The 107974-nt window shown below is 45.0% G+C and overlaps 1 protein-coding gene across 3 annotated transcripts; it reads right to left on the reverse strand.

The window, feature by feature from the left end:
• Positions 1-13403: 13403 nt before the first annotated feature.
• TGFB2 (transforming growth factor beta 2) lies at positions 13404-93522 on the reverse strand. Of its 3 annotated transcripts, none has more exons than XM_045983641.1 (8): positions 92662-93522; positions 78744-78827; positions 43387-43550; positions 22523-22655; positions 22290-22400; positions 20584-20761; positions 19241-19394; positions 13404-16014 (listed from the first exon to the last, which is right to left on the reverse strand). In XM_045983641.1, exons 1-8 carry the CDS (start codon positions 93005-93007, stop codon positions 15856-15858), a joined length of 1329 nt encoding a protein of 442 aa, XP_045839597.1. In that variant the 5' UTR covers positions 93008-93522; the 3' UTR covers positions 13404-15855. The 3 variants fall into 3 exon arrangements, with proteins under 3 accessions (XP_045839597.1, XP_045839598.1, XP_045839599.1); XM_045983643.1 differs by having other exon boundaries at positions 15855-16014; positions 20584-20646; XM_045983642.1 differs by lacking the exon at positions 78744-78827.
• Between the last annotated feature and the right edge of the window lie 14452 nt (positions 93523-107974).

The following is a 107974-nucleotide window of genomic DNA, read 5'->3' on the forward strand; positions in this document are numbered from 1 at the left end:
CAGATGAGGCACCTATACACCTGGGCTTGGCTTTGGGGTGAGCCTCCTAAATGATCAGCAGCTTCCACAAGCATGGCCTGATGGGCAGGTAAGAACTGGCAAAGTCAGGCAAACTCAGGCAAAGCTCGCTGGAACAAGTTCAAAGGAAGCATGGAAGCTGTCTTCATGGGGAGACTGGCCAGTAAGAGAGATGCCGTGAGTTCAGGCTATAATGTGATTAGGGAGATGAAGAAACAACAGTAACATCGAGGGAGCATCTGTGAGATGCCAGGCACAGTGAGTTGGCATTTTTGCCAATATAATCTGAGGACTCTGAAGGTCAAGCCCTCACATTCTCTCGCAGGGTCTGTTTTCTTTAGAAATAAACGGTGGCAATCTGGTTCCTGTGAACAAATTAAGCGGTAAATATCAGGCCACGCAGAAAAATCAGTGCTTTGCTTATTCACTCTGTTTCCCTCTGCACCTGGCAGACAGGTGCTGGGCAAGAAAAACAGATGCTTGAATCCAATACTACCACATAGGCGGGAAAACATTCACTTCCCATGTCAGAATCCCAGATACTATTCCTCTTGCCTCAGAAATATACCTCATTAAGGCACCTAGGCAGACACAAAAGCATTGTTGACAGTAAAGAACCTAGCAAAATAGCTTTCTTTACCTAAAACCAATCTATCGGGCTTTCTTTACCTAAAACCAATCTATTGGTTGACTGACTGAAGTTTTTAAAAATTTAGCAAAACTGAGTTACTCTTTTGTCATGAGAGAGTGAGTTGAATGGAGACTAGTAGCAAAGCCAGAACTCTACATCCGTTGGAAAGATATGATCAAGAGCTCCCACCAGGGAAGGACTCTCTACAAGAGAAACTTTCCAGAAAGTTCCCATAGAAAAACTCAGACCCACAGGAAATGTCTAGTTGAGTTGATGGATCGCAGACCACCCCACTTGCCAAACTCCCATTTCAACCTCTTGTAGCCACCATCATGTGAAGAAACAATTCTCCTTTTTGTCCTGGGATACATCTTTTTTGGGAAATGACAAACTGTGGTCTTCTAAACATTTTGTGTTTGATATTTGACATTTTCCCAAGAGACCCAACCCTACCCTCACGGTGCAATGGAATGGAGATAAAGATGCTTCTTTTTTTAGAGAAGGACAATGCTGCTTTGGGACGGCTAGAGAGACAAACAAGCATCTCCCGGCAGAGAATGGGGTCAAAACAATGGAGATCCTCGTAGAAGTGAGTGTGAGTCTGTTATCACCTGATATTATTGATACTTAATCTTCAAACTGATAGTCTTTCAAATATTTATAGTATCTGGAAACTGTATGTCCCTGAAATGGTTGTGGTTTTATGAACACTTTTTCTTAAATGGAATCGCCGGTGCCAGATGGTCAGTGACAAAAGCTGGCATTAGATGTTGCATCAAATTTACCTGGAAGATTTTTTTTTTTAACTATAAAATCCCCTTCCCCTTCCCCAAAGTGATCTGAGTCAGTAGGTCAGGGGTGCACCTAAGAATCTTTAATTTTAAAAACTCCGGGTGCTTCCATTGTGTACCCTGGCTTAGGACCAATGGGGGCAGGTGGAATGCCTGTGCAAAAGGGAGTGTGAGACTTTTACTTTACCCCACAATTGTAGATTTTTCAAACTGTCTTACAAAGAGGACTGAATAGCAGAGTTTGGTCTAGTTGGTCCAAATTTTTCTCTATTTTCAGCAGAAATATACTGCCACAATCAGATCAGTGAAGCCCATTTTGTATATATAGTTTATTATCCCTTGAATGTTCTTAGGAGTAAGTAGTCTTTTCCCTGTACTTCTGAGTTAAATGGCTATAGGTTGTGTTGTGTTCCCTCAAAAAAAGATCTGTAGGAATCCTAATTCCAAGTATCTTCAAATATGATCTTATTGGGAGACAAGGTCTTTACAGAACTAATTAAGATGAGGTCATTAGGGTGGGCCCTAACCCAATATGACTGGGGTCTTTGTTAAAAGGGGATATTTGGACACAGAGATAGACATGCTAGAGGAAAGGTGATGTGAAGAGACACAGGAGAAAGATGGCCGTCCTTAAACCAAGGAGAGAGACCTACTTAGAATAGCTACTTCCCTTACAGCCCTCAGAATGAACCATCCCTGCCAAGATAAATTTATGTTGTTAACATAATTAATTTATGTTGTTAAGCCACCCAGTTTGTGGTGCTTTCTTACAGAAGAAGCCTTGGGAAAAGAACACATAAACATCAGTCAATATTTGGTGGTCCAGCCTCCATCTACCTTCTTAGTAAATGTAATATTTCTCTGGTGTAATTAATATTTTCCTAGTATAGGGAGTCTTGCTGGGAGGGTAACTCCCTTTTGCTACCCTACCATAGAAGCCAAGGGAACCAGATTTTTCTTCCAAATTCTCATGTTCTAGCAAAGGAATTGGCCTCTGACCTAAGTTCAGCCCATCAGATGTTGTCTTCTGGGACTTTCCATCTTGAAGGAGGGAAGCACAGACGGAGAGAGTGTGAGGGAGCTCTGTAGCACTTCCACTGGCTAACCCTGCAAACAGAATGTTGGTTTTTCCTTCCTGCTTCCGGTCCTTCCAGAGCTTCCTTGGTCCCTGCTAATTCCCCAGTCTGATCTCCCTGAATCCTGTTTTGTTGTCCTTGTTGTTGTTTTTAGAGATGGGTGGGGCAGAGGGAGAGGGAGAGAGAGATTCTGAAGCAGGCTCCATGCCCAACGAGGAGCCCAGCTCCAGGCTCGATCTCACAATTCTGAGATCATGATCTGAGCTGAAACCAAGAGTCAGACACTTCTAACTGAGCCACCTAGGTGCCCCCTGAGTCCTGTTTTTGGAGCATCAGATGAGATTATCAAGAGTCAATCTTTTTTTGACCTACAAAACAGCCAGTTTCATATGGTTAATTTTGCCAGAGTCATTATCTGTTTTTTGTTGCTAAGAACCTCAATGCACTTCTAATGCTTCTCACACATTCATCATTATAACCCACTAATATAATTTCCAGGTGCCTGTCTTCCCAATACCACTATATTCCCAACACCTATAGAGTGCTTATCACATCATGGGTGCTCAATAAATATTTAATGATTTGATCATTTTTGACTTTCAGCTTGTGTCTCTTTCAGGAGACTCTGAGAACCTTGTGGCCAGAGATTATGAATTTACCATCTCTGAGTCTCCAGCAATTTATACATTTCCCGGTGATATAAGATGTTGTTGAATGACTGAACTCACTTAAAAATATATTTTTCAATAAGAAAGGATCCATGCAAATCATCTATTTCTTTTTTTTTTTTTTTTTTACTTATAGGCCCTCTTAGTTTTATCAATTAACTTAAAAGTCCTGCAGCTAACTTCTTAATTTCAAAGGCAGAAATAGTAATTATTAACTGTTATCATTGCTATCTAACCAATCAATTTAACTGATGGCTTAAAATGGCAATAATCATTTTTATTACCTTTCATGGTTCTGAGTATTGATGAGCTCAGCTGAGCAATATTTGCCTGAGATTCTTTGTGCAGAAAAAGTCAGTGACTGTGACTGGAACAATCTGAAGCCTTCTTCACTCACCTGTGTGACAGTTGATGTTGACCATCAGCTAGGACCTCAGCTGAGGCTGTTGGCTGGAACACTTAAAAATGGTCTGTGCATGTGGTTTGGATTTCTTTACAGCATGATAACCAGTTTCCAAGAACAAGTTCCTGAAGAGAACCAGATAAAAGCTATGTTGCCTTTTATGATCAACCCTTGAGTATCATGTAGTATCACCTTCATTACAGTACCAAGTCCAGACAGATCCAATGAGACAAGACCTGTACTCCACAAGGAATGGGAAGAGTATCCATTTCATGATGTAAATTGGGCCTGTGGGATGGGATATATGGTGGCAGCCATTTTGAAAAAATATAATCCACCAGAGTTTGCCCTCTAACTACAGTGATTCACATCCCTCCCAAAATGCCACATACACTCAACCTCCTCCCTCAAAACTTCCATGTCTCGGGGCGCCTGGGTGGCTCAGTGGGTTAAAGCCTCTGCCTTCGGCTCAGGTCATGATCCCAGGGTCCTGGGATCGAGCCCCGCATCGGGCTCTCTGCTCTGCAGGGAGCCTGCTTCCTCCTCTCTCTCTGCCTGCCTCTCTGCCTGGTTGTGATCTCTCTCTCTCTCTCTCTGTCAAATAAATAAAATATTTAAAAAAAAAAAAAACTTCCATGTCTCATGCCATAAGTTTGAAGTCTAGGATTCTGTCATTTAAATCAGATCCAAATATGGTTGAAACTCAGGTGAAAATTCTTAAATATATCATCTTAAGTACTGTTTCTCTTGATCTGAAGACCTATAAACTCAGTGGCCAACATAAGACAGGAAGAATATGGTTCCCCCCTCCCACCACAAAGGAAATAAGAGTTTCACAACTAAGTAGGAAAGCGATTGGAGCCAACTTGATTAGATGAGATGAGAAGATGAGAAGAGGACCATGATCCCGTACTTTGATCAAGTTTAAAGAATATCCACGTCCACACTTTCCCAGACAATAAGCCTCCTGGGGCAAACATGGGACCTGAACTGCAGAAAAACAATGACTGAAGGAGATGTTTGAAAGGATTACCTAAAGCAACGTCAGTGAGTTTTATGAACTCAGCATGAGTCAAGAAAAATAGGCAAGAACATCCAATACCTCTGAAAAAGACACAGAAATGGGAGAGTTAGCCAACCACAAGAGACAGGGGATTGGGATGTGGACAATATTAAGCATGTCTTCTTAACAGCAAGAAGGACACAGCGGGTCCCCTGGCCTCAGGAGCACATAAAGCAAACATAGAGGGTATGGTGGACCTGGGCCGGTTTGCCCTGAGATCCATTCCTCACCGTTCCCCTACTCCATTCTCCCAAATGGGGAAGCTAATTCTTACAAGTTGCATTACTCTGACTCCCATCTCATCTGGCTTCCCACTGTGTGTAACCAGAGGAGATGCTGACAGGACACAGGGCAAGGGAAAGAAAGAATCTAGGGGACTTCTATCCTATTTTGCTTCAGACAACATTTCCAGCAAAGAAATTTTGCTTCAGACAACGTTTCCAGCAAAGACTGTGTGCACTTCAAAGCTCCAGCCACAAACAGAGAGGCCACTCCAACGCAGCTCCTGAATTCTGGTAACACTGCATCCTCGCTTATCCCTCTGGGTGGTATTAGCTTTCTGCTGTTGTTAGCCTTTGGGTTGCCTTAAAGTCTCCTATGTGTTTCCTCATCTCTTCCATCCCCAGGTAACCAGTTCTGCATTCCAAATTTCTATTTCAAACATCAGTGTTTTTTATTTTCCTGTTTTGACCTCCTCTGATATAGAAGGCCATATCCAAGATATGTTATGATATACTCCAGGGATCAGGGAAAAAAGAACCGCAGACCAAATATGTACCTCCTATAGGCTCCATAAGCCTCCCCCAGGACCCGCATGCTACTGAGAACAGAGAAAAAGGAGGAGTGGGCCGAGCAAATCCAAAGCTGAGTAATTAGCCAAAAGAAACAGCTTTTAAACTGGAGCAACTTGGCAGGCTTAATTGTTCCACTACTTGAACAAAACAAGAGGCTTATAAGTTAAGTGGATTCAGTCATAGAAACAGAAAATTCCTTCCTTCACATCTGAACACATAGTCTTAAAACAAACATCTACCATGTCAAGGATTTTAGATTTGCCTTCTCTGCAATGGCAATGCTCTGTTAGGTTTCTATCAGGGGCTGACATATTTGATCATTGCTTGAGAAAGATCCTCTTGCTGAACTGGGAAGAATGTTTCAGAGGGAACAAGATAAGAGACAGTGAGACATGTTTGTCTTTTTATGACAGCATAAACTGAGGGTCCAGATGTGGCCTTCCTTAAGGACTTGAGCAATTTGATCATTTGGATCTATACCCTCCAATAAATGCTCCTGTTAATAAAGAGGACAGCCCAATTCCCTTTCTTCCATGGTCAAGTACAGAGCCCAAAACAAAATTTCTTTAAAGACATTGAGGGAAATACTAGAAATATGAATGTAGAAAAGAAGTCATTAAACCCTGCTTTCCCACAGACTATAGACTTCGGAACACATGGGAAATGATATCACATTCCAAATGCAGTCATCATTGGAGCCTTTATGATAGACACAAATGAATGCAGAATTCACCTGAAGCGGCCCTCTGGTTGAAGTAAATTTTGGAAATATTCTCACTTTTGCTACTGTGCAACTAGAGGGTCATTTTAGAAACTCACCACAGTTATTTACACTATTTAATAATTCTTCACAGCCTCATGAAACCCTTGATAACTAACCAGTGTTGAGGAAGTTTTAGTTGAGATCAGAGTTTCTCAATTACAGCAATACTGACATTCTTTAGCTATCTACTTCTTTATTGAGGGAGGTCATCCCGCCCACTGTAGGATGTTTAGTTGCGTCCGTGGCCTTTACCCACCAGAATCAAGTAGGACTTCCTGAATTGTAACAACCAAAGCGTCTCCAGATCTTGTCAAATGTCTCAGGAACAAGGGGACAAAGGTGTCCCTGGCTCAGAGTCCCTGGAATTGGGATTAGATGGAACAAGTTACCCATGGAGGCTATCAATCAAGACACACACACTTATAAGTCTTAGTGGTGGTTTTGGAGATGATGACATGGTAGGCAACAAAGCTATGATAATGGTAATTTGGTGCATTCCAAGCTGTGAACTCTTGGGGTGCTCAACTAGTTACTGTTGACTTCCAAGAGTTCTAGGTGATGGAATGAACATCAGAAGCCCTATTTGCTGGTCCTTCATCTGCAGAGATAACATTATTCCAGTCTTCCTTCATTATGAAAAGCTGTTTATCAATGCTTTTATGTGAATTTGCAGAGTTGGGTTATCTCCCACGGAGAGCTTATTTTCCAGCCTTATCTCTGGTTGGCAATTGAAAGGCTTTGCCCATTGATAGGCTCTGATGGAGAAAGCATTTTGGGAAGTAGGAGCTCTTCCTTCTCCTATATCTACCAAATGATGCCAGGGAAGTGCATGCTGATTCTGCCTCCTTCAGAGATGGAAATCATCATGTCTCGGTGTTGGCAACAGGGAAGGTACGTTGTGAGCACACATTCTAGCATCCTCTTTCAGGTTTTCACTGGAGTGAAATCCCTGCTCAAACAGAATATGATCAGAGCAGAGTTTACTGATTTGGCCTGTATTGTTCACTTTTGTGAACTTAAAACCTGAAACAAAATCTGATACATAGGATAAACTCAGTAATTACTTGTCAAATGAACAATGCTTCCTGCTCACTGGTACCAATCATAGAAAAACACATGAGGGCAACCTACAAATCAGGGGGAAAAAAATACAAAGTACTTTATAGATCACCTAATCCAATGCTTTTGTTTTATTAAAGAAGGACACACTGAGAATGCTGATTTCTTGGGGTCCTAGGCAGTGCCTCAGCAGCAGAGTTGGGACTCTAGACCTATCCCAGGCCTTTCCTCAAATTAACATTCATTAAATTGCCATGAGTTAAATTGTGCTGGAACACAAGGTAAATAAGGACTGGTCGAACATAGGAAACACAGGATTGGGATGGCTAACTGTTCTGAGAGAGACCCCTGGGGGTGGGATGTGACCATTCCCCAAACCCAGTGCAGCAGGACAGAGACGGAGAACAAAGGGCTCCTTCTTCTAGTCACATCATTTATGCAAGCAGCAGATTGCCTTTTAAAGACTCCTAGTGAAAGACAAGAGCACCGTGGGATTCCTCCTTTGAATCTTCTGCTTCAAGTTAAGCCCAGCTGACCAATTTGTTCTGTATTTTTTCAGTACATTTGTTCAGTTGCTTTGATATTACACACAGACAGCAAACTCTTGGACTATATGTGAGCCACACATGAAGTTGGAGCTCCGTGTCCCTCTCTTTCCCATGTTCCCTCCTTCTTTTCCCTTCCATTGCGCTCTGAAGTGATCCCTGATACCACTATTCCAGATCCCTGATCAAGAGTAAATAAATCAAAATCAATCCTAGTTCCTCTGGGTTGCAATTGGTTCTGGTGCTACACCACTGACAATGTTGAAACACACACACACACACACATACTTTGGGAAAGATCGTGCAGGAATAATTCTTCATTGCTGACCACCAGAGGCTGTACCAAGTAGGCAGTATTCGGGGGCACTGCCCGACCTTCCCAGGCTCCAGTGTGCCTCCCACAGCAGCTCTTATCTACTTCACCTCTGTAGGACTCTGAACGTGGCCAGTGGTTTCTTGGACCACCAGGACATGAGCAAGGGGAAGATGTACACACGTGCTGATGTGACATTCGAAACTTCGCAAAATGAACCACCAGCGCTTGATTTAAAGTTCTCAGTTTTCTGTACTTTTAATTTAATTTTGTTTCAAATGAAGAAATTAGCGTTACACCCATATTTGAGGACAAGCCAAACTGCATGACTTCACATCGCCTGTAGAGTTGTATTGGGTTACATAACTTCTTAGCTTGTTTGCTCCCAACATCCTGAGATTTGGAATTTTCTATATGATTCAGAATGGAGCTTTGGGCCTGAGGAGAGGGTTTCCATCTCTGGGGCTGGCCAGACCTTTATGATGTCACCTGAGTAACACATCTGTGTTCTTTCAGTTGGGTTGGCATCTATAAGAGAGAAAATCCTACTTTGGGGGAAAAGCCTGAGAGATTATATTGGGCTTTTTCCTTTACCACTAATTTCTTGCCTTGCTCTTTAATTATGTCTGTTCTCTCAGGCTGACTGATTTCCCTAGTTTTGATCATACAGTACAGAGTCTCCCTCCGTACATTCTGTTCCTTTCACTAGGTCTCTGCCCAGTTACAGGAACACACTCATCTTTTCAAACAGCATTACTTGCTTGAAATAAAGAAACCAATTCAAAGTATTTCAGGAAAATAAAGACACCATCAGGAAAAAAACCTAAAGCAATTCTTTCATTTAAAGAAAGCCATTGGAAAGCATTTTTTAAATCATTTTGTGTAATAATTTCAATAAGTTACTCATATCTATCAATACAATGATCAAATATGTATCTTAACAATTTCTCCAATCTCATAGGATCTAGTTTGATGTTTCAAAAGAGGTATAAAACTCACATTTCCTTTATTGTCTCTGACCTGGAATATTAGTGAAACCAGAGTCTTATTTTTCCTTACTCAGCATGTAAAATGCAGTTGCAGAGACAAGGGGAGGACAGAGAACAGAGCAACTGATTTAAACTGATTTAAAACTGATTTTTAGCAGATTAGTAACAAAGAGATGAAATCCAGTTATAGCTAGAATTACAAGGTAACAGCCTTTGATAGAAACAAAAGCATGTGTTAGCTTCAAGCCCAGAGGCAGGTTTAAATGAAGCTCTTAAAATTTACAATGCCCTGGCTTTTCCCATTGTTATGGGCCCTTTCTAAGGCTCTGAATCTAATTTTGTATTTGTAATTTTGATTCTGTTTTAAAAAGATAGATAGATAGATGATAGATAGATAGATAGATAGATAATTTCAAAAACACAACTCCTCCCTTCTGTAAATTTCTGGAACCCAAAGCCTGGAAGCAACTATCTAAGGTCTCCAGCCCTGGAAACTCAGCACAACCTACTTACATATGGAAAAGCAATGTCAGGAGCCTGGGTGGCTCAGTTGGTTAAGTGACTGCCTTCAGCTCAGGTCATGATCCCGGAGTCCCAGGACTGAGTCCCACATCAGGCTTCCAGCTCCACAGAGTGTCTCCTTCTCCTCGCTCTTGCTCTCTCTTGCTGTCTCTCTCTCAAATAAATAAATAAAATATTTAACAAAAAAAAAAGAAAGAAAGAAAGAAAAGCAATGTCTTCTCCAGCCCAGTAACTCAAATGAGCACAACGAGTGTTTGTTTTCTCCCTAAACACAGCAGAAAAAGTTGTCACAGGTGTATCAATGAAGATTCTTATGGACTGAAAACGTTTAACACAATAGTCCAATGACTCTAGAAGTGGATGGTACTGCCCCACATAGTGGCTTTGCTGGTGTGTAGCCATTAATTTTGTCAAGAGTTTTGTCGGTGGAGCTTGGATAATACTTGCATTTTCCTTACTATATTAGTTAACCAGTGCCAGCTGTTAGGTTCAACCCTAAGGAATTGCCAACATACAAGAAATCATGACCTACAAAACCAGTTTCAGAGGGTTTGGCCTAATATTGTTCAATGGTATGTTAATTATAAAACAAAAGCTGGCCAATAGCTGATGGGGGTAGTTTTAGCCTTTGTTTCTAAAGAGAACAGCTTCCAAATTCTACATTAGAGCTGTCGAATAAGAAATAGAACTTCCAGGTTCTGGTTCTGCGTATAAAGAGCTGGGAAGTGGCCACTTCATCTTAACAACTAGTTCTGGCAGCTGAGCAGGCTGAAAAATCAGGAAGTCTTCTTGGAATCCTAGGAGAGGAGAAAACTGCAGCTTCCAGAACTGGAGAAAGAGACAGGCAAACACAGGCCATCACGGCTTCCAAGACCAGAGTCTCACAAGCCGGAACCAGTGCAGGGAGCATTGCTGGGCTAGAAAAACTGGAAGCATCATTGATGAATGGCGGAAGGCTCAGCGCAAACAGCTCTGAAAGTTAAGGAACTCTGGGGGGACCCAGTTACAGGGGAGGCCCCACAATACTGTTCAGATTTACCTCCAGGAGCTCTACCACATTCCCAGAGTAGATACTGGAGAAAAATTTCATAGTACATCCATCAGGGAGAAGGAGCAAAGAGCCATTTTGAAATATACCTGAGCACTCTGTTCTTAGCATGGCCCCCTCTCAGGGGAAACTAATTAACCGAGGGCTAATTAGCCAGAGTATCAGAGCCTAACTGACCTAGAGAAGGGAAGGAAATACCAACTCCAGCCCACTCTAGCCATGCTGTGCTACCTAATGGTGGTGGAGAAGAAAAACTGAGAAACTCTTACGAAGTTCAGAGTCCAGGGGCAGAGGCATACTGAGACCGAGACCTCACCAGGAGACTACAGAATGCTTCCCCTCCCACCTCAACACCAAGCCAGTAGGCCTATTTACAGCAGTTTCTTTCACCCAGTAGGTCATGTCTAGCTATCAAGAAAAAAAATTACAAGGCATACTAAAAGGCAAAAACACAATTTGAAGAGACACAGCAAGCATCAGAATCAGACCCAGCAGGGATATTGAAATGACTAGATCGGTAATTTAAAACAATTTTGATTAATATGCTAAGGGCTCTAAAGGATAAAGTAGACAGCACGCAAGAACAGATAGACGGGCAAGGTAAGCAGAGGGATGGAAATTCTAAGAAAGAACCAAAAAGAAATGCTAGAGAAATGGAATACAGGTAAGAAATGTGAGCCAAGTGTGTAATTTTAAATTTATGATAATAGTATTAAAAAAGTAAAAGAAACAGGTGAAATTAATTTTAATAATCTACTTTATTTAATCCCATATATCCAAAAAAGTATTACTCAGACATGTTATCAAGATCAAAAATTAATGAGACATTTTACATTCTTATTTTTGTCTTTGGAATCTGATGTGTATTTTACACTTTGTCATATCTCAGTTCAGATTAGACATTATTTCAACTGCTTGAAAGCCGCATATGCCTAGCAGCTCGTGTATTTACTGGACAATGAAATTCTAGACCCTTCCCTGAAAAACAGGGATCTTGGACACATGATTTAACCAATCTGTGTCTACTCACTTCCCTGCAAAATGGAGCTATTAAAAAAAAAAAAAACTGTATCATAAGGTGATGTGTGAGGTTAACTAGGTTAACAGAGAACAGGAGCTGGTAGGTGCTCAGCAAACCACAGTTCTACCATCATCTAAGGAAGGAGGTCATTCAGTTGGCCACTTTGTCTCTTTAACAGAATTACAGACTATTCTCAGAAATAACTCATGGCTTGATCCTTTAGGAGAAACAGAGTCTGCAGCATTTACACACTCACTCTCAAGACAGGGAAGTACAGGCCCCGGTTACAGTCTGAATAGGAACAGCTCGTTACAACAGAATTGCCAAGAGTCCAAAACAGAACAAGTTGAGAAATATATTAAGGCTGCAGTTTACTGATTATCCGCCATAGTCCAAACGCCAAGGGAAATTCTTGTCATACGTAGATTCACTGAAGCACAGGAACACAAAAACAAACCCGCAAAGCCTTGTAAAAAAGCAGGTGGTCTAGTCCTCATTTACAAAATAAAGAAACAGGGCTCAGAGTGGCTAACAAACTTGCCAAAGCTGATGTTAGGTGACCCTCTTCATTCCCCTGCTACCCTCCTTTTCTTACTCAGCCCAGGAAGGTGAAGCGGGCTTGGATGATGGGCCCCGCACTTGGCCACTCTGCAGAGAAGCAGGAAATAACTGTGTTCAAGTGAAACACTTCCTTTAACTGTGAGTTGAGGATAGAAGATGAAACACAGATGATCGTAGAAAAGGGACCATTTTTTTTTTTTATTCCACCTAAACACTTGCATTGAGGGTCTGTTCCCATGTGAGGTTTCGACAGTGGGCACAAACCGGTTTTTTCATCGGAGAAAGCAAGACAGCCAGATTGAGCCACGACTACTTTTTTATTAGTTCCATTTCTTATGAGATTGGCAACTCCCTCGTGAAGCCTGGCCTTGAAGGGAAAAGGCCAAAGCGCTTTGCGGGAATAAGGGTTTTTCGGGGCAGCGGACCGGGGAGAGAGAGAGGAGTAGCCGCTCCCAACACCAATCCCAGAGAGCACGTGGCTCTCGTTCTATCTGGCTGGCTCAGCAGCTACCCAAGTTATGGGGCTACAGGGGATACTGTCTAGACCGGTTCTTTTGGCCCTGGGGTTGGCAGAACATAGAACCAGAAAGCCAAGGCATGGTTCAAACAACTCTCTGCATTTTTTCTGGTAGACAGTCAAGCTGGATGGAAACCGAATCTCAAATAATTACCAAATGGCTATAAACAAGAGAATAAAAAGACTGCACAGGGCTTTCTCTGGTCCTTGGTCGACACGTCCTAGCTTGTGAGCTATAAAACATGACATTTCTGGAGAGAATATCCTTGAAAATGAAAGCCCAACCTTAAAGATGTAGGACTTTTCCAGCTCGAGATGATTCTCAGGGCAGTAAAGGTGTTCTCTAGTCTCAGTGATAATCCCGTGAGAGGAAAAACACATCAACATCCAATTGAAATAATTTATTTACCACTAGAGCACCACAAAACAGACATACATCATGTTTAAAATACAGCGTAATCGGTCATCAAAATACAAAACAGCTATTCTTATATTCCATTTTTTTAAACCATGCCAACCATGAAATTGTACTGCTGCTTAACATAAAAACCGCCGTCCCACCCCCCACCCGTAGACTAACATCTTCCCATTCCCGCCCACCTCCCTCCCTGCCCACCACAATATTTACTTATGGGAGATAAAGACCTTACAGAACCTCCAAACTAAAAAAAAAAAAAAAAAAAGGATTCAAGAGATCTTAAAATAGAGCATTTAAAATATTATCAGTGCATTCATGAGGAAAGACAAAATAATACAAAACAAAACGTCATTCTGAGAGGAAAACACCTGCAGAAATAAAAGTGATTTACATAGAATTAATAGAAAATGGAAGGAAAAAAATCAACACACTCATTTCTGAGGTCAGGTCACACCCAACACCAGGGTTCTCTACTATCATGGCGTCCCTTCTCTTGCTTTTCCAGTTTGCAAATCTGCGAATCCAACTCATCATCTCATTAATGGCCAGAAAATGGCAGACAAGAGGTCCACTGGATCACACACACAACTTCACTTGGATTCACACCTCGCCAGGCTACCCTTTCGGGGACCCTGCATATACTCCATTGTTTTACTTATTAATTTTTCTTCTCAAGCTAAGGAAGAGACAACTGGTAAACTGACCTTCCAACCTTGACGGAACGTTACCTTCTCTGCAACAATATGGCAAATCATTCACTTATTAAAGCAAGGTAAATTCTAGCCTCAGATGTAGATAACTCTCACTCAGAGGGATAAACAGAATTTTTTGATCATGGGCATATTTGTCCTGGACCTCTAATGACCATCAAAGAACATCTATGAAGACCTTAACTTTAGTGAAATCAACTAAGTGACTCGCGCTAAATGGGGCTTTTTTCTCCCTTAAAAAAAAAAATTAACAAAAATGCAGTCTTTCCATTTCCCCCCGAACACTAAAAACCTGACTGAAGGAAAAGATGTCTCCTATGAACTGTCTGATCTCAAGAAGCATAGACTTCTGTGAACATCCCGATTAAACCAAGTTGCAGAAAGCTGTCTCCACTCAGCCACGAAGATTCCGAGTTTCAGTCAGATCCTGACTGAAATGAAAATACTTCAGCTCAGTGATCTATGTATATCTATCATATTCCAGAATTTTCCTAACACAGAAGATGGTTAACATCGGAATTGATTAATAATGATGCTTAGAAGATGCAGGAGATGCTTAATTGATTAATAATGATGCTTAGGAGACTATTGAACTTGAATCGATCCTTTTTATAAAAGGAAAATGAAAGGACAAGTGGACTCAGATAGCTTATGTCATAATATTGGACAATACACAAAGCGCACGGGGAGAAATACTAAAAAACACATATTTGTAGTGCAAGTCAAACTGCAGGGCCTTTCCTCCAAAGTCCTGGCCGGCTAAAGGAAACACACAGGTCTGAGTGATCATTAAAAAGAGCCCCAGTGTAAGTCCAATCTAAATCATAGTTGACATTATTACAGAACATTAAAAATATGGTAAAAATTTACACATTACATGTAAAATAGTTAACGTTCTGATTTAATAGTTTGCAAAAGAGATCTGCAGATGTGTTTCCAATTATGCTGGCTTCTCTAACCATCTATTGTAAGAATGTAGGTACGGTTACATATATGGAAACGAAGAAAAACCTATAGCATAGCCATACAGCAATACTTGAAGGTCTGAAATTGGACCGGTACGTATCAAAACATTTCAACATGTCACTGGTTTACTGAACTGACAAAGAGCCATTTACAATTAAAAGGAAAAAAAAAATCTTACAGACTTATTCTGACTGAAAGTTTCCTTTATTAACAGGCTTTTCGGTTTTGAACCTTACAAGAAGCTTCCTTAGGCAGTTGGTACATAGCATGTGTTTTCAGCGTCTTTATTTTAATGCAGACTTGCTTGGTCACAGAATAACTCGCCTGCGTTTTCATCCCGTTAATATGACCTCTTTTTTTTCTGGCTCATTTGAGTTCAAGTTCCTTAAGCCATCCATGAGTTCCTGGCAAAGTATTTGGTCTCCACTTTATACACCTGTTTTATTTTCCAAGGGCAATGAAACGTTCATTATGTAGTAACACACAATAAATAACTCACTGTTAACTCGAAAGGTAAGAACGGGAAGGGTGCCTATCGCATAGCAATACAGAAGAATCAAGTGAGGCATGGGATAGGAATGGTATGTACAGCAACTCCACTTAATGGGATTTTCCTGTTTGTTTGTTTGTTTTTCCTTTCACATAATTAACACTAACAAATTCTTCCAGTGTTTATTTTTTTCTTAAAAAAAAAAAGAAGGTTTCGCTTCTTGTCTCTCACTTACAGAGTAGGTGAAATGTAGAATAAAGCCTTCAATTTGTTTCGTTTTGTTTTGTTTCAGATGCCAGTTTTAACAAACAGAACACAGACTTCCAAAGTGTTTGAACTAGTACCGTTTTTTTTTCAAAAATTTTTTAACACTGTCGAAGCAAGTCTCTCTTAGGTTTTCTTGTTATAAACATTGTCTTTGTTCTTGTCGTCTCGCCCTCTTGCTTATCATCACCATGGGATTATCATCTTGCCACTTTTCCAAGAATCTTAGCTGCATTTGCAAGACTTTACGATCATATTAGAGAGCTGTTCAATCTTGGGTGTCTTGCCGATGTAGTAGAGAATGGTGAGCGGTTCTAAATCCTGGGACACGCAGCAAGGAGAAGCAGATGCTTCTGGATTTATGGTATTATACAGGCTGAGAACCTGAAAACATAGGAGAGGAAAGAGAACATAGGAAAAGACCAAGAAAAAAAAGAAGGGGGTAGGGAGTTACTTTAAAAAGAACAATTCCATAGTGCTATAGTGTGACCTTATCAGTCACAGCACTCAGGAGACAATTTAAACGTTCTGGTTTACAATTTCCTTCTATTAAACCCACAATTATGGTCAACTTGGTATGTGCTCCTAGTAATCACTGAATTCATCATTTTCCTACAGAATCCTTTCCTCATGCGTCGTAAACAAATGATTTTGTAAAAGCTCAGATTGCACAAAATCGCTCATTCAACAAATTTTAGTTTCCCCAATAATTCTTGACTTTGATCACTGCATCGCTGTACACACACTTGCCAGGCCCTCGAAAAATTTGGGGCTCTTACTATTTGCTTTGGTGTCTACGCTTCCTTGTAACCAAGTGTCTATTTCTAATTCCCACCTAGGTTAGCACTCCCTTTGGTTCAGAGACTCTATGGACTTTGTTTTTGTTTTTTATTTTTTAAAGATTTTACTTATTTATTTGACAGAGATCACAAGTAGGCAGAGAGGCAGGCAGAGAGAGGAGAGAGGAGGAACCAGGCTCCCTGCTGAGCAGAGAGCCCAATGCGGGGCTCGATCCCAGGACGCTGAGATCATGACCTGAGCCGAAGGCAGATGCTTCAACCCACTGAGCCACCCAGGCACCCCAACTATGGACTTTGTTTTGACCTCATAGCCCAAGTGAGCAGAATGAGACTGCTGGGCTCCGTGAAGAAGCAAATGCAGGGAGAAGTAGAAGAATCACAGGCTGGATGAAAACTCCCATCAGCGCTTTAATCTACCATTACGTATAGAAAAAAGCTCTGGTCTGCCTGTGAAACCTCTCTGTGCTATGTCTTGGCAGGCCAATTTAATGTCACCTACATTTCTGTTTTAAAGAAAAAAAGATACATTGATTTTTTCATTGATTATTGCTTCATAAACATGATCAGGAATTAAGCGGTTAAGAGTTACTTAAGAATGACACTAGGGCGCCTGCGTGGCTCAGTGGGTTAAGCGTCTGCCTCAGGTCATGATCTCAGGGTCCTGGGATCGAGCCCCGCCTCAGCTCCTGGGGAGTCTGCTTTTCCCTCTGCCCCACCCCCTTGCTCACACTCTCTCTCGCACGTCTTCTCCCTCTCTCTCAAAAATAAATAAATAAAAATCTTAAAAAAAAAATTGACATGAAAAGCAAGCTCCATTTTTTAATTATTCACTTTCTTACAATTTGTTTAAAACAACAACAGTAATAATAATCAGCCCTCCATTAGATTCCCTGTGGTAAATGGGCGTGTCTAAGTGGGAGGGCTTTAGCCAGTCCCACAGTGAAATGAAAAGAACGTTCCAGAGTTAGTCCCATACCCTTAACTCCGTTTCATATCCACGGGGAATGGGCCTTTTACCAATGGAAGTACGAAGGTTCCCCAGTGATGATAAAGAGACATTTCCAAGGATGCCATTAATGTGTTAGCCAAACAGCAAGTGACCTTTTCCTCGAGATTCACTGAGATTTTTTCAGCCTAAGACAGAAGATCTGTTCAGGGAGCAACACTGACTACTTTATTAAGCTACCTCTGGCTTCTTGGGTAACTGTCCAAACCACATATTTGTGACCATGACAGTTATTCTTCCTCTCTCCTTGAAAAACAAGCATGGTCTCAGCCTTCACACACTCCCTCTGTGTATCAGGGAGGGGAATTATATTTCTACTTGGCAATGAGGCCTTGCCCACATTATAGCTACTGTTGCCACAGCCCAGTTGAAACGGCCTGGCCAGAGAGCTCAGACAAAGGAACAGGCATGAGCAAGCTTTCCTCACATGGCCAAGCACATGGTCAGCCCAGAGTGCCAAAACCTACAGGGGGGTTGGGAAAACAGCTGAAGGAAGGAGAGTCCTATTTGTCAATTGAAAGCCCAGCATATGTTGGCATTTATAAATAAATGGACTTCATGTTCTACTAGCACGTGATTTTTCATATGAATTAAAGAGGAATTTTATAACACAGATTGTCTAAAATAATTGATAACCCCCAAACTCTTGAATTGAGTCGAGTGCCTTATGTGATCCTCTTGGCAGCAGGTCCATTTTCCTACCCTGCAGTGAAGGCAATTTTTCTAATGCTTCTTTAATAAGGAGATTTACAGAAGCATAACCCCAATGTGTAGCCACATTTCAGGAATTAAGACTCAGTAAGGCAGAGCAAACCGAGGCCTGGTTATAAAACAAGGAAGGCTGCGTTCCAAGTTTTGGTTTGTCACCAACTGTTTGATCCTGGGCAAGTCATCTACACGATCTAGACCCCAATTTCTGTAAGTAAAGTGAAATGTCCGGATGAGATAATTTATGAAGTCCTTCCCTTCTCTGAAATCCTACATTATGAGGTACCAGGAAAAAGCATTAGGACAAGCTTCATTATTCCATAGAAAAAGTCTTTGCTGATCTGGGCTACTCATCCATGGCCTCCCGTCAAGGACTGGCCCTCTGAATCAGCCTTCTAACCTCACTGAAGTGATCTGACAAAATATTTAGATTCTCGTGTACTTTGGGTATGTTCAAAAAGACTTGGCGATCCTAATTTTCCCATCGCTTTCTGTAATTTCATCAATTTGCTCTTTATATCTACTCTCGAGTTTGGCTTTGTTATCTTAAAAGATCATTTTTAACATAAACATTCCTTTTTGCTGATGAGAAATTGAGGGATTGAGGTTTAGAGAAGTCAAATGACTTTTTAATTGCCGTGCACTAGTGAGTCACTATGCCAAAGCATCAACTGAGGTCCTCAAAGTTCTTTCCACTGCCACGGTCCTTGATACGGATGATGACAGCTCCTTTTTGTAGATGGGGACTTAGGTCCCTTCATATCCAAGCTGTGCATGACCCCAAGTGATAAATTAATTCCAAAAGATTTTTTATAACTACCAATCACTTGTAATATAAAATAAAGAAAAAAAATGAACAAAACTGTCTCCTGGATGCTTATCGTTGAATTGGGAAGGCAAAACCTACACTTGAAACTGATCAGTGTTACTTCTGATTTCACCTACCCCCTACATTCTTCCTCATCATTCAAGAGGATCATTCCAGTACCCATTCATGTGCAATGAACGGGCACCAGGCATTAGAATTCACTGGACATATTACCTGTAGGTACACATTAGCGACCCAACAATAGAAGAAATGGAGCCAAATACTTACCCTACTGTGCTGAGTGTCTGAACTCCATAAATATGGGCACGCTCCAGCACAGAAGTTGGCATTGTACCCTTTAGGTTCGTGTATCCATTTCCACCCAAGATCCCTCTTGAAATCAATGTAAAGTGGACGTAGGCAGCAATTATCCTGTACGTTTCTGTTAGAAGAAAGAGCAGTGGAGATTTTACTGCTGATTGCCCTCCAACCCCATTCCAAGCCAGAAAAATGACTCCTTCACTCATGCAAACAGCATCCAATGAGCAAGTACCATGGGCTAGGTCTGAATGGTTTTAGAGGAATCTCAAATGACTTTCACGATGGAATGTCATGGTGACCTGATGGACTACTTCCCCTTGCGAATTCTAAACCTCAAGTCCCTTAGTTGTCTGTGACCTTGAAAGTCAAACCTTTCCCTTGAATGACTAGATAGAAGCAGAGAGGTGGCTGAAGAGACCGATGCCCCCTTTCCAACCAACACTGGGCAATTTTGTCAGGTCAGCCTTGAAGGTCCTTTCAAATATAAAAGGAACCAAGTACAACAGCTACTTTCAAAGAACTACCTAAGGCATTTTCCTTTGAGAATGAATCCATAATTTCATCTCATGTCCCTAGACCAAGGAATGAGCCAGAAATCAAGAGACATGGAGCCTCGCTGACTGTAACCACTGACTCTGGCAAGCAAAGAAAGCCATTTTACTCATGAACTCTCTGAGCACTCTATCAGTGAGGACCCCTTACTGCCCCATAGCTCTCAAAATATAGAACCTTCCTCTCAGGAAGCTTGATAAAAAACCACAGGAGAACAGTCACAATCTCTCCTCCATGAACTCTTACAGGAGTGGGAAATAAATCTGTGTTGCCTTCACTTCTCTCAGATTCCGTAGCTAATGACACAGCATTCTTCTATTTCTCTCATCTCTGTGAAAAAGGGTATGGCCATGGGTGATCTACCATGGGCAGTGAGGGTAGGGAGGGCTTCATACAGACAGGGAGTCTTTCCAATTAAGGCTCAGCCATCATACCCCTCAAGGAACCTTATATTTGCTCTGGGGAGCAGGGAGCTCATTTTCTTCTTCAGCCCCAAAGTGCTTCAGGGGCATCTGGGAAAAACTCCAGGGGACTAATTTTTTGACTTCACACTTGGTTCCTTGCAAGGGGCTGAGGAAGACTACACAGAAAACAGTTTGAAGCCTCTGGGAAGAAGGCTGTTAGGAGGTAGGGTGGCTATCCTGTCCTATACCCGGCCTTAAGCCTTGAGTGGAGTTTAGGTCTATTTGTAAGAAAAGACAAAGGCAGTGTGAGAGTCAACAGACGTGATTACTTTGTTTTACTTTTATTTCCTTTACCTAAAACAATACGCTGCATCCAAAGCACGCTTCTTCCGCCGGTTAGACTGTTGTGACTCAAGTCTGTAGGAGGGCAACAACATTAGCAGGAGGTGTGGGGTCTTCCCACTGTTTTTTTTCCTAGTGGACTTTATAGTTTTCTGATCACCACTGGCGTATGTGGAGGCGCCATCAATACCTTGAAAAAATGCATTTGGGTGACAAACATTTAGCTTTACCTTCATCAAATACAACCAGCCATTCTTTCTTTCCTTTGCATCTTGTCACAAGCAGCCACGATGACCTCACAATGGCATCACCGGCTGGCTACCGTCATTCCCCACGGAAATCGATATGGCACGAGGAGACAATCACAGGCGACAGTGGACACTTCTCACTGAGGCTTTTGGCGGGAGACAGTTCAGTGTCCAAGGCAGGGCTTGTTGGTTATGAAGGTCACTACAGAAGAAGACTTTGACCATAGTCCAAGGGTGACCTCGCTAGTTTATTTGAACTGAACCCTCAGTTCAGGCCATGTCCAGCCCCTCAGCGACTGAAGGCACAGCAAAAGAACATGCCTTGTCCCCCGCCAGTTCACTCTCTTCCTCAGACCACGAAACTCAAAAGACTTTCCTCATGAACACAACCCGAGACTCACAAGAAATTGCAGTGAATTAAGTTCAAGTGAAACAGAAGTCACCCTTACCTAATGCTATTTGGGGAAGCTGTGAAGAAAGGGCTTTTTCATTTATTTTATGGCGTCTTCAACACTTTCCTGATTCCATCTGAGATTCAGAAACTCGAGCTCCCCAAAGCATGCTCAAGAGACTGCCAGTTTAAGCATTTAATCTCCACACTCCAGAGAATCATGGCTAGGTTAGAGACTGAAATAAATCTCTCGACCTCCGGGAGTAGCTTTCCACGAGTAAGGGCCACTGGAGCCTTCTGCAAGTGGACGGAGGTCCTGGGTGGTGGCAGCTGGGGCCGGGGAATCAGCTCCCTGGCATGCCGCTGTGGAGTCGCTGTGGCCCGAGCACACGGAACACTTCCCTCCCGCCTCTCATCATCCAAACTGGCTGGCTAACAAGGGAAGCAAGTCCAACCGTTGGCATCTCCTCCTTCTCTCCCTGACCTTTGGCCAATCACTAAGAGGTGAGGAGGAACAGGGAGAAACTAAAACCTCATTATGTCTTTGTGAATTATTCCAGAAGTCTGATCAGGCAGCCACTGGAAATACTGGGCACCAGCTAGAAGCGGTGGACTGTTCTGATTCACATAAGGTGAGGTCAAGAGGCTATGGTATGGGGGGCTTCTCAGGTGACGTAGGGTTGTAGGCCTCCCGACATTGCACTTGGGGCGTGATCGATGGATGTCCTTGAATGTACGCTATCTTCTGCTATAAGACTAGCATAGCTGGGAGGCTGGCTTGCTTAAATGAAGAGTACAGGGCTTACCTGACTAATAGTTTGGAAAGCTGATGAATCAGTCAGTTAGTATTGCCAAGTCATCACGGGGCAAGGAGCAGAGTAAACCGGGAACCAATTGCTTGGTCCCAATCATTTCTGCCTTCATTTACCTTTCTCCAGACTTATCTTTACCCAAACAATTACAACTCCTCAGGCCTCACCAAACAATTCCATTTTCACAAGCAAACAGGCTTGATCCCCCAGGAGATTATCAACACAGACCCTCCCCTTCCCCACCTCAGATGACCAAGTTTCAGTTACCTGCAAATCTTGCTTCTAGCTCTTCACTTTTATTGGGGATGATGTAATTATTAGATGGCACAAAGGTGCAGCAGGGACAGTGTAAACTTATTTTAAATCCCAGGTTTCTGTCTGGAAAACATTAAGTCAAGGAGGTCATTTGGATGTGTGATAATACCCTTAAATCTGCAATCAGCTTACAATAATGTGGGGTCACTGAGCATCTAGAGATGAGGACAGAGGGCGGCTGTAACCTTTATGGTGGAGCCATTCGTGGACGGCATCCGTCACGTCAAAGGAAAGCCATTCGCCTTCTGCTCTCGTCTTGACGACTTTGCTGTCAATGTAGCGCTGGGTTGGAGACGTTAAATCTTTGGATTTGAGAATCTGGAGAAGGAGAGAGAGAGGGAACAAGCTCAGCTGGCATCCGGTCAGCACGACTAACCCAAAGCCATTAACAGTATTCCAATGCATTATGGAGACTCAGCTCGGCCCTGGTACACCCATGTATTGTCATCTAACGGCATGTGTACATAAGAGCATGACACCGGGCTGTGTGCCATGAAAAACAGAGCTACTAAGTCAGCTGTGTGTTATGATAAAGGTGACAGGAACCAGAAAGCCAAGTGTCTAAGAGAAAGTGACAGTAATTATTTTACTTTGCTGACATAAGCTTTGTGAGACTCCAGCCATAAATTCTACGCTATTAAGTTAACGGTTTTGTTGTTCTGCTTTTTCATTTGGGGAGCTGGGAGGTGGGGGGGGACAAGAAGAGTGGGCCAGTCCAGAGGACCCATGCTCACCCTCTAATGGCCCTAAATTATATAAATCTCCTTCTAATAAAGAGAAAAAGTTCCCAACCTTGATTCCTAAATCCGCCCACATTAACATACGTGGTGCGCCTCAGCTTTTGAGGTGCTGGCTGGGATTTTTACTCTCCAGGTGTGACTTGTTATGATTGATAAAAATATTCCATATCCTGCAGACAAAGAATGAATCAGGGCAGGAGCAGTCTGGCCCAGTGTGAGACTCTGAAAGCCAATCAGCCTGAACACTGAGATTTCAGAAGGATTCATTTAGTGCAAAGACGTAAAGAGCCACTGAAGGAGATTCTTGGGTTTCTGTAGGAAGTGAACACTTCAGGTGGTTTTTAAAAAATTCTGTCTTTAAATGATGGTGTCTTATGAACCAGTCAAACCAAGATCTCACTCTCTTAGAGCTCTATTAAATCCCTACCCAAACCTGTATCTTGCCTTCCCTTAGTACTCAGGGGCTTATACTGCCCTTCCTGATGTTGAGTCTAACTATCTTGGGCTTGGTTCATATATGTGGGTTGGTCTCTCCAACAAGTTCATACACTTCCCCAGGGCAGTGATCACATCTTCAATTTGATGCCGTTTCCAGGCACAGCATTCAGTTTAATCAGTGTCTATCAAAGGACTGTCCAAATATCCAAAAGCCTTACTTACTCTCCTTTCTACCTTGCAAAACAAAAATGCATAATCTTCCTGCTGATTTTAAAAGGCACTTTTCTTACGTGTGTGTACATGACTTGTTCAGGTAAGTAATTTACCAACAAATGCTTCCTAAAATATTTGGCATTAGGATAGACTTTTTTTTCCTGGATGAAGTAAGTTTAGGGAAGGAAAGAGATTCTCATAATGGAACTTTGGGGGCCCTCAAAAATTTTAGACAAAGTCTACTGTACTGGTCTTGCCCCTGAGGGTCAACACACCCCACTAAGTGAAGACAATCTAGAGGCAATGGTAATTCCACCACAGGCAAGAGATGTTCTTGGTAAATTAAAGGAAACAAGTAAACATGGTTTGAGGGCTGGGTGCACTGGGCTTTGGGCTTGGCACACGTTATTTCCTTTCATTGAATCCTCAAGATGTTCCTGTAAAGTGGATTAAGGAAACTGAGATTCGGGGAGGTTCAAGAACTCATTCAGTGCCTCATGGTGAGCGTGTAGGGAGAGAGGATTCAAAGCAATCCCCTAACTTCCTCACTCTGGTGCTGGATTTTGAAGAGCAAAGAGTTATGGGGTCAGATTTGAATCACCATTCATCCTTACCCCCTTCCAGATGACCAAGAAACATTCAGTGATCGAAGTGAAGATTTTTAAATAAGACTAAAATAAATGTTGGCACAAAACGGAAGTAAAACATGTGGAATGTATACACAGTTAATCCTGATGTAAACCTCTACCTTTAAAGATACAGCCTCCCAGCAGCCCAATCCTCTGGAAACCAAACCTTGCCTTGAAAACACTCCCAGGTGGGTAAGTAAGACACCACGTATCCAATTCATAACAAATGGTATAATTAAACTAACCTAGGATTAAAGTGATAAAACAATGGTTGAGAAGTGTTCAGGCATTTCCATCTTAAAATTAGTAGCAAATCCAGAACGTGTTTTTCTAATTTTAAATTTCTTCCCCAGTGGACCGCCTATACTGATACATTATTTCATAATGTTTTTATATTTGCTTTGTTCCTCATCAGCACAGTGTATGTCTTATTCATCTTCATATCCCTAACACTTAGACACAATGTCTAGAACAAAACATTGCTTTCATTGTTTTAGTAATTACACATTGTATATATATGTGTGTGTGTGTGTGTGTATATATAAAATATATCAAATATCTATGATATCGATCTCTGATATAAGTATCACTGAAGACACAGAAATTTGTTTTAATGACCATATTGATCAAATGGACAGAAAAAAACACAAACCAGCAAATCTATGGAAATTCTCCACCTCAGAGAGAAGGGGTAAATCTAGAGGATCTTTCTTTAAAAGAAGACCAAAAGAGATCAAAAGATTCTGAAACTTTTTTCTTTCTTAAATCTCATCCTCTAATAAGTGCTTCATCAGCCACAAAACACCAGTAGGCTCTGATGGTGGACAGCTTCATATTCTCACCAGACTGATAGGTCCTCTGTGTCTTTTCACTGGTTCAAAAACAAGCCCATTTAAGCCACCCAAGAATGACAGCTACTTAGCTACACAATTCTGAAACAGAGAGGTGGCTTTGGTCTTGTGGGTTTGCTGTCTCAAACTTTATGGCCAAGGAGTTCTTAAACTCACTTGTTGCAACTGAACTCCATTCTTTCTTACCAAGTCCTCCATGGAAACAGGAAACAGCTGCTTTCCATCACTCATAGACTGTCCCTCATATTCTTGGAGACTATTATTAAGTCCCCCTCAGCATGCCCGCTCTCTCTCTCTCTAAGCTAAATAAACCCTGTTCCCTTAGCCCATATTTAGAGGGGCAATTTCCCAAACCTTTAATCACTTGGGTCACTAACTGGGATGAATGATGCTCTATAAAATTATTCCTCCTCCAGCTTCGTGGTGTTGTTTCAGACCTGGCTAGAAAACGTTCTAATCACATCTGAAAGTCTGAAATCTTATCTTAAAAGGTATCTTTTTTCTAAGAATAGACACAACCTCTCTAATCCCTGGTTATCTTTCATTTAACACCCACACAAAATTAAATGGGAAGGGAAGAAAATCAACCTACTGCTATTATTGATAAGGACTTCCTCAAACTCAAGAGTTTATACAAAAATGACTAGATCAGTCAACCTCTCACTCCATTTTAGCCTTTTCTGTCATCTTTCCCAGTCTCCCGACGAGTGTATTGAATGTGAAAAGTAGTGAACATGCAGCTGTCATTTTTTTCTAGAGCCAGAGTCGCTTCTAAATTCCTCTATACATCATATCATGACAAAGATAGTTCAGATGAACACTAGAAGCTCTCTGAACTGGCTTCCACTCAACTAGCCAGATTCACCAGTATTCTCCATTTGTTCTTTAATGTATATTGGCGTATGCTGGGGTTCGTTGCTAGAAAACTCCTCTCTAGTATGTTCCAAGAACTCCTGGTGTTACCTGTTGAGTCATATTCTTAGCAAATATCAACTGTACATGTTTCTAAACCAGTGTATGACAGTTGGGCTTGATATTGTAATCATCCAGGGGAATCAAATGGTCTAGGAAGGATGAAATGCAGGTCCCAAAGTTAAGAGAGCTGTTTCTTCTGTGAAAACCAAGGTGAATGCTTAGGAAAGTCTTCAGTACAGAAAAGTTGCTTTAAAAACACTTAAAAGCAAAACAAAACAAAACAAAACACCAGTCTGGTGGTTCCTCATAAAGGTAGACAAAAAATTACCATTTGACTCAGTGATTCCACTCCTAGGTATATAACCAAAAGAACTGAAAGCAGGCACTCAAACAGATACTTGCATCCCAATGTTCAAGCAACATTACTCACAATCACTGAAAAGTGAAAACAACCCAAGTATTCATCAACAGATAAACAAACAATATAAATGAAACATACCATAGACACATATTATTTAGCCATGAAAATGAACAAAATTCTGACATATTACAACACAGATGAATCTTGAAAACATTATGCTAAGTAACCTAAGCCGGACACCAAAGGATGAATAAAGATGATTTCACTTCCATGAAGCACCTAGGATAGGCAAATTCATAGAGATAAAAGTAGAATGGAAGACACCAGGCTTGATGGGTAGGGAAAATGGTGAGTTACTGGTTAATGGGTGCAGAGTTTCTGTTTGGGATGATGGGAAATTCCTGAAAATAGTGAGTGGTAGTGGTTATATGACATTGTAAATGTACTTAATGTCACTGAATTGCATACCTAAAAAATGGTTAAAAGGTTAAATTTATGTATATTTTACCAAAACAAAGTCTTTTTCTAATTTCAGATGTCAGAGAGACAGCTATAGAAGAAATAACAAAAGGAATAATGAAATAAAAACCTAGAAGGAGCCTAGGGCACCTCCGTGGCTCAGTTGGTTAAGTGTGTAACTCCTGATTTTGGCTCAGGTCATGACCTCAGGGTCCTGAGATCGAGTCTCACATCAGGCTCCATGCGCAGCATGGAGTCCACTTGGGATTCTCTCCCTGTCCCTCTGCTCCTCCCCCAGCTCACTCTCTGAAATAAATAAATAAATATCTTAAAAAACAAACAAACAAAAAACCCTAGAAGGATCCTGTACTTGTGTTGCTCAACACATTGTCCTGAAATTTCTTTCTTCTTCAAAGAAGTGAACAACTAGAAATTGTAGGTGTTGCATAATGGATGTGGTTCATGCAAAAAATACAACGTGGATTGGCAGTAGGCAGAGCCATGGAAAAGTCCTTGGCCTTTTATAAAACACAAAGCATGTAAAGTATGTGTGTGTGTGTGTCTTGGGGTATGTATATGCATATACATATATATGTTTTAAGTTAAAATATCTATTTACCTCTCTCACTCACTCGCTCCTGTTTCTATAAAACCCCTGCCTTGACTTTTTTTTAAAATAACAGACCAACAACTGTTTCTGATTGAATTAGAAAGCATACTGAAAATGAAATTTAGCTGCCTCTCGCTTAGGTACCACCCAGAGTGGGTATGAATGTTACCTTCATTACATTATTGATATACACACATTATCTATAATATGTGCAAAATACCCACATACCACCTTTGGCAAGGCTCTAAACTCTACACTGAATTACAAAACTCCCTACACAAAAGGATCCATTCATCTCTCTGGCACTGGAAAGCAGCCAATCAGGAGTGGATCGAGGCAAAAGTCACTGATGTTACCCAATAGTTCAGGGCCAAAAAAAAGGAAGAAAGAAAGAAATAGAAGACTAGATGCAAAATTACAGCCAGAGGAAATCTTAGTCTTAAAGGAATAACAATATAAATCAACTCAGGATTTGGCTTAGACACCAAGGGCAATACCTATTCCTCTCCTATGAGACACTGGAAAGAGAGAAAGAAAGCATTAGAAATTCTATTTTACTTTGCATATTCAGACATCAATGGACCTACAGGATAACTAGGGAGCCAATTCAACACAAACTTCTAATGCAAAGGTAAACTTAACAATAGGGCTGTAGAGAAAATTCCCAACACTAGGGTAACTAGTTGTTGTTTTAAATGCATTTAATGTTTTTAATGTACTTAACATTTAAAAGCATTTAAATGTTTGTGGTTCCTGGCACAGAGTGATTAGCAAATGCTGAATTAAGAATTTCCTCTGCTGCCCAAGAGCACAGTCTCTCAGATGTGCCTGACCTCACACTCTTTAACTTCCTACCATGAAGTATCCGTGTCAGAAAAGTCCCAGAAGGCCATCGGCTCCAACCCATACAATTCGCTTCATTCATTGACATCTCGGTCTCTGAAGACTTCTAGTGATGTTGGACTCACAACGTCTTGAGGAAGGCCCTCTCACTTCTGAATAATTTGTATGTTGTAATCCTTCCTTCTTTTCGATGCAAAATCTCCACCAACTAGTCTTACTTAATAATAATATCATTGCTTCATACGGGTACTATCATTTCCGGTTTTTCAAGTATTTCCGCAGGTTCATGTTTTTTGGTCTTCACAAAAACCCTGTGGTGTGGATATCATGGCCCTTACCATCCAAGGTACACAACCAGACGCAAAGAAGACTGAAATACTTACCTGGGCGATCACAGCCCTATAAGAAAAGTCTGGACTAACATCCCGACCTCTTCATTCCAGTAGAGAGGGTTTCCCCATATTATGTTTTGTTCTCTGGAAAAAGAGATGAAATTCTCTTTCTTTTCTATGTCAGGCCCCAGTCGTAGGAGGCGCCTCTCTCAACGGCTTCCTGCAGGACGAGGTTTCAGGTCCTTCACCATCCTGGTTAAGCCCCTACCTTGATGTTCCTCTTATAATCCCTTCTTCAGCGCACTCGGAGGCCGTGGAGCAGGACGCGGAGAATATTACAGAATGCGCCACATGTGGAAAAGAGGGGTGATTGCTTCCCTTGTTCTGGTCACTATTTTTAATGCAAACTATTTACTTTTGGCAGCAGACACATCACACCATTGAGTCATAGTAAACTTTTTATAAAATAAAACCTTTGTCCTGACACAAACTGTTAAGTCAGATTTTCCATCCCAAATCCTTTCTGGAATGACATGGAATAGAGACAGAAACGAAGGGGGGCAAAAAGGGAAGAGAAGGTTGGTTTATCTAGCTGCATGGTTCCCTAACTTCAGCCTACATTAGAAACATCTGGAGGGCTTACTAAATAAAACACAGATTGCTAAGCCCTAACCCCCCAGACTTTCTGATCTAATAGAGATGAGATTGGGGCCCAAGAATTTGCATTTCTGACATATTCCTAGGCGATGCGCAAGCTGCTGGTCGACTCTGAGAACCAGAGCTCTAGTCTACATTTATGCGATTCATTCTTGAACCTAAGTGCAAATTGCACATTATCTCAGTTAATTTTGAACTTCTTATTTGACCTTGACCTTGGTTTTTAGCCTCTTGGGAGCTCTCTGAAGCTTGTTTGCTACTCAACATATATGCTATTCATCAGGGTGATGGTAAAGTCATTAAATCACTTAGAGCCAAAACCATAACCTCTTGCTGGATCCTTGGGTCCTTCTTTCCTGGTTGGCCCTGTTTCTTTAATCAACAGTCCATGATTTAATCAACACTCCTTATATACAGCAGAAAAAAGTAGTTCACTACTGTGAGGTGTGAGGCCCAGTTTAGTTCAGGAGTCTTGTCCATTTTGCCACTGACAATCGAATCCGGTGGTCCGTTAGGTTTCTCTGAAGAACCCCATAGGGCTTGCCAAGTGCCTTTGGAAATCGTTAATGCAACAAAATGTTTCATAGGCTTTGAAGTCAGGCAAACATAAACTAGCACTTACTGGATTTGTGATTTTCTTATTTATGGAATGGGTTAATAAAACCCACCTTCTATGGTTGTTAATAGAAATAAATAACACATGAGTAGGGAAAGCACCTATCACATTGTTGGTATTCAATAAACGTGAATTATTATTATAATTATGTTCCTTATCTGGTCAAAATCTTCCAGAGGGTTCTACTGTCTAGTGAATAAACTCCAGATCCCATAGTTTAGTATTTAAGACATAACTTGCTACCAATCTATCAGCCTAGACTTGCCTCTCATCCCTAGAAAACTAATCTAAACCCTATCCCTAAAACATATATTCCATGTCCCAACTCTGCGTTTAGACTAGAATCCCTATCAGTATGCCTTCCCCACTCTCCCAGTTTTTACTTAAAAACAAAAACAAGCTTAGCAATCACAAAAACCTTCCTACTCTTCAGCTCAGCTTTTCGATGAAATAGTCACTTTCACTCTGAAATCCCTTTTCTCGTCCGAGTCCCTCAACAATCACTGTGTGTGCCAAGTATTCAGCCCCTTGCACACCGGCCTCAAGGGTAAGCCTGCCTGTGCATAAATGTCCATTTCTTCCAAGGGAATAACCAGCTACTAAAAGAGAGAGGGAAACATACGCTTATTTACATCCCCATAATCCCTGTACTCTAGTTTGCTGACCCTGGAGGCTTAAAGAATTCATATTCATTTATTTAATTTTAGAGATTTGACTCTCTGAATTGAAATCTTGCTTCCATTAACCTTTCCTCTCCTGCAAACAGACAAACAGAGCCCACTCCTGAGGGTGTTTCTTGGCTTTTCTGCGGGAGGAACAGATGATTCTCTGATATACCCCTTGCATTGACTGTGGAGGAGATGTTTGTCCATATGAAAAAAAAACCAAAAGCAACCTATAAGTTCTGAAATATTTTTATGATCAGTTCATTAGTTTGGTTACTGATTCATTTGTTGAATAATTGCTGGGCACTTTATACGTGCATGAGTCTTCATTTCTTAATCTGTTCCAATGTATTTCATAGCTCACTTCCTCTGAAGCACTTGTTGTGAGCAAGGCATTACTCTTCTGTCTGGGACAGTAAGAAGGTCCCCGCTCCTAAAAGAGTCTATGCTCTAGTAAGGGAATGACGTCTCCCAACAACAACTGAGAGCCCTGCCTTCACAGGCCACAGTGAGGTCATGATGCAGGGCATGACCGGGAGCAAGGAGATAACTATCACCAAAGTGACAGGTAACTACTAACGTCAGAAAGGCTGGCAAGAACCCTGGGCACTGTGAGAACACAGGCCACATCATAGACACGTCCTGGCTCATTACAAAAGAGAACAAATAAATGGCATCTTCCTTTCTCCACAGGGCTCCTTCACCCATCCTAAGTACCGGAAGCTTGAACTTAGGGGGAGTTTGCCCCGGAAGTACATTAATGTACTTGGTACATTAGCTCTTGGAACAGAGCGCTACAAACCGGGTGGTTTAAAAGAGCAGAAATGAACTCTCTCATGGTCCTGGGGGTCAGAAGTCAGAAATCAAGGTGTTGGCTGGGCCATGTTTCCTGGGACGCCTCCAGAAGGGAATCCTTTCTTACCTCTCTCAGTACCTGGTGTTTTGCTGGCAATCTTTGGCATTTGTTGGTTTAAAGCTACCTAACTTCGATCTCGGCCTTTGTCTTCACATGGCATTGTCTCAGTGTGTCTCTGTCTTTACATGGTCATCTTCTTCTAAGAACACTGATCATACAGAATGAGGGGTCTACCCCCTACCACTGTAGGACCTCATTTTGACCTAACCGATTCTATCTATAATGACTCTATTTCCAAGAAAGGTCACCTTCTGAGGTCCCAGGGATTAGGACTTCAACATGTCTTTTTTTGAGGGAACACAATTAAACTATCACAATAAGTGTTCGTATGTTACACTGGGCTGAGTACGTTCCAAATGTTCTGACCATGAAGTCCTTCAAAACAAAGGACGTTCTGGCTCTTTCTTATTCTTCCACAAAGTATGCCACTGAATTTGCACAGTCCGTTCTTGGCAAAGGCTTGTTGACTAGCAGACTTCATTAGAAAGACACACACAATCAAGTGATAAATAAGCCCTTGAACAATCCATCTTTTATACTACACATTTGGAATTTTATGCATACACATCACAGAGATTATGTGTGTGTCTATCTATCATATTTATGTATATGACAAGGAGGACAGAAAGAATCAGTGTAAGCAACTTTATACTGTCTTTTACTCTTTCTATTTAATATATTTCACTGTGGAATGAAAATAAGGGAGAAAAAGCAAGGAAGGGAATTTTCAAGTAATAGAAAGTAGGGCTTTACAGAGAATCAGAAGTAGGGAAATGGCTTTTCTTCCCCTGAGGCATAAATGTAGCTCTCTGTTCCTGCTCGCCTGCAGGCTCCTTGAACAAGGCTGGGTCACTCTAGGGTGCTTAACACACAGACAGACCACCTGATGATCCTTCAGAAGTGGCTTAACGGACCCAATACTTACCTTGCTTCTCCCATCGCCCTGTCTTGTAATTGCCCTGGCTCCTTTGAAATTGCATCCCTCTAAGAGGAGGTGGTAATGTATACCTCACAAGAGCTTCGAGAGGGCCTAGAGAGTAGACTCCCATGGAGTACAGATCAGCTTCAAAAGAAAGACACACATAAAAATACAGTGTCTCTGGGTCTCAGATATCTTCGTTATTGTGTCACTACAGTAAGTCTTTCTCTGTAAGGCACAGAGTTCCTGTATTATACATATCCGTGTACAATTAGGATAAAGAAGGGCATATAGATCTCTAATGACCTTTATGGAAATGTCGCCAGAGAGGTCTTCAAGCTCCACATACACACACAAACACACACACGCACACACACAGGAAAGCCTTGCCTCTGGGATGAACACACCGTATAATTCTCTATTGTTTCCTTCCATTTTTTTTCATTCTCTACAGATGGGCCTTTGTGCTGACTGCCCGTATGCATAAACAAGTAAATTCATTTCCACAGGTCTGAGGGATGAAGGAGTCCTTTGTGTGAACACAAAGTCTCTCAGATGTCACAGCTCAATAGCATGCAGAAGACCATCACCTACGAATGACACAGCAGAGGGAAAAAAAAGATTCAGCTGGGCAAAAGTCACATCGGTGCAGGCCAACAGTCAGCGACAGCATCTGAAGGGAAACTAGGTCAAGACCTCAAATCACGTCTATCCTTGGGGCCGGACCACACAGCCTAGGACTGCGGATTTTGATAATTCCAGTTGTTTCCTGCTGTGGGAGGAAGGAGTCTCCCCAACAAGACTGCAAGCTCTCTGGGGCCATATCTTCTGATTTTTTTGATTGATCTCTCTTTCCAAGTCCACTCTGACTTGACACCAACACACACATACTTGAAAACCATACTTCTAACACCCTTTCCTACTTCCTGGCTCCCAACAACACATATGGCCTACATTACAATTTAAGTCCCTTCTTATATTCAGTTGAGAACTTTAATTTAGGGGGTGAGATTATAAAGCAATGAGTAGAAAAATAAAATAATGACTCCGGTTTTTCTGCAGACATAGAGTTTATGGGTTACCTAAGAATATCAGTTTCACAAATCTCTTATGTAATTTTTTTTGTACTTACATCATTATTATCCACTTAACCAGCACTAGCTCTGAATAAATAACAAAAAAAAGGGGGTAGATACATGTTTCTTTCTCGATAGTTCAACAGATATCTTTAAAACAAATGTAGCAGAATTTCCAAATCCAAATAAAGGAAAAATATTTCTCAGAAGAGTCCTCTCATGATATTACACACTTATTTCACAACAGCTCCTTGCACTTGAATCTCATTTTGAAATACGTCTTCAATTCCTTGGAAAACATTTGTTGAACACCCACCGTGTACCACGTACCGTTCTGGGAATCTGTCTCCAGGGGTGAAGGTAAAGCAGATAAAATACAAAAGATCAAGTACAGCCAAATGATGAAGGGCATGGAGAGGGAGCATGCAGTGGAGAGTGGGGGTAGGAAATGTTGGGAAGAGGGGCCCTGAGATGTTAAGGTGGACAGGAAGGCCTCTGTAAGCCGGTGACGTCTGAGGAAGCACTAGAGGGAAGGAAGAGAGGCGGGAAGGACAATGTGGGAGGAGAGCACAGTGGCCAGAGTTTAGGAGGGAGTAAAGGCAGGTGTCTGAGTTGTAGCCAGGAGGAGGAGGCGCGGGGGAGGGACCTGAGTGAGGGCAGAAAGGCGGGGTGGGAGGGGGTGGCCTGGAGGCCTAGAGAGAAACAGGCCCAGGCACAGGCTCCTTGGTGAAGCGAGGTGAGAAGCCATCACATGGCTTTCAACAGGGGATTGAGATCTGACCCACATCTCAGTGGGAATCACTCTTAACTACACACACACACACTCTAAGGAGGTCAGGGGGCAACAGCCAGGCTGGGGGGGGGGGGCACACCCGGACCTGCCAGGAAGCTACTGCAAAGGCGAGAGGCAAAACCCCCTTGGACGAGAGTAGCAGCCGCAGAGATGAGAAGGAGCTGGATTTCAGATCGGTCTTTGAAAACCAGCTATCATGGAGGAAAATTAATTACTTTTCAATTTCCTCTTCACCAGAACTTTGGCAGTTTCCAAAAATTAACACCACCTTTCAGAGGTTCGGATCTGTTTCCATTGAAGGAATTCCCAATTATGTATTTGTAGGCTCTGAACCCAGTTCTAGAGGAGAGGTTTTCAAAAAAAAAAAAAAAAAAACGAGCACTTGTGAATATCAAGAAATAAACATACATCCTCCCTCGGAACCATCTTTTGCCATAGTGAAGGCTGTCCAACAGTTGGCAGACATTAAGAAGATTTTTTAAAACGGAGACTTACGAAGCAAACAAGGAACTGCTCCCCACGAGCCCGCCCTGCCCCGCTTATAACAGGAAGTCGGTCCGATGAGCCCTCATCCAACCAGACATGAGTGACAAAATTACACTGTGGTGTCATGATCACAAGCCATGTCAAGGGGAAATATAAACCATGTTCCGGATGATAAGCAAAACCCTGATAATAACACACTTTTCGTGCATCCAACGTGCCAGACCGTTCACGTGCATCTCCTCCCCGTGACTCATTAGAACCGTGATCTCCATTTTATGATGAAAAACTGAGGCTCGGAGACATGAGTGGTTTGTAAGACCAAAACGCTAATAAATAAGAAGAGGCAGAAGATGAACCCAGCCCCCTACCCCTGCCCCGCCCCCAAACCCCTCCACAAAGATTCTCTTCTTTCCTGCCTGGAGCTGCTCCTCAGCGACTGAGTGAGACCGCCAGGAGTGGAACTGAGTTGAAAATAGTATTTTAGGAGGCTCTGAAGCGAACTCCCGGGGCAGCCACCGAGAGCCTGAACCCACAGCCGTGGAGACCAGAGGGAGTTTTCATTTTTACAAGACTGTGAGCAGATCAAAAATTGAAGAGGCTGTGTCTTAGAAAAGTTCAAACTTGATGCTTTGGCAACTATAGTAATAATATGAGAGTAACCACTGAGTCGAAGTACATTGTGCTAGGAGTTTCCATGCATTCTGTGTTCGCTTTACGACGTCCTGGCCAAGGAGGTGTTTTTACTCACATTTTACTGATGTGGAAATTGGCTCACTGGTGTGACTTCCTCAGACTCTCCGACCGGAGGGGCAAAACCACACCTTGAACTCCCACTGGCCCCACCCCAGGGCCTGAGCTCTTCCTGCCAGTGTGGGCAAGTTGTCCAGAGCATGGCCTGTGGGGCCAGACTGCCCGGGTTCGAATTCTACCTCTGCAAGGGCCTGGGCACGTTACTCAACTTCTCTGTGCCTCAGTTTCCTCTTTTCCTCTTTCATAAAATGAAGATAAGAACCCACCTCAGAGGCTTATCATAAGGATTGAATGACTCCATCTATATAAAACACTCAAATCGTGCCTAGCATACTGTGCGCCCTGTGTGTTGGTGATAATTATCAATACCATTACACAATCATATTCCACAAAAGGAACATGGAATTATTAGTAACTATTGCATGACTATCCATATTTCTTTCAATATGGTGGGGAGGACTACTATTTGCACAACTTTTGGGGTCCCATCTGCTCTCAAGGTTAACATTGAGTAACGTCATGACTTAACCCGAAAGATGACGATCCGATTTCCTCCTGAGGCAAGCCTGTCATTCGATCAGTTTGAAAAAACCAGAGATATTAATATCCTTGTGCAAACAAAGTGTTTATTATATATGCCTCATGGCTTTTTTTTTTTTTTTAAAGCGGGTTACTCTACTGTGTGTCTCCAATGTGACGCCAGAGTCAGGATCAGCATTAAGGGGATTGTATGCTGTAAAATTCTGTACAACAGAAGCACAGTATAACTTTTTTTTCAGTAGCACTTTTTGCAAGTCTAACTTAACAGACAGTCGGTTTTTTTGGCTGACCTCTTTTTATTTTACACACCCTTGGGCAATAATGAGAAATGAAAACTGAACTGTGTGTGTGTGTATGTGTGTGTGCGCGCGCGTGTGTGTGCGTAGGAACACGTGCATGTGCGTGTGGTTGGGGTTCGGAAAAGGGGGCAATTCTTATTAACCCCATCAGTGCCATGCTCCCCACAGTGACAGAACCTCACCCTTCGTTTTGCTGCCTTAGAGTCCCTTCAAAAGCAGGCTCAAGCCATCAGCCTTGCATTTTCACTGTAAAGCCTTAGGGTGTGCATAGTTTAAAATATTTTGCAGAGATTATATGTGTATATATTAAATCATATACACACACACATATATATAACATATATATGTGCTCTATATATCACATATATAAGATTCAGAATTCCTCTGAAATCCTCTTGAGTTTATTTCGTCTCAGCACATTTATCTTCTACTAACCAACAGGCACCCATCAGCAGACTGTACTCCCCCAAGCTATCTGCCACCAACACTAATGGTCTCATACCAGCACCATGCAAGAAGATGACCTTTTTCTCCCGATGTTTTATGATGTATGAGCTCATGACATCCCCTTGTCTCCCAAGGAGTGATTGTGCATGATTTTATTAGTGGCCTGAAGCTAACAAATTAATCTTAAAAATAATCTGGCAACTGACTTGGGCGGGTAATTCTGTTAGGGCTCTTCCTCTTCAAGGAATCGAAGGTTTTGAAGCCAAAATCGAAGAGATGACATGGAAGGAATTGAACCAGCACATGTTGAGTGCCCACTCTCCATCTGGGAGGTAGAGACATTGTTTAATCTCACCCTTCCAAAAAACACCAAGCTAATCAGGAATTATTAAGGAAACTTAGGCCACAGTGCTCTTTCCATTGAACCTGCCACCATGTTGCCTCGTAAAGGGTGAACAGAGAGCATAGATGGAATCATTGAATCCCGGGATATCAGCGCACACACTGAAACACGGTAAAAGGAGTCCCAATATGATTAAAGAAATCACTGTGCATATTAATGAACCAAATCTGCTCTGATCTCAATCTGATTTATTCAGATATCCCTGCTGTAAATATTGCTGGGCTCAAGGGAATCTCTTGATTCAGACAGATGGCTCCACCCAAGGAGTCCAATCCAGATATCAGGCTGCCTCCCACCCCAAACTGTCACAACTCCCCCTCCAGGAAAAAAAATGAATTCTGAGGCATTTCTCGGGATCCTCCCAGCTTTTGCTTTAAGAGTACTATGAGGCTATCTCTATTAGCGGAAAGACTGTACTTCTGAGACACAGTGTCGGATAACGGATTATTATTTGAGGCCATGAAATTTTGGAGTAGCTTGTTATTCAGTGACTAGATTGTCAAAACAATCATGCAGGTACAAGTCTTATTATCCTAGAGGTGGTAAAGTTTGAAATGAGCAGTTAGTTTGGAAAGGGTGTGAGTTAGTGAGGGGAAGCTAGAAATATCTGAAAGGTACAAGGTCCTTTGAGGTCAGTATAGCTAACGTTAAGTATTGGTTGGTGGTCTCATGGGGCCATGAAGTCATCACTGCCCTTAAATAAGTTATTAATTTCTTGGGGCCTCATTTATTCACTTGTAAAATTGGGAATTTTCCCCAGTCCAAGATGGCAGGTGCCTTTGTTCAAGTTGGTGATATTCATTTTGAAGAATGTTTCTCTTCCCTATCTTCTCTCTCTTATAACTCTTGGCATGATTTTAATCATAAATGTAGGAGCAGGTTAATCAGAGAAAGATGTGTTCAAATTTCCAAATGAGCTGAGAGCTATTTTCAAGATTGTAGGTTCGAAGGCATTCCCAGAGCACTGGAGCTTTATCTGATCATATTCCAATAAAGGCTGCCTTTGGCATAAAGCTTTAAAAACATGGTAAGGGTCATTCCCATTTGGAAAAGGTTCAGTTTGTGTCTTTTTTCCCCCTCTTCTTTTTCCTCATCTATCAAAGCACTTTCTCCCCCTCATATTTCCTCCAGCATTGGTGTAGACTTGAAGTCATTGTACGATCATATCAGTATATGCTATTTACAGTCTGTCGACATCACCAAAGTCAGAGCAGGAGGACAGTAAGGCTTTATTTTACCACCATTCATCAAAGTTCTGACAGACTATTCTGTAGAGAGAGGAGAGCAGTGAGAACCCCGAGTCCCCCGCCAACTAAATGTTACTTCCACGGAAGCTCGGGTGTCCTAATGCTCCCAGGCGAGGAGAATCAACACACACACAGCCCCGGACAGGACAAACTGTGAACTCACTCACAGAAAAGCTATCTTAGGCACTTCCAGCCTGGTATTCTGACTCTAGAAGGATACCCGTATAGATCCTATGGGATAGAATGACCCCCAAACCCTGCCTGAAATCTGGGATTCGCAATGAAGAATGAAGAATGAGTCTATCCAAAGATCTGAGAGCCTTTGCAAACCACACCTGTCCAGATGCAGGTTTTTAATGGTTTTTTTTCCCTCTAGGGAGAACTGGAATCTAGAGAAAGGGACTGTGGGCGGGACTTAGGAAAGTTCCCACAGGGCTTTCATACTCGGGGGAGCACCAGCACCTACCCATGAACTTGCACGTGCACACACATACACACACACATTCTCCCCCTGCTTAAAACCAATGCCCTGAGGAATTCTAATAAGTTACCCATTCAACCATCTGAACAGCCTGAGAACCTATTCATAGTCATCCTACCCTTCTTTTTCTAGGGAGCAGAATACCAATTGCGTGTCAAGTATACAGTAATCAAAGGGCATCTGGAAACTTCAGAGGCTTTGTTCTTCTGAATAGTGGAGCTCTCCAAATAGCAAAAGATCTCCTCATGTAAGCACCAAGCCTTGCCCCCACCCCCACAAAATAACATGTCAGCAGTTTGGGACACGAAACTCTGAAATTTTATTGCATGTATTCAGTTTCCTGAATATCAACTAACCTCACCTTCATAATTCAAGGCTCTTAGCATAAGCACCAATTTCTGTACTGGGGCTAGAAGAGGGAGTTTATTCCTGAAGGCTGTGGAGATGGCCACATGGCTGCTGAAGGCAAGTGGAAAGTCAGAGAACAAGCCAAAAATGGGACTCCAAATAAAGACATTGCAGCAGACATCAGGAGCCAGGTGGGATGCCACAGCTGGCAGGGCTGGGTTAGCTACACACAGGGTGAGATTTAGAAAAAGTGCCCGCGACAATCACTGCGTTCATTCTATGACCTGATTTTCGGGGCCAGCATCATCGAGGTGCGCAGGCAAAAATCCAAGTCTAAAGGATCATCCGCTTCCATCAAAGCATCTACCTCCAGCTCTCCCCTTCTAATTCAGCGCTTCTGATTTCTTGTGGTCCTAGAGACGACCCCCCCTGGTCACGAGTTAGAATAAAGGGCCAAAGGCTGCCTTTCCACGACCTCAGCTGTGTGTGTGCTTTGTGTCTTCTGTGAGGGTGGCCAGGGGCCTCTGACTTACTTCCTAGCCGTGTTTCAGGAGGTAAGACTGCTGCCTCATTGAGCTCCCCACAGATGAGGAATTGTTTCCTTCCTTCCTTGCCCTCTAAAAGCACCTTCTTCCAGGTTCCTGTGTTCAGGGACAGTGAACCAGCCACACTCATCCTCTTCACACAACATGCTTCCGTCTTGGGCTGTTCCTCTTCCAAGGACTCCGATCTGTGCAGATCGATGGGGGAGCCCATGTGGCAGTAACCTCCCAGAGGTACACAGCCACTAAGAAGTCACTGAGGAAGAATTCACTAAAGGTCCTCTAAATGACCAGCCTCAAGGGACCCGTCCCTTCCTGGCGATGAGATGGCCTCCGAGAGTAAGGCAAGTGCTCAAGTTAATTCTGCCCTCATCAGAGGCCGTCCCTTGGAGCACAGGGTCAGGGGCCTAAGAGTAACAGTGACTTGGCAACTCAGCTTAGAGGCAACAAGACATAAGAGATCCTGCCTTCAGCTGATTGAAGTCAGACCACTGAAACGGAGCCAGGGAGGATAATCCATGATGATATCCTCCATACACAGAGACATATAAATGCAATTTTTTTTCAAGATTTTATTCATTTATTTGACAGAGAGAGAGAGATCACAAGTAGGCAGAGAAGCAGGCACAGAGAGAGGAGGAAGCAGGCTCCCTGCTGAGCAGAGAGCCCCCTGCAGGGCTCAATCCCAGGACCCTGAGATCATGACCTGAGCTGAAGGCAGAGGCTTTAACACACTGAGCCACCCAGGCGCCCCCTATAAAGGCAATTTAATTGAGAAAGAAGAATAGAGAGAACAAGGAATCATGGTTTTGTTTTTATTATTTTTTTAATTACCTTGAATTATCTATCTGGCTACCTTTGCCCTAGCTTCTTTTTCACAGAACCCAGTCTTTGTTTTCCCTCCAGATACCAATCCACTCTCTGGCTGGCCTGGTTTCTCTTGTTTTCCTTCTCTTCTGGCTGATACCGAGGCAAAGAGGTAGGGAATGCACAAGGTGTAGTGAGAAGCAGGCACCTGGGAGTCACAGCTGGACTGGGGTGGCCACCCTGCCCCTTCCTAGCTGTGTGATCCTGGCCAAGGGACTTACTTTCTCTATGACTCAGCATCTTCCTCTGTGAAAAGGAGGAAGAACACAGTAGTCAAAAGAATACCTCCAATGGGTGAATGCGGTCAAAAATGTCGAAACTTCCAGTAATAAGATAGATAAGTCCTGGGGGTACAAGGTACAGCGTGGGGACTGTAGCCAATGCTGTAGCATGTATTTGAAAGTTGTTCAGAGAGTACACCTTGAAAGTCCTCACCACGGCGTGGGGGAATTGTGTAACTATGGGAAGTGATGGATGTAAACTGAACTTACTGTGGTAGACGTTTTGCAATACAGACATACCTCAAATCACTATGTTATACCCCTTAAACTAGTATCATGTTATACTGCTATTATATTTCAGTCATTTCTATAAAAGGAAAGAATACCTCATCCTGCCAGCCTCGCAGTAGAGCTGTGAGTATTAACGGAGACAGTAATTATAACACGCCTAACAGAGTCTCTGGTACTCAGGAAGCCCATGCTGACGCTCTCCTAGGTGACCGGAAGCAATGGCTGCCCTCACGGTGCTCTCAGAACATGCACCAAGATTTGAGGTCCTCCAAGAAGACGTCCTTGAGGATTTATTTTAATAAGTAAGAATTAGCTTTCGTGAACACACATGTAAACTAGTACTTGAAGACTCTTTTTAGAACTTTTAAAACCTACTCTCTGCAATCCCACACACAACATTTATTAGTGTGGTAATTCCTCATCCTCATAACAAACACAAAGAAAATTCTCACCCAAAGTATCAACGTTTCCAAGTGTTTAGAATCCAGAACAACTAGAAGTTTCCGCCTACAGATGTCAATATCTTTCTTTTCCTCAAGTAAGACCCGTTTTTAGTCGTACAGTCACCCGTGCCTCCTCCTTAGCATCATGGTTCTCTGGTGTGTTCTTGACCCTTTTTGGTTTCCCTCCAAACACTCTCCCTGGAGGACAGGCTTCTCCCAGTCTCCTCTCACCTCCAGTTTCTCCCGAGGACAATCTACACGGTGCCCTCGACAGGCCCCTTCAAGGCTGTGTTTTTGAATGGGTCGTTCCTCTGTCAAGAACGATCGTCCCTCATCCTGTTTTAACCGATGCTTCTCAAGGCCCTGGTCAGATGTCAACTCCCTGGTGAAATCTCTCCAACTCTGCCCTCTATACACACCGTTCCTATCACCCTACGACATGCGGAAGTCACTCGTGCACAAGTCTGCCTCCCTCCTCGGACTCAGGGCTTTTTGAGCAGTGTTTCCAAGTGCATACGAATCACCCAAAGAACTTGTGAAAACTGTAGATTCTGCTCTACGTTGTGTGCGTTCTGACTCAGTGAGTCTGGGATGGCGTAGGAGGTTCTGCATCTCCCTCAGCTTCTAGAAAATGTGATCTACTGCTCTGTAATCCACTTGAGAAGCTTTTAAGAGCCTTTCAGAATGTCAGTGACTTGGCACTTCTTCTTCATCCTCATCATCATCATTTTTTTTTAATTTTTTAAAATATTTTATTTATTTGACAGAGAGAAATCACAACTAGGCAGAGAGGCAGGCAGAGAGAGAGGAGGAAGCAGGCCCTCCACGGACCAGAGAGCCCGATGCGGGGCTCGATCCCAGGACCCTGGGATCATGACCAGAGCCAAAGGCAGAGGCTTTAACCCACTGAGCCACCAAGGCGCCCCCATCATCTTTTTTTAAAAGATTTTATTTATTTATTTGACAGACAGAGATCACAAGTAGGCAGAGAGTCAGGCAGAGAGAGAGGAAGAGAAGCAGTCTCTCTGCTGAGCAGAGAGCCTGATGCAGGCCTTGATCCCAGGACCCTGAGATCATGACCTGAGCCAAAGGCAGAGGCTTTAACCCACTGACCCACCCAGGCACCCCATCATCATCATCTTTTAACACAGGTGCCCAGCACCTGTACTTAGAGAGATGACGGCGATGTCAGGGCTGCCTGAAATAATGCAGGGCAGAGGCAGACAGGAAATGGGGGTGGGGAGAGCTGGACAGAGAAGGAGGTTAGTGAAGGGGCAGGAGATAGGAAAGAGAGGACAGAAGGAGGGAAAACTCTAAGGAGAGAGAGGACAATAGGAAGGCCAACACTGTCTGACTTTCCAGGTTGGGGAGATGGACTTCTGGGCGCCATCCCTCCCGGGGGCAGGGTGGGGGGGGGGGTTCCCAGCCATTTATGCCACTGGAGAAATGTGCTCAGACCTTCACCACTTCCTTCTAAAGGTTCTACTTTCCCGACCGATTGAGGAATGAGGTGCCAAGAGCAAAGGAATAACAAATGAGAACCTCCCTCATGATTGTGAGTTGTACAGAATGGTTTCTGTCACAACAGCAAAAAGATTTTACCCTAAGACTTCAAAGTAACTGTTCACCAAACAACGTACACGAAAGTTACCTGGTAGAGTTCAATCCGTTGTTCGGGCACTCTGGCTTTCGGGTTCTGTAAACGAAAGACTCTGAACTCCGCTTTCACCAAGTTGGATGCATTCTTCTCCATCGCCGAGACGTCAAAGCGGACGATTCTGAAGTAGGGTCTGTAGAAAGTAGGCGGGATGGCATCTGTAAAAAGGGCAATCATTGAAAATGATAAAATCCATTATTCTCTCAAAAAGGACCCTGCGGCACGAGATCGTCTCAAGAAAACACACGGGAAATATCTACAGAAGGATTTCGTTTCCAAGGGCCAATTTAATACCATTAACAATTTAACCAGAGGGGGAAAAAATAAATAAACATGTGCATTTGGTTACAGGAGTCGCAGATTAATAGAGATTAACAAACCACTTCCAACTCCGTTCGAGGGCATGCCGTTAACCTCATCCTTTGAAAGTTGACAGAGCCGTGGAAAATCCTAGACGGTTGTGGACTGGAGGGAGCTTGTGACAGATGATGCCTGGAGAGAGCTGTCGGGCTTACATACACTTTCATCAGATGTGCCAAGAAAATAGCTCCTAATGGCAAGCAGTCTGCCCATGTATTTTTTTTCCTTGAAGTTTTGGCATCCGAATCCTCTGCTCTATCCAGGTTTGTGCATTGCATCTTTTTTGGCTCCAATAGTTTGTTTTTTTCACACACATATGACCACATATGCCCTCTAGTTAAGTTAGGGTGAGAAAATTTGAATTTAAAAAATAATAATAACATCCAAATATGGGTTATCTGGTCTAATGGAGAAAGAGAGGAAGAGTCAGCCCCAACGCCTTTAGTTCTAAGCCCCGTAAAACACACAGAGGCAGATAGTACACAACAATTTCAAGTTCACGGGTTCTAGAGGTTTGCTGTTATTTTACAGTCATTTGCCGCTGCCTTTGAACGAGCACCTGAGCTTCGCCAACAAAACCCAAGCGGGTCCCCATCCCGGCCACGCAGTTCAGACACGACACCCGTTTATGGAGTCTGTACAGGGCGCAGGCCAGTTGTTCCAGATTTTTCTACAATTCTCCTCCCAGATCTGCAAACTTTCCTTCATTATTCCGGAATGTTCCATCCAAATCGGGTAGCTCCAGTCCTTTCTACCCTCTTCTCGACTGTGTAGCTTCGTTACAACATAATCATTCACAGTTGTTTATGGCTTTTTACAAGTGTTTTTATTACTTCTGCATTATGTTTGTTTATTTTGTTTTCCCCTGTGGAAAATTTAAGAATCTTGAGGGTAGAGACCAGATTTGCCAGGTCTTCCTCCCCGCCCCTCCAAACCCCACAACCCTAGGACAGGGCCCCCTGCACACTTGGAATTCACCAACCATCCCCTGTTGGCATAGTTGGTCATCAGTGGGAGTCTTGAAAGACTCGGCCATCTGGCTATTGGCAAGACTAACTTCTTATTAAATAAACGAGCCATCTTGCCGATCTTAAAATAGAAATAAATACCTTTCATGATTTCTTGGGAAACCCGTGCCCTGACGATGAGACTGGGGGTTTAAAAAAAAAAAAAAAAGGCGAGAACATGCAACCATTTGCTGATCTTAAGAGCTCGGCACTCTTTTCTCTCAAGGGGGCTTACCCCATCCCTCTCCCTGCGTCCTGGGACTCCCAGAAAGCCCCTTTTGGGGGAGGGGTGAATTCTCAGCCACTCTCCGCACCATGACTGCCAAACAACCTCGTGAATGGAAGCTTTGTAGCTTGTGAGCCCGGAGTCTCCGAAACAAACAAACAAACAAAATAAAAACCCCCAAAAATCTCAAGCATCCAGGTGTCAGAGAAAAGAAAGTATTCATGCGGACGCAGTCATGGCCCAGCGCATTACAACTGTGAGGGAGTGGGGGGACGGTTTTCAAGCGGACAGACATGCCTACAAACAGCCGGGTTTTCTGGACCCCCGAGCGCTGCAATTTGAAAAGGTCACCGCTGGGCTGCTGGGAAGAAATCGATCTTTCTCTCCTCTGGAACATGCTCCCCCCTCACCCCCGCCAGGTGATTGGACAAGCTGGTCATGGGCTGACCGGCTCAGCCGCAAACAGGCAGAGGCCCAGGCCCAGAAGCTGGAGCCAGGCTGGAGCCAGGCTCTCTGGCTTCCTACACCCTCCAGTCTGGCCAGAACCTTCCAGAGGCCTAGTGGCTGAATTCGTCTTCCCATGGCCTCCCCATTAGACAGCAGAAGCTTCAGACACGCTCTGAAGCAGCATCCGGAGGAGCAAAGCCCATTTGGCGCGTTTTCCCCTCCACGTTCTGCGGAAGCCCCACAGGCCAGTTCCTCTTCCCCAAATGCCCATCTTCCACACCCACCCGCCCCAATCTCATCCCTCCTTCGAGTTTGTAAATAAGTGCTCTTGAGATTTATTTTTATTCTCTTTTGTGTTTATTAAACTTTGAGCAATTTTTTCCCCCTTTCTGGTCTTCTGCCCAAACTCACTCTCTCTTTTTATGGCTGCTTCGGACCACGAGGTCAATTTTGTTTCTTCTTCTTCTAAGCAAATTGTCCAATGATCCTGTCCGAGGCTTTTGAGCTCTGAAGGGGCGTTTGCAAATATTTACAGGAGCAGCTTGATGGTTAAGTGCAGCTGTTCTGCTCGACTCCCTATGCACTGGTGAACGGCCCTCTGCCCCTCTGGCTCTTAGAACCCCTTCCGCTAGTTCTGTTTCAAGACCTGATAACACAGATCTGCATTTGGAAGCGGGGGTGGGGGAGGGGGTCTTGCTTTAGAAGCAGAAGGAGCTCAGACACCAGGAGAAGCCCCCAGGGCAGCCCCCACCAGCAACTCTGCTTTGGTCTCTAACCACAGCGAAGGGACCCGGCCAGGAGGAAGCCACAGCCTCCCCCACACCCCTGCTCCAGGACACGGGGCCAGGAGATCCCTAGATAAAGACTGTTGACCAGAAAGAACTGACGACTACTTCCAAGGGCCGGTTGCAGCTGTCCCCTGCTGTCATCTGCTATGGGTCACCAGCCCCCTGCCTGGCTGAGGAACTTGAGTGACTTGGCAAATGTTTCTGCATTGGGGCGGGGTGGGGGAAGGGAGAAAGAGTCACAGCAAATTGCTCTGGCCTGGGCTGTGACCCTCCCCTTGCCTCATAAAAGCTTCTGCAGGCACAGTGTGGGCAGGGCCGACAGCGGGCCATCAACACCCAGCCGGGGGACACGGCCGGCTCGCTACCGGGGCTCAGGGCGCCAAAGCAGCCGGGTGGGGATGTAATGGCTTATGCAGCCTTAATCCACCCACTTCGCCTTGGAGGGATGGAGCTTTTTCCTCTGCCTTCTCCAAGAACTCATTTCCCCCGTTGGAATGGGAGTTCTCCCCGAAGTCCTCTGTAATTCCAATCCCAGCTCCTACTCCCCGGCCAGGTGGTCAGGTACTTGGGCTTGACCTTTGCCAACTTACCCACACTCACATCCTGGTTGGCTCCTGTCTCTCCATTTCTGACCCACTTTTTTTTTTTTTTTTTTTTGGTTCAATCAAATTGATTTTCCTGCAACCCTTTGGATCAGACCACCGGGCTGATTCTCTGCCTCCTCCCGTGCTCTCTCCCGCGGGCCTGCTTCTCAGGGAAAATCTTGCACATGGGAGATTCCAGAATGACATCAAGTGAGTGGTGTTTCCCTCGCCTCAACACTGGCCATATCTCCCTGCTGAATCAAATCTGGGGGAATGGACCAGAGGGGGGAAAATGAGGAAATCTAACTAGTTATCACTTTACAAAGTAACAGTGAACCGGAAGCCTACTTATGCACTTAATCACAAGCTACTTCTATAAGCAATGTATACTGACTTGTTATCCGTTCCAATGATTGAACAATAGCTTATTATGTATTATCTTCTCCTGAAGTAAACGCCTCCAGTCCAGGAATCTTTACATACAGTTCTTTGATTCATCACAGCCCAGGGCTCGCGGCGCGGACGACTGACCGGGCAGTCACACAGCGTTCCCATGCTCAGAAAAGGCGTCATACTCGAGTTTAATGCTCTACAGTTGCCATCTTGAAATCCTTAATAATTTCATCTTTGAATCGAGGCTTTAGAAGGGAAGTCTGATGGGACAAATGAGATGTGCACAGGGGGCATAAAGCCTTGGCTCGTGAGCTAGTCCATCTCTCGTTACCCGTGGGCCTTCCTAAGATCGGTCCTCAGCCCGCTAGCCCTCACCCCTCTAGGGCCCCCAGCCTCCCCTGGGAGAGTCGGGGTCAGGCACACACCACTGAACCCTCTCAGGGCAGCGCAGCAGCCTTTCCACCTGAGGCTCACAGTATTGCAATGCATTCAGAAGGCAACTCTTGCCCACTCTGACCCAGGTTACCAAGCACACAGCAGCTTTGCAATCCTATGGGCTGGAGTGGCGGTCCGGAGCGGCCAGGCTCAACATGGCATCAGTCTGGTGGCTGGAAGCCGCGGGTGCCCAGCTGCACAGTCCCAGGGTAGGGGGCAGAGCCCTGGGGACTCTGAGTCTGCTCCTGCTCTGGGAGCATCCCCGTACCCATGGGAGCATCCCCGTACCCATGGGAGCACGACATCGACGAGCCCATGACATCACTGCAACGGGTCAAGAGAGAGGAGAGAGAAAGCGATCACGGAGCCAAGGAAGAAGCTTCATATTTAGAATCTTTGACAGCACATGTTCCTGCTTTTTAAACAAGAGGCCGCACATTTTCATTTGGAAAAGCATCCCACACAATTTTAGAGCTAGCCTCACCACAGTGAAATCTACAGGATCTTAATGCCATGTGGGACCTTCAAGGCCATCTAATTTTAATCCCAAATCATCCGGTTCTAGCTAATGGCAACGGGGACATTATTGGGCTTTTCGGAGCCCGTTTCTCCATCTATGTAATGATTTAAATATTTCCTACTTGATATGCATTGAGTCATGTGGTCAGGATGCATAACGAAGCAGACGGAACACTGGAGCCCTGGTCTGGCACTAATTTCCCTGCAGAAATGTCCCTTCCTGTCCCCTCCCCGCCCCCCCCGCCCTCATTCTGCAGCAAAGTTGCCGTGTGCTCCTCAGGCCTTCCTCGAATATCCTGGGGGGAAAGAAAACTCTCCTACCGCCTGACTAACTTAATTAGAAGAGGAGAAGAGAAGGAGCAGAAGCGGCTAAGTGTTCTGGGGCAGTTTAAAATGACTCTACCTCTGAGTCCCTATGAGTCAACCTAAGTTGCCTCAGAATCCCCACCACCAGCCTTCAGCCTCCTGCCTCAGAAAGAGGCCGAGAGACATCTTTCTTCTCACCAGACTTCTCTGGGTCAAGCTATGCCACCTTCCCCTCTGACGCTCATAGTAGGACTACTTAGTAGTAGTAGTAGGACTACATAGTAGGACTACTGCCAAAAAGGCAGCAAAAACACCACCTGAGGAGAGTCTGACAGCATGACCAGTATGATGAGTCTGACAAAGAATGTGGACAGGGCCCTGCAAGAAATACCCCCGAGAATGTGCAGAGCTCAGCCTTTAGAAAGGCAACGTGTCACTGGTCTGTTTGGCGCTTACTTCCTAATACAATACGGTTGTCTTCTTGCCCGAGGCACTCGCCATTCACCTGAACCCTAAATACAAGGGAGTCTCCCTTCCTGGGGACAGGGTGCGCAGGCCTTACCAAGTAGTCCAGGCTCCTGGTGATTAGGGAAGCTGTGGGCCCTCCATAGTGGGGCTTTTCAAAGCGTGGGTGTGGGGTAGGGGTGGTCTGCATTTCGTCAAACTCCTTGGGCAACCTGTACATTCCCTAAAGCTTAAGAACCACTGAAATAAAAGACAGAAGAAAAGAAATCCACCAAGAAGACAGAGGAGCCCCTATGAGAGATTTTTTTTTTTTTTTGGAAAGCACTGATCATCACATACTACTAAAATTGAAAAGACTAATTATTAGTCCATTTTTTTGGTCCATCTCCTGCTGCTAGAATATAAACTCCAGGGAGAGCTTTGTTTTATTCAATGCAGTATCCGAAGTATCTGGAAAGTACATAGAACATAGTAGTCATTCATTAAATAGTTTTGAAAGATTTTTTTTTTTAAGACAAAGGAATATCTATACTACTTTTTTTTTTTTTTAAGAAAGAAAGTAATCTATTGGGAGCATCCAAACTTTTGATCAGGCATTACACATGAAAAAAAAGAGTAGGACAGGAGTGCCTGTGTGGTTCAGTCAGTTAAGTGTCCGCCTTTGGCTCAGGTCATGATCCCAGGGTCCTGGAATAAAGCCCTGCGCTGGGCTCCCTGCTCAGCGGAGAGCCTGCTTCTCCCTCTGCCTACTTCTGCTCTCTGTCAAATATATAAATATATATGTATATATATACATATATATATGTGTATATATATGTATATATCTATAAAATCTTTTTTTAAAAGAAAGAAAGGAAGGAAGGAAGAAAGAAAAGAAGAGAAGAGAAGAGAAAAAGAGAGTAGGACACAGAAAACATGAAATGACAGCAACACAAGACTGTGATAAGGAAAAACAGGATTCCCCCATGATTTGTACTAATTGTCTCCCTTGACTCCACATTTCAAACTAAAGAACTTTGAAAATATGAATGCCTGGGTCCCAGTCCCAGAAACTGTTTAATTTATTGGACTGAGAGTGACTTTCTTAAACCCCTCAGCAGATTCTCAAGCAGAACAGAACAGAACAGAGAACCCAATCCCTTAAAAAGGAATTGATAACACTTAACTTGAAGAAGGAGACAACTTAGAGACAACAGAGAGACCCCAAATATTTCAGGGTCTTGCATATGGAAAGTTCTTACTTTTCAGAAGGGCCAGAGAGTCATATGGCTCAACATATAAACAATTTTTATAATAAATTAGAAGAGTTTTTAAAAATGCACTGTCTTTCAGGGTTGGGAGCGCTCACCTTACAAAGAATTCGTGTAGTTTCAAGACCAAAGATGCAATGGGGGGGTCCTGAATCTGGGGGCAGGTGGAACTAGGCAGCCACCCAGCTCGGTTGGGAGCTCATCTTTCTCATTTTGATGTTCTCCATTCATGAACCTCCAAAAATGGTTTTCTCTCCTAAATCCCACATTAGATGATTGTCACTCACCACCTATATGGGAATTACCTGGGGGTGGGGTGGGAGAACTTATTAATGTGCTTCTCACCTGGCTCCATTCCAGACCTACAGGGAGGATTTCAGATGATTCTGTTTTACACTCAGGTCAGAGAACGTCTTCCCTAGCCCTCGGTCCAACCACAACGAAGTTGGCCAGGCTTCCCTTCCCGCTACTCGGGGTCAAGAACTAACCAGGGATGAAGAAAATATGTCCATCCACCATCCACACCCTGAAAAAGAATGGCCTGGATCACTGAACCCTCAGAATTCTACTCCATGACCCTCTCCCATTTTATTCCAGCTTCCTATACGTCATTTCTGCTCAGAGGGTGTTTTTCATCCCCATTTCACAGACAAAGAAATTAAGAGCAAGGAGAGTGAACTTGCTCTTGGCTAAGGTCAAGGCAAGCCTGGTCCTTCCATCAAAAGTTCTGGCTTTGTACTCTAATGCCTGCCTTCTGCACAAAGGGGTCCCTTGAACAAGAAGGCCTGACCATCACCCCAGGCACAAATGTTGACCCAGGCACTGGAACACTGCCACAAAACCCAACACGGAGAAGTGGCTCGTTCTCAACGAGGGATCAGCGTGACCTTGCCTTAAAGCACAAGAGAGTTCAACGTGAGATCAAGTATTTTCACTGATACTTCTGGAAAGAATGACCCCGATTTGGAGACCTGGGTCTTGCTCAGTGTGAATGTTTCCCCATGAGACACACTTTGCCAACATCAGCATGGTCCAGAACCCTATGCCCCACCCCCCGCCACGGATGTGCCTGGTGGCCGTCATCCCCGTGGCGTCCACAGGCTCCTACCCTGTGCTCCTCGAAAGAACAGAGCTAACGTCTCACCTCCGGCCCCAGAAAAGACCACCTCCCATGCAGCTCCGCGTAACCGGCATGGACTTTTGACATCCCTAATGAGTGTCGCGGCCCCTCATTCCCGCCATCCCCAGCTCTGAGGGAAGTAATCTGGGGTTCATTAGACAGTCCCCAGAGTGCGGCAAGGCAAGCAACCTACTGAACGGCTGGAGGGCAATAAACTAGCTTCTATTTGTGTGTGCAGAGACACGGCCAGAGAGAAACCAAGACAATTGTGTTTTGGGGTTTTCTGAAATTTGTCTTGGCCCACGGGCTATGGATTTTATTTCACTACCACATCCCAAACACGGCTGACATTCAAGTCACAGCAATTTAACCCAAAATGACTGAGAAATAAACAGTGCATCCGTGGTTTCTGATGTTCTCTCCGGCCATCCCTCCTATTAAATGTAACTCGGCGCATCTGCCATTTAAGGGGGGAGGGGGGCGTCTCCAAGTCGGGGACAGGGTCGACCTTGACGTGCTCTTGGCATCTGCGAGGCCAAGTGTGTCAGCATCGGCTTATGTGACTTGGCCTTCCTCTCGCTGCTATTTGAGACCGCGCGTAGTGTCAGCAGGAGCGTCTGGGCCCCTTCCCACACAGAGCACACGCAGGAAAATCACAGTGGGGCCGGCCCCTGGCAGTCGGCCCTCTCGAACTGTGACAGACACGGGGTTTCTAGTGTCTGCTCCCAAGTTTCCATCGGGCTCATAAAACCCCGCCTACGTGGAAACACGCCTTCTGGTTCAACTCCTCTAACATGTCTCCCTCATCAGGCTCAGGGGCTAGGCCGGCGATGTGTGTAGAGCATGCTGGGTTTTAGCAGCAAAATCTGTGGCTGTGGAAAGGGGCAGGCCAAGCCCTGCTGCTAGGAGGCCAGTGGTTAACTGAGAAAGGTCACAGGCCATGAGTGCCGCTGTGAGGGGCCCCGGACCCTCCTCGGTGGGCTGGTGTCCCGTGAATGTGGCATCTCCCTTTCCAGTGGCCTCCCAGCGGCGGGGTCTTCTCCATGTTGGAACAGGCCTTTGAAGGCCCTCTGTCACTGTCTCTTTCTTTAAAGCACATAAAGCTCCTGGCTTGGGTTCCTTTCTCTCTCTCTCTTTCTCCCTCTCTCTCTCCCATTCTTATCTTCTTTCCTTCCTTTGCTCCATTTTTTCTCTCTTTTCTTCAATTTGTGCTTTAGTCTCTCTGTGATACCTAGTGGGGCAAAACAGTCACAATTTGGGGCCACTAATGCTATTTAAAGAGGCCAAAAAGCCCACCACATAGTTACCCATACAACTACTCTAGAATTCAGCAACAGCACCCAACAAGGTCAGTAGGAAAAAAAAGGCAACATGCCTTGACTTCACCGACAAGTTAAACTTGGACATTTAGGATGTCATCCTTAATCTCTTAATGGACTAGAGGCACGCTTCATTTTTAATCTCTTTCTGCAGACTGAGAAACTGAGGAGTAAAACCTTCCCAAGATTACACCAAACACTGGCAAAAGGCGGCTTCAAATGCACAGTGTGAGACCTTCTTGGTCACCCCTGCGAAGAGAGCGTTCATAGTCCCAAACTTCAATAATCTCCCTTTCCAGGCGCCTGGGTAGCTCAGTGGGTTAAAGCCTCTGCTTTCAGCTCAGGTCATGATCCTGGGGTCCTGGGATCAAGCCCCGCATCGGGCTCTCTGCTCAGCAGGGAGCCTGCTTCCCTTCCTCTCTCTGCCTGCCTCTCTGCCTACTTGTGATCTCTGTCAAATAAATAAATAAAATCTTAAAAAAAAAATAATCCCCCTTTCCAGAAATGACCGCCCTTTCCCTGCAGCTCTAGAAGGACTGGTGTGGATTCTGGACATGCTTAATGGGCACAGCGCTCTTTACCAGGCTGAAAATCTTCCTCTAATCCTCCTGACATTGAGGCAGTGATGCACATAATGGCTACTGCGTGTCTGGTACTGTGAGCTTCTCCCTGTGTTTGCTGCAAGCTTCTTGCTTGTGGCCTAACTTCTTTGTCAGGCAATTGCCTAATTACTTGGGCTGTGCTGATCGGCCATTGCTCTGCCCTAAAGCTAAGCTAATGAGCAGCGAGGCACACCCTGCTAAGATTCACCAACTTAACCAAGGGGCAGGGGCTATTATTATGCACGTATTAAACTCATAACTTGGGAGTGAGTAAAGATGAAAAGGAATAGATGGTCTGGATTATCTAGTTTGAGAGAAGGAAAGCCAATACAGCCCACATTCCGTCTCCCTGAAACTCTCTATTGCATTTCAAGGCATTGCCAGGCACTTCCCAGGTGCTCTCTCAAGGTCATTGTCATCTAATTCTTCTTACTGCAGTTTTTTCTACAACAAGAGAAGACCCCATCATCTCTCCCAGAACTTCTCAGGGACAGAGAACTCAAAATTCAGGTAGCTGGTCGCCTATATGTCTGACAGCTCGGGTGGCACAAAATCTCTTCCCTATGCCGCGCCGAGATTGGCTTGGCAGCCCTTCCCACTTGGTCTAGTTTTTGATTTACTCTCCTTCTGCTTGACCCTGCTCAGAAATTTGGAAACCAGTTCTTATGTCTCCCCACCCCTATTTCCTTCCTAAGCAAACATCCTTACTTCCTTTCATTATTTCTCATGAAAGCCTTTTACTTCCACATTATCCTCTTTGTTCCAATCTTAAAATCAGACACTCAAGTCTGAACATAATTCTCAAGGCAGAAGAGAGTAGCACAATCACCTCCCTTCCTGCACGACTTATACTTTTATTAATGCATCCCAATGGTACATCATTCTCACTCCTTTTTTTCACCTTTGCGCTCATATTTTCTATGTCTTTTGAATGCATAATACATTTCAAGTCTGAGGGTTTTTCATACAAACTATTTTATAGATGCTACTATCTGAGGCTTTTGGGGGGGTACAGATTTTACAATGATCAACCCCTGTTCAAATACCTCTACTTATTTGACCTCATTCCTCATTTCAGATATGCTGAGATGGATTTGTAATCTGATTTGGTAAGCGTGGGCATTCATTTGTTAAATGACATTGCAGAGGACCAAATCTGAAAATCAGAAAGCCACTTAGTACATATTTCCTTCAATACCCTAGATCATGAACCAAGTTTCTAAATTTTGTTTTGGTGAATACACGACCTGAATCCATGCTCCAGCTTCTTCCTCTGAGCTGTTTCCACTCTGACGGGCACCCCCATGTGCTGCTCCTCTCCGTGGAGAAAGCCAAGTCCGGGGGAAGGGGCCTCTAGTTACACACGGTGCCACAAGGTTGCTGTTTGCCCGGTGGCCTTCTTTCTAAAGCGGATCAGCAGGCCAGCTGTATCTTACTGCCAATCGTCAAGGAAAACGGCCAATAGGACAAGGTTGAGGAAGGCTCCGGAACCCACCTCACCCCAGAATGCCTATCCTCTACAAATCGACACTCTGAGGGTTAGTTTCCAAACACACTTCCTTGAAAAGCCAGATGGAAGGTCTGAATTGTTCTTTGTGCTGAATGCTAGCCCTGAATCTCAAACATAAAGATGGTAGGGAGTAAGAATGGCTTGGAAGGAATTTTTAGTTAGCAGATAACCTTATTAGCATTTCAGTAGATGGTCACTCAGTACCTCGCAAAAAATATTCAAGTTTCAGAGGATGGTGCTTTCCTGGATTCAGTAAAGGGCGTGTACTCTTCCCCCCATCCTGTTTGTACTGGCAACACAGCTATGGGCAATTAAGATATGGGGCCATACAGGAATTATAGGAATCCAGATTAACTGTGGCGTGAACGTGTTCTGGAATGGAGCCTCCGGTGTTTTGCTTGTTTTAAGAAATCAGGTTCATTTGGGTGCTAAGCAACTTACGTTCAAGGTGGGGCCACCATTTGTAAGAGGAGAAAAAACAATCTTTAAAGAATCTTCATGGCAAAACTAGACCACAGCTGAGTCCTTTCGAGTGTTCGAGTATGGTTAGTTTTATTGAAGTATCCAAGAGCAAGGCCCACGGCGTAGCATCAACCTCATGAGTCGGGTGCAGACAGGATATAAAATGTGTGAATACCACCTGCTCTTAGGGACACTGGGCTAGAAAACTGACAGGACAACAGCAGCCAGGACATCCCAAGAGTGAGTCCAACCTGTTCCCCTTTCTCCTGTATCCCCGCAAAGACCGAAAGCGCGGAGATTCTGAGGACAGACAGAATTCTTTTTTTTTTTTTTTTAAAGATTTATTTACTTGACAGATAGAGATTACAAGTAGGCAGAGAGGCAGGCAGAGAGAGAGGAGGAAGCAGGCTCCCAGCTAAGCAAAGAGCCCGATGCGGGGCTCGATCCCAGCACCCCGGGATCATGACCTGAGCTGAAGGCAGAGGCTTTAACCCGCTGAGCCACCCAGGCGCCCCAGACAGAATTCTTAAGGAAAAAAAGTTTCTCCTCTTTGGGAAAACATAAGCTCTGTCTTAGGGCTCTCTCAAGTTTTTTCTCAGACACTCTCAGAAGTCTTTTGGACAAGGATCAAAACTCAGGTGATTTCTGAAGCTTTGCCCTCAGAAGCTCTATTTCCTCATGGCCAGTGAGCACATAGCACAGGACAGACCCTTTTACTTAGTCCCAAGCAGTGGCTCTCCTCCACTTCCTCCAAAGCATTTCCTAAGTCCCCTGTAAAGAAGAGCTCTCTGAAGAAAGCTAGCGCTTCTCAGATGTGTTGGGATGAAAGCAAACAGAAGTCCCAGAGAACCAGAGAGGCATCCACCCATGTACGGAAGCAGAAGAAAACACGCAGCAGGTGAAGGTAGAGAGATGGGAATTTCTCCGAAGGCAGCAGAGGGCTTACACACGCACAGCCTAGTGAACCTTAAAGTCAGCAGAATTACTTTTGCCAGGTTACATGACTGAGTTATGCCTCTTTGATGCCTATTTCTTGCCATTTTGCATTGATTTCATTAGACTTTTTTAAATTGAGATATAATGGACATATCGTATTCTATTCATTTCAGCTGTTTCATTAGGCCATTTTGAAAGGCTAGACAACAGATCTGAAAAGCTTTCCTCTGTCAGAAAAGTGAGAAAACCATCACTTCCGTAATCTCATCTGAACACATTAATTTAGCTTTTGTGTATACAAATGAATGGAAGTTCACCAGTGAAGAACACACACATTGCGCAGCAGAGAACCCACAGGATACTGGCTTGAGTTCAGTCACTGCCGGAGGAGTCCGGACAAGGGAAACTTCGTAATTCTTTTCAAGGGCTCTTAAACCCCTTGAGAATTCTCTTTAGTAGGGAGGGAGCTGTGTTTTTGCATCTCAGAAGCCCTAGATCAGAGATCGCTGAGAGCCAGCAAGAGGTGGGCAGGCATCTGTCTCTCCAAGAAAAGTCATCGGTGAGTTTGCTTTCAGACCTTCCTGACCAGGATGCACACTGGACCAGCCCTGAGAGCACCAGCACTAGGAAGACAGGCACTGGGCGCATTAGTACTGGGAGCACAGACACTGGGAAGACAGGCACAGGGAGGACAGGTACTGGGCACACTAGCATCGGCACTGGGAGGACGGGCAGTGGGAGCCCTGTATTGGGGGAGGGGTCTTTGTGACTTTCACAAGCACAGGGGCTAAATCCGTTGCCTTCCCACTCCTATGTCCCAGCTCCAGACCCAGGACAGGACCACCTAGCACGTCACAGGGGCTCCGTACCACAAAGCAGAAGGAAGTGCATTCTTTCCTCAAAAAGCTAAGTCACGTGATGACAATGAATGCTAATCACATCTGCACAGGACTTGGCATTGCACAACGCACTTTCCCATCTATTACTTCACTGGACCCGAATAACCTACCAACAAGGAGCATTATCCCCATTATACTGTTAAGGAAACCACCACACGGAGAGGCCGAATGGTTTTATTCAAAGGGCTCTCCAGGCTTCTTAGTGCTAATGTAACGCTCATCTCCTGACACCAGGCTTAGGCGCTGCGTCCCTTCTACGATGCAAAGCAGTCACAGGTCCTAAAGAGAAGGGACAGCAGGCTGAGAAGACCGAATTTGAGACCGCCGTGATCATCCCACGTGAAGAGCTACAGCGACGTGGAAATAAACACGCGGTCCTTTCAGCTGCGCTGATGTCCGGGGCAAGGGGTTTTCTCCTCACTGTTACTGGGAATAGCTGTTTCTAGTGCCAAGAGCAAAAACGTCTTCCTGTACGAGCACGGCCGGCTGAGCGTGAGAGCGTAGAGACGGGGCCAAGACAGAGAACCGGACTGATGGTCATTCCAGGCAGCCGCCTCGGGGACCACAGTCTACCATGACCTCTGTGACTGGTACCTCAGGAATGACCCAGAGATGAGAGGGAAGCTGGGGGATAGCCAGCTTCCCCAGTTTCGGCAGGAGATGCTCGACGTCTTCAGAACCCTCTGATTTCTTCCACAGTGGGGGCAGCTGCCTCCGTGGGCATAACAAAGATTCAGAGGTGCTTTTTGATCATGAGCCTCAAGGACGCCATCATTTAGTGGTATTCAGAGACAGTCCACAATGGCCTGTTGACAGCACTTTTGAATTTTTCCCTGGCTGTGGAGAACCAGCTGTAGCTGTGACCTCTCTTCCCCCCAAGAAGGCCTCACCCAGGTCATTCTGTTCAGGTAGGCCGTGGCGCGGCCCAGACACAAATGGACTTTTACAAACTCCAGCTGATGCCTTCGCTATTTTTTTTAAAAACTGACTGACCACACATTATGCTTGTATTGTAGGAAGGAAGCTGGGCAGTGAGGGGCGGCTCCAAGAGGCCCACCTGGCTTCTCCAGAGCTCTGCTAGGATTATACCTTGTGTCGATTCCCACACCCACTGCTGTCTGGGTGCACTGAGTCCTCGAACTACAGATTCGAATCTTGGCGGGAGACACGGAGGCGTGGTTCTTCCCACAGGGGGCCTTGTAGGCTCCATCCACTTCTAGGAAGAGTCACCGTGATCAGGCGGGGCATCGGGGGGTGAGTTAGAAAGACAGAGACAGAGACGTGAACTTCACGGCGTGTTCGGCACCTTAAATATCTCGCAGAAGGATGCCTGAAAGCACTTGACAGAGAGAGACAGAGAGCGGCAGCACGGAGTCAGTACTGCTCTCCAAGCCTTCCACCACACTGGGTTTCTCAGAAGTCGGTGGCGAGGGATGGAGGGTCAAGGGACATGAAAAGGTCAAGTGGGACAGGGTCTCAGGCTGTGGCCATCCAGGCCTGAAGGGGTTTATGGTGGAAAGAGCAGGAGGGATTTTTCAGAAACGAACGTGAAGAGGGCCAACAGAACAGATCCCCTGCAGACTCAGACGCCCTGGGGGGATGTGCCAGCAAACATTCCAGGCCTCGGTTCCCTCAGGCAGAAGACAACATTGCGCCCAGGCTCCACGCGCCCATCCAAGGCTGGGACAGTCCCCGGCTCCAGCCATGGCCCGGGGCTTAGGTTAGAAAGCGCGGACCCTGCTGGAGCTTGGCATCCCTCTTCGAGCAGAGGCGCCCTGCCACCAAGCAAACCCACTCCCATTCTTTCTCTATTTTTAAATTTACTATTTTTTTTTATATTTTTTATTTAAGTTCACTTCAGTTCACCTCTCGTGTCTTATTAGTCTCAGGGGTAGAATGCAGTGACTCATCAGTTACCGGGGACACCCAGTGCTCGTTACAAGTTTCCTCCTTAACGTCCGTGGTCCATGACCCCATCCCCCGACGCTGTCCCCTCCAGCAGCGGGGTCTCTCATGGTTTGTCTCCCTCTCTGACTTTATCTTCTTTTATTTTCCTTCCCTTCTCCTCTGCCCACTTCCGTTCTTAACCATCCTCTCCCGTCTCTTAACTTCCAACCAGTGAAGTCTCCACAGTTACTCTCCATCACCTCAAAGAAACAACTTCATAACGTGTCTTGCTTCATTCACTGTGACCCCAGCTTCGTGGGCACTCTACCATCTCCCCTCCACTCCGCTCCTGCCACAGGGGACCCTGCCCTAAGGGCACCCCGTTATTTCCAGACTTGCCAAGCACCGGCCCACCACCACACCTATGCCCCTGCCACGTCTGGGGGCTCGTCCTGGAAAGTCTAGGAAAGTCCTATTTGTCCTGGAAAGTCCTGGCTTCTCTTTGCAGAATTTCCAGCTCTGCCAGAGCAGAAGCACCGTCTCCCTTCTTTGTGTCTCAGGGGCACTTCTGTATTATATATGCATTATCGTCCCCTCTCAACGTGTTTACCTGATAGACATGGGCAGCAGGAGAGCAAGGACTCACACTCATTTCTGGGCTTAAAATGTGATAATGTGGGGCGCCTGGGTGGCTCAGTGGGTTAAGCCTCTGCCTTCGGCTCAGGTCATGGTCTCAGGGTCCTGGGATGGAGTCCCGCATCGGGCTCTCTGCTCAGCAGGGAGCCTGCTTCCCCCTCTCTCTGTCTCTGCCTGCCTCTCTGCCTACTTGCGATCTCTGTCTGTCAAATAAATAAATAAAATCTTTAAAAAAAAATGTGATAATGCGGGGTGCCTGGGGGGCTTAGCTGGTTACGTGTCTGCCTTCAGCTGAGGTCATGGTTTCGGGGTCCCGGGATCGGGCCCTGAGTCAGGCTCCCTGCTCAGAGGGGAGTCCGTTTCTCCTTCTCCCTCTGCCCCCCCCCTCCAGTCATGTTCTCTCTTTCTCTCAAATAAATAAATAAAATCATTTTTAAAAATTAAAAAAAATAAATAAAATGTGATCATGCCAACTCTTGCCTCTAAGAATTGCTATGAAGGGTTAGATAAAATAATGACTATGAACACAATGAGTACTCAGTACGTGTAAGGTCATGTTATAAATGACGGCCGGGAGCGGAACAGGGAAAGCTGCACCTACTCGTGGAGAAAACTGATGTCAGTTAGATTCTTCTACGCCCAAACAAAAAAGATGTCCCATATGTCAAAACTGCAGAGTGCCTGAAACCCAGGGGATGGGAGCCATGCTTCTCTCAGCCTACAGAATCACACACACACACACACACACACAGAGCACAGTCCTTGGATCTGCCTGTCCTACTCCATTTACAAGTACCGGAATCAGAAACCAGTGGGCACCAGCGGGCCTGATTCCCGAGGACAGTCTTAGAAAACCAACGCTGGATCCACCGGATCTGCTGACCCACAGCATTTCCCACATATAAACCAGGTGCAAAAACAGACTCTGAGTGATTTCATTATTAGAAGTACCCACACGCCCATACAACCTACAAAACACTTTTCTGAACAGAATCTCATTTTTATCCCTGTGCTAGATCCGCCCGTCTCCTTATAGCCCCCAGCGTATACATGAAAGGACTGAAGCTTACAGCGGCAGGTCCCTTGTGCAGACAGCAGAGAAAAGGGCTGGAAATCGCAAACCAAGTCTCTCTGTCGCCAAGTCCACACTCTTCCCACACCCCAACCCCACTACCGATAGAGGTTTGCTCTGCAGTACTTTAACGATCAGGGGATGGAAAGTCCCAGAACAGCCCAAGCTCAGTAAAGCCTTCTCTGGGCCAGAGCTGGTAACAGGAGAACAGAAGAAGCTGGTAACTTGGGAGCAGACTTCGGACAGATTTAAGGAGAGAGAACAAAACCAGATGTCCTTTACAATGCCACCTCCCCATGACCCAGACACCGTGCTGAAGCTTATCAAACAAGTCCGGGTCTAGGAGTTTGAATCTTCGATGTTCCTAAAGAGGACAGACAGGGAAAGAGTCAGAGAGACACACCGAGAGTTCAGAGACTGAACTTATAAAAGACCTCGTTTAGGTTACAAGGTCTGGGCTACAGCTCCTTGCCACCTGCCGATGACACATTTGGCGTGTGATTCGCTAGCCTGTGACCCAGGGCTGTCTGTTGCAGTCAAGTAAGGAGACTTTGATCTTACTCCTGACATGTGGTTTTATTAAAACCCTTCAGCAAAAACTCCCAAGCCTTATGGGTGCAGGGATGATGGATGGATAGTTTATACCAAGGACTATCACTTCTTAGTAAGAAGTCCCATTTGTCCCTGAAGCTGTGTTGCCTTGGGGAAGACCCCATAACCTCTCTGTGCCTTGTCAACTCGTGAGTGCTTCACGGGGCCCTAGTCAGGCTCAAACATGATGATGTTCACGAAAGTGTTTTGTTAATGCAAAGCGATAAACATTAAACTTATTCTCGACTGTCTTTGAAGAAGAACAGGCTATCCCCACAGCCTGCGGGGAGTCATTCAAAGATCACAAGCATTGCTTACCTTACCTTATCTCATCCCCTGGAAATGACTTTTGAGGGAGACCCTCACTCTACAGAAAAGGAAACTGAGGCTCAGATCTCAGAACCAGAGAGTACTAATAAGCCCTTATCAAACCCAAATCCTCACTCCTGACCGCGCTCTTCCCCCTCAGCACCTTGGGGAGGGTTCATGCCGATGTCAAGGCAGAGAGCTCAGGCCCCCTCGGGATGGTTAGACCCGATCCCTGTGACCTCAGTGCCATGAATGAGACTCGCCCCGGCCCCGGCCTCGGCATGCACCTGGGCAGCCCCACACACCCGCAGTCAGGGCTTGTTTGTTCCCCCAGTTTCACTGAGCGGCCCCACAGGTCACCCTCGCAGGTCACAGGTCAGCGCAACCATCCTTCTCAGCGGATCTGTTTTCTCCTTCCGTCCCTTTTTGACCAGACCCTAGGCATGTGAATGGACTACCCATGGCCCTGAGCTTGCGAAGGAGGAAGAAGGTGAAGCAAGCACACGGTAAATCCGGGCCTGGAGTGTCAGCCTCTCAATGTGGAAGGCGCCAATAATAATGCCGGCAGCGAAGAGCCTTTTCCTCATCTTCTCCTCTAAGCCTTGTGAGGTGTCCAGGAGGTAGACCCTATTTTAATCCCATCTTGCAGATGAGGAGGCTAAGGCTGAGGCAGATTACATACTGTGTCCGTGGTCGCCCAGGTAATCGGGGGTGGAGCCAGCGGGGAAGTGTCTTACGGTGGACCGTGTGCCATACATCGCGTCAGAACACGACATGAGCCCAGGTGACACACAACCCTGTCCGCAACACAGAATGGAGTAGCTAACGTACGTGCTTTTCTCGGCTTTGCAAATATCCCACATACCTGCCATGCTTTCCCCTCTCAGGTTATTCTCAGATCATTCTAATTCTGTTCTCACACACACGGCGACACTGATCATCTACACGGGAAAGCCTGTAACCTCGAATCCTACAAACTAACAAATGACAAGACAGTCATCAAAAATAAGAGAAGTACCCAGTGATATTTAATCCCTTTTTTCTTTCTTTCTTTCTTTTTTTTATGAATTAAGATGTTCTGGAAGTAGTGGGGGGGGGGATTCCCAGTGAATTACTTTGTAACTATTTAAATAAACTTTCTCTAGATCTCATCTCTACAGGACTGTCACACCACCACCGAATCTGCCGCGGGTGATGAAAACTCTGTGGTGACAAAATGAGGGGAAGGGTGGAGGGCAGGCATTCTTGGTCATTTCACAACGTTCGGGAGGCTCCAGAATGTGGTGCTTTCTTGTCAGTGTGTGTTGACTCTCTACCTTTTTAGGTGGGGAAATCAAAGGCAACATTTCTTACTTGAAAATGCCTTTCACAGAAAGTTCTTCAGAACCTTGTGGTTAATTTTGTTGCAATTTCTAACTCCTTGAAATATGACTCATGGAACAGATCAACAAATTTTGTGAGTCTTCTGACATGTAGTTTTGTTGACTCCCAAACTCCACAGTTAGAGAGATGAGCGGTTCAGGCAAGGAACTCGGGAGTTGCCTACGAAGCCAACAGGAGCCCGTGATACCCCTTCCCACAAGCTGCTTTCCCATCAAAAAGGAAAGGGCCCTCCGAAGGGCAAAATTAACACTCTCGTTCGTGCATTTCAAAATGTTCTTGCGTTTTCCCTCATGTAGATTTATATCTACAATAGATGATATGTTTTTCAATAAGACACATGTTTTCCAGCTTTGCATTTTGGAACCACCTAAAGATCAGTTACAAATCCCAGGAGGATTATACATTGAAAAAACAGGGATTTCAGATTCTGTCTAAACCTGGGTTCATTTGTGCTCAGGGTGTTCCAATTAAACATCTGTTTACACCATAAATCCAGTTCTGCAGCTTTCCTGTGATATCCAAGGGCAGGACCCAAAAGTTTAAGACTCTGTCATGGTTCTCTTTCCTCCTGGTTGGGACTTGCCTTCCCTTTTGCTTTTCATTCTTCCCTGTCACCCTTCCTTATCAACTAATGTCTCATTGAAAAACCCCATTATTTCCACAAAGACTCGAAAAGCAATTTACAGTCGGTTTGTGTCACAGAACCATGTCCTCAGACCCATAAACATTTCTCTTCAAAAGCTGAGTGAGGGACCAAAAGAGAAACATTGCGTCACACCTGCACACACCACCTGTGCATGGGAGGAATGCCCACAACCACACGAGCTCCCCAGGGGACCAGAGGAAGCCTTTGCAAATGGTCTCAGCCCCGCCTCCAACCCCGTTTGGGGAACGGGGCTTGGTAACTCTAGTCCTTCTTGCCCTAATCCTGACTCCTTTACCACTGGCCGTTTCACTACAGCCAAGTTACTCTACCCTCTTCTGCTTTTAGATTTCAAATGATGGATTCGTTTTCCTGTGCCCAGATGTTCAGCAGGACACAGTGGGACGGGAAGCCAGTAAAGGGAAAAAAAAATAAAATCTGAATTTCCACAGAGAAAAAAACCCGACTACCTACTTGAACTTGGAAGTGAAACCAGGTGCTTCCAGCCAGTCCCCATAGGAGTCCTGCATCAGCAAAGCACCTCGAGGAATCGGGGCCCCTCCTTAAATCTCGGCATGTATCTCCAAGTCCCGTTTCTCTGTGTGGGGGTGACCGTTCTCCCACGGACAACCCTCACCAGAGAGCTTTAGTTCAGACCTCTGCTTTTATAATTTTCCGTCTTCAGCTAAAAATACTTCTTTCTGAGTGAGTTTCAACCAAAGCATAATCCCCCAAACCAACAGGCACAGGGGCAGAATAAAGGCTCTTGCAAGGGGCCTCGGGGCAAGAAGGCTCTGTTTCTACTCCCAGCCTCGTTGGAAGACAGCCCTGAGCACCTCCATGTGGGGGGGGTGCTCTTCCCATGGGATGGCTTAATTTACACACATTGACCGCCACCCCCCCCCCAGTCCTCTGCCAAATTATAGCTCTGTTGGGGGCTCTAAGGACAGCCCCCATCTGGTAAGGGCAGAAAGAGCAGAAAGAGCTAGAGTCGGCTTTCTCCATCTCCTCCCGCTGATCTTGGGGGTCTCGTCACCATTTACCCACCAGATGAAGAGATCACGGAGAGAAAGCATGGGACGTTCTCCATGTCCTCCCCTGGCAACGGTTGATTCTTCAATCTGAGAATAATGGTTTCCTGCTGCAGCTCTCAACCCCCACTTGTACACACACACACACACACACACGCGCGCGCGCACACACACACATACACACACACACACACACACACGCTCCAAATAACAGTATCTCATTTACCATGGACTAGCTCTGTTCAGTACGGGCTGTCTGGAGCTCTGCCTCAAGCCCCTTCTCTTTGAGGAACATCCCAGAAAGCTGTGCTGGCCCAGAGCTTTAGGGTTTGGTTTTGTTTCTAATCTTGGCCCGGGGCCAAACGAAGACTCCTGCGGAGAACGATGTCAGGGCTGTGATTCAGCAGGCCCTGGGTCGACTCCTGGCTCTGCCACCGGAAAGCCGGCCTTGGGGGGGGGGGGGGGGAAGCTCTTCACCTGGTTGGGCCTCAGTTTCCTCATTCGTAAAATGGGAATAGCGCCCCCAGGGCCGGGCAGTTGCGTGGGTCAGAGGAAGTGAGAGCCAACAGAGGAGATGGGGAGGGCGCCGGCTCCTGGACCCCCCTCGGCAGCGCCCCTCCCTCGCTCTGTCCCAGCCTCACTCAAGGAAAATTCCAGACAGACCTTGGAACAGAACCTGGGAAATCCACTTCAGCCTCGAAACCGCACCTTGCCCATCTGCACTATGGAGACGACCCAGCGTCTCCCTCGGAGGGCCCTGGGGGGAAGAGAGGGTGGGGAACGCGGGAGCACAGGGCACTGCGCCTGGCATGGGCCAGGCACCCCAACGTGTTGGCCACTCTTACTTCCTCCCGGATCCCAAGCTGCCAGTGAAAGGGCTGTTTCTGGCAAATGTTTGTTCACCTTCCCAGCTACCTACTCACCCAGCGACTCCTCTGAGCTCCGAGCTCCCTTCCCGGCCACCCGCCCCGCCCACACTCGGCTCAGCTCTGCTCTTCATCTCCAGATGAAGCAAAAATCTGGTAAATATTACACTTACAAGGTAACAGGTCTGGAATGCTTGGCATCTCAGGCGAGTGCAATTGCTTCTTGGCGCCCAGACACATATACGCTGCAGCCCAGGGCCAAACTACATTTTGGCTGCTTTGTGCAATTCAAATAAAGATATTAAAAAATCCTTCAAGTCTATAAGCATTTGTGCTGTTTGCTAATCAAAGGGGTTCTTTTTTTTTTTAAGCCATCTGAAGAGAACTTGGCATTTTGGTGGCTCTTTTCTGCTCAGAACATAAGGAGTACTGCTTATCCATGCACCACACGGGTTTCTGATCCATGTAAACGATTTATCTACTTTAGGCCAGGTGGACTATCCTTGCAGAGGGGACTGCCCTTCCCCAAACAAACAGACCCCAGCAATTTTTGTCCCAGAGTCTGTGTCGGTCACAACGCTGCTTTTGTGCCGTAGGACCAGTGACTGACCTGAGCTTCCAGTGAAGCGGGGGGACAGCTCTCGTGGCTACGGGTCCTGGCTCTTCCTCTTAACAGCTATGGACCTTGGGCAAGCTCTTTGTGTCTCTCTGTGCCTTGATTCCCTCATCTGCGCAATAAAGACAATAATCATACCTACCTATTATTGCCAGGATCTCTGAAGTGCTTAGAAAAATCTTTAGAGTCTAAGCAGCACTACGCAAGTATGAGTAACAAATATTGCTGTTATGAACCAAATACCAAGTGTAAATAAGACAGTAGACAAAGGTCCTTAGCAAAGGATGACTTGTTTGTTCCTTTGGTAGAAGAAGCTAAATGCAACTGGCCTTACTTAGGCCCACCTTTCTCCACGAACTCACAGCAAGGAGAGAGGAACGTGGTAAAATTAGATTATCTCGCGGTCAGTGATTTAAATACGGACTTCACCAACTCAGATGTCAGGACTGAACTTGTTTTGGTTGTAAGAACAGGAATAATAATAATAATAACACCATTTCCAATGGGCTTCCTCTCACCTTCCAGAGAGCTAACCTCAGAACTTTTCAATGAAGCCTCCTCCTGGATGGCCACCATGAGAAAACACAGGAGAGCGGACTTGGAGGGGAAGTTAGGAACAAAGAAAGGGGGCACATTTTCCTGAGAATCAAGGAAATGCAGCACATTTTCTTGGTCTGCTTTTACAATTAAAGGTAATAGTGAGGCCCGACTTCCTGTGCAGGCGACAGGAGGTCATGTTTCAAGGACAGCCGGGAAGACAGCTAGAACGGGCTGGCAGACACCCCTCAGCTCGTTGGCCATGGAAAGTGCTGCTTCAGCCGGTGATGGTCACGGGCCCAGACAGCAAGCAGGTGAGGGCTACTTAGGTGCCGCTTCTACACCTGTTTCTTAGCCTTGTCCCCACCCCCGCTTCCTCCACCCCTGCCTGTGCGTCCACAACCCTGGCTGTTCCCTCAGGTCCCTTCTTTGTCAGAAAAAGAAGGAAAAAGCATTACAACATATGTAATGAATTACAACTACGGAGATGGTGGCTAACGGTGGGGCCTTGTCTCAGGATTCCCTTTACAGAAGGTACCAGAAGAAGCGAGTCATAGCAGTGAGAGAGACGGGAAGAATTTTTATAAAGTAAGACCCTCTGGGGCCTCACGCTGCATCCTCTGGAGGCATCTACCTTGCATCCCCAGGAGATAGAGCAGAATTTCTCCCCCTGCCAGGACCACTCAAGGTACAGGAGAGGCCTGGGGGGGTTCCCCGGGGATCAACAGGGCCAAGCTATGCCACAGATGGGCAGGCACCCAGAATCTGAACAGAACTCCTGTTCTCTGTACTTGAGAAGCTTAAGTGTCTCTCAGTATGAAGTAGGTGAGGGGGAGGAGCACCAAACTGAATGAATCACAGCGCTGATGGGGGGGGGGTTGGCGGGGAGGGATGTCCTTGTGGTTAACCACATTTTACTGGGGTTTTTATTGATTACAGTTGTCTTGAAAGAGACATGACTCAGACATACCGTATCCCAAGCCACGTATAGCACTGGGCTCTAATGGAATTTCAGGGCAGGAGAACGTCACAAACCATACTATGAAATGTGAAAAGCTTTGCTATCAACATAGACACCATTTGCTTCCGTCCTTCAGCAGCTCAAGAACAGGCTGACTTTTCTATTCCCCTTTCCACTGGTCATTCACTGCTCAGGTACGCACACTGTTCTGTGTACATTACAGGTCGCTGCTCTTAAAAGATAAGGTTCTGTGAACCAACAACCTTGCCTTGGTGCTACCATCGTCTTTTGCTTGCGAATATCATTCGACAATTTTCTAGGATCCTCCTTTGTACGGGGTCATTAAGTTTACAAATATGTCTCCACAAGGAATCTGGAAGCTACTTGAGGGCAGGCATTATATAACCATAACAATACAACAATTACAACAACAAAGTCAACATGACTTCTTTTGAGGAGCATATTGTCTATCCTGTCTCCACCAGGATTATCCCATTTTAGTGGAAAATAGGAAACTGAGGCTTACAGAGGAAACACAGCCAATCCCACACATGGAACTAGAAATGGCACCACCTTGACTATACTGGGCTGGTATGATCCCAGTGCCTTTGTCTGGGCCGTCTGTACTGCCTCTTCCAGGAGGGACCCATCCCCCTTATCTCATTTCTTATTCACCTGTGTGGTTCAGACACCAAACCCTGGAGGCAGTATATGCTCAGTAAATATTATTAAACTGAATAAAATAAAATTTTCTACAATCAGTATTTGCAGGGACGAGCCCGGCAGGAATTCAAGAGACATAACACGGGAGGCAGAGGGACCCACTTAGTTGAAGCAATAATTACCAACACTTATAGTCCTTTTAGGCCAGTTCTGAGAGTTTTTAAGCCCTCCAGAGAAGACAAAGAATGTCATTCTGCCTTACACTCTTCCATCGATTTTTAAACAACATCTCCGATACTATTTCCTCTTAAAAAAATCGGTAGCACTTTTTAAATATTTTCCTAGGCTTAAAAAAAATGATGCTTGCTTTTCTCAATGTATGGAAATTTGATCTTCAAAACATGGGCCGGAATTTCTGGTTTCCTTGTAATTCTCCATATACAAAGACTAGAAAGTTAAAGACTTCATCAATTCCCTGAAATGGATGGATGGACAGATGGATGGATAGATGGATGGATGCATGGACGGATGGACAGATGATGGTTTACTTAGCCCTTAGCATGTGCCAGGCATTTGTACGTATTAATTTCTCTCTTGGAAAGGACCATTAAGCAGGAGATTTTCTAAAAATTAGTCCTCATTTTGGTCTTAAATATTTTGTTTACTTGAGAGAGAGCAATAGAATGTGAGCAGGAGCAGGAGGGAGGGGGTGGGGGGAGGGGCAGAGTGAGAGGGAGAAGCAGGCTCCCCGCTGAGCAAGGAGGTGGGGCTCTATCCCAGGACCCTGGGATCATGACCTGAGCAGAGGCAGACGCTTAACTGACTGAGCCACTCACATGCCCCTAATTAGTTCTCATTTTAGAGGCGAGAAAGATGAGGTTCAGGGAAGGTAGCTGACTTGCCCCATATTACAGTCAGGATTCTATCCGAGGCTCCTTCAGGCAAAGCCTTTATTTTCTTTCTATTATACCATAGACTGAGTGTCACACTCCAGAGTCATCTTTGGCTCATGTGTGAGTCATTTTCTTGGCTTATCAACAGTAGGTTGGGATCAAAAAACCAAAGGCTGACATCTTCACAGCTTTAAAGGAAGGGACCACCGTCTGCTATAACAAAGCAAAAGAAACAGAGAGGCCCATTATATGAACCCGTCTGTCTAGACAGATGACTAAACAGGGGTCCCTCCAGGGTTAGACTTGAATTTCCTCCGTTCAGCCTGTTGGATATTTAGCAATAAAAAGAAAAAAAAAAAAAAAAAAAGAAAGAAAGAGAAAAAACTCTGCTTGAGGCTTTAGTGCTGATTGCAACCCTCCCACACTACCCTGACAGTTGTTTCAAAGTCGTTCCAGTGCAGGCTGCATGCGTTAAACCCTCAAGAAGGAATCAGACTAACACAAGAAGAGCCCTAAAAATACTCATGCTGTGTGGCTAAAGACCCAAGAACACAGGCCTAACTGTCCCTTTCAAACTGCAGCGACAGCCCTTCGAACTCCCAGAGGAGCAGGGAGCAATCCAAGTGTCCCGCCAGGACCATCCACGGCCAGACGGCATCAAAGTGGGGTTTCCTCTGTCACACCAGCTGTCAAGTAGTTTCCCTCCCTGCTCCTCGGGTGCCCTGGGGACTCTGCACGTTTTCTAACTTCCAAAACTAAAGATGCTCCTTTGAACGAAGAAAAAGTCAGGATCCTTTCATCAAGGCTATGAGAGATAAGCAGAGGCTGGTGACTGGGGTTTTTTTGAAAGCCTATTAATACTGCTGTTTCGTGTACAGAAATGTCTCCCAGGTAGGCATATAGGAGTTGGCGAACGCACGATGTGGCCCCAGGCAGAAACCGGGAGCTTACCAGCGAACTAAGACCTTCCTCCGTTCCCAAGAAATCCTTAGCAACGTGCACGGCACTGTTTCAATCATGGCCCACATTTGCAAAATTCATTCACTCCCTCACTTAACAAATATTTACCGGGTGCCTCGATCTGCAGCATTCTTGCAAATGTATGGGGTGAGGTAGGACTGCCAGGAACCTGTGGTGCAATTTCTAGGGCCTGAGCCTGGGACCATTCTGGACTTTTAACAGGCGTTAAAGGATTAATGCGGTGTTGGAGTAAGGACGCAGATTTACCAGCCTTCAGGAAAACAAACAACAACGACAAAAAGGCTGTTCCTCTCCAGGGAACAAAATGAGAAACACCCGGATTTTGTATTACACGCTCCAGTGATTACACAATCCGAACAAGACAATAAGCCGCAAGGAGGCACCCCAGCTCGATGTCAGTTCCCATAAGAAGAAACCATTTCCATTCCTCAAATGGGGAACACAGAACCCAGACGGGCTAAACTCAGAAGATGCCCCCTCATTCCCACATCTGTGTGCAAGCCCTTGGGTTCTGCTGCCTACCTTGAACTTTCCTAGGTTTTGGGAAGTGAAAATACTGTAAGAGAAAAAAAGAAAGACATCCAAACATACCGTTTTTTTCTTTTTTCAGAATAGAATAATTTCCTAATAATACAGATACATATTATTCTCAGTAAGTTCTCCTTTCCTGATTGTCTCATCCCTTCATCCAAAATTTCATATTTCAGTTTATCATCTTAAGGGTCTGACTAGTAGGATGAGCTTTGAAGTCAGGTAGACATCATGTTCAAGTTCTGGCTCTGCTAATTTAGGAGCTACACGACCATGGAGAAATTGCATGATGTCGGTAAGCCTTGGTCTCCTTATCTATGAAACAGTGACTAATAATTGTATTTATCTTATAAGGCTAATATAGAGATTAACACAGTGCCTAATACAACTATTCAATAACTGACAGCAAGCGTTATCAGCATTTTTAATTTATTATTACTGAAGACAGAATCCACCCTCTCTCTCCCAACAGCACCCTGCCCCAAATATACACCTTTTCTTCATACAGAAGTTTGCTCATATTATAATAAGGATAACTGGACAGGAAATCACAGTTTGAACAAAAGCTAAGGAAACCCCCCCAAAGAGAGCTTCTAACTCAAGCCAAACATTAGAATCACCTGGGATTTTTTTTGAAAACCAAAGATACCATGCCCTCCCTCCCCAACCTCCCACACCCTCCATCAACTGAGCCGAAATTCTGGTGGAGACCCCCAGCACGTTAAATGCCCCCCAGGCGGCCCGGTGCACTGCAAGGCTGAGAAGCCCGGTACTGAGCCCACGGACCCTGTCGCAGACAGTCCACACTTCCAGTAAGGGGTCTACGGCCGCGGCATCTGCAGCCCAAGTTCAAGTCCCTGCCACCATGCCAGCGCACCTGTAGGTTCGCCGTTCTTGGTGTCACCCCGACTCGTTTCTGAAAAGTCTCTCTCCCTAACACTTACACTCCAGTCAACGAGCCCCGAAGCCTCCGTGGTGGCAGTCCCACAGGGAGCTGCCCTCCTGCTCCCCTGAACACAGCGGTGAACCAGGTAAGGAGCAGCCTTGGGAAGGCCAGCAAGACGGAGCAGGGAAACAGTCGCCAGCTGGGCTGCCGCGCAAACACAACGAGTCCGCTCCACTTCAGAGCAAAGGTCCGATCCAGGAACATTAGAAAAACATGGCCTGACCATTTAGATTCCAGAGGTTCCAAAACCAATTTGGACGCCCGTCGGTGGACAAAGTTCACATTCAGCAAAGCAGCTCCCGCAGCTGCATCACGCACACAGCGGGGCGATTCAGAAACACAGATGTCCGGCCATGTGCAAAACAACGCTCTCATTCTCGCTGCTCCTTCCCACCCCTGACTTCAAGGGCAGGATGGAAAAGCTCAGCCTCGGCAGCTCCTAAGGAGACTAAGGAGAGGCCGTGGAGATGACTGCGAGCTCGCTAGACCAAGCCACCGAGCCCGCTCAGCACAAATGGGCAAAGGATGGGGGGCCGTCCCTGCATGCAAAATCCCACCGGAGATGCCCCAGGCCAGCAGGGTTTCTCCCCATTCGCTCACAGAACACAGCAGGAAGGAGCAGGAATCGAAGCAGCCGACCAGGCAGGTCATTGTCAGGCGACAAAGGTTCAGGTTAGATTGGATTCTAGGGAACCACATGGCACGTGATGTTTAGATTGTTAAACTGGCATGGACCTCACACAAGAGAGAGAAATAGGAAATGGGAAATGCGTGTTCCCTCCAGCAAGCAGTGAGGCACCTGTAGACTTCTGCTCTCCGGGAACGGAGCGTGGGTCTTACTGGGGACACATCTCTCAGATAGGGCTGGGCGTGTCAGGATCACGGTGGCAACCTGAGACCCTAAAGCTAAGGGTGTCACTGCATGTCTGAGGGGTAACCCTGGGTTTCAGAGTGTCCCTGGCATACATGCATGTCACGTAACACAGGACGGCTTCCTTCAGAAACCCCATACTACCAACGGGGCCATTTACATCAGATAGAGTTGGCTCCGTTGGAAAAGCCAGTCAAATATAAAAATGGAGAATGACCTTCCTGTCTGTTATAAAATCAACCTACTGATTATTTAGTAAATATCCATTACAAAGCTCCCCATAATTCCAAAGACGAAGCAACAGAGTGGATCCAAGCATGTCAAACACACAATATAAAAAGTTTTTAACAGGAATGAAGTCTTTCTCCCTTCCCCAAATCCGCCACCTACGCTGTCGTAAACCGCATCACCTGTTCAAGATGTCCGTCCCTCTCTCCTGGGCCCATTGCCACCTGACCCCCACCTTTGTTCTCCCTTTCTGTCCCGTGGAAACCAGGTGCAGCCAGTGGAATGTGGGCAGGGAAAAGGGCCCCGTGTCATTGTGTGGCGGTGAGCTCAGCATGCCTGGGTTAGAGGCGCCCCTTTAACTGGGTCCCAGAATGAGGATGTCCTGGAACAAAGCCACAGCCAACCCACAAACCCATATGATACGAGCAAGAGATTAATTTTTGTGGCATGCCATTGAGAGGAAGAAGAAAGCTCTAGATAGTGACCTTGAGCTTGTGAAATGATGCCATTTTCCACAGAGTCCCATTACACCACTGCCCCTCACGGTATAATGGATTTTATACGCAACAGACAAATCATGTCTTCTGAACGTATCAGCTCTGAATAACAAATTCTCGATATAAAGATCTTACCCTCTGGCCTCAGTATTTTAGAGTGGGTCTCCTGAAGGAATTACATCAATACTCAGGGCTTCTGCTGTTTCTTGGTTCATCGAGATGGTAGCCATGCAAGCTCAGAGAGGAAGGGAAAAACGCGAAGGACACATCTCCTTCCAGAAAGCATAAGCCGCTTCCTCTGGCTGCTTGAAGACTGCCAAACTGCAATGGCAAAGGTTGTCTTTCAAGTAGCAGGTATCACCTCCCCCAGGAAGGCCTCCTGTACCTCTCCAGGACAAGTTCAGCAATTCTTCCAACCCGTCAGGACTCTTACTTAGAATCAACCACACGATATTGGTTTTTTGGTTTTGCTTGGTTGGTCGGGTCTGCTGGACTTCCTCACTCAGCTGCAGGCTTCCTGGAAACAGGGTCTGCTCTATAGGCCTCCATCCAGCAAGCGACCTAGCACAAACCCGGCACCCAGGAGACTCAAAGGATATTTCTTGTACAGATGAGGGACTGAAATCCACATCCCAGTCTTCCTGTTCAAAGCTTCAAAGTTAGAAAGCAAACTCTGGTCCAACAGAAATGCTTCTCGACGAATAAGGGACAGTTTTACAAATTCCCTGGCTTCTGACCTCATTTCAGAACTTAGGCAAAGGCACTAGGCACATCTGGACAGATCCAGATACTCTTTGAAGGCTGACTTTCCAGTTTCCACAGGGGAAGGTGGTAGTCTGTCATTCTAGGCCAATGCACAGTCAGCAGTGAGCTTAGGGGCACGTGTCCCTGCTCACCCGGTCAGAGACGCTGTGAGAAGGCATGACAGCAAGGACACCTGTCAGCACAGATGCGAGACCCCAGAGGTTATTTTAAAACACACATAGCTCCTTTCTAGAAAGGAAAGGAGGTGAGTGGACAGTAACTCGGGAATAGTAACTTAAAATTTTTTCGAAAATCATATTCTACAAACAGAACCCACTGGAGCTTGCCTATGAAATTATTCCCAAAGAGAGAACTCAGCGCCATTTGAAATTCTTGATAGAGTGAAGTTTCACCTGGAAAGGCAGCTGCAAAATGCGTTGCAACACATCACAAAGTCCTCCTCGCCGGACTTGACGCTCTACCCTTAGTCAGCTCGTGTACTGTTCCCACCTTGGCAGCCACCACAACAACCTTGACTCAACCCGTCCTTCTCCCTATTTTATGCAGAGGAAAAGCCACAGACTGGACGCTGGCCTACAAGGCACTACCTGATCCATCCAACATGACCTCTCTGTGATCTCATCTCCCGGGACATTTCCGATAATCCCTGAGCAGGTCAGGAGCAGCACCAGCTGTTCCCGCTGCCAAAAATGCCCTTTCCCCCAGAGCCCCAGGCTCCTCTGCGACCTCCTTCAAGCCTCTGCTTTGAATCCACCCTCTTCCTGCGCCCTCCCACGCCCAGCTTCTTTGACATCGCAACTCCCCTCTCCATCCCCCACCCTGCTCTATGTTCTCCCCCCTAATATTTTCAAATCCTGCCATTCCTATTTAAATCTTTAAAAGAATTCTTTATCTTCCTCCAATGCATGGACCTCCCTAAGGACCTGATTTTTTGCTCTTTTATTCCCCGATGCCATCACTAGAGCCTAGGTATTTGTAAACACCGCTGAATGAACAAGTGTCTCCCGGCAGCTTCCTGTTTCTACCTGTGTCCTCCCACAGTCTCTGCATGCATTTGACATTCATCTTAAGCCTGTATCTATATTTTGTAATTAATGTAGAGATCTTGTCATTAAAGGCTTTTGGGGAAGTAGAACAGACACCACCCATTCTTCTTTTCGTACTTCAACAGCCGAGTAGCATGGTTAGTGATACAGACCACGAAGAACTGGATATTTCTCTAAACAGTTTGACAGCCAAAAGTCCTACAGCAGGTACAGGATATCCGTACCATGTGGCTGGATTCAAAAATCGTCATGGTTCCAAAGTAACCAGCAGAGCATCAGAATCGCAGCCGGCTTAGGACTGCACAAATGCCAAGTAATTTATCCTCAACTTTTCTTTCTAAAAGCTGATCAGATTTGCACCTGCTCTAATACCTCTGATTGAGAAAAACATCCTTTGGAAGCAGAAAGCCGCTGTTACTCGAAGCGGAGTCTGGCTGAGAGAGTGGAGTTTACATTCCATCGTCGGCCAGATCCTTACCCCGCGGAATGTCTGAGAACAGGATTCAGGCCACGAAGGGGTCGGCAGTGCTTCGGCCAAATACAACCTCAGGGAATTAAACCTTGTACGCCGACTTATACATTATACGTGTCCCTTACACATCATACATTAGTTTTCAAAATCTCCTTCCCACTCCCGGGGGCCCAGCTCAAGGCACCTGGATGGAAGAATTCACTGCCAGGGATAATTGCTAAGCTAGGCCTCCATCACCCCAGGTCACTAATTCGTTTGCTTACACACTCACTGCTCCCTCTGTGGTGAATAGCAAGCTGGGGGTGGGGGTGGCGGATGTGTGATCCTGCAGACAACAGGTCTACCTCGATCTCTGTAGGCACCCGGGAGAAGGGAAAGCATGGCATCAGGACTGTGGGCTGGGGGTGAAGGGTCCCACATCTGCAGAACCCGCTGATCGCACAGAGGCCCCGCGTCATCTGAATCCTTCCATGTGGGAGGACGGTGAGGAAACTGACCTGCGTAGTCAGAGCATCCTTGGCCTTGAGCAGCCGCAGACGCTACTGAGGTCAGAGCCACCTGTGCAGCCCGCTTCCAGGTGCACAAGCATCCGCTCCACAACCCCGCCCCGCTATTCGGACTCTGAGGTTCTGGGCCAGGGCCGGGGATCCGCTCTCCGGGACACCTCGGGACACACACGCGCAGGCCACACTTGGAGAAACACCATCTCTCGGCCTCCACCGAGCTATTTCAAAGCCTCGTACTCAGGAAAGACTTGAAAAAACACAAAACCCAAACCCCCAGGCCATCTGAATGCACCTTCACCACTCTGAATCCGTGTGTGCAGACAGACTGCCTCCACGGCCGATCTTCTAGGATCTTAGATCTCAGTAGGAAAAGCTCCAGGCAAGCCAACGTTATCTTAACCCAGACTTTGGGGGCTAATGATTTAAAAAAAGACAAATGATTCAGCAGCCGCATGGGCTGTGTGGAGCAAGGACCACTGCATCCTCCAGAGGATTCTCTTTGGCGAAAGCTGTGCCAGTCCAATACCGGGTGTCAGGACACGGCGTTATCAACTACTCCCAGGTTAGAGAGTGAGAACAGCAAGAGGCGCCACGGCCCTGCGCTCCCTCCAGCCGCTCCCAGCATCTCCTTGGAATGGAGAGGCGGTTCACACAAGGTGACAGGGATGGCCCTCGAGCTGCTTGGCACAGGCCAGCCTCCACTTAACGAGTGCTCAGAATCACACTCAGCATGGAGAAATTCACCCTGACCCTGGACACTTGCCCCCTGGCATCCACTCACTTACATTTTTACTCAATTACTATTTCTAAGAACAGAGACCAAAAAAAAAAAAAAAAAAAAAAAAAGCAGAGCCCCACTGCGCCGCCGTCTTCTGTGCAAGGACTGAAAGGGGTCTGCGGGCCTGGAGGCCGGGCCGGGTGGAGGAGCCTGGCGCCGTGCGGGATCCCCGTGGAGTTCACGCTCTCTTTCCCTTCCACGCCCTCAGAGACACTCCTGATTTTCCCAGACTCGCTGAAGAGTGTGGTGGGTTTCCAGTGTGTTTTCACCAAAGAAAGGAGGAGGCTTGCAGCCATGAAATGACCGAAAATAACCCCAAGCGAGCAGTGTCTGAGAAGAAAAACCACCCAGAGAACCATGGTAGGCCTCTTGACTTGTTTACTAGGGGAAGAAAAGATGAAAAGGAAATGAATCCAAAGTAGTCACTAAGACAACTGTAAAAATTAATGAGATGGGATTGCCAAGGGAAGGCAAAAGGAAAGCCAGAAAGCCTGAGGGCTCTGTGGTCTGGTGGAGGGCATCGAGGACGGACCTGAATTCAGATTCTGACTCTACCCTCCCCCTATCCTCTACCCCTCGAGTGCTATGACCGACCAAGCCCCAGTTTGCTGACACGTGGGGATGGTCATCCCAGCCGTGCCCAGCCCACCAGCATGGGGAGGACAGGACGCTGTATCTGTGCGTCCCAGGGACAGAGGAGGGATTCAACAAATGTTTTCCTTCTCTTGTTCCCTTCCCTTTTCTTTTCCAAAAAGCTAGTGGGAAAAACACCAGACAATTAAATCCTTGGTTTAGATAGTGAAATCAAATATAAATGTAGAGGTTGAAATCAAAACAATAATCTGCCTCACAAAAGGGAAATTTAAAAGCATAGATTAAACCTTTTACTCTTTATTCACATGGCAGCTTCTAGCCACTTTTGTACATGAAAATAAATGTATATTCTCAATAGAATCTGTTCTTTTTTGAGGAAACCCAGCTTAAACCACTGTAAATTAACGACTTTAATCCTTCATTCCTTGATTCCTAAGAAGCAAGGTTAGGCATGGTAAATTGTACAGTAGGCTATCCCAGTGAACTGGATATCTACTAAGGTAATAAAAACATTTCTTTGTCCGTATCTGGGGCCTCTGCCCACACTTAGCATCAGTATAATATGAACTTTCTTGGGGTCTCAGAAATATGAGTGAACCACAAGGCCAGGATTGTGAGTCTATTTCATTTCTTCCTGAACATGGATCAGGGAAAACTGGGCCCCTGAGTTCTTATAGATCAGCATCACTAAGTCCTATCTTTGCCGTGATCTTACTGCTCAGCATACAGTAGACACTCAATAATAGCTGACTGAATTGATTAATGCTCCGAATCACAAAGCACCGAGACCTCGGGCTTCTGTGCTCCTCAGCCTGGCATGTGTACTGGCTCCGAGGGGTTTGCACTCAGGGCTCAGTGGCGAGCTCCCAGGGCCAGTCAGCCAAAGGCTTGCCCCATGGCAATCCATTCTCATGCCACCCAGAAGGTCACAAATAATGGCAGCGTTCCCACAGGCCTCCCTCCAGACCTTCAAAGGAAAGAAAAGCTCCTTTGTCCCCTTTAGTTCAGTACGAGAAACATTCATTGAGCAACTACTGTATGCCAGGCATAAGAACATAGATATTAAAAAAGAAAGACACCCAGAAAGGACCGGTGATAATCTGGCCACACTCGCTCAACCCTCTAGAGAGTGTCAACCATGGGGGGTAGGGGAGAGCGGGGTCAGCAGATCCGTATTTCAAACCCCACGTCACTCCCGGAACACAGATCTCATGTACCCGCAACCCCTTCTTGCATATGCGGCCATCAAATCGTTATCTACGGACTAAAAATTTGGGGCACCTTTGTGACAGTTCAGCTGCAAGGCTGCATTCCCGAATTCTCTCTGGCCTCTGACAAGTTCCCCCACAGGAGACAGACACCGAAGATCGACGTGACAGCACTACGTCAAATGAGGTATAAAGCAGACAAGTGTACTCACCAGGGTACCCACAGAGCACCTGGGACGGCCTGGCGCACAAGCTGCCCACTGAGCCAGAGGGCGTTGTAACAACTGGGCAGACAGCTAGGAGTTTTAAAAAGCACAGTCATTAGCTATTTTACTGAGGTGATGCCTTGCACAGAGCTATACAAAGATTCAAAGTCGAAGCTGGCTCTCCGAAGGCACTCATTCCCCCACACATAGAAGGTCCCCCCTACTCGGGGACCAAGGATCTAGGAGGGATTCTGGATTCTGCTCCCAGGTCTCTCGGCATCCCTTAATCACCAGTCAGGCTCCTGAATTCTGTTTTCCCTTTAACACGCTCTAGCATCAAAATCGCAGTGTACAATTTATACACAGAAATAGTAAAATAAATACCGTGACTTATGTCAGAGATGAACAGGGAAGGCCTTGACCTCCTTGGACAAAAGACAGCCTACCGATGATGACTAAACCCCCATGTTTTGTTTGGTTGGCCTCGATTTCGGTTTCCTTAAAACACCTGTCATCCTTCCGAACCCTCACATGAAAACCCCTTGAATACGTCAAGAATACAAGCGTATCTTAGTTGGGTGCTGCTTGGCGACAGTTTAAACATCTAGGGCCGCTCGGGATGGATTAAACATTATCTCCCACGAGAGTTATTACCCCGTGAAATTTTGAACTTTTTTTTCTTTAAAATAACGGCAACGACATCTTGTATATTGCCCGCCATATTCTTATAAAAGAAAACACACCGAAAAACACGTGCAATGGAAGAGAAAACACGGCTGCGTGTTCCCTGTGGGGTCGAGTCAATGACAAATATAGGATTTCTGCATAAGAAAATGCAGGTTGGAGCCCCTGCTCTCGTCACCGGCTTCCCGTGAGTCTTTGAAGAAGGGCCTGGATTCACCCAACGCTCGGTTTCTGCATGAAGCATACATCAAGGTACCCCTGGGTGTTTTTAGACAATCACAGTGAGATGATATATTTAAAAGACTGGCAAATAAGAGGCGATCAAGGGATGTAATAACATTAGTTATGTAACTACTTTGATAGACACACCCCTGACTGGCTTCCAGGCCTGGGGTGAATATACTTCTTCCCTAGCGCCTTACATGGATTCAACCTCCATGCACCTGCCATCCATCTAGGGCATGTCTTCTGAAAGTATCCCCAGCCCTCTGCAAACCAGACTTGAAAACTTCTTTTGACAAAAGACAAAAGGCCTTGGGGAGTCCTCTGTTCCTTTTTTGGCAGATTTGTGCCTTTTATCTCTCGATTTGAAAATGGACAAGGAAGCCCTTTTCCATACCCTGTAACTTACCGTCTCCAACACTGAGTCCACTAATAAGACCCCCCCTCCCTGGGACATGGTTTCACGCCTCAGTGGGACACATCTCCTGGTCAGAAGTCTGTGTCACTGGGATCATGGGGCCCTGGATGGCCTGCTGAGGCGTGGACGAGGAAGGTCCCCTCATGGCTTTCTGTACCATGCTGCCCTCACATTGCCACCATATGCTGTGACCAGCTGCCATCTGCTCACATATGTTCTCGCCGAGAAGCGACCATGTTGTTTATTTTTAGAGGCTCTCCACAGCCTTAACCCGGAGCAAATTCCCTCAAAGAACCAGTCAGCAAAGACAGGAAGCTACACTGGGTATAAACTGTTTGTCACAAGATTAGCAAGTCAAACAAAATCTTCTCATTCATATCTGACCTCTAACAAGAGACGCTGAAAGTTATCTTAAATAAAAATCTCAAAGAATGCAACCAGGGAAAGGCAAAACAGGCAGAGGGAGCCGCTTTGTGAGCAATACTTTTGCTTCAAACTATGGCCCTGTGCGGTTCTTGGGGGGATTTCACTCCTTTTCCTGGGAAACAGCACCTTCTTCAGGCCAGTGGATGTTGTGGTGCAGAGGAGGGACGGTTCTAGTAACAGAATCCAGATCCCTGAGTTTGCTCGGGGTCACACAGGTCAAAGGAAGTCTGGGTGGGACCAAGGCCAGGTAACTATGGTCATTTGCAATTTTCACCAAGCAGGCCTCAAGTATGCCCCTTTGGTTTACTTTTACTATGCCATAAAGCTGCAGTATTAAATCCTTTCTCTCCATCCTTTTTGTTTTTTTTTTTGGGGGGGGGGTTGTTTGTTTGTTTAAGCAGGGCCAAGAAAGGGTGCCCCGGTGCTGACCCAAGGCCTCACAAGTAAAGACCATGAACAGGGTAGAGATAATAGTGATGCTACAGTGATCATTTAGGCCAAAGAAAGCGATCCTTTGTTTTTTCACAGATGGATTTCAACAGTCTATAGGAGTCAAGGGGCATCGTGGTAGGAATACACTTCTGTAGATCAGTGAGGCTTCAGTGGATGTGAAATGCTTGCTAAAATGTGAAAACCTACAAAAATCCAAGACAATTCATTTTAGAGAAATAATCCTTTTCTAGACGTACTTGGGCATTCACTAACTGATCATGGAGGACGACCACGCGCAGAAGTCGAAAGACAGAAAGGGCCCTGGAATTAAAATTTTGTATGGGTAACTTACAAAATGTCTAAAAGACTATGCTATTAACTACAAAAGTTCTGAGGTTCATTTTGCCTGGGATGACACAGCTAAGAAACAAAGCAATGACACAAAACAAAAACGCACAGTGTTTCTAGAGCGTCTTTCTGAACTCCTGCCTAAGAATCACCTGGCCTTGTCATCAAGGTGCAGGTTTCTGGGGCCCACCTGAAAACGACTGAATCACAATCTGGATGGAGGCTAGGAGACAAGGATTTGGGAATCTGTGTTTATAATAAGCACTACTGGTGATACAGGGAATTTTTTTGCATGGTAAAATTTGAGAACCTGTGTTACAGGCTTCTGGGACCTACAGTTTCAAAAAGGCCTTTTATTAAAATGAAATCAGAGAGGGAGACAAACCACAAGAGACTCAGCTTTAGGAAACATCAGAGTATTGCTGGAGGGGAGGTGGTGGGGGAATGGGGTAACGGGGTGACGGGCATTAAGGAAGGCGCTCGATGGAATGAGCACTGGGTGTTATTTGCAACTGATGAACCACTGAATCTACCTCTGAAATTAGTAAGACACTATATGCTAGTTAACCAAATTTAAATAAAATAAAATAAACTTTTTTTAAAAAGGCCTTTTACAAAATTTCACTTGACCTCGAGGCTACCCAATTGTTCTGAGAAGGTAGGGGTTTCGTGTCGTGTGAGAGTGTCTATTAGATAGTGATAAAGGCTTCCTCACTACAGTGATATCGTAAACATTATTACATGCCATTACCAGTGCTCCAGTAAACTCAATGTCAGATCAATCCCTCCTCAACTCCTCCAAACCTTCCCTACAAACATCTCTCTCAGGACTGTAGCAGGCCCATCGGTGGACATCATTTGCTCTCAACACATACTACAACAAGCTTCTATTTAAAAAAAATAAAAATAAAAATAAGCTTCTACTTTACTTAGAGAATTCCCAGCAAATGCTACTGAGAAAGGGCAGCTGCTGATCCTGAACATATAATGACCCGGGGTCAGCTTGGCTCAAGACCCTCCTTCTAGAATCAGATGCCAGTGCCAAAGAATTGATGAAATTAGACATGACTCTCTCCACATAGTTCCACTGCTGCTGGTGATATTTTGTGACAGCAGATTTCTCCTGAAACACGTCTCTCTCCAAGACAAGCTAGCACCAGGCACCTCGTTCTAGGGCTTATTCTACGGGGGGAGAAGAGCTTAGTGGGTGAAACAGCCCCAGTTCCGGATGTAGTTCATAGGTCTGACCAGTAACTTCTGTCAACACACGTAACAACCCAAGGCTTTCTATGGTGAGGAGGGAACAAACGAATGACTAAATTATTGTTCAAATCAACATGATTTTTCAGCAGACGTATCTACAGGTGGGAACGGATGCTTCAGAACCCGAGGAGTCACCAAAATCCAGCTTTGCGTCTGCTCAGCTACTTCCAGTTAAAGCCAGGAACTCCGGCCCACTCCCGCCTCTGTTCCTTTCTCATTACCATCCAGAGCCCCAGATGCCGAGGCATGAGCTTGGATGTGGAAACATTTCCCCTCAGAAAGCCCAAACAGAACTCAGAAGGGCAGAAGGGGCCGTTCCTTTACCAAATCACTGATCTTTGGTGGGGAGGAGGAAGGAGGGAGTCCTCTGTCTGTGATTTTTTATTTCTCCTTCTAAAGTGGAATCTGAATAAGTCACCCCATTCTTTTGGGTGCTTGGCCAGCCAGCAACTTACTTGTAAGAGCTGATTATAAAGCAAGTAGCAACAACTTCAATGGTATTATCACTAAGATGTCAAAGCAGAAATGGAAAATGAGATTAAGCCAATAGATGATAGGAAAATAAATGACCAAGGAAGAACCAACCCCCCCCCCCCCATGGAAGGAATGACAAAGCCCCTGCTGCATCTGGTATAGAGAAAATAATCTCTGATGATTTGGGTCTAAAAAAGCATTGAGGGGAGACTGGGTGGCTCAGTGGGTTAAAGGCTCTGCCTTTGGCTCAGGTCAAGATCCTAGGGTCCTGGGATAGAGCCCCACATTGGGCTCTCTCTGCCTGCCTCTCTGCCTACTTGTGATCTCTGTCAAATAAATAAATAAATCTTTAAAAAAATAAAAAATAAAAAAGCATTGAATTTCCAACATTGAAATGTGTCCAAAACTTAAAAATTAGGGGCGCCTGGGTGGCTCAGTGGGTTAAAGCCTCTGCCTTCTGCTCAGGTCATGATCCCAGAGACCTGGGATCGAGCCCCACGTCGGGTTCTCTGCTCCGCGGGGAGCCTGCTTCCTCCTCTCTCTCTGCCTGCCTCTCTGCCTAGTTGTGATTTCTCTCTGTCAAATAAATATTTAAAAAAAAAAACTTAAAAATTAAATACTTCCCCCCAAATTCCCACTTTTGTTTGGACAACCATCAGTAGTTTTGTGCTTTCAAAAGACACGAAGAAAACGCGCAGTGTTCTCTTCTAGATGGTGCTTCCGTAAAGATTTGCAAAGGCCCCTGGATCTGCGGTGATTTCAGGGTCTTTCTCAAAACCCAACCCTGCATTCCTGTTCGCAAGATGAAGTAACCAGTGAGGACTCTTACGACAGCTCCAGTTATGAATGAGCAGTTCTGTGTGAACGAGCCTGTCAAGACAGATGTGCTGCTTGTCAGTGTGGTGTGGCTTAGATAGGGAAAGCCAAATGAACAGAGCCAAGGTCTAAGTCACAACATTTTTTCTTTTCCTTTCAGGAGACTGGAAAGATGCTACAGTATTTCCTGAAACAAACAACATCTCCCAAAAAAGCAGTCGGAGTCTCAAACAGCTGCTCTAGGGCTCTTCTTTCAGAAACCCCGTGTGTCCGCTTCGGGAATTGCTGCTTCCCAGTCACCCACACGCAGGCGGCAAGGACCGCCTGAAGGAACAGTGGCACCCTCCCAGGGAAACGCAGGGAACACGCCAGCAGAAGGGCAAACAGCTGCCTGGGGAGCTCAGAAATGCATCTGAACTATTTTCAGAAGGTTCGAGGGCTTCACAACCTCCAGAAAGCATTTTCCATTTGCCTGGAGTTCCTCAAATCCTTGTGGTTCAAGGAATATCTAGGCCCCACGTTTCTAGCTTGTCAGGGGGTAACGTATCCAAGGGCTCATCTGAGAGAATGGAGGGATGGTCCTGGCCCACGAATCATAGCTTTCTCAGGACCAGGGGGCTTTCCCTCCTTCTAACAGATGCTAAATCCAGTCAGCTCACCTCCTCTCGGACAGCAGTGTTTTCTCACACCAGTGAACGGGCTCACTGGGCTACCCCAGGAAGGCTGGACGCTACCTCACGTGGAGTACGTCTTGCTGTGAGCAACCACCCAGGCCCGAGGCGGCCTCTCCTCTCTATCTCTTCTCTATCACCTTCCACGTTTTCATTTCCTCCTCAAACCCTCAGACACTGGACCTCATTCTCCTCTTCTTGTCATCCATCTTCCTCCTTGAGACTTCTACTCCCTCATGTCATTTTGTTGCTGAGGCCTTTTTAAAAAATGAATCACCTGACCTAAGAAACTGTTGTGGCCGGTTCTTGGTTGGGGAGGTGAAATGAGGTCCACCACGGTCTGACTGCGGCTGCCTGACCTGGCTCAGCCTTAAGTCCAAATGGCCTCGCTTCCTTCTCCACAGACTCTCACTGGGAGAGGTTGGGGGGAGGGGTGGAGGGAGACAGAAAACCTGTGAGGAAGGACCGAGCCAGGCCCGGAAGGCTACCCAGAAGCAGCCTCTGCATGTTAGCCTCTTAGGGACAACATCCCCTCCTTTCCTTCACTGGATTTCAGACCTTATAACCAAGAGAGATAAAGAGGTGAATGCTGTGTGAGTCATATGCATGCTTTCATATCACCGAAATACAGAGCCTCTCCGCTAATTAAAGCAAGATCACTTTTTAACAGTTGCCCTCGGCCTGGAGCGGGGCTTCTTGCCCTTGGTGCTACCTCTTCCCGTTCAGTCTCTGAGACTCTTTTGGTGCAATTCCATCTTATTCATACTCCTTTTCCTTATTGGGTCTGTGTGGCTCCAAAGCCCATGCTCACGGTGCCACAAGCAGCCTGCCCTCTCCGATAAATTAGTTCTCTGAGGGAGACAAAGGAATCCTCCGTCAATCAAACTTATCAAAACTCTTGTGAAGAAATGGTTGCAGTTAACGACCCAAATCAGGGACCTGATAAATCATAAATTTTGTATCAACCAAATGCAGTGAGAAGAGTTGAATATGTTAAAGGCAGGGGAAAAGACCCAGGGCTGTCTCTCAGGCTTCAGAGGTATACTGCTTTTCATAGAGAACGAATTCAGAGCTTAAGTCTATAATTCCTGGGAGGAGAGGGGAGACACCACTCTTGAATGGATGGGCTACATCATTTTGCCAGAGGAAAAGGAAAGTCATGCTCTCCATTTCCTGGTCTCTATTTTAGGGTCTCGATTCTTTGTGGTTACTGAGAGCCTTACTCTCAATCAGCGATCCGGGATAGCAATAGCTATGTCCATGTTCTCGTGTGTCACAGGGAAAATGCTAGTAAATCCTAGTACGGACTCTACAGGGTTGCTTGTGGGAATCAGTGAGGACATGCAGGTGAAATATCCGAGACCGTGCTTGGCACAATCAATAACCAGTGAAGGTCAGCCGCCACCATCAGTCTCACCAGGACTTTCCCCATTGGCTGTAAAAATGGAAACAGGAAATATACGGGTGTGAGAAACCCAGTGTTGCTGATCCACAGTGATATGACCCATCGGGCACATTCTCCCTGATGATGAAGGTGAGTAGATTTCTTCTCTCTACATCTGCTGGTCCTGATGCTTAGCAACCATAGAGCTTTCATCCGCTGGTTCCATCTTATCCTCTAAAGGGAAATGCTCATTCATTTACGAGGTACGTAACAGCAAGCCTAATGCGCTAGTTTCTGTAAGAGTCAGCTCCTGTTCTGAGACCATTTACAAATCAACGAAGAAGACAGCTGGACCCCAGCTAGATTTTACCAACAGCGAAAGAAAAGAGGCTGCTTTAGAGATGACTGTCAGTCTTGTGGGAGGGCAGAGGATGAACAGATTCACATGACTGGGGAAATCAAGTTTTGGCATCTGAGGAAACCTCGAAGGATGTTTGGAGGTATTACAAGATGAATCTCCAATGTCAGAAACAGCACAAAGGCCTGGAGGCATGAAAATAAATGACCCGTTAGGGTAAAGGCCAGGAAGGTGATGTGGCTGGAGGGTAGCTCAGCAAGAGTGGGATTTAGCAAGAGGTGGGGTTGAACAAGGAGGGATCGGACCCTGAAAGGTCTTGGAGGTTCTCTTAAGAAATCTGAAATGTTACCTAAGAGGTCTAAATTCTCAAGGCCTTCTTATAGGAGCACAGATAGTACTAGACATGGTGGGTGACCGGCACTTCCGGTCTCTGCTCCCAGTCCCGTAAGTGGCAGAGGTCACTTAAAGACCAATCCAAGCAAGCAACAGAAACATGCATTGAGTAGAACTTACAAAAGTGTCCTGAGATGCCGGGCTAGTGGAAGTGTTTCCCAGAGCAACACTTCTAATCACACTGTACTATCTCTAACATACCTCTCTTTATGTGTCTTACAACCCATGGCATGTCATAATTAATCATCAGCGTTACTCTTTGCTTGGTGGCACACAGAATAATGGTGCATCTTAAAATCAGTGATGCTTGAGATTCAGTGAACGATGGCTGCCAAGAAGGCCTACTGAGCGCCATGCACAGGGCCAGGTGCTTCCTTACGCCTCTGGTCCTGGGTCACCCTAGGAAACAGCTCCCTTCCTCATCTATAGAGGTGAGCCAAGTAAAGCCTGGTGAAGTGAGGCGAACTGCCATGCATGCGGATATTCCAGAAAGGCAAAAAAGGAGGCAATTCCGAGGCTGTGGGGGAAGAGGTCAAGGGGGTAGCCAAGGCCACGGAGCGCTCCAGGACGCACACAAGGTGGTGGTCACGGCCAGGGCCGCTCCACACCCACTTCCGGGCATCAGAGGTTAGAAAAGGAACAAATGACCAACAAAACCCCTCCCCTGGAGGCGAGTTTGACGGGGGCGGGGGGGGGGGGGGGGGCAAGCTTTCAGTCTAAACAAACCCTTCAAGGAATCCTTAGCCTGTTATTAAATTTAAAATACCTGGAGAACACTGAATTCCTAGGTTTAAAACTATCTTCGTTTAAAGGGTATTAAAAAACAAAGGCACGCCATATGGTTCCAAAAGGACAATGGAAACATTTGTTTATCTGGGCCAGAGGCGCATTTCATCACGCTGTTCCGAGTCTGCAAAGTGGAATGCACCCCGCAGCCGAAGGGGGGCCCCCCGAGCCGAGCGAGCACATCTGGCGAGTCCCGAGCCTCTCCAGGATCCGTCAGGACCGGAAATGCGGCCTCAAGACAGCTCAAAGGGCTGCTTTCCGAGCTCCTGCGCACGGTCCCTCTGCCCCAGGCTGCTCACCTTACTACCCCAGAGCAGACAGGGGGGCGGGGGAGGGGGCGGCAGGGGCGGCAGCGGCGGGCGGCGTCCCACCCGGAGGTCGCTCGCGCCCCGCTCGCCCAGGGCCGGGCTCCTCCACTGTTTCCCTAACCTTCTAAATATGCAGCCCGAATTGTGTTGTAATCTCTGGGCGAAGGCCTAAGAGTCGGTGACCTCCTCGGTGCTAACCCAGATTTGATGTGGGATCAACAGTGAGTCATTAGCCCTTTTTTTCGCGTCTCCGTTTCCTCTAGGAAAAATGATCTGTCATTCTTTCATATCTTTATATGAAAGATGCGGCGACTGGGTTACATCAGCGTCTTCCCACCAGGGAGAAGCCGGAATTCACAGAGTGCAGCTCCGTGAGCAGACCCCAGGGGTCGCTGCGGAGACACAGAGGGCTGCAGGTCCCTCGGCCAGGTCGGGGGTCCCCACCTGCCCCCTCTAGCCTCTGGAAGCCCAGCCTCCGTGGGCCGGGGACTCCTGCCGGGGGGGGGGGGGGGGGTGTTCTGCGGGCTGTTCTCACTTGGCAACAAAGCCTGCCCAGCTGCTTCAGTCATCAGCAGTACCCTTCCAGAGTCTTTGAAAAGTAAAAGAAGGAAGGGAGAGGAAATCCTGAAAGAGGAATGGGACCCAAGTTGACTGGAACCACAGTTAGGCACGAGAGTTAGTACAGGCAATGATACAATAAAAATGCAGAAATTGAAGTCAGCTCTGTTGTGCACTAATAACTCAATCGTTGTAGAAATCAAGGGGATCAAAACCGATGGTCTTTGATCTTTCTCTTTCTTTCTCACACATCCTCACACAGAGAATCTTAAAAAATAAAATTCCTGGATATAAAGCAAAAAATACTATGATGTTCCAACAATGGCTAATATTTTCCTTCATTGGGAAGCTGGCTGATAGTCCAGCAATCTGTGTACAGAAGGCCATGTCCATGAAGGGACTCTTAAGTCAAATTCCCCAGAACCACAGTGCTATTGGTATTCATAGTACATTCCACGATTTCACTTGGAAAATTACAAGAGAAATAGAAAAGGGATTGTGTGCTATTAAAGGTTTAACATTCGTGTGAAACAGCTACAAAGGAAACCTCATTGTGATATCTCAGGCTGTATTATATTGGTTTATCTAATTCAGTATGCTAGATTAAACCAACACCATTATTTACTTTCTTCTGTTGTCTAGGATGGAGATCCCTCTCCTCGTTAACAGGAGCTGCTTATTTTCCTTGCAAGGAAAATCCAAGACAACTTCTCACTTCTTTTTTCTCTGTTCTAACATCACGTTGCTGTTGACTGAAGTTACTGATGGGTGGGGCAACATCATTTTTTAGGCTAAATGAATGGGAAGTTTTGAGGTCTCCAATTTAGGTGGTTTGGGATCATAATAATAAAGTATCCACCACACAAAATGGTCTAATTCATACTCCCATCTAAGGAACATAACTTTCTGATTGCGAGGGCTTCTCAACATGCACGTTGCTGACCATTCTTTGATGTTTGTGCTGGTGGTGGTGGGTGGGGGGAACCTGTCCTGTACATTCGAGGATGGTTAGCAACCTTTCCTGGCCTCTACCCACGATGTGCCTGTGGCACACCTTCCCTATGAGTCATCACAGCCAGACCTGGCTCCAGACAAGGCCACAGGTTCCCCGGGAGGTGGGGGCGGGGCAAAATCACCACCTGTTAGAACCCCAACACTGCTCCGTTTGCGACAATGAGGAAAGATAGAAAAGGAAACTTTCTCCTTCTTTTTCTTTTTTTGACTGTCCAAGCCTCTACGGATTTTAACTGTCCATCATCTGGATTTTCACTCTAGTGAAGGGAATCACTCTCAAGATTTCTAAAGCTTTGGGCAGTGTCTTTCAAACAGATGTCCTTCAACGGCAGACGGCATGTCAAAAGGACTAGGGCGTCCACTAATGCCCACTGGGGAAACTATCGGTAAACCTTAGCATAACTCCACTTTGAGCCTTAAACTAACAGCATGTGAAAAGATCAATATGAATAAATTCAAAACTAATCAGACCCCTTCTTTAAATGTTGACACAGTATTATTTATATCCCATAAATACCTTCTTGACTAAAATTCATCCTTGGAGATTGGCACCCGGCCAGTTCTATTCATATTTACTGTATTTATACAGTATACTGGGCCAAGGATAATATTTAAAACAAAATATGCCTGAGGGCATATACAATATCTCTTATATTTTTACTTTTAGATCTCCACATTGCTAAAAATATGTAGTCTGAACTGTATAAAATGTCCCACAAAGGGCTATCAGCGATCTGTAATGATATATAGCTCATTGAGTATAATTAGAGCATATTTGTAATATTTGAGCTGAAGTCACTCCCCAAACACTAATAAGTTGGTGGTAAAAAATGAACCAGTGATCTTTCCCATGCCTTCATCTCTGGGGCTTATGACCCTTGTCGGATTCACTGCAAGAAATGACAGGCACACTCCCTCCCTTCAGCCACTTCAGTGACGCCTGAGTTAAAAGTTGGGTGGAAAAGTCCTAAAGAGGGTAAGCTGGTATATAAGCCAATGCTGTACTTTCAATTTGCTCCTTTACAATATGGTGGAATGATTTCTTCTTTTCTTCCTTTTTTTGGGGGGGGAAGGGTTCACTATATTCCAGTATAACTAGAAAGTGCTGGAAAATCAGTTAACCGACTTTCTATAAAATTATCCACAGTTCTTGCACAGTAGTATCCAGTCTGCTCTTAATATGCCTTTCTGCCCCTAAACTTCCATAGAAGCCGGTATTCTTTGTATGAAAACTGACAGTATACTTTTTTTACACTGCACCAATCAGAGCTTTTAATCTATTTGGTGGCTGGAGGTGGGATGTCGTGGAGAATCCACACACCGATCTGAGATGTCATCCTCTGAAATCCTAACATTCTGAGAATTTTTCTGGTTTGGGGAGGATCACTGTCCCAGGTAGGATCATCTTGGCTCTTTGGACTGAGGTATGGGGGAAAGAACAAATAATCAACGCGCTCTTAAGTAACTGGCTCTCTCCACACCCGTCTAATGAGGAGGAAGAGATCAGACCTCCTGTCTGTAGGAGTGCCGGCAATTCATCCGAACTTCCGCGGGTAAACACGGTTCAAGTTCTATATAACCTACTTTACTTGCCCGCCTGCCCAAGTGCCAGGAGAAAGGATCCACGTGCTTGAGAAAGCAAACTGACTCAACTCTCTGTTTAGTCTCAATCATTCTGGACCAATTACAGCAAACTTGCTTTCTTAATATCTCCCTGGCTCCACCCCAGGTAGAAAGTTTTACTTCCTGAGGGGAAAAACCAGGGCGGTGTAGTTATCAGCACTGTTGTGGACGGTGCCTGATTACAATAACAAAACCATCCTGCCTGCCGGGATCTCCCGCATCTGCTCTGCTCCTGGACTAGAAGAGAAGGGGCAGCAGAAAAGAAAGGTGGCCGGGAAGACTGGAGTGAAATCCACGGGCTGACATGCTGAGACTGTCAAGTCCAAGACATGGCAAGTCACAGAACTAGGACTTGTCGAACTAAAAATAAATATTAAAAAAGAAAAGTCCCACCCTGCAATTACAACCTCTAGGCGAAAACTACCAAGATGGCCATATTATCTATTTAGGCAAGACACAGAGACATTGTGAAGGCAGCCAGCAAGTATATAGGGCATGGAAAGGGGAGGAGAGAAATGGGCAACCAATGAAAAAGTTTATGACTTGGGATTTGGAATAGGCAAATGCTGAAGCTTTTTTTTTTCTTCTTCTTCTTCTTCTTCCTGGTATTTAACCCTCTCAGGTATCACTGGATGCTTCTTTTCTTTCTTTCTTTTTTTTTCTTAAGAACTTGGAAACCATTCTCTGCTAACTGTCCTCTTCCCTCCCCCCAGAGGAACCGCACATCAATCACTGCACGCCCGTCGCTACTGTTTGCCCCTGGTATTGAGGACGCTGCCCTCGGAGAAGCCAGTTTAAAAAAATTAAAAACAAAAACAAAAAACTCGGCTGTCTTCTACTCTCTGTGAGATGTAGGAACACACCGAAGTAACTGCAAGGAAGCCACAGAAAGCTCAGGGAGCCGAGGGCTCGAGAGTGGGAAAGATCAACGGTAAACCCGTCAGGAAAATGATCTGCTCCACCAGCGATCTTAAGAAGACAGGTCTGAGGGAATTCTGAAAAATAACGCGAAGTAAAACACGTTTTTTAACGTCGTCAGAAGGGAAGTGGTCCTTCCTGCCACTCCAGGTGAAATCAAGAGGGGACGAGGTGGCAAGATCTCGCCTTCGGGGGGGTGGAAGCACCCCGCTGTGGCAGGAGGTCCAGGACCTGGGGGTTCGGGGGTGCTTTCGGAGGGGTCTCCGAATCGGGTTTTGTCCTGGCGATGCTGACGTTTTTAGGGGCGTTAGAGACAATAGGGAAGGCTTGGGGAACCCGCTGATAGGTCGGCCCGGAAAGGGGCGCCTTCCGGAGACGCTAGGTTTGAGCCACTTTTTTTTAACCCTTCGTGCGCCGGTTCGGTGGGGTCCCCGCCGCCCGCGGCGAAGGAAACAAGCCCACCGAGACGTCCGGGTCTAACTCGGCCCCGGGAAGCGCCTCGCGTTTGACAGAGGAGGGGGGCCGAGTCCTGGCTGGTGGCCGGGAAGAGACTTTCAGGGGCCAGAAGGGGAGCGTAACGCCTCGTACAGGACCGAGGCGTGGGGGAAGGGAGACATGGAGAAACCCAAGTCGAAAGTCGCCGACTGCAAGCCTAACGCTCTCAGGCACGCAACTGGCAAGGAGGTGGGTGGGACGCAGGACCGGGACGGGGAGCGGAGCGCAGCCCGGGACCCCGAGCGGGAAGGGCCGTCCCTGGAGTCGTGGCGGCTCCGAGAGCCTCTGGCAGCGCTAAGCCTCAGGGAACGGAAGCGAAAGAACAGTACTTACTTTCCGAGGGGAAGAAGGGCGGCATGTCTATTTTGTAAACCTCCTTGGCGTAGTACTCCTCGTCGCTCCTCTCGCGCTCGCAGGCGGCCGCCCTCCGGCTCGCCTTCTCCTGGAGCAAGTCCCTGGTGCTGTTGTAGATGGAAATCACCTCCGGGGGCACTTCCTCGGGTTCGGGATAGTCTTCTGGGGGGCTGGTGAGCTTCAGCTTGCTCAGGATCTGCCCGCGGATCGCCTCGATCCTCTTGCGCATGAACTGGTCCATATCGAGCGTGCTGCAGGTAGACAGGCTGAGCGCGGCCGTGACCAGATGCAGGAGCAGGAAAGCGCTCAGCACACAGTAGTGCATTTTTTTAAAGGTGGAAAAATTAAAAAAAAAAAAAAAGTAAAAAAAAAAAAACTAAGGAAAAAAAATAAGAAACCAACAACTCTCAAGTACAGATCAGGTAGATTTTTTTTTTATGCGAAACTTTTGCAAACAATCGAGAGTCAACGTCCAATAGAAAAAGGTATCTTGCTTGAATTCCTTTAAAAAGAAAATGCAAGTCGTTCCAAAAGTGGAATTAGTAATACACGATGGGCAAGGGGAACTCTAACTTTGGGGCGTAAGAAAAAGTTTTCTTGGAGCGACGAGATGAGGGGGAAAAAAGAGACGAGTGGCTATTAGGCAGGAATAAATTTTAAGAGGAGGCAACGGAGTTCAGTGTGTCAGTTTCGGGTGCGGAGTGGCGGATCTGAACTCGGCTCCTCCGGCCAAAAGGGAAGAGATGAAAAGGTCCCGGGGCTGGCAGCAGGCGAGCTGGCGGGAGGGGCGCCGGGAGCGCTGTGCGGGGGGCCGCCGAGGCTGGCCGGGCGGTAATTTAAGTATTTAAAGAAGGAGCGGTTCGGCCCTGCCTTCCACTGCGGCGCTGAGAGCAGGAGCAGCCGCGGCTCCGGAGCGGAGAGCGCACACGTGTGTGAGTGTGTGAGTGAGTGTGTGTGCGCGCGCGCCTGTGCGCGCGCTGGGGCCGAGCCGGCGCGCCACAGGGAGGCGGGTGCGCTCCGCGCGGCGCTAGGGACTCGGTTGGGTCCTGCGCGGGCCGCGGCGGCGGCGGCGGCAGCGGAGGCGGCGACGATCCTGCTCCCGGAGCTGCGCGCGGTGGCCGACAGCCCGGCCGGCGCGCGCCGACCCGCCCGGCTACTCCACGTCGTGCCGCCGCTCGCAGACGCGTCCAGCCTCCACCTCCCTCCTTCTCCTGCTCCTCCTTCCGCTCTCGCTCCAGACGCCAACCCGGCAACAGACGACCAGCTGCGGCCGCTGCCGTCAGCCCCGGGGACGCACTGCCTAGGCAGTGTTAATCCGAAAGGGGCTACGAGGGGGTCCCTTGGACTCCCACCCTTTCCCAGCCTCTCCTGGTTCCTCTCCCACTCGGACTTTTTCGCGGCGGGTAGGTGGGCACTTGGCACCCTGCGACAGACCCTCTCCTCCGACTTCCTGCAGCCGGGCAGCCCCTCACTCCGCTGCCGAACGGCTCCCTAGACCGTTACACTGTTCTCCATCCCTTCCCCGTGTCTCCGTCACTGGCGCCCTGCTCTTCTCTGTGCTCCTTTCTCTGTCTCTCTCGCTCGTCTGCCTCTCCTGTCTTTCTCTCTTCTCTTCTCTCTCTCTCGTCGGGGGCTTCTGGAGCTCCCCTCGGAGCGAACCTCTGCTGCCAGCAGATAACATCACGATCTTGCCTGGGAGGAGAGATTTATAAGTTCTCTCGGAACCACGTGTTTGCCTTCAACAAAGTGACGTGCTAGGATTACAGTCAGAAGTCCTCTCGTTTACTTAGACCACGAGCTCTCCCGAACCGTGGAGGGGGTGTGGAAATGAGGACGGCTGCGGGGAAGGGAGGGAGGAGGTGGAGTGTGCGCCCTGACAACAGTGATTTATGGTATTTACTTTATATAGTCATTTTGGACCGGTCTGTTGAAGGACAAGCTATCAAGCCTCCCGTTTTTACTTAATGTGGCTCACTCACAGCCTCCCAAACTCAATCACTTGCTCTAGAAAGTCTTCCCTTCTGTACTGGACACACACAACTCTCCTCTCTCTCTCTCTCTCTCTCTCTCGTGAATGAGCATCACACAGTTTACTCAGGATCGCCCCAGCCCTGAGACAAGCTTCCAATCTAAGATTCACTTCCTACATTTTTAGTGGAATCATTTTCTGAGATCGCATAACACTAGGCTAGTATCTCTCTCCTAAAGATTATCTTATTAGGGTTTGTTGTTTACAGTCTAGTCCCCCATTTAACTGTAAACTGCTGAGAACATGAAAACAGCATCTTTTTTTACCTAGAGAATGAACTACATTGTTGACTTGGTTCACCGTTTGAATGAATGAATACCTTCTTCACTGGCTGCCTCTGCCACTTCTTCATAGGCCTTTCTCTTCCTCACCTTCTTCCCCAGCTAGACATTAGCAACCAGCTTCATTCTTTCCATAGCATACATCGAGGAAGCCGGAATTTTAAAGCGATGTCTACTGCTAGGGACTACACACTACTTGACATTTTCTCTTTCAACCTAGTCTCAATTAGATGAGTCTAAGAATGATTCTTGCCATGGTTCACTTTTCCCTTTGTCTTTTATTTTACCTACAGTTACTCAAAGCCAACATTTTCATTTCATCATGACTATGGCCATACTGACTAGACAGATGGTTTAAAGCGGAAACTCTGTTGACTATTCCCCCAAATTCAAAGCCTCTGTATTATCCCCAAGTTCAGATGTTTCTTTTCCACGGTAAGAGGCAAAGCTGCATTTTACAGTCAGGATCCGCTGTCTGCAGACTAAGATGCCCTGTGTAAACTGGTACCAGAACGCGTCCGACAAACGTGGATTCCAAGGTGATGGAAGTCTGGGAGATACGCAGGCCCTGTTCCTTCTTGCAGATCCACAATTCCTATCATCCTGTTAAAGGCTCTGAAAATCTTGCAGGAAAAAAATTGTTCATCTCTTTTAACGTAGCATATTCTGAACTCCCTTGAACGTGGGATTCTTTACCTATTAGGGCACACTGGAAAACTCGGACATAAAGAGATTGTTCCAGTCTGCTTCTGAAAGTTACAGATGAATCAGCATTAGCAGTTTCCTTTCCTCGAGGCCAGTTTCAAATTGAAGTGTCTTGAAAAGAGCTGGACAGCCAGCTGCTATTCTAATAGCCAGAGGAAAACATAATCAAGAGGGGCTACTATGGGGCTAGCTTTCCCCCAGACTCATCAAGCTGCTATCCCTTTGAGTTCAGTTGGAGAACAGCAAAAAAAATCAGCTCTACACCAAGGGGGCGAAGTGAATATTCGTACGTTCTATAAAGTAGAGCAAGACATGCAAACTAAAGCTTGTGACGGAGATGCTGCGGTGGGTGACCTCCGGTGGGTGACCTCCGTCATTATGCTCTGCGGAGGTCACAGGTTCAGCCTCCCTGCAAACCAGCGAGACTACCTCGGTGGTACAGACACAAACTGACCTGAGGTTAAGTGGATTCAGATTAGAGTACTGAGAGATTAGCCAAAGTCCATCTACTTTACTTCTAGAAAAACAATGTAAGTAATAAATTCTTCTGACAACCCTTCCCAACAGAAACATGCGCCTTTATGTTCATAATGCTTAGTTCACGGAGCACTTATTGCTAACTCAGCAACCCCTGAGACCCCCTGGCCTAAGCCCAAGAGACTACTTCTAATTTCCCCAAAGCCCAGGCAGGTAGGACCAGGGAGCCGGTGGTGAAATGTGGCATGGGCAAGTATAGCAACTCAGGCTAGCAGGAGCGGGGTCCCCTCGACCTCTCAGGAGAACCCTTTGAAGAGGTAAACGGGTTAAGACTGTAAGTGATGCGTCCCTGGGAATCACGAATGGCCCCTTTCTTCTATTAAATAACTCTTTCAGAGCCTTTTCATCTCTATATTAAAGAAGTAAATATTCACTCAATTTATTGAGATCTTCTTATGTGGGAGGGACTTCAGACAATTTTCATGGTAAAAGGGTATGTAACTCATCTGGATCATCCTGATTACCTCAAAAAGGTTTTTAAGCTATACAAGCCATCTTGATTACCTCAAGGAGGCAGGAGAGCATTGTGGTTAAAGGACAGACTCCAGAGTCAAGTTTTCTTGAGTTCAAACTTTGGTCGCTTTCTGGTTTTGTGATCCTGGCCACGTTATACAGATACTGTGTTAGTTCTTCATCTGTGGAAAGGGGACAACACTTATTAACCAACAAGATTACTGAGGACTGAAGTACATACCCAAGGTACACAAAACGCTTCCAACAAACCTGGCACTTAGTATGTGCTCATTAAATGTCACTCACCGTTCTCATATCCTCCCACTTCTTCATTTTTGTCGGAGACTGTGTCACAAAACACATGTGGCCTCTACTCTTTCTCAGATATAAATAGACTGAAAAAGCTAGGGAAGATGCTAGTGAGACTTTGCTTCATGGTGAGGCCTCCTGGCAGTTTTGCTAAGTACATTCCCATTCAGTTATTTTAAACAGTCTGGTATTTTGCTCATATGCATTGTAGGAAAGGACAAGAACATACACTTCTGGCGAACAGAACTCTGAATGACAGAAGCCCAGTTAAGCAGAAATTCCAGATTAAGGTCTCCTATTATTCAAAGCCCTAAAATGGACTTCTTTGTTTTCCAGATCAGAGAGGCAGAGGGTGCAGCTGTTTCGACCACTAGCCAGCCCTTCTTTGCTCATTAATGGGCCTATTCACTTAAGTAGTGTGGAATTCCTACAAATGTCTGATATCAAAACTACTCATTCCTGTCCAAGGTTTTACCCTGCGGATCCTAGGCAACAGTTTAGGATGTAATAGGTCCTTTCTGACTCTGAAGAAAGAATAACTTCATTTGCAACAACTTTGAAAGCTTCCCACAAGGGTTTCAAGCGTTATAAAACCAGGAGGTAGGGAAAAGAAATCTATAGAACTTAGCGACACTTGCTAAATGCAAAATAATCCTTTCCTGTGAAAATACTTCAAAGCCTTTTAGGTTCTTCTAACTTGATATGATAAAACTCGAAACCCCTCTTTGGTTTATAAAAAATTTTCTCATGTTCTGTGTGTATTTCTGTAGCCAAATAAACTTCTGCTCTCAGAATAATGAAATGGAAATGTTAGTGATTTCCCCAGGAAAATAATCCAATTACTGACTCCATTTTGTATCTATAGGTTAATCTGAAACAGAAGTGATAAGGAGGGGACAATGGGCAGGAAGGAGAAAGCTTTAAAAGATCAGTGTTGGTAGGAGATAAAAGGATAAGAGATAAGGACTAGAGAAAAATCGCATAGCTGAGATAAACTCACACTTTAACTGATACTCTGTGGGAACATTTATCTTACCCTTTGGAATTATGATGAGCTGATGGATTACGGCTTGTGGCTTTGGGGCACTTCCATCTCCACCTGTCACTACTTTTCTGAGATTTCCAGCGGGAGTGAGTCTTTCCTTGGGAGGCAGTCTCTCAGTGGCCTGGGCTTTATCAGCCCCAGGGCCTACCGAAATCTGCTTTCTTGCCTCTGGTGAAAGTCATCCACTAAACTAGCTTTTAGTGACTGATATAAATGAACATATGGGGACAGTTGTCATAGAGTTTAAGATGGATACATGCTTCATGAAATGCTAATGGTGATAAAGGGAAGCCAGCAGCAGCATTTTCCTTAGGGTATGTGTCTGCTCCTGGCCCTGACAGCGTCTCACTTCTTGCCTTACCCCAACACCTCAGCAGTCCAGACACGTGGCACAAAGCAAGAAGCCAGAATTAGGTTGCTGGGGAGAAGGGCAGGGAGAGAAGTATTTCAACGAAGTAAAAATACAAATAAAAGATGAGTAGGGGAAAAGAGAAAGCAAGTGATAAAGACATGATTATGCACCCATAATTTTTAAAAAATGAGTGTAACAATGTGAAGTGAAATTTTCATTTTTTAAGATACATATCCTTTGAATGAATTTGCCATCATCTCGGTGAGTATCATTTTGTGAAAATCTGAATGTGTACATTTTCATTAGCAAAGTTGACAACCTATATTTCAAACCATCTTGCTTTTCTGTTGCCTCAATTATCCTGCAATTTAAAAAATGAATATGGGGGCGCCTGGGTGGCTCAGTGGGTTAAGCCTCTGCCTTCGGCTCAGGTCATGATCTCAGGGTCCTGGGACCGAGCCGAGCCCCACATTGGGCTCTCTGCTCAGCAGGGAACCTGCTCCCCCCTGCCCCCGCCGCCCCGCTGCCTGCCTCTCTGCCTACTTGTGATCTATCAAATAAATAATACAAATAAAATCTTTTTAAAAAATGAAAATGAGACAAAAACCAACAAAGGGTAATAATTGCATATTAAAAGAGCTGAATGTAGCTTTTTTATGTTAGGAGGAAAAACTAGTAAATAAATATTTTAAAAAGTATCAATGTACTTAATAAATATTTTAAAAAGCAAGGTTATATGGGTTGTTTATAATCTATAAAACTGGAGACTCATGGCTACAAACTTTTCCTGATGTTTAAGTCTTAGAAAAGTAAGCTCTTGTAACGAGGGTGACTGTATGATTTATCACACAAACCTGAGCACTGAGAGGATGATACTCATAAATACATTATAAGACAGAAGGGGTAAACCAGGACTGTCCCAGATAGTCACCTTATTTTGAAACGAAGACACTTTAAAATCTGAATCAATAATGCCAGACGTTCAGCTGTTCTGTTACCATGGTGATATATTTTGCATATTTCCAAGCCTTTTTTATTCTTTGTGCTTCAGATTCTAATAATTATTAGGTCTAATAGTTATTAGACCTAATATTTGAAAATACTTCCTTGTACAGCTTTAGCATTGATATAAACATGCATCACCCAAAAACTGAAGCCTTTAAGAGGTCAAGATTCTTCTTAGCCCCATGAAAGCCAGACTCTCACGTGGAAAGGAAGAAGATAAAAGATGTTAATAGGGATTAACAAGCATTTCATGTATTTTGTGCACAAATTCATTTCTAAATTTGGGGAAAGGAACAACTGATAAAAGAATTTTAAAAGTAAAGGTGAATTCTGTCGTCTTCTCATTTTAGTGTACAGAAAAAAGCATGTCCTCTAGTGCTCAGGGGTCCCCTACTACTGATTTTTTTACATGTTGATCTTCCATGTTTAATCGACAGTAGATGGCTTCGCAAAACGAGGACTTCACTCTGTTGAAAGGTTGTTTTCCTGTTAACTTGAAAATTGTTGTGATCCGCATTCCTACAATTTCTGCTTTCTCCTTAGATTATCCCAGTCATACCTATGTGCCCCTTTACAAAGGCAGCATCTCCACTTTCTATCAATGGCGGGCTATTTACCATACACCGAAGAAATAAATTTTTAAAAAGTGGGTGTGTGCTGTGACCTGAGAACGGCTTCAACAATACACAAACAGGATTTTGGTTGCCTGGTCAGTACAGATAAGATTTTGGGGTTTGCTTCTTTCAGAGATCTTTGTCTTTTAACGTTAATTAAGGTTATTAAACAACAGACGATAAGGTCAACCCAGTTATTTGAAACGTTGTAAAAATTAAATCTAATCAATGCCACAGTTGTATTGATTGCTCAGAGACTAGGCACTCATCTGGTTGAAGGGAAAAAAAATTTTAACACTTAATTCAATGCTAGCCTAAATCATGCCACCTAGAGGAGAGCAGTGGTATTTCTCACGACTTCCTATATGGAGAAAGCCAACATGCCCAATTTTCTGAGTATTTTCATCATAGCTTATTAAACAATCATACAAACATCATTTTGCCGTAAAATCATTTAAAAAACTAATCAGCAGTGTTACCTCAAGAATATTTCCCATTGATTTGCTGTTTCATTTCTAGAGGAAAAACACTGTATGACAAAAGCTACTGCACAAGAAAATGAAAGCTACAATTTGACATGTTGAAAATACACATTTTCGGGAAAGATCCTAAGTCAGTAACAATGGAACTTCCATAATTCTAGTTATCTCCTAGCCAATAACATCCTAAGCTAAAATCTAGTCTTCCCTGTATAGAGCATAACTGAAATACCTAAATTCTTAAGAGCAAATATGTCAACACTTACCATTTTTATGAATCATCAAAATATCATTAAAGAAGAAACAGAAGCATATGGGCAATATATTGTATCTTGGTAAGAAAAGAACAACAGAGTCGCGTCCTAAGAGACAAAACTATGGGATCCCACTCTAGTAGTCATGCAGTTCCATTGCTGCAGAATCCAGATAATTAAAACATTTTAATTACCTGACATATTCAAGACGTAAAATAAATTCTCCAACGGCACACAGTATAATAAACAGACAGAGGCAACCAAAATGAAGCCTGGGAAGACAGGCTACTTGAAACGTTAACTTGACTGCCAGTTAGATTTTCACCTTTTGATACGCCTTGTCCCCACTACCTTCCCCGGGCCTTGGGTTTATGCCCTAAGTGAATGTGATTGAAAAATAGAACATGTTCACTTATTTTTCCAGAGCAAAAGTTCAATTTCTATAATCTCATTTTCTTTTAGAATCTCATTTTCTATAAGACATTAGTATCATCTAAAATTAGGAAATTACTGTCGTGTACAGAAGCTCTGTCAATTCAAGCTTGGACTTGACTGTATTAGCTGTGTGACCTTGCCACGTTATTGAATCTACTACCTGTTCCCTCATCGATTTATTGGGGACAATAACAGCACCCACCGCATGGGGTTACAGGAAGACTGTGTGAGCTAAGTGCGTTATAAAACATTTAAATAGTATCTGGCCTATAATAATTACTGTATAAATGTTTGTTGTTATTATTACTTGTTCTCTTTCAACCTAAACTTGAATGATGGATGGGACCTATCAAAAAAGATGGTTGAGCATGAAAAGGCAACATTTTAAAATAAGTCAAGGAAATAGAGATTCTCATTTCAAAATAAATTTCTATTAATCAAGAGACACAAAGTGACGCAAGGGGGAAAGAGTCAAAATTTTCATGCTCGATGTTCAAAGCAAGGTAACTATTAAAATTTAAAAAAAGAAAAAGCAGGGCACACCTGGGTGGCTCAGTCGGTTAAGCGTCTGCCTTTAGCTTGGGTCATGATCCTAAGGGCCTGGGATCATGGAGCGCCACGGCTGGCTCTCCGCTCGGGGTGAGCCTGCTTCTCCCTCTCCCTCTGTGTACAGCTCTACTTGTGCTATCTGCCAAATAAAAAAATAAAATCTTTGGGGCGCCTGGGTGGCTCAGTGGGTTAAGCCGCTGCCTTCGGCTCGGGTCATGATCCCAGGGTGCTGGGATCGAGTCCCGCATTGGGCTCTCTGCTCAGCAGGGAGCCTGCTTCCCTCTCTCTCTCTCTCTCTCTCTGTGCCTGCCTCTCTATCTACTTGTGATCTCTCTCTCTGTCAAATAAATAAATAAAATCTTAAAAAAAAAATAAAAATAAAATCTTTTAAAAAAATAAAATGAAAAAGTAGGATTGTAGCAAATGGGACTCTTAGAGTTACCTCTGCACTTCTCCATATCAATACTTAAGAGTGTCCTAGGCAAGACAGTAGAGTCTAAGTTCTGGAACAGTCTAAGTACGCAAAAAAATGTTTTAGTATCTCATTGAATGTCAGAATCTTTTTACTCACTGTGAGACTTGTCTTGCAAAATGTCAAAGTTATCTTCTTTAATAAAGAATGTATTCTTATATTCATCTAATGAACTTTTGGCATTTAAAAAACTTATCCTGTCCATGTTTTTAATCTTACCCTTTCAGTTAGTATTACTGACACGTGTTTTCACTGCCATGATTCTAAAGGGCAGCAGAAAAGCAGAAGTACCAAGGTTTATGTAGATGATCTCATCACTGAAGCTGTAGGTTGTCTAAAATTCCTTGCCATTAAAAACAGTGTTATTATACAATACTGTTCACACAGCATTTTTGTAAGCAGGGTCTTTTCCTGAGGAGGGTTTCCAGAAGTTGGGTTACTGGGTCTCAGTATGGATCTACTACCTGCAGACTGTAAAACTTTTGTGGGGAGAAATTTATAATTACACAGATCAGAAATGAACGACCAATCTACAGGCGCCGCACCTGATCCTCCAAATCCGTAACAGAGAACGTTTCTGGAGACCTTCCCTACTACATAGCAGGCACTGTGCTAGATGGGCTTGGTGGAACAGTATTCAAATTCCGATTACACAAACAAGTGTATGCCCAGGCCTGATTTATATGCTAGTGATATGTAATTTCCCCTATCACTAAGTCTATTTGGGAGTCTGTGGAAGAACCAAAATATGGCAGTTGTGGGTCACACAATCCAGTTATTCTTGGTGTTTACGGAGAAGGGTGGTATCACCTTGAATGTTTGTAACTATGAGCTTTTACATTTATAATACACTGAAGAGAGCCCAGTGTTACTGTACGAAGACAAGTATCATGCAGAAACACCCCGATGTTATGCTTGGTAATACGCAGTTATTTCAGGGCGACTGCTGTGTCTGGCCGCCGTGTGGATGTTTTGAGAGCTGATGTCAATCTATTGTTTATGTCCATTCCCTGGGAGGGGATGCATTTTTACCTCAGATTGAAGTCTGGTTCTGCAAGCGCAAAGGCAACTGTCTAGTAGCCGGAGGGTGAATCAACAGCTGTGAGGCCACCCAGGCGTTAAGGACACAGCTCTCAGCTGTCTCTCCATTCTGAACCCCAGTTGGTCCTGACCCCATACAAATCTGGCGTTCTCGCTTTGATGTTTATGAACTGATTGCATTTAAATGCAGGATAATGATTCAGGGGTTAGAGAAACTGTTATTTATACAAATGTGGTTAACACCTCATCATTTTAAACTGGCTGTGCTAATAATGCTCATTGTGCTCTTTGTTTTCGGGTTTTTTTGCCCAAATTTGCAATCTGAATTTGCTCTGGCAGGATGTGGCTGTGTGCTGGAATAGACTAGAACTGCTGGATGACTCCAGAGGGCTGGGACTGAAGGCACTTCTTCGGGGAACCTCCTAGCGTACGCGGTGTCTGGTGTCCGTGGGTCTGGCAGTTCTCCAGCTGTCCTTGTTCACGTATCATAAATCTGTTCTTTTAGGGAATCAGTAAGATTTAAAGTTAGATGTATTCCTTCTGAAAACTATAGATGATTACACTAAAAAAATGAAATGCTATTTGTTATTAACAGTGGCCTCACATTTAAGGACAATAGCTACCTGAGGAAATAATGTAATTACAGAGCAACTTAATTTATCTTCTCCAAAATACAAATAGTGAAAAAAGAAATAGACAATGATTTAATCAATAAAATTACACCAACATTTGTATACACTTAAACTGTATCCATAAGAGTTTATCAGAAGAACTCACAGACATGATTTCAAAGCTTACTGATTCATTATCAGACTAACTATATGCTAACTTTACTCTCTTCATAGTTAGATAGACCACCACTAGCTACGTGTGGCTTTTAAAATTTAAAGTATTTAAAATTATGTAAAAATGTAAAACTCTGTTCCTTTGTATCACTAGCCACACTGGAAATATCCCATAGCCACTTGTGCTAGTGGAGATATAACGTACCCAGCAGCACAGACAATCATATTGGACAACGCTGACTTGGACACTGAAATTATAAGGAATTATGCTCAGTCCTGTAACACACATCCTTGCTTACATCCTTGGTTGTACATGCTGCCTACAAAGAGCAATTAACAGACAGCTCAATACGTACCCCTGCAATTGGAGGGGCCTGGGGGAAAAGGAGGAACAGGTGAGCAGTGCTGGACTAGTTATTCTTGACAAAAGAAAACATGTTCTGTGACTGTCTCTGAGGACACCTCTTCTGAGAACAAGAGGTTCATCACACATCTAGATAAAAAGCCTGTAACTGTAACTCCTTAAAATCATGCTTAGTAGCCTGGATAAAAAAATATTCATGTGGTTCTGTAAGCTAGAAAGCACTCTTCAGAAAATTTAAAATTATTTAAGAAGCATTAGAAGACACCTTCCATCTCTAAAATTCTGATTAGCGTTATTACAACTTAGTATTTTGTTAAACATCAATCACAGTTGTAAATGTCTTTCATGGGCTTCAAAGACCATCCTACTTCCAAATTTGTTCACAGATCCTGTTGATTAATACATTTAGTCAAGCTTCAGAGAAGTTCACCCAGTTAAGAAGCGCGCCAGGCCTACCTTGGCTGCAATAGTCGCTAAGATTCAGACGACTGTTTCCTCGCTCCTACAAATATCCACAGGGCTTAACGGTCTACCTATGACTAACATACCAAATGGAGACCAACATCACATTAATCCTAAGAGATGCATTTAAGGAAAGAGCAGAATGAATTCTGCTTCCTTCGCTTAACTTTCTCATTTTAATTAAAGTCAAGAAGCAATGGTAAAGTTATTCCACATCAAAGTTAAAAATGCACAACTTGCTATTTTACATTCTGCTATAGACTATGTATCTTCCCAAATTCATCTATTAATGCCCTAATCCCCAATGTAATGGTATTTGCAAGTGGAGCCCTTTGGAAGGTAATCAGGTCACAAGGGTGGAGCCCTTATGAAGGGGATTAGTGCCCTTATAAAAGTGACCAAGAAAAGATAATCTCTCTTCTCCCTAAGCAAAGACACAAGAAGTCAGCTGTCTGCAAACTAGAAAGAGGGCTCTCACCAGACATCAAATCTGCTGGCACGCAGTTGAGGGACTTATCATCCTATAGAACTATGAAATCCTATAGAACTACAGAAATCCTATAGAACTATATAGATATAGAACATTCTATAGAACTATGAAAAAAGTCTGTTGCTTTAGCCACCCAGTCTATGATATTCTGGTACAGCAACCTAGGCTAAGGCAGCCAGACAGACACAGATACATACACGCTTTTCTTAAGAAATTACAAAGGTTCAAAAATATATTCACTAATTTTTCAAATGTTTATTTTTTTAAAAACATTTATTTATTTGAGAGGGAAATGGAGAGTCTCCCAAGCAAGCTCTGCACTGAATGTGGAGCCCAAGGCGGGGCTCGAACTCACGACACCGAGAAACCAAGAGTCGGACACTCAACCAACTGTGCCATAAGGCACCCCTCAGATGATTATTTGAAAGTGAAATTCATGTTGCACATACATAGCAACATACTAAACACAATAATGGTACTCTAAAGTCATGAAAAAGACCAAAGAAATAAAACTTCCATCCCATTTCACTTAGGACTCTTTTCAGCACATACATTTATAAAAATCTAAGATAAAAACAACAAAAAGGAAGTAAAGCTAAACAGGGAGCAAAAAAAAATTATCCAAAGTTTGCAAAAGTATTGCTTCATTTATTTGACCTCCTCCTTTCTCTGCGATAGAATTACTTAACGCTCTGCGGAGGTTTCCTTTATAGGCATTTTAGGCCTTACAATTTCTTGAACTTCTCAGCAATGTAATTTATATCTACAGTTTGCTTACGTTTCTGTTCACACTTCAACCTTGGGAAGTCTCTGCTATTATATGTTTAACTAGGACATCTTCAGGCATCTGTGGACTGTAACCAGATGGCTTTGTAACGAAGTACTGTACTCTCACCACCTGAAGACCAGCACAGGTGGCAGAATTAGTTGGTGGTCACTGAATATTAGGTCTATTCATATATGCAAAACACAGTAATCAAAAGAGCCCTAAGATTTCCCAGAATATAAACATTCCCTTTCCACTCCCTTGTAAAACGCACAAAATATTTTAAAGAACTTGGGGCTTGCCCTCAAATAAAATTTCTGGAACCTCCTGCCAGGTCATTTTCAGCCCTCAGTACTGAAGGTGAGCCTTCGGACCATTCCATCTAAAGGGCTTCCATGGTATGCTTTTCAACGAGCAGAATAATATTTGATCTATGTAGAATTCTAAGTAACTTGAAAATAAACCCAGCACTCCGACTCCAAGCTAAAGTGCTACACTACTAAGATGATTCTAAGTGTTTTCAGCCCAAAACAGGTATTAATTTTGACTCTGAGAGCTCAATGCCCAAGAACAATGAATAACCAACACTAAACTATGCTAAATATTGACAACATTCACCATAGCCATCTAAATATCCACATAAGGGGATAAGACAATCTAGTTACTGGTTACCTGGTAACTATTTTCCATAGTCTTTCTAAACAAATAAAAATTATCTTTTTATTATTACAGTACTCTAACTAGTTAACAAAAATAAAATCCAAATATCGTTATATCGAGATAGAGCAGGGAGGATCTAGAAACGCGGTTCTTTATCTCTTCCCGAGTTAACTCAGAGACAATGGAGGAAGATGGAACAGATGCGGCTCCGTCTGACTGATGTGAGAAGAATTTAAATGTCGTAGGTAAAATACTTAGGGTAGAGGTGCCAGAGCCAGAATATTTAAAACATTCATCTCAAGATATAGATTTCGTTTCTACAACAATAGGCTCATCCTTGGATTTGTATTAAAATGCGATGGTATTTTGCTTATATATTGCATAGCTAAGATGCAACAATACTAAAACATACAAAATATCCCATTCTATGACAGAAATTATTTCATGTACTTTGAATATGCTTTATAGCGTTCTAACATAAGTGATAATTTTTTTTTATAATGGCAACTCTCCTTTATTTTGGAATAAATAATTTCTGAAAGAATATCTGCCTATGTTCTCTTCCTTATTTATTAAAAACTATGTGAGTTTATGTTTCCAAAACTATTTAGTAAATAAAAAGTTATCTATTCATTTCTATCATCCAAATGTACTATCCAGAAGAATTTTTGCAAATAAGATCTAGATCTAGAATAAGATTAAGAGCAAAAAAGAAGTATAACCTTTAATTCTGGGGAGAAAAAATTTTTAACTGCTGCTCAAAGAATTTTCTTTTCAAAATCATGTATGTGTTAAGTGATAATGAAATATTCACCCGTGTTAAGTTATATCATGATAGCACTCTTATTATTTGGAGAAGTATTGGTTCGCATTTATTTATATTATCTGACAAAATGGTAGTTCTATAATTTAATAAAACACTTAAGTTCAGAAGTTGGAATAAATACAAAAATGCATCACTTGATATCTTCACTGTACACCTTCCTTTATGGTAACAAGTACCAGGCCATGGACTAATTTAACCTTGGATAGGTAATACCTGTAACACTTAAATGGGCTTGAAAATACGAACATCTCCGCTCCAGCGTCAGTTCGAGGGGAGGCTGCAAGTATGTGCAGATGAGCAGTAGACGGGAACTGTTTTTATGAAGGAAAGGTGGGAAAAGGAATGTATCCCTTTTTTAAAAGGGACAGATCACAGTTAT

The sequence above is a fragment of the Meles meles genome, chromosome 17, assembly GCF_922984935.1.
Source record: "Meles meles chromosome 17, mMelMel3.1 paternal haplotype, whole genome shotgun sequence".
NCBI lineage: Eukaryota > Metazoa > Chordata > Mammalia > Carnivora > Mustelidae > Meles > Meles meles.

What these genes read in the sequence shown, in the direction of transcription:
- TGFB2 (XM_045983641.1), bottom strand. Translation starts at nt 93,007, where the DNA reads ATGCACTACTGTGTGCTGAGCGCTTTCCTGCTCCTGCATCTGGTCACG. An exon ending in GCCCTTCTTCCCCTCGGAAA is followed by an intron (nt 78,828 to 92,661) that starts GTAAGTACTGTT and finishes TAAAACTCCTAG; the next exon opens with CTGTCTGCCCAGTTGTTACA. An exon ending in GCTAGAAGCAAGATTTGCAG is followed by an intron (nt 20,762 to 22,289) that starts GTAACTGAAACT and finishes CATTTTTTCAAG; the next exon opens with GTATTGATGGCGCCTCCACA.